The sequence below is a fragment of the Eptesicus fuscus genome, chromosome 2, assembly GCF_027574615.1.
Source record: "Eptesicus fuscus isolate TK198812 chromosome 2, DD_ASM_mEF_20220401, whole genome shotgun sequence".
NCBI lineage: Eukaryota > Metazoa > Chordata > Mammalia > Chiroptera > Vespertilionidae > Eptesicus > Eptesicus fuscus.
In genome coordinates this window covers 74172306-74316484 of record NC_072474.1, presented here as the reverse complement: position 1 = coordinate 74316484, position 144179 = coordinate 74172306, and the positions used below count along the sequence as shown (strand labels likewise).

The 144179-nt window shown below is 38.8% G+C and overlaps 3 protein-coding genes across 3 annotated transcripts; all 3 read right to left on the bottom strand.

Annotated features, from left to right (window-relative positions):
- Window positions 1-25558: 25558 nt before the first annotated feature.
- On the bottom strand, window positions 25559-40582 carry LOC103303634 (sulfotransferase 1B1). Its single transcript, XM_008160643.3, has 7 exons — window positions 40370-40582; window positions 39964-40092; window positions 36593-36690; window positions 34264-34390; window positions 33349-33443; window positions 28661-28841; window positions 25559-25772 (listed from the first exon to the last, which is right to left on the bottom strand). Exons 1-7 carry the CDS (start codon window positions 40515-40517, stop codon window positions 25660-25662), a joined length of 891 nt encoding a protein of 296 aa, XP_008158865.2. The 5' UTR covers window positions 40518-40582; the 3' UTR covers window positions 25559-25659.
- A 28388-nt stretch (window positions 40583-68970) lies between these two features.
- LOC103303635 (sulfotransferase 1 family member D1) lies at window positions 68971-106416 on the bottom strand. Its single transcript, XM_008160644.3, has 8 exons — window positions 106367-106416; window positions 91691-91848; window positions 86564-86689; window positions 85342-85439; window positions 79545-79671; window positions 76439-76533; window positions 73076-73256; window positions 68971-69199 (listed from the first exon to the last, which is right to left on the bottom strand). The coding sequence occupies exons 2-8, from the start codon at window positions 91836-91838 to the stop codon at window positions 69087-69089; spliced, it is 888 nt and encodes a 295-aa protein (XP_008158866.1). The 5' UTR covers window positions 91839-91848; window positions 106367-106416; the 3' UTR covers window positions 68971-69086.
- Window positions 106417-112000: 5584 nt separating this feature from the next.
- LOC103303636 (sulfotransferase 1E1) lies at window positions 112001-131174 on the bottom strand. The gene is made up of 7 exons (XM_028137783.2): window positions 131027-131174; window positions 129549-129674; window positions 127723-127820; window positions 126125-126251; window positions 124379-124473; window positions 120107-120287; window positions 112001-112121 (listed from the first exon to the last, which is right to left on the bottom strand). The coding sequence occupies exons 1-7, from the start codon at window positions 131172-131174 to the stop codon at window positions 112009-112011; spliced, it is 888 nt and encodes a 295-aa protein (XP_027993584.2). The 3' UTR covers window positions 112001-112008.
- Between the last annotated feature and the right edge of the window lie 13005 nt (window positions 131175-144179).

Here is a 144179-nt window from a genome sequence, read left to right as displayed (position 1 = left end):
ACCTCCCCTCCCCCCCATGCACAAATTTCATGCACTGGGCCTCTAGTTTAAGATAAAATAAGAAACTTCTATACTAATAAAAGGGTAATATGCTAATTCGGGCAGAAGTCTTCCGGACAACCTTCCAGACGTCCTTCGGGACAAAGTCGCAGCAGCTGTGAAGGGCTGAGGTGCAGCTACAAAGGGACAAGGTGTGGCTGTGAAGGGCCCAGGCAGCCGGGTAATGGAGGCAGTGCCTTCCCCTGATCTGCCAGGTTGCTTCCTACAGAGGGAGGCCAGACTGAGGCTTAGGCCAGTGGCCGGGGCAGAGGCGGTTAGGGGCAATCAGGCCAGCAGGGGAGCAAGTTAGGGGTGATCAGGCTGGCAGGGGAGCAAGTTAGGGGTGATCGGGCTGGCATTGGGGCAAGGTAGGAATGATCAGGCAGGCAGGCAGAGGCAGTGAAGGGCGATCAAACAGGTAGGCAGAGGGGTTAGGGGTGATCAGGCAGACAGGCAAAGGGGTTAGGAGCCAGCGGTCCCAGATTGCAAGAGGGATGTCAGATTGGAGAGAGTGCAGGCTGGGCTGAGGTACCCGCCCCCATGCACCGAAACTCTAGTCTACTAATAATAATCTTATTACCTATGTAATAATGAAATAAATCTTATTTCACTTTTCCTATGCATATAATTATAGCTATCATACTTACCAAATCTTGAACCCATTTTCTTATATGATCCAGAAAAAAATTTCATCTGGGATAATTTTGGTGAAAAAAAATGACATTTTAAAGTTAGTACTTTGAGATTTGCATATCTGAAAAATACATTTGAGGAGAGTAATTGCTTAATTCCAAGGTGACAGTGATGTTGTTTTCACTTTTAATAATGCAATTCAGGTGTTGTACTTGATCAGAAACATTAATTTGTACCATTTCTTAATTCAGAATGGAATGTACTTACATTTTATTGTATTTTGGGGTTATAGGGTGATCAGCTTGTAAATGTTTTATGAATAAATGAAAGGACTATGCATTCATACTAAGGAAGTTTTTTATCACTCAATTGTGTCATGCATAATAATAATAATATTAAGATCCACAATCTCTTTGTTTTTATGTCTATTTTACACTATAATTTTAGACTCAAAATTTTGTTCATTATTTCTTCTATATGACATGTCATTTAGACATGCCATTCTGTCTTCTGTCATTTTATATATTTTTGCTAGTCTTTTCCTTCCTTTCTTCCTTCTTCCTTCTATTTTACTTCTTTCTTCCTTCCTTTCTTTCTTCTTTCTTTCTTTCTTCCTTCCTTTCTTTCTTTCTTTCTTTCTTTCTTTCTTTCTTTCTTTCTTTCTTTCTTTCTTCTTCCATTTTCTTCCTGCCTGGCCCACTTTTCTTATTTTTTTAGATTGCTTATGCTTTTTAACATTTTATTTCATTTTTAAAAAATACTATTGTTATTTTAATTTATTTTGTTCAGCCATGTCATTTGTAAATTCTAATATATTTTTTTATTTTTGCTTATATATTTCTATAAAGTAAACATTTATAAATTATTCAGAGATATATAATTCCACACATCAAATAAAATATTATTCTCCGCAAAAGGAAATCTTTAGTAGGACTTTATTCTTTTGTTCATAGCATTCTCTTTCACACAGCATGTACAATGAAAACTTTAATAAGGTTTTTTCTTCCCACTCTCCCCCTCTTTCAGTTCCTGAGTTTTAGTGGAAAGCTTGGGGATTCCTGGTCCTAGGTTATAATTAAATTGTTCCTTAGACTTTTCAATTGTTCTTTTTCTTTTCTCTTCAAATTTTATTAGCTTTCACATTCAGCTTTATAACTATTACATATACATGACCATTGCAACCAATAAAGGACTTCAAAGTTATTTAACAAAAATTTGATAATTTTGTTTTTCCCCTCGCAAGCTTTTCTTATTTATCCTGACCCCTGGCGAATGTTAATCAATTGTATATTTTTCTGTACTCCTACATATATATACCCACATATACTCTAATATGTATGTGTGTATGGACTTTGGGTGAACTTGACAAGAGCATCTGATGAGATGATAGATGTGAAAAATCCCACTGGGTTTTTCAAGGAGGAGAGAATCTGGAGATTTTGAATATACGGTAGTCAACACCTTCTAAGAGTTTGTTGTAAAGGAGCAGAGAAATGTGCATGCTGGAGACTTACGAAGAATAAAGAGATTTTTGTATTTTGCTTTTAACATGGAAGAAATAACATTCATGAAATGAGGGAATGATTGTGAAAAAAGATGGGAAAGAGAGCAAGTGGGCATGGGAGACAGTACATTCAGAGGAAAAGGTGCATGTGAAGCGCATGAGGGATCAGACACACATAGGCTGATTGACGAGAGTTTGTGGTAATTCTCTTCTGATTACTTTTGTCATGAAGTGGAAAGTGGTTTTGGAGGCTTGAGAACAGCAGAGAAAGTATGAAATTATCTTAGGAGAGTGGAAAGCGAATGAAAACAGAATGCCGGAGAGGCGATGACTATAAAATGATGATTATGAATATAAATATTACTATTCAGCATGATTACATGGATTTCCCAGCCACCTTTACTAGTAGCTGTTAACATTAGGATTTTGCCAGACCAATATGAGGATGGGGTAAAGGAGCTAAGATGTATGATTGGTACAACAATGATTGATGTATCGTAAAATCTCAGCTGGGTAAAGTGGAAAATCAGAATGTGAGAGGAAATGGGGGAATGTGACAAGCCGCAAAATCAATGGATTGTTCGTCCCAATGTATTGAAAGATTGCTGGAAGACAAATACCATAAGATTCCATTTGTATGTGGAATCTAATGAACAAAATAAAAAATATAGAAACAAACTCATAGATTCAGAGTACAGACTGAAAGCTGTCAGAGGGGAGAGGAATTGGGAGGCTGGGTGAAATTTGTGAAGGGATTAAGCAAAAACAACAAAAACTTATGTACACAGGCCACAGTATGGTGATTACCAGTGGGAAGGTAGGGGTGGTGGAAGGTGGAAGAGGGTAAATGAGATAAATGATGACAGAAGGAGACTAGACTTCAGATAGTGAATGCACAATGGTGCTGTTGATGTATTATAGAATTGTACACTTGAAACCTATATATATATTTTTGAAACCTATATAATTTTATTGACCAATGCAACTCCAATAAATTCAATTTTAAAAAGGTTGTTGGACCTGCAATAGTATAAAGAGTGAGTTTAATGAATATTTGGATATCTCCTTCTGAAAATTTTTCTACTCATCAACTTCACACATTTTTATAAAAACTTGTTTTGTCAATTTTTATATTTTGAGTAATAGTATCTTTATCTCTCATATGTGTTATAAATATTTTTATGAATAGGTTATACTTACCTTTCCTATTTACAAAATCATTTTCAAGCAGTTTTCAAGCACATTAACAGTGTGTTTATTTTTCTGCTCATTTTATTAGTTACTCCTCAACACTGTTCAGGTCCATTTCATCTTATTTTGAGATCTTTATACTAGTTGTGTTATTTTTGGTATAAATACTTCTAATAACTTTCTCAAAATGTAAGTGAATGGAATACTGTTTGAACCATTAAATGTTCTCAAAACATTTTACTTTGGTATTGCTACATGAGTAATATTTTGGCAGGAGTTTCTTAGGGCACAAACACTTTTCTCAAAAGCTGTAGACATTATAGTTTCCATTATTACAAAGGGGAACCCAATAGTGGTCCTATTTTCCTCCCTTTGAAATAAAATAAACCAATTTATTCTGACAGAGCATAAACTGTTTTCTCTTCAAATGTTGAAATCTTTCCAGTGCGAGTTTTCATTTCTTAAAGCCTGCCTTGGATTTATTGGACACATTTCATCTAAAATTTTAATTTATTATTCAGCATAGTAAAACACTTTTTTAAAAATTATTTTTTGATTATTGAATTTGTTTTCCCAATTTTTGTCTTTGTAAACCCTTTGTTGTTCTCTACAGAGTATTTATCTCTCTTCCATTTCTCTAACCCTTAATCTTGTCACTTATATTTTTCACTTTTCTGTATATTATTTATAGGATCATTCTTTCATCTAACTTTTAAGATAACTCAGTTTTCATGAATATCTATTTCTGTTCCACTATTGATTTTTTCAAATTTGGAAAGTACAATTTAAAAAAAAAATTGTTGTTCACAGTTCTAATATTTTTTATTACATTTAAAAATCTCCTGCTTTTTTCATTGAGTCTATTTAAATAGGATCTTCCTGTTCTGTGGATTCTTTTTAATATTACTCAAATAATATCTTCCTGTTGGTGTATTTTCATGTAGCCTTCCTGCTTAAAGAGACTAAATCTCCAAAAGTGTTCTTTCATGGCCATTTACTTATTCTGGCCAGGCTGTCCATTTTCTTCTAGTCTCTCAATAATCATTGGTTAACCGATTCCAAAAATATTTTGCTCTATTTTAGTTTTGTACTCTAAGTACTGTACTGCTGTATTTCCTATATTCTACAGAAAGATCTGTTTTTTCCAATCCCAAAATATTATACTAATTTATTTTAAAAATTTACACAGTCTTGAATCCATCCTAGTTGTATTTCCTATAGGCTTTTTTGACTGTGTCATACTTAATATCTAAGTAAGTGAACTATCTGACTCAAAGTATTTAATCATTCAGTCCCTCCGTTTATAAAATGAAGCTAATAATAGTGCTTATTTAAAAGAGAGTTTTTCAGATTAAATGAAATGATACAAGATCAGCCCTGAGCATAGAAAGTAATCCATGCTAGTTTTTAGGATTTCATTTGTGGTTTTTAATAACTGTGTCCTAGAGAAATTACTCAATAAATACTTGATGATAACTCATTCTAGTCACCCCCTGTACTAACTCCTCATCTTACTGGCTTTGCAAATTCCCAGCCCTTATTAAGTTAAACATTCCACCTACTTTGTGCCCAAACAAAGCTAGAGAAAAACACTACTGTGGTAATTGGTCTCACTTTAAATTCAAGTTCATGACCATGTCCCCAGGTTTCTTTCTCACTCTCCTACTCTCCTAGAAAACCCTCTGACATCTCCTTTCCTGTTTTCCTTTGCTCTATTTTCTGTTTTATTTTTTAGGCCACCATGCCTGAGCTTCCTTTGTGTTGAAATGTTTTAACCTAATGCTATTCAGAATATGGTGGGAGAAGTGTCCTAAACAATGTGCTTAATCAACTCAGACAAATGGCAAATATATTTACACTAGGGGCCCAGCGCATGAATTTGTGCACCTTAAAAGGAACTATGGGTCGTGACGCTGTGGTGGGCACAGGGGTGGGTCTAGGCCCATCCTCCACACTCCTGCCTGCCCCCTCTTGCCGTGGCCCCCCCAGGTCCCCTGCCTGCTGGCAGCCCTGCTCCCACTGCCACCACTCCCATGCACTGATGGTGCAGAGTGATTGGGGCTGGTGCCAGCAGTGGGTGCGAGCGGGGCTGGCTGCTCGCTCTGGTAGCAGGTGTGAGTGCCCGGCTGGACCACGGTGCATGGGAGCAAAGAATTTTCAGTAACCACCAGAGGCTAATCCCAATGACAGCGACTGACCACCTGCCTTGGTCTGGCGCCCCCCCCCCCCCACCTACTCCACCATCCTGCTGCCCACCATGTTCCACTCTCTGCTGCCTGCTGCTGATGCTCTCCATGTTCTGCGTGCACCCCCTGCTGATCAGCACATGTTATAGCAACCAGTTGTTCGGTTGTTTGGTTGTCCCACTGTTTGATTTATTTGCATATTAGCGTTTTATATAGATAGATGGTCAGCCTGTCCAGGTTTCACTTGTGAGGGCTTCATGATAACATAAAATGATTGTATGCACTGAAGCTGCATGTAAGCACTTTAAGTAAGACTTTTCCATCAGTGACAAAAAATACCTTTTAATACTAGATATATACATTATCTAGTACTCAGCTATTATGGTAGCAAATAAAAATGTCAAAATTTACTCAGCGTTCTCAGGGGACTGTTGAGGGTAACTTGTGGCAGATATTAAGACCCATTCCCTTGAATAAACTCTGGAGTACTAAAGAAAGATAGTTAAAATAAAATAATTATAAAAGTAAAAAGGTACACCATATGCCCTATAACAAAATTATTTTATCCAGGGGCATTGTAATATTTTAAATATATTTTTTATTGATTTTTTACAGAGAGGAAGGGAGAGGGATAGAGAGTTAGAAACATAGATGAGAGAGAAACATCGATCAGCTGCCTCCTGTACTTCTCCTACTGGGGATGTGCCTGCAACCAAGGTACATGCCCTTGACCGAAATCAAACCTGGGACCTTTCAGTCCTCAGGCTGATGCTCTATCCACTGAGCCAAACCAGCTAGGGCCAGGGGCATTGTATTTTATGAATAAACATTTTTTTTCTCAAACAGCTCTAGCATTTTGTACGAACTATATGATTTGAGGTGACACAAAGGAAAGAGTTTCAACAATTTCATAAAAACAAGAAGTAATCAGTGACAATAAAGGTTTTGAAAGCCTCAGGTGTTCAGCCTTTAGAATTTGGTCTCCCATAGAGGACCCCTCAAAGAGCTCAGAGGCATCCAGAACCAGACCTAAAATAGCTGGCTTACTCTAAACATCACTGTTCTTCATTTTTGTACTCTAGCCTTATGAAAAGTTTCTATGTGTAGATTCATTCCATGTGTAAGTACTATTTTAATGAGAAAAATTGTAAGTGGTAAACTTCTTTACCTCTCTATTACAGTGTAACTGACCATTTATAAGTCAATTGTAGTCAAGAAATTTATTTGTAAATCACATATTTTGGAACATGTTTTTCTGGTTTTACTTATTCTATAGTTCAAAACCAGCCTAAACCAAACACTTCCCTTAGAAATAATTAACTTGAAATACTGTAGACAATAAACTATTCTATATGCCTTAATCACGGTCCAACAATAACCTTGTGGAATGTGTACTCAGAGTGCAAACTTGGAGTGCTGAAAGAGGTGCCTCTGCTGGGGACTGTACACCCTGTACCTTTCATTCAAACAAATGATAATACATAGAGATTAAAATATCATAGCATTTTCATCTCTACTGACTCACATGCCAGGAAAATAATATGTCAGTGTGAAGAGATACTAGGGAGAAAGAGTCATTTTATAGATTAATATATATTTTTTATTTTTACCAAATAAAAAATATCCTGGAACTTGCCCACTCCTGGCATTTGTGAGGTCAAGAGTACAAATGAAAGCCCACAGCCTTTCCCAACTCCATTTACCACCCAAAAGGGTCTTATATAAATGTATTTGGATAAACTAAGCAGCCACATAGCTATTTTGGCAGAATTAGAAAACAGGTTCCTGCCTGAATGCCTTTGCTCAATTCACGCTGCTTATTATTGTCACTCAGACTCTTTAACTTGACTGTGTAACCAGGAATATATATATTTTTCCTTTTCACAGCACAGAAGTCCCTAGTGGTATTATTTTTAATTAAATTTTATTGGGGTGACATTGGTCAACATGAACATATAGGTTTCATGTATGGATTTCTAAGTTACCAAATCTGTATATAGCACTATGTACCCACAACTCAAAGTCAAATCTTCTGTTACTTCATATTAGGACCCCCTTCTCACTTATGAACACAAACAGCAGTTGTGGTGGTTGTCAAAGGGAGGGGCATAGTGGTATTTTATCTCAAGCTACTACATACCAGTTAAACTTCAAAAGTTAGCTCATTAAAATGCATTTTTTTAAAATAAAAATTTTTAAAAGATAGAAAACAATTGTCCAATTTATTGCCTATAAATTTTTTATGCATTTATTCTAAACTAGAGGCCCAGTGCACGAATTTGTGCATGGATGGGGTCTGCCTGGCCCACCCGATAGGGGTTGATTGGGGCTGAGCTGGTGTGGGAGAGGGGCTAAGGGAGGTTGGCCAGCAGGCCCCACCTCTGATCAGGCTGATTGGCTGGTTGCAATGGGCATCATATCGACTAGTCGTTCTGGTCGTCCTGGTATTCCAGTAGCTGGCTTTTTTTATATATACAGATTCATAATTATATAGAAATGTGGTAAAATCACTGAGGTTATTTTCAATATATGTGTAGTGAGATTGAAGAGACAACCATACTTTAATATTGTGGGAAAAAAGAAATTTGAGAGGGTAATAAAAAAGAGAAACTTTCTTTTCATTTTAGAGTTTTTACAAAAACTCCTTATTGAGCTGTATTAAGACCTTAAAATTTTTTTCTATGGTTTTTGAATATCAGGACAAAATACAAAAATATGCATGAAATTTGTGTGAAAATCATTCATACCACATTAATGACATTGTATTTAGCAAGATTATTTTCACTTCAGAAAAAGACTAGCCAATGTCTCTATTGACTTTCAGGATCCAAGAGTCCTTTTGTCTCTAATAAACAAGCCATGAGACATAAAATTAGACTTTTGCTTATTTCTTTGGATTTTACTTACACTTAAAGGATCCATGTAGGAGTGTTAAAGCTGGCTTGTATAACATTGTTTTTGGCAACCACATCACATACTATCTCATTATTACTCATGTCAGATTGTTCTCATTCTCTGGGAAATTGTATTGGATAAATGCTTTGAATTAAACACACCTGTGATTGCTGAATGGGGCAGATCTATAGCTACAAAACAAAGATTTGTCTAAGGCAGTTCATAACTGCCTCCAAGTTCTGGCATGCCTGTGTTTTTCTTTCTTTCTTTTTTTCTTTTTCTTCTTTCTTTCTTTTTTAGTGTGTTTTTAAGTGTATCTCTACACAAGGTTCATCATATTTAATTTCTCATTCCATGGTATACATATGACACATGGATTTAACAGAACAATTTTGAAGCAATATTCTCTGTATGTTTATTCCATCTATATTCATTTGTTCCTACCTTCTTTTTCAAAATGAATCATCTGGACACAATTTTCTGATTTTAATGATTTTTGGAATTCTAACATATATTAAATTTAAAAGTTGCAAATATAATTCTGCCCATTAACATTTAGTAAGAATTTATTGGTGTTTGATAATATATCATTTTCAAATGTGGTTCTTCCTTCACGGACAGAGTAGTAGCTTGGAGATTAATATTCCTAATTTTTCTCTCCATGAGGATCCTGTGGTTCTCTCTCTCTCTCTCTCTCTCTTTCTCTCTCTCTCTCTCTCTGTCTCTCTCTCTGTGTGTCTCTTTCTCTCTCTCTTTCTCTCTCTCTTTCTCTCTCTCTCTGTATATGTGTGTGTGTGTGTGTGTGTGTGTGTGTGTGTGTGTGTGTGTGAAAGAGAGAGAGAGAGAGAGAGAGAGAGAGAGAGAACAGGGAAGACTGGATAGGTTAATACAACAATAGATTTCAGCTTCAAATGAAACATTACATCTGGTAACAAATTGTGCAAACAGAAAATATTGCTTTGAGGGGGAACCATATATCTTAGGGAAGAACGAGATGAGGCATTCCTGGACAAGCAAAAAACTAAAATGTCTTTTGGGAATCAGACAAGTCACTTAAATGCGTAAATCAGCAAGAGGCAGTAGTGAAGCTTATGTTGAACTGGATGAAGACTGTATGTCCTAGCTAAAGATATTCAACATCTTTAAAGAGTAAAGTTAAAACAAACAAAATCCACAGCACTAAAAATACTACTGGCTGAACAGGAACTCCAGTTGCCCTTAGATTCCCTCACATTTTTCCTGGAAGTCATCAGGGGCTGTCTCAGGGCTAGTCCCAGGCTCCTGGGGTGGTCTCTAACTTCCTCTCTTCTGTCCCAGCTCATGAAGACAGATCTCCTCTGCCGCCAGTGCCCGCACAATAAGCAGAGGATGTATCCACCTAAAAGTCGTCACTCTGGAATTATTAATACTTGCTGGTCTTTTTCAGTATACTGATGGGTGAGAGCAAGAAGAGAAGGAGCTTTCTCAGTTTTATCCACCCTGATGTTGTGAAACTCCCAATGATAGGGATAGAGGGATAGTTCCCACGCAGCATGAAAAATTACTTCACCCCTCAAATGCTGTGTGTGAACCCAATTTTGTGCTTTGACTGTCTTCCACTCCTAGGTAAGCTGCATGCACCCACACATGGGAAGGGATATTTAAATCCTTTATTGCCAATGCAGACGTAGCTAGACGAACTACATATCAGTCTAAATTCACTGTCTACCTATATAACCATCTGATAGAGGTCTCTTTTAGTAGAAAGATGTGGGGGGATATTAGTCAGTATCATCATCTTACCTTAAAAAGCCTATTAATAAATTCAGGAGATAAAACTTCCAACCTGCAGTTATAAGCAGACCCATTTATCACCCTCATCGATATAAAGTTTGAAAATATTTGTATGTATCCCAAAAAGCAGCAATTGTCTTACATTCTAAAATTTAAAAAAAATATGTTAACAATACCCATAATCACTTCTACAATTTATATTTGTGTAGAGCATTATAGTTTACATGAATATGTTCAACAACACTTCAGAGAATACATAGTTTGTGACTTTACTGTGTTAGGAACTGGGAAAATGGATAAGATATATTGCCTTTTATAGACAATTAAATTACTTATGTATCAGTACATAATTTGGAGTGGTAAGAAATAACAAGAAGTTAATAAATGTGCTTTGTGTTTCAACAGAGAAAAATCACATAGTAAATATAATAAACACATTATGTATATATGTAAACTATTTCATGGCTTAAGACTTCAACTTCCTTTATATTTTCACTATCAATCCAGAAATGTGTGTGTATGTGTATATTTTCATAATAAAATACAGGGTTGTTAAGTCAATGGGGGGAAGATGATCCAATCAATAAAATGCTACTGAGAGAACTAGTTAGCTAGCTTCATTGCTCTGATATAAATTTTGTGCATTAGAAATGTGACTGTAAATTCTATTTAAGGAAAGAGGACAGTAGAGAATGTGGGAATTGTAGTTTAATAGTTGTGCTTGGCAAAATTTGGAAAACAGATATTAAGGTCTTTGAATAGATCTCAATAAAGAGAAACCCCATTTTTCCATCCATGTTCTGAGAAAGGGCATAAAAGGTAAAGATAAAAGCCAAATTAATTTTATTACTAATTGAAACCATTCAGTGAATTTAATTTTATGTTTGTTGAACAGATCAGTTTGTTAATACTGACCTCAAAATTAGGAAGACTTAGATCTAAGTAATTCTGAACTGGAGAAGGTCTACATGTCTATATGTGGGGTCTACACCTGGAGAAGTGAAGTAGAATATTTTAGTGGCCAGAATAGCTGTCAGTTGGTAGAAAAGCACAGATGAACAGAGCGTGCCCAGTTATTTTTTTCAAATTTACTAATTGGATACTGACTTAACCTCACTGGTGTTAGAGTCAGTAAAGTAGAGGAAGAGGTTTGGAGTAATAACAGAGTTTTTTTCATGAAAAGGAAACAAAATGGGTGGAAGAAGCATTCCTCACTAACACACTTTCAATATGTGTTTTTTTTTTTATTCACTGGCTTAACCATTAAACTGTGATTAACCAGGAATAAGATCATTACTCTTGAGGAATGAGATCAGCAGTTTAAATCAGAATTATCTTGGCACCAACTTTGCCATTTCACTCTTCCAATACCAGTCTATCCTTCTGGGATAGTTCCCACGCAGCATGAAAATCTGGTGGGTAGTCAGATTTTTCCCATAAAATGACTCAAAACAGCACATTAATTAAGTCAACTTAAAAGCCATTCTATAATTTACTCCCTATTCATTTCTCAATCAAATTATGTCTAGCCCTGCTGATCAAAATAGATTATCAGAGATTATGCAATGAAAATAAATAGTATTATTGGGATAAAATGCAAAAAAAAAAAAAAGTTCTAATCATTAAATGCTAACAGCATAAAGATATCCTAAAGTTGTCTATGTTCTCACTTTCTTTATCAAGTTCCTAAGGGAAGTTAAAAATTAAATTTTATTGCAACTCTAAGTTCAAAGAAACCCAAAACCCAAATAAAAATGTCTTGCCTTTGCGAAATAGAAGTGCATAATCCAGAGTATTTCAATTTCTAATTTTCACCAATCACAGCCAAATGGAGTTTTAGTAATTTAGTAGAGTCAAGGCATTTTTTTTAATCATTGTAGCCTAAATTTTTAGTCATTAGAATGGATCATATTTCAGAGTCTCAGGAAACCTAAGGAAAGTTTCTGATATGGATTATATTAAAAAGGTCAAAGAATCTGTAAGCCCGGTCGGCGTGGCTGTAAGAACAGAATAAGATTGGGTTAATGGTTCTACTGCTGTCTAGATCCTACTAATAGATCTTACTAAAACCTGGTATCTGTAATACACAGGAAACTCAACTGCTTTGCAGTTTAGAAGCAGCTAGTAATGTTTTGCCTACCAGTGATTAAAAGGCCCTAAGGACTCTTTTTCACTGTATGGAACTTTGCCTCAGCTACTCCAGTTGAGAATGAACAGGGCCTGCTAAAGGGCCTCAAGGTCATGCTTTGATGAGTTCTGTTTTTGGTGCTTTTGTGTATCTGTGCTTATAATAGAACTAGAGGCCCGGTGCACGAATTCGTGCATGGGTGGGGTCCCTCTGGGTGGCCTGCAGGGATGGGGCTGAAACCTGCAGTGCAATGCCACCTTCACCTCCTACCTGCCATGAGTGGCCTGCAGGATCAGGCTGAAACTGGCTCTCCAACATCCCCGAGGGGTCCTGGATTGCGAGAGGGCACAGGCCAGGCTGAGGGACCCCATCAGTGCACGATCGGGCCAGGGAGGGACCGCGGGAGGGCTCCAGGGTGTGTCTGGCCTGTTTCGTTCAGTTCCAATCAGTCCTGATCGGCCAGACGCCAGCAGCAAACTAACCTACCAGTCAGAGCATCTGTCCCCTGGTGGTCAGTGCACATCATAGTGAGCGGGTTGAGCAGCCTTAGCATATCATAAGCATATTATGCTTTGATTGGTTGTTTGGTTGTTCTATTGTTTGGTTTATTTGCATATTACCTTTTTTATTATATAGGATCCTTGACTTTACCAAGGCAAAGGAGAAAATTCTACTGGTATCTGCAAACTCTGTTTTGCAGACACCTTTGCATTCTCTAAGACTATTCTTTTAGTTACCTTTTGGCTGGGTCTTCTCCAGGCTCTTATCAAGGCCATTCTGATGGACTACACCACCTTTTCTATGACCCTACTTAAAAAACTCCACTCATGTACAGTTAAATTATACATAAGCTGCAGTTACAATCAAGGCCACTACCATATGATTTGATATAAAGACTCTTATCAAGGTTGCAGGGGTCAAGACTGGCCCAATATAATCCTTATTAAAGCACCAAGGTCAAAAAATCTCTCCCTACATACTAAAGTTTAAGGAACAGACTAAACACTTTCCCATGGCAAAAGTCTCTCCTTGTGTATGAGTTACCTAAAAATTTTTACTTATTTCATTTTTCAGTGCTCTCAGCCCAAGCACACATGGGTCCTTTGGGGACCCATTAGCCTTACTCCTTCTGGCCCAGCTTCTCTATAAAATTAAGAAATAAAACATATGGTTAAAAATGGAGCCAAATTATTACCATCATTATTGTCAGAGGCCAAGCTGGAAAATATGACTTCAGGTCTCAGCCAAAGAGAGCTATTCTAAAGCCCAGAGTTAGAAGGGAGTTATCCCTCAAGAAAGAGCTCAGGCCACTCCCAGGAGAAGAGTAGGGATGAGCAGAGCATACAGCCAGTCTCTCAAATTTACTGGTTAGCTAAGACACTTCAACTCTCCAGGGACAGAGTGAGCAAAGGAGAAAATAGGAATTCAGAATTAAAACAACCAAGCCACCTTCACTTTGAGGAAATCCCAGGAGAAGCATCTTCACTATCACTTGGCAATGCTCATCTGCTTACTCCCCGCCAAACCCACCCCAGAACTCAGTTTTATCATTTTGAGATTTGTGAATAAACCTAAAGATGGCAAAGCCCAGCCTGAGAAGATGTCTTCTGGAACTTAGTGAGAAAGCATCAGAAGCACTGTTGTACTGGGAATCAGGCAGTGTGTGTGTGGTGGTGGTGGTGCGGGGAGGAGGGGGTAGGTCTGCAGATACAGGCTTTATTATGGGTCTGTTTCAGTTTTCCTTTTAACTATATGGCATAGCTCTTAGTCTTGGTAACGTTTTTTTTTTTACTTCTAGAAAAGCATTCATTTTTGGCATTTTATTTATTGCTTTCCATTTGGGTTTTTTGGAGTCTTGCCATGATGAGATTTACTTCTTTCGAAGGTTGCATGGTTGGTTATAAAGAAAATGTCAGTAAACACCAAAGGAATAAAACCAGACAGAGTATGGTCTCTGATGAGAGTGGAATTAAGTTAGAAACCTAATAAAACATTCCAGTGAACATTAAGCTAGATATTTTAACTAAATGGTAATAAACTATGGCAGTTCAAAAGCTATAGAGTACAGATAAAGAAGTTTTCAAGTGAATTATATTTAAATACACATATTAGAAAACTAGTGGAAAATTAATGATCAAAGCTTCCATCTTAAGAATTACTTGATGGGTGGAAAGAAAGAGTGATTGAGTCCCAGACAACAATGACTCTGAAAATGGCTTTAATTTCCCTGAAAAGAACAAAAAATCAAAAGTAAATAAGCAAGAGTAAAAGGCAGAAAAGAACATGAGTGCTCAATTGATTACTTTTATTCAATATTGTATTAGAAGTCCTAGCCAGCACATTAGGAGATAAATAAAAATACATAAAGTTTATAAAGAAAGAATTAAATGCTGATATTACTCATAGATAACATGATAGTGTAAAAAATATTTGACAGAATCTACAGAGAAATTATTAAAATTAAGAAATTAATTCAGTAAGGCCTCTGCATATAAGGTTAAAAACAAAAATCAGTTGCATTTCTCTGTACCAGCAACAAAAATTATTAAATAAATTTTAAAGCCCTGGCTAGTTTTCTCAGTGGTTAGAGCACAGGCTCAAGGACTGAAAGGTCCAGGGTTCGATTTTGATCAAGCCTATGTACTTAGGTTGCAGGCTCCATCCCAACCCTGGTCGGTGCAGGAGGCAACCAATCAATGTGTCTCTCTCACATCAATGTTTCTCTCTCTCTCTCACATCTATGGTTCTCTCTTTTCTTTCCCTCTCCCTTTCACTCTCTCTATTTGTGGAGTATAATGAATGATGTTAACTGATGAAAAAAAATAGAAACACAGAGACAAACCTCAGAGGGAAGGCAGGGGTGAATGGGAGGGGGAGGGGAGTCAGAGATCAACCAAAGGACATGTATGCATGCATATAAGCATAACCAATGGACACAGACAGTAGGGGGTAAGGGCATGTGCTGGGGGGTGGGAGAGGTCAATGGGGGGAAAAAGGAAACATATGTAATACTTTTAATAATAAAGAATTTAAATTAAAAGTTAATCCTATATAATAAAGAGGTAATATGCAAATTGACCATTACTCCAACACACAAGAAGGCCACCCCCCATGTGGTCAAATATGGCCACCCCCTTGTGGACACAAGATGGCCACCACAAGGTGGCCAGCAGGGGAGGGCAGTTGTGGGTGGTCAGGCCTGCAAGGGAGGGCTGTTGGGAGCAATCAGGCCTGCAGGGGGGACAGTTAGGGGTGACCGGGCTGGCAGAGGAGGGTAGTTGGGGTCAACCAGCCCTGCAGGGGAGGACAGTTAGGGGAAACCAGGCTGGCAGGGGAAGGCAGTTAGGGGTGACCAGGCTGGCAGGGGAGCAGTTATGCATCAATCAGGCTGGCAGGGGAGTGGTTAAGGGGGTGATCAGGCTGGCAGGCAGAAGTGGTTAGGGGCAATTAGGCAGGCAGGCAGGCGAGTGGTTGGGAGCCAACAGTTCTGGATTGTGAAAGGTATGTCCCAGATTGGAGAGGGTGCCGACTGGGCTGAGGGACACACACACACACACAGCCCCATGCACGAATTTCATGCACCGGGCTTCTAGTAAATAAAAAAAAAAAATCAATGGAAAAAATATCTTTGGGTGAGTATTAAACAAACAAATAAACAAACTAATTAATTAATTAATTAATTAAAAAATAAAATTTAAAGAAGACAGTATTTAAAATGATACCAGATAGATACAATATAGAAGAATTCTGGCAAAAATTATGTAATATTTTCACACTGATAAAATTATTAAAGTAAAAAATTGGAGAAATCCCCAATAAAACAGTGTGTTGTACACATATCACTTCTTGATAAATATATTACATGTAATCCCAAAACAATTCATAGAATTTTTAAAAATGGAAATTGACAAGCTGAATTGTATATGGAAATGCAAAAGGTCAATAATTGACAAAGAAATCTTGAAGAAAAAGTGTAACTGGAGATGTTGTACGATCAGAATCTCCATTATATTTTATGTTATATTAATTAAAGCAGTACAGTGCTGAAGCATGAATAGAAAAACAGACCTACAGAATAAAACAGACGTCAGAAAGAAACCCACATATATGGGTTTCTTTCACATATATGAACACCTGATTTATACCAAAGCTGGCTGCAGCACAGCGAGGAAAGGACTTGTTTTTAGTAAATTGTACAGTTTCAACTGGGTATCTCCATGGAAGTACAAGGGATGGGAAGACTGGTATTGCCCTATTTCTTAAGATATGGATCTGGTTACCATGATATGTTTACTTGGGAAGATTTATCGGGATACTTAAGGTTTGTACACTAGTCTGTGTGTGTGCTATACTTAAAAAACATTGTAAAAGTGCATTAGTAAAAGAAAATTTAGGTATTGGGATAGAAGTTTTGTACCACTCAAATACTATGCCTTCACTAACAGGCTGTTTTGACAAGATTTTACTCTATTATGTAATTAATTTATATTCTATTCTTGCCTTTTCCTGGTTTATTCTTTTTGTGTTTTGGCTTTGTTGCACAGACCCGGTGTGCTTCAAACCTAAGAGCCCAAAATATGTCAATAAGAATTCGGGCAAAACAATGGCAGAATATAGTTTTCCCACATACTAATGTATTTAAAGATTTAGCTTTTATTCAATGGAAGGTATAATTACCAGGAATTAAGTAAAAAAGTTCTCAATGAAATTAAATCTACACCAGTTCTTTAAGCTAACAAATAGTTTGCAAACTACTGGAAAAGTCACCCACTTCTTTTATTTTTAAAACAGTGCATGTTTGGACAAAGGCCCAGAGTTGAGCTCTATAATTCCCTGGACTTGCTTCCTCTTTTTAAATTAAGTTTTATTTGATTAATGTGGTTGTTTTTTTTGCATTTCTAAAGATAAATTCAAATACAAAAGAAGTGTCTTGGTAGTCATTATATCTGTTTATTATCTATCTATCTGTTTATTTATTACCTATCTATTATCTATCTATCTATCTATCTATCTATCTATCTATCTATCTATCTATATATCTATCTATCATCTATATGTCCATCCATCTACCTGGCAGTTACTTGTAAAACAAGAGTAGTTAATGGTCATCACTTGGAAATAGCACCAGATAATACAGTCATTGAATTAGCTTTGATGTTTATGTAAAATGCATAATTTGGAGCATCCTGTCCCAGGCTATCTTGTCAGAAACTCCAAGTAGAACCACAAGAATCTTGTTTTCTTGATATAAGCTTTCAGTAAACTCAGGAACTTTGGTACTCCTGCTAATAAGACTGGAGGGCGGGGATAGAGACAACACAAGTTGTGAGAAAATATTTTGTTCTATCACCTTCTCCCCCCTGCCCCCATATTTAAAGTTGCATGGGAAGTTTCTCCACAATATTTATGGCAGCTTGTTCTCTCCCTCCCTGAATAGGATAGAACAGAACAGAGTACAGTCAGTCCTCATCTTATAAATAAGGTGCATTACACAAACTGTCTTATTAGTCATTTACTTGGACTTAATGCATTTCAACAGAGACTTTTTAAAAAAATATTTCTTTCAAATTAGTAGTTTTTAAGTCAACACTCAAAAATTACATTACCCCATATGAGCTTGAACTATGGAATTGTCATCTTTATTTAAACATGACAAGAAACAACATAACATAGCTTATAGCAGGAAAGCATTAATAAATTTAATCCTCACAGGTTTATAGGCAATGTCCCTTCAATAGTTGGGCTGTGAGAGTGGACAGAGCTTGAAACCTTTACATTGTCATCTTGGACACTGTTGCCTAATTATGTTTATGGTAGGGTTTTAAGAAGTGATCTAATATCTAATATTTAAAGGGTATTATTTACATACTAGAGGCCCGGTGCACGAAATTTGTGTGGTGGGGGGGTGTCTCTCAGCTCAGCCTGCACCTCTCCAATCTGGGACCCCTCAAGGGATGTCCAACTGCCCATTTAGGCCCGATCCCGATGGCCTAAATGGGCAGTCGGACATCCCTCTCACAATCCAGGACTGCTGGCTCCCAACTGCTCGCCTGCCTGCCGTCCTGATTGCCCCTAACTGCTTCTGCCTGCCAGCCTGATCACCCCTAATCACTCCTCTGCCAGCCTGATTGATGTCTAACTGCTCCCCTGTAAGCCTGTTTGCCCCCAACTTCCCTCCTCTGCAGGCCTGGGCACCCCTAACTGCCCTCCCCTGCAGGCTTGATCACCTCCAACTGCCCTCCCTTGCAGGCCTGGTCCCTCCCAACTGCCCTCCCTTGCAGGCCTAGTCCCTCCCAACTGCCCTCCCCTGCTGGCCATCTTGTGGTGGCCATCTTGTGTCCACATGGGGGCAGGATCTTTGACCACATGTGGGCAGCCATCTTGTGTGTTGGAGTTATGGTCAATCTGCATATTACTCTTTTATTAGATAGGATAGAGGCCTGGTGCATGGATGGGGACCAGCTCATTTGCCCTAAAGGGTGTCCCGGATCAGGGTGGGGGTGCCCTTGGGGCGTGGGGTGGCCTGGGCGAGAGGCCTGTGGTGGTTTGCTAGCCAGCCATGCCCCGCGGCAATCCAAGTGGAGGCCATAGTATCTGGGGTTTATTTATCTTCTACAATTGAAACTTTGTAGCCTGGAGCGGAGCCAAGCCTTCTGCTCATTCCGTGATGGCAGCCATTTCTGTTGGGATTTATTTATCTTCTATAATTGAAACTTTGTAGCCTTAAGAGGAGGCCAAAGCAGGCCAGGGTGTGCGGAAAGCTTGGCTTCCTCCATCTCTGGGGGCAACTCAAGCCTCTTTCTCTCTCCAGCTCCGTGGCTGCCGCCATTTTTGTTGGGATTTATTTATCTTCTATAATTGTAATTTTGTAGCCTTAAGGGGAGGCCTGGGTCGGCCAGGGTGTGCAGAAAGCTTGGCTTCCTCCATTGCCAGGGAAACCCAAGCCTCCTTCCTGCTCTCTGTGGCCACAGCCATCTTGGTTGGGTTAATTTGCATACTCGCTCCTGATTGGCTGGTGGGTGTGGCTTGTGGGCGTGGCTTGTGGGTGTAGCAGAGTGGTGGTTAATTTGCATATTACTCTTTTGTTAGATAGGATAATTAGATATAGGGTCATACAGCAGTTGAGAATGACATTTTGGAGTCAAATAGGCTTAGATTTAAAGCCTAGCGAAAAGTTTGGGTTTCCTCACTGTATAACAGGTATACTTGTACTTCTACAAGATTGCCTGGCATCTAATAAATGATCAATGCAAATGTTAACAAGATATAAAATATAATAATTATTCCACATACATTATTTAATTTTATACTATATAATTGATATATAATATATATGTTAATGAAATCAGAAACTTCTTTGACTCTCAGTAATTTGCAAGATATATTTACATTTTTAAGCCAGCTAACAACATGGAACAAGAAATTAAAGAGTTTTCAATGGACAAAACTGGAAAAATTTGAGCAAGAAAATACAGTATTACTTAATACTAACAAAAAGTATAAAATAAATATCCATAAATCCTTACTAATATATATAAATCAATTATAAATAAATAATAGCAGGAGAGTTTTAAAACATCTCCCAAGGATAAGAATTCTAAATAATTTCCACCTTTCAGAGGGTAAACCATTACTCCCTGCTTCTTAAGTTTAAGCTATAGACTGTGATTTTCTTCCAAAGTGTATAATATGGAAAGAAAAACAAAGAGTAACTTTAATAAACACTACTTTAAGTAGGTGATCAAGGTCAACACAACAGTGATAAGTCATATAGTTAGTATACGTATATCCTTGATGTCATGTGATGATAATGGTATTTTAACTCTATGGTCTTTTTCCCCAAAACACATTATCCTATTATAGCCATGATAAAAGTAATACATATCCTATCTAATAAAAGAGTAATATGCAAATTGACCATCACTCAAACACACAGGATGGCCACCCCCATGTGGTCAAAGATGTCTGCCCCCATGTGGACACAAGATGGCCGCCACAAGATGGAGGGCAGTTGTGGGTGATCAGGCCTGCAGGGCAGGGCAGTTGGAGGCAACCAGGTCTACAGGGGAGGGCAGTTGGGGGCACCAGGCCTGCAGGGAAGGGCAGCTGGGAGGGACCAGGACTGCAGGGAAGGGCAGTTGGGGGGGACCAGGCCTGCAGGGAAGGGCAGTTGGGGGTGACCAGGCTGGCAGGAGACGACAGTTGGGGGGGACCAGGCTGGCAGGGGAGTGACCAGGCCAGAAGGGGAGGGCAGTTGGGGGGAACCAGGCCTGCAGGGGAGGGCAGTTAGCGGCAACCAGGTCAGCAGAGGAGGGCAGTTAGGGGTGACCAGGCTGGCAGGGGAAGGCAGTTAGGGGCAATCGGGCTGTCAGGGGAGCAGTTAGGCTTTGATCAGGCTGGCAGGGGAGTGATTAGGGGGTGATCAAGCTGGCAGGCAGAAGCAGCTAGGGGCAATCAGGCAGGCAGGCAGGTGACTGGTTGGGAGCCAGCAGTCCTGGATTGTGAGAGGGACATCCCTCGAAGGGTCCCAGATTGGAGAGGGTGCAGGCTGGGCTGAAGGACCCCCCCCCCCCCTGTGCACGAATTTCATGCACCAGGCCTCTAGTATCCATATAAAGGACATTCTACAAAATAGCTAACTCAAAAAAAAAAATCAAGATTATAAAAAACACACAGAGAAAAGTTTGAGAAACTTTCACACCTAAAAGAAAACTAAGAAGACATGATGGTTAAATATAACATGGTGCCCTGAATGGGGTCCTGGGATAGAAAATGACATTATAAAATAACAAAGGAAATCTAAACAATGTTGGACTGTAGGTAATAGTAATGTATAAATATTTGTTTATTAAATGTGACAAATATACCATAATAATGTAAAATATTACTAGTAGGGGAGATTGAGTATGGGGTACCCAGGAATCCTCTGTACTATCTTGGGAATAATTCTATAAATCTAAAACTGTTCTAGATGAAAGCTTATTAAAGAAACAAAAAAGCACAACTGGTGTATCTAAAACCAGGGGTCGGGGGGCAAATGCCCATCACCTCTATTGCCTCCAGTCCCTTGGCAACCTCTGAAGCAACCTTTACAGAACCCAGGAGCTCCTTGCAGTATGACCCATAAACCTTTGCACTTAAATGCCACTAAGACTAGACAATAAAAATAAAGTATTACTGAGGTCTAGTAAATGGCAAATCTATTCATTTCTCTTTTTCTTCAAGGTCTGTTCATCTGTTAAGATAATAATTTTTTTTTGTATAATCTTTTCTTTAAAGGGTCAAGTTGAATGCTGACCAATACACTGTCCTTAGAATTTGAGAGCACTTGATATTTTCTCCAATGTATATAAAAAGTGTTAAGTCAATTAGCTTATAATTCTGCAAAGGAGAAGCTATGATATTGATGATGGGTTATTAATATTGTATAATCCTACATCTTATCTGAATTTACATGATGTTCTTGTCCATAAAATAATAAAATGCTAATAAAAATAAATCTGATGTAACTCATGTGATAATATGATTGGCATTACCAATAAGTGGAAGTGTCAGATGGAACATGCTATTATAAATCCAAAAGTTATAATGAAAAGTTATTTAAAGCACACAATAAAAAAACTTTATCAGAAATAATAAATTGGAAACAGTATATATTAATAGCATTTTCCAACTTTTGAAATGTTTATCAGGTTAAATAATTTTCTTTAAGTAAATATGTAGCATTGGTAATTAAAGATTAGATGATAAGTCTTGATAAAGTCATTTTGCCATTCTTTTAAAGGCACTACAGATAAACCTTTAAGATAACTAGACAATTAGAATGATGCCTTACCAGTAGAATTCTGACCTAGTCACCGTATTCTCACTACTCTTAAGTACAGTTTTCCATCTCACTCAGGACCATCTTTCATGACATGTATTTTAGAGTGCTTAATAGGGCAGAGAACAAGGAGATATGACTATATTTTGGCCTCCTTGCTAATAGATGTTGGCATATAAGTTTGAATGCTTTGTGTTTCACACTATCTGATAGAAAAGTTATGGGGAAGGACTCTTATAGCTTTAAATACTTCTAACTCATTGGAAGTTCACAATACTTACCAATAACTGTGAATGATCAAATGAGTTGGTCCAAAACTTTCATGAAAACATAGAGCAGCAATAAAGTTCAGAATATGCATTGTATTCATCAAAGAAACAGAACCAATGAGATATGTGTATACATTTACATATAAACATGTATTTACATATATACATGTACACATGTTAACACATGTGAAAACTGTTTAATTACTATTGTCAGGATGCAGAAAGCAAATGCAGTCAGGCAATTTTAGGATGTGGAAGAAATACAAACCAATTACTTAATTTTACAGATGAGAAAACTAAAACGTTATTTACTTGGTTTTCTAAAGTTTAAGTATCTCACTAAAGAATGATCCAAGATACTGTTCCCTTAAGCGTCTTTTTGCCTGTTTCCCTTTTACCAATAATGACAAAGATTCATAATAGGTACCTATTACAATAGGTACTCTAAACAAGTTCCAGTACTTGCTTTGAATGTCACGATGAAGAGATTTTTTAAGCCATATTTTGGCTTCTTAAAAAACAATTCCTTGAATTGATTAGTGAGGTGCCATGAAAGAGGGAGTAATCACATCATTGCCACATATTTGCTATTACTGTCCGCACATCAGGTGCCATGGGTTAGAGGGAAATAGAATGAGGTTAATCTAAGTGTGTGTGTGTTGTGTTTTTTTTATTATTTTTTTTATTATAGCAATGATTACTGGGGGTGGGGGGATAATGACAAATTCACTGTTTCAAGGAAATTAATTTGGTGGCAGTTCTCTGAATAGTTACAAAAGATATTCAGTACTTTTAAAGCTGGAATTCTAATGGGAGTAATACTGTGCAGTGTAATCTGAGGAGTGAGTGAACCGGAATGTTGCCATTTGAATCAGAGATGAAAACATGGATAAGAGAAAGAATATATGCACCCCTATGTTCATAGCGGCACAATTTACCATAGCTAAGATTTGGAAACAGCCTAAGTGCCCATCAGCAGATGACTGGATTAAAAAACTGTGGTACATCTACACAATGGAATACTTACCATTTGCAACAGCATGGATGGAACTGGAGAGCATTATGCTAAGCGAAATAAGCCAGTCAGAGAAAGATAAATATCATATGATCTCACTCATTTATGGAATATAATGAACAACATAAACTGATGAACAAAAACAGATCCAGAGACAGAGAAGCATCAATCAGACTGTCAAACCTCAGAGGCAAGGTAGGGGAAAGTGGGGGTAAGGGGAGGAGATCAACCAAAGGACTTGTAAGCATGCATATAAGCCTAACCAATGGACACAAGACACCAGGGGGGGGTGAGGGCATGAGTGAGGGGTTGGGGGGCAATGGGGCAATAAGGACACATATGTAATACCTTAATCAATAAAGAAAAGAAAAGAAAAAAAAAAAAACATGAATAAGAGGCAGTGACCTGTAAGAAATGTAAGGACAATTTATATTCTACTGTTTTCTCCACTCTATCCACCGTGCCTAGAAAACTACCTGGAGCAGAGCTAAAGATCACTCAGTTTTTTTGAGTAAAGTCCAGTTACAGAGACATATTTCCACAAAGGACAACTAGGAAAAGTGTAAATTATTGTATCCTGCTAGTGGAGGCAGTTAGTGCAGCCAATCTATTACACAGATTAAAGGCTAGTTAAGATATATATATATTAAATAAACCATAGCATCAGAAGTCCATACCACATTAGCATATTATTAATAAAGATAATAAAGCAAATAGATACATGATTGGCTTTACTCCTTGTTGGCAAGAATATTCTAGAAAGTTGGAACTGTTCCACAATACCCTTAGCTATTCAAGATTAATTAAACATGTTTTTAAGAAACATGCACACACATTTCACTCCCTGAAATAATTTATAATACATAAGATAGATAACAAATGTCAAAACAATTATTTCTAAGATCATAGCTATACCACTCCTAGAAGCTTTGCAGTTGGCATTAGATCAGTCCTCTACTGGTGTTGAGAAAGACAAGTTACAAGCTTGAGAGCTATTCCAGGTGCAGTGGCTGACAGCAGAGATTTGCCTATAAAGGCAAAATATTGTACCCAAGTTATTGTAGCCATCTCAGTTGTGACTCAGGGTGTTTGTCATGTGTCAGAACTCCTCCCCAAAACAAGTAAGGGCCCAGGGCATTTGAACCAAGCTTTAGTTTGGGAACTTGGGCTTGGCATTTAACTTGGCACATGAAACATGACTTGCAGGCAAAAGATCTTGCTGCATAGGAAGATAGAAATAATTACTTCCAAGGCAAAACTGTAATAAATAAATGTTCCTAGGAGACATATTGAAGAGCCCAAACTGAGAGGTATAGTGAGAGATAGTGGAAAGAAGGGACGTTGGGTATGGCTTAGTGGATATTCAGCCTAGAGAGCATCCCTTAGACACCAGATTGGGAAATTTTAGCCTCAGTTATGATCTTTTCTGGGGTAATAAGGGATCCAAACCTGTTCAGACACAAGAGGAAATAAACTAAAGTTCCCAAATGGAGACCAGCGCCCAACAATAGGCAATTCTCAGAAGTTAAGAAGAGGCTGATAAGATCTAGGAAGGATTCTCCCCAGAAAACAGGTTCCAGCCCCCAGTCCGGGTCTCAGAGTAGATGCCCAGTTATCAGGAAAGAGCCCAAGGGAGACTAATGACCTTTCACCTTTGTAAACTCAGAAATTAGAAATTTGGATGTGTACGTAGATTAGGGACACACACATTTCCAAAATCTAAACTACATGATGTGGGACATGAAGCATGTTATCAAAATAGAGACACTGCAAGGAACATCTTGAAACCCAGAAAACAGCCATGGAACAGTGTGCCCAGAATTAAGTTTTCAACAAAGGGAAATAGGGACAGAGCTAGGAAAGATGGTGTCAGTGTGCAAACAACATTTCTTGTGCCATGTTAATAGGGAGGGAAACATAATTTTTAGACCAAATATATGGAGATTGAGTAGGATAAATATTTTCTTGGCAGTACTAGGAAAAGGCAAGAATAGTCTACAAAAAGGTAATGATTGATCTTTACAAAATTCGGAAGCTCAGAGTCAGGAGCAAAACTGGGAACTGATTAATGACACTGGAAAATTAAAGTTTTAAAAGCACATTTGTTCCTTTTAAACCCCATTTGATTGCCCACATCAAATCACAACTACCCTTGTTTCAACAAATTACAGGTCAGTTCATTCAGATTTGCAGTGTACACTCTTCAAAGCTCTGTGCGGAACTGAAGAGTACTTCCAGACATTTCCTTCCTATAAATGGCATCGAATTTCTCATTTTGGGCCACTGTGAAGTAATTCTTCCAGTCACCTGCAATCCCTAAAAACAAGAAATACAAAAACATGTGAAGGAATAAAATATTTCCATTATGAAGGTAAAGCTAGCATATACCAAAAGAAAATGTAAGAAAAGTTGAAGAAAGACTTTCCTTGTATCTGAATACTTTAAAATGTCATTTCTCTTTTACTGGTAATTCCTCCCCCCTAGAAGATGGCTTATAACTATAGAGTCTGACATTTAAAGACACATTCTGAGAAGGGTTAATGTTCTTGTCCAAATTTATGGGTTGTACAATGTGGAGTTTCCTGAAAGAAATCCTTTTAGAGTTTATAAATTTCCCAAGTCATGGATTATAACTGGACACTGGCCAGGGCATATTTTATTCCATGAGTTACTTTTGGAAACTGTACAAAGGAGTGTTCATCAGCACAACCAAACCATAAAATAGAGAGCTAATAAGTATCAGTTCTTACTTATGCATAAATGAGGATGGTATGATACTTGTATGATACTTGTTATTTCTGAGTTGAGTAGACTTCTATTGTATTTGCACTTTAGATGAGAAGAATAGCATCAAGACATAACATTCCTGAATTATCTTTTCAAAAGTAAACTTTTGTGACATAAATTTATTTAGTTTCTTAAACTTGGATTCTTATATTTATTTGAAAAATAAAATTTAATGTACTGTCAATATGCTTGGGGGGAAACATTTACTTTGCTATATTATGAAATATTAAATATGTCCTATTGCATTGTGTCTATATTAACTTGTGATGGCTTGATGAAGATTTCAAGTCCTTTTAATGAAAAACATCCCCTTAAGTTGTTTCCCTGGTTATTATTCTTTGTTCTATGTGTGCCTGATGGCAAGAGCTCTTAGGAATGTATATGAGGGTAGTGTATATTCAAGATAGTACATATGTGAAGATGTCATTATAAAACAGAAAGCACAGATTTAAACAGTAAAGATTCACATATAAAGTACTCCAATGATCTTCTATTTTCAATATAAATTAACACATATAAATATATTTGTGTTATAAGAGTAAGGAATGTGTAACTTCTTTTTCTGATACAATAAATGCGGGCCAAAGCCCAGATTTTTCTGCTTTGTTGTAATTTGGGACACAGGTATAAATATTGGACATCATTTATCCTGTCCCTACTACCTTTACCACTGTGTGGCTAAATTATAACATTGATTTATTCAACATAGAATTCTTCAAGACTTGAATGGCCCTTTGGTCATATCATTTTGAGCCCTTTTCAGCATCCATTTATATGCATGTCTCTTGCATTGCATTATGAGCCTCCTGAAACAGATGCATGTGCCATTCAACCTTGTATGTTCTATAGAATATGTGCTAACTATAGGTATTTATAAAGAGTTTTTTCTACATATAACTTAATGAATGAGTGTGTATTCTTTAAAAGTATATTGAATTCATGAATGAATAAATGGATAGAGGAATCTTGAATTGTTTAAAGTAATAAGACTTGCTACTTTTTTGTGTATTATTTTATGATCAGAAAAATATTCCAAATGCTTACATATCATTTACCTTAATCTTCCCCCAAAACCTGTGCCATAGATGCTAGTACTTTCTCTATTTTTAGTGATGTAATCAGAGTTTTGGCAGATTAATTAATGTATTCCAAGTCATAAATTAGGGGAGTGACAGAGTCTGGATAAATTCCAGATCAATCTGACCATAAAGGACATGTTCTTTACCACTTCTAGAGGGCTTGTAAAAACTCTCTCTCTTATTAAGCCATTATGCACTCTTTTAGGTTGAAGTTGGAGAAATCATATGACTCAGATACTGAACTTATCTCCTCTACCTCTATACTCTAATGAGGATCATGCAATGGTATCAATTCTCATATTATTGGGGATAAAACTATTCTAGAAGTTTCAGTAAATCACCTGGAATAAGTTTTTCTTCTTAGTCTCCCATCAGAAAATGTGTGTGTATTATTAGTTGTTTTATGTTCAAATTTGTATTTCACTATTTACGATGAAACATTTGCTTTGCCTTCTTATACCAGAAGTTGCTTTTGAAAAGTTAAATATAGTATTTTGGAAAATCAAACACAATTTTAAAACGCTGAAACTATTTTCCATTGTAATAAGTTCTGGAGGAAAATGTTTTATAAGAAATGTAACCATATACTCTTTCAAAATTAAGGCGTTTCTTCTACACATTCCTATCCCAAATCCATTCCCAGGGTTATGTTTACTTCCCAGTGCACCAACTGAAATTCCACCCTTCCCCTCCAATTCAGTAAAGAATATTGAAAACAGAGGTGGCATTATTAGGTGCATAACTTCTTAAATTTGCTTAAGCTAATAATTTGTTAAATGCATTATTTTTATCATTAATAAAACATTTTAACACAAATCATATACAACAAGCCAAAATGGAAGTAAGTTTTAGGTAACATAACTTCCCATAGTGTAAAAAAAAAGTCTTTTCTCTTGGTGAATCCTTTTTAACAAAGTTTCCTAAATAATACGGGGACTTTAAAGAACATGTTACTATACGGAATGACATTAGTTTATCACTGAGAAGGAGGTCTATGCCAATTTAGACAAAGATTGAGGATTTAGATATAACAAATTTGGAATGACTCAGAATTAACAAGACCACTCCCATGTAGCAGAGTAGCAAATACAAGGAGAAATATGTACCAAATACTCAAGGTATTCTGACAATAGTTTTACAAGCATTATTTCCTTTAGTAATTTCTAATCTGATTCAGCAATGTTGTGTGGTTATTATTTTTAGTGTCCTTATTTTACAGATGAGGAAACTGATACCCAAACTGGTTAAGTAATTTGGTAGAGATCACAAAGTTAATCCTCATTTCAGAGTAATATATAACAAAGTAAAAATGAAACCTAAACTTAGAAAAATATTCACCTTTGCGCATAAATGGGGATTTACTCTGATCCATCACTGTACTTGGTATATGTGTATAATTCACCAGAGGGTTGTCCTTCATCATTCCAAATGAGGTGTGATAGATGATCTTATTCAAGATCTCATCATTTAGGTTTTTCTCTAGAAATGTAGCAATCTTCTTGATTTCCTTCATTGGATTCTATTAGTGGGTAAGAGACATATCCAAGAAAATGGTAAAATTAATGTAAAAACTATAATATGTGTTCATAAATGTTTATTTTGAATATTGAATCAATATTTTATGTTTAGCAAAAATAGAGTAGAAATGTTTTGTTTGTTACAAATCTTATATTTTTAGTTTACATTAAAAATACAATAAGAATAAACCTTGAGCTAAATATTAACAATACTTATAGAAAATAATCTTAAAACCCATTTTAATCAATTTGTAATCAGATTTTAATTGTGCATGTTTTAGAGACCCAATATCTTTTTATTCTTTCCACCTTTCTTTTTCTGCTTTTAATAAAAACTTATTTTGCCCAACCAGTGTGGCTCAGGAGTTTAGCGTCAACCAAGAGGTCACAGGTTCAATTCCTGGTCAGGGCACATGCCCGGGTTGTGGGCTCAATCCCCAGTAGTGGGCATGCAGGAGGCAGCCAATCTATGATGTTTCTCTCTCATTGATGTTTCTATCTCTGTATCCTTCTCCCTTCCTCTCTCTCCAAAAAAAATAATAAAAACATATTTTAAAATTTTTCTTTCTTGCTTTTAGTAACAGTATTTAAAAACAAAAATAATAAATTCATGGACAACTTCAAGTATATTTGCTTTAAGGTATACTGATTAGACCTTGCTTAGACATAAATAATTAGAAATAAACTAATAAATGAGCAAAGTCATTGAGACCTAAATTATTAATTAGCCATTGAGGATAATAAGAATAAAATATGAGAAATGGGTTATTTTAATGACATAAACTTAATTTTTGTAACTTTTTAGGATGCCAAACTAAAATCTGCATGGATATGTCTAGAAAGATTTTGAGTAAGTGATATCTATGCTGAGTTTAAAAAGGTGGATCTAATTTAGCAACATGTGTGGTCTTTTGAGGTGTTGGACAGTGAATTTTCCATAATGAAAAAGTTAAAACTCTTGGAGGTATTAGTGTCTCATAGTTCAAGGGAGAAAAAACACAAAATGGTTGGAGTTAGATCTGAGTTTTTTGTAGGAATGAGAGAGGCTATAAAACTGGAAAGATAAGTTGGGTTTAAATTAGGAACATCCTTAGATATCTTGTTGAAGGATTTGGACTGTATCTGTAATGCCAAAGGAAAGAAATAGCTTTTAATAACGTGTCTTATTAACTCTGTGCCTGTGTGTGTGCACATGCATGTTTACACATGCGTATTTTTTGGCAAGGAGGTCTCTAGAAGGGAAGTTATGATAATATTTTATGTGTGAGGCCTTGATGAGAGAAAAATAAAATGGCTAATTAAGGGGTGTCAATGCTTAGAATGAGTAAAAAGTCAGAAATGATGATAGTGAAGAAAAAGCCAAAAGAAAAGTTAGTAGTAGTACTAGGAAAACACATAGATGAACAGGCAAATAGAGAGCAATTTCTCTTAGGGATTCAATGTGTTTGGAGAATAATCTGGCCATAGTCCAAGTATCTATGGTGATTTTACTTTATAAACCAGCACAATTTCAAATACAGGGTGCTGACTCCTATTGAATCTCCCTCTCTTGCATTTCTCTTTCACCTCATTGAGAATTTATGCAGTCACTCATAAACTAGATGCAACTAATTAGGCTTCTCTCTGAATTTTATTCTTGATATCCTATCTAATAATAGACAAATATGCAAAATGACCATACCTCCGACACACCCACAAGCCATGCCCACAAGCCACGCCCACCATCCAATCAGAGCGAGTATGCAAATTAACCCAAACCAAGATGGCTACAGCCACAGAGAGCAAGGTTTCCTAGGTAACAGAGGAAGCCAAGCTTTCTGCCAGCCGTTGCAGGCCTAAGCCTCCACTCAAGCTACAAAGTTTCAATTATAGAAGGTAAACAAATTCAAACAAATGGCAGCAGAATGGAGCTTGAGAAAGCAGGCCAGGGTTGCCGGCGGCAACAGGGGAAGCAAAGCTTTCCACACACCCTGGCCGGGCCCACCCGCTTAAGGCAACAAAGTTTCAATTATAACCCCAACACAAATGAATGGCTGCAGGCCTCGGAGGGAGCCCCAGGCTTGGCTCTGCTCCAGGCTACAAAGTTTCAATTGTAGAAGGAAAATAAATTCCAGTTACCAGGGTCTCCACTTGCGTTGCCAGGGGGCATGGCCGGTCTGCAAACCACCACAGGCCCCTCGCTCAGGCTGCCCCACGCCCCAAGGGAACCCCACCCTGATCAAGGACACCCTTCAGGGCAAACCAGCTGGCCCCCACCCCTGTACCAGGCCTCTGTCCTATCTAATAAAAGAATACTATGCAGATTGATCATCACTGCAACACACAATATAGCTGCCCCCATGTGGTCAAAGATCCTGCCCCCATGTGGACACAAGATGGCCACCACAAGATGGCCAGCAGGAGAGGGCAGTTGGGAGGGACCAGGCCTGCAAGGGAGGGCAGTTGGAGGTGATCAACCCTGCAGGAGAGGGCAGTTAAGAGTAACCAGGCCGGCAGAGGAGGGAAGTTGGGGGCAAACAGGCTGGCAGCAGAGTGGTTAGGGGTGATCAGGCTGGCAGGCAGAAGTGGTTAGGGGCAATCAGGAAGGCAGGCAGGCAAGCAGTTGGGAGCCAACAGTCCTGGATTGTGAGAGGGATGTCCGACTGCCGTTTAGGCCTGATCCCTGGAAGTCGGACATCCCTTGAGGGGTCCCAGATTGGAGAGGGTACAGGCTGGGCTGAGGGACAACCCCCCTCTGTGCACGAATTTCGTGCACCGGGCCTCTAGTGTAATTATAATTTTGCTCTAATATTGTTACATTATACCTCTTTGTATAACATTGTCTAGGAATATCTGTATGGCAGTAGAAAAACATTATATTTTAATTATTATCTGGATAGAAGATCTGAAGGGGATTCAAGTATCTGGATATGCTTACAAAGCTGATTAGACTACACTGCAAATCAATCAATATAAATGAGTTGATTTGAATAAGGCATGTTAACTGAATAAAGAGGAAAGGTTGACACCAGAGCATCATGTGGGAAACAGCATGATGTGTGACTCAGAATTTGGATGCCAGCCCAGATCAGGAAATTTATTTCTCCATTCTGTGGAGAAAGAGAACTATATTAAGAAGCTAAAATTGCTCTTTTCATAAAGCTAACAAGTGCTACTCACGTGTACAGGAAGAGAGATACTTGGAACAGAAGAACAATTTTCTCTCTTATAAAGAATAGGTAACTGAATCTGATTAATCAAAACCACTTTAGTTTTACAGCTGTGTATGCCACCAAGTTGACATTAATTGCCTCAAACACTGGTAAGATTTAGACCACAGATTCTCTATGGGCTGCAAACAACTGTGACAAGTGGGATCCTGTGCAGAACAGAAACACCGAGGACAAATAACCTGGGGATTAATCAGATATACGTGTAGCAAGGGAGATTTTACTGAAGCATAATTTCTGGTATGCAAAGTAGGATTGTCACTAAAATGTTTCTTAATACTGCTTACTCATTTATTTATTAACTCATTCAAGCAATCTATTATTCACACAATATAGGTGCTATATTAGGTATTGTGGATGCAATCACAAGAATCGTAGATATGGTATCTTCCATCATGAACCCGAAAATCTAAAAAGTATTCTCATTTGTATGCCCAGGCTTTTAAGAACTACAGAAATGTGGTTTCCACATATTTCCCATCTATGTGCATGCACACACCTACACATTTGCCTAATTTGAGTAAAATAGCCCCAGAATAGGCCTGGAGCTTTGCAGTAGTATTTAAACTAATACTGGTTCATAAGGAGACTAGATGAATAATTATGAGACCCTGACTAAGAGGAAGGTAGAAAGAAAATAAAGGAGGAGAGCACATTTGAAGGATATAATAGGGCATGTGAACCCATGGATGTTTGGGATCTAGTTGAACTACATTAACTACATGGAAGTTAATGAGGACAATTTGCTTTCAAGTCTTGAAAACTGAATGGACATACAACATCATTAACCAATAGAGAATAAAAGAAGAAAAGGAGTACATGTTGGAGAGACAGAAGCAAGATAAGTTTAGTTTTAAACATGTTAAATTTGATGTTCATGTTAATAAAAGCATGGGTTTGAATGCAGTGTGGAAATTAAAATAAAGTTTGGGGGACATCAATAGCACATAAATAGTTTTGGCAATAGTGGGCATGGACATGAATACCAAAATATAAGCAAGTAGCTTAAAAAGAAAAATGACCAAGTGATAGAGATACACTAAAAAACCATGAGAGTGTGATAATGTGTTAGATGGAGGAGAGACTTTCAGAATGAAAAAGTACTCAAAATAAATAAGATCAGAGGAATAAAAATGTTAAAGGTTTCACAATTAGAAGGTCATTAATGATATTAACAAGATTTGGATAAGCAGGCATGAAGAATTGGAAAAGCAATCATATCATTTTGAAAATTTTATATTAATCCTTTTACCCCAGGATGTAGTGAGGAATTATTCAGAATGAATTTTTACCATTTTACCTCTTTCATATCTTCATAGTGCAAGAAAAGTATTGGGTGTTCTTCTTTTTTCTTCCACCAGCTCTTAACATGATTAAACCAGGAACCATAGGCCACTAAAACAAAACAAAACAAAAAAACCTATTTCCATAAGCATTCATGAAATTAAAGATTTGTTTCTGAAAAATAAATCAAATTGTACAAACATTTTGTGGATGTTAATAATCAAGGGAACTGAGAATGTAAGGCCAATTTACAAATAATCAGATTTTAAAATATAAGGTACAAGGAAGCATTTCAATTGAAAATACATTGACCTTCAATAGGTTATACTTAGACTCCCATGGAAGGAGACTATTCTTTTTATGAAGTACTCATATCAAATATTTATCTAAGTACTATAAATATGTGTATAACAGATTTTACTAATGGTTTGGACAAGGTAAACAATTTCAATCATGAACAGAAACTGAGAATGGATTTCTAGCAACTAAAAAGAGGTTAGAGAATATTTTCATTAAGCCAATGTTTTTGTCTTTTAAAATATATTTTTTATTGATTTCAAAGAGGAAGGGAGATAGAGAGAGAAACATCAAAAGATGAGAGAGAATCATTGATCCAGCTGCCTCCTGCAAGGCCCCTACTGGGATCGAGCTCCCAACCCAGGCATGTGCCCTAACCTGGAATTGAACCGTGACACTCAACTACTGAACCATGCTGGCCAGGCAAGCCTATGTTTAACACCAAGTTTATATATTGAATATCATAGTAAAATATTAGACATATTTGATTTAATTTTTTAAATGGTATTTGGATATACTTGTTACTGACTTGGGAAAAATAAGCCTTTTAAAAGAAAAAGTCATAGCAGTAATAGTTAATAGCATTATTAAAAATTAAAAATTACTTATTAATTTTAGACCAAGGCCTACCTACCATTTCCAGCCATGAATCTCTCTAGATATTCATCCCAGGTGCCAGGAAGAGGTTGCAAATTATTCATTAAGTCAAAATGGTAATATGAGACTGCAACATCCTTGGCATTTCGAGCCAGATAAATCATCTGCAGGAGGAGAAGAAAACAATGGATGGTATTTTTTAAGAGAAAAATTAACATACAGGCAAGGAAAGCAACATATTTGAAATCCATGAAATGTCTACAAATCAATTTTAAAAAATTAAAAAAATAAACATACTCATACCATACAATTTAACAATTGCAGTACCTGGTATTTACCCAAAAGAGTTAAAAAAAATAAGGTACACAGAAAAATGTTCACATGATTGTTTGTAGTAGCTTTATTCATAATTCAACCAATATGTCTTTCAGTAGGTGAATGTAAAAAAAACTGTGGTGCCTCCAGATAATAGAATATTATTCAACACTAAAAAGAAATGACCTATTAAACCATGAAAAGACATAGAAGAATGTTAAATGCATGATAGAAAGAATAAAATCTGTAAAGTCTACATACTGTGTAATTCCAATTCCATACTGTGTATTTCTCCAAATCCATAGGATATACAACACCAAGAAAGAACCCTAATTATGATAATGATGTGTCAATGTAGGTTCATCAATTGTAACAAATGTACTACTCTAGTGGGAGATGATGATAACAGAGAATCTAAATGTGTGTGAGGGCAAGGGATGTATGGGAAATTGCTTTGACTTCCATTCAATTTTGCTGTGAACCTAAAATTGGTCTAAAAATAAATAAAATTGCTATAAAATAACATCTGTTTAAAAAAATAAGAATGGAATATTATAAATAGCTTTTCATTACAAAATTCAACAACTTAGAATTCCTCACACATCACAAACTAGCAAAAGTCAGCTAAGATAAAATAGATAATCTGAATACCTCCACAATTATTGAAGAAATTGAATTTAAAATTTCTCCAAAACAAATATCCAGTCATAAATGTTTCACCAGAGAACTTTACCAATCACATAAGAACTGACATCCTATGTTGAATTTTCAGAGAAGACCAGACTACCCAGAGATACCTGGGAAATAACAGCAGCAATATTGTGTTGAGATGAGAATCCTGTTGCTATATAATGTTGGAAACCTTTAGTATGTAGGATTATACTAAAATAATTGAGCCCTGGGCCAGGGGGCTCAATTGGTTTGGATGTTGTTTCATAAATCAAAAAGTTTGCAGGTTCAATTCCCAGTCAGGGCGATTACTCAGTGATGGGCAACCTTTTGAGCTTGGTGTGTCAAACTTTGCCAAAAAACTGAGCATAACTCGGGTAGTGTGTCACTTTGAGGAAAAAACTAACTCCAAGACTCTAGTCGCAAATGTTTCATCCTCAGGAGCAGCAAATGTTTCATCCTCGGCATGCGGCCACGTGTCATCAGAAATGGCTACGCGTGTCAGTGCTGACACGCGTGTCATAGGTTCGCCATCACTGACCTAGGTGGAGGATTCAATCCCCAATGAGCACATAAGGTAGGCAATAAGCCAATGTTTCTCTCTCTCTCTCTCTCTCTCTCTCTCTCTCTCTCCCTTTCTCTCTGTCTAAAATCAATAAAAAACATAACCTTGGGTGAGGATAAAAAATATACTTGAAGCACACTCATTGAAACACTTTCTTATGCAGTTCAGTTCTCAAGGTAACAAATAAAAAAAAAATCTGAGCAATTATTTACTACTAGTGGACCAGTGCACAAAATTCATTCACGGGGGCGGGAGGGGGGCCTCAGCCCAGCCTGCAGCCTCTCCAATCTGGGACCCCTCAGAGGATGTCCAACTGCCGACAGTAGGACATCCCTCTCGAAATCTGGGACCGCTGGCTCCAAACCGCTCACCCGCCTGCCTGCCTGATCACCCCTAACCACTCTGCCTGCCGGCTTGGTCGCCTCCCCAACCAGTCTGCTCGCTCTCAATTGCACCCCCTGCTGGCCTGCTCACCTCCAACTGTGCGCCCCCCTGCCAGGCTGCTCACCCTCACCTGCCCTCCTCTGCCAGCCTGATTGCCCCCAACTGCCCTCCCCCCTGCCAGTCTGATCACCCCCAACTGCACTGCCCTTCTGGCCTGATCACCCCTAACTCCCCCTCCCCCACACCAGCTTGATTGCCTCCAACTGTCTTCCCCTCCTGGCCTGATTGCCCCTAACCACCTCTGTCTCAACCCCATCACCACATGGCTTTCTCTGGAAGGATGTCTGGAAGGTCTCCAGTCTAATTAGCATATTACCCTTTTATTAGTATAGATGTGAGTGAGTCAAGGGTCACATTAAAAATTGACTGGCACCTTGCAGTTGTTCTTCCAAAAAGACTCAGGAAGGAGATCAATCGGCAGATGTGTCTTCACAAGCCGGGGTGATGGATTCTTCTCTAATTGTTCTACTCCTGGAAAAATTTAGTTTGGTATATGGAGATATTAGAGTCTCCAAGGACCCTGCATTTCCTGATTTTCTCAACCAGCCTTTCAAAATATTTCTGAACAGTATATAATGTTACAAAATTTTAAACTAATCATAGAAATTATTTACCCAGATTCCAAGAGGCAATATTGTATGATGGTTAAGAGCATAGGATATGCGATTAGTCTCCTTGAATTCAAATTCTAACTCTATCACTGACTCACTGTGAGACATGTGAAAGTATCACATTCTCTATGCTTCACTTTCTGCATCTCCAAAATGAGGAGTAATAATACCAATCTTAGCACTTCGGTTTTATCATACCTGTGTATACTATAAATAATTATAAAAATGTTCTCTCTCTAATATCTAGTAAGTCTCAAATCAACTATAGTTTTACATCAGCTACTATAGTAACGGTGATGTCATTTTTGTGTAGCATCAGCTTTTTTTCTGCATTTTCATTATTTCCTTTATGGGTCATATGTATATGCAAAATAAAAATGTTGTGTAACTTTTAGGTGTTAGCTGAATTCCCCAAAGTCATACACCTAATATGTGGTAGATCTTGGTTTCACATGAAGTCTTTGGACAAGGGATATATAAATTCCTTTGAAGCAGAAAGTATCCATTTATTTTCCATGTTGAGAATCAGGAGGATCTCACTACATAAGTGACTTGGCCAGTCTGAAGTTACTTGTAGAATAAAGACATAGAGCATTTGTGACATAGGCTAGGAAGAGCTGTGCTAACCCTTTTCACTTACTATTCTCTTAATGGATGTGTGGCCTTTATCATATTCCAGATATAGCTGTTACAGATGTCATCTCCTATAGAGTCATCAAGATCTCATTAATTGTCATTTCCTCTTTCAGGTTTCACAGCCAATAAATCATAAAGTCCTCTTCACAATATTACTTATATCCAGTCTAACATCTAGATTACCTGTAAATCCTACATTATCTTCCCACCTTTTGTATATGAAGACACACCTGTCCCAAATTTTATCTGACTCACTCATTCAAAGCAATCCTATGTTTCAACTGTTTACAGAATTTTATTGCAGATGCTAAAAAGTCACTCAGTATCTCTCTACTAAAACATCCTTTTTAAATGTTCTTTATAGCACTTAGTTTGCTTTCATCATTCATTTATCATTGGTTTATTGTCAGTTCTCGTTTGTCTTCCTTGTCACCACCCCCAAACACACAGGGATAGTGTTTGTTTTGTTTACCAGCAAATGCTTTCTAGAGAGTAGTGCGTAGCACATGGTTGTATTAAGAAAACCCCTTTATATCACTGAAGATAGAGTTGGAAGACTTAGAAAATAAAGATGCAGAAATTCTGGTTAAATTTGAATTTCAGATTAACAACAGATGCCTTTTTGCATAAGTATCTCCCATGTAATATTTGGGATATACTTACCTATAATAATAAAACTGTAATATGCAAATTGACCAAATGGTCTAACAGTGGAACAACAGTCCTGACAGGACCTACTCTTGCATGAATTTCATGCATCGGGCCTCTAGTACTAACAAAATTGTTATCTGAACTTCAGATTCAATTGGGTATCCTGAATTTTATAAGAAAAAGTTAATTGTTTATCTATAAAATGCCTATTTTCATTATGCTTCTACCCATCTGGTAGTTACAGCCTCTTTACTCAGCATATAGAAATGAGAGATCATAACATTCCACAACTCACTATTCCTCAGTGCCATGACATGAACTCTTCTGTCTATTTCTTTTGTGAAGTTTTCCCACATTGTTGTTCCTTTTCCGGCCCTTAACTTTCTTTTGTCTTGTAATTGTTTTGTCATTGATATCCTTTAAATGAACCCTTTGCATGCATAAATATAAATGTTGGGAATATGTAATGACACCACAAGTATTCACATGCGGGCTCCAGACTAAATATGAGTGCCAGTTTATCCTCCTTTACCTGGTGTACCTCACCTACTCACTCTCTGGCAATGCTGCACAGCCTTACTAACCACCTCCACCCCCTGTCTCCCACAAATAATCTCCAACTCCCCTATTCCTGATTACTTTGATTCTACCACTTTTTTATTTCATACTTTTCTATGGGCAAGGAGTCTTAGGTCACTCTAACACTCATTTGGTTGCTTGTCCTTTAGTTCCAAGCTTTAGCATTTTCCCTCTGACTTCAGGCAACCACACAGGAAGAATGACACATGCCCAGTTGGTCCTTCTCTGCCTGTGTAAGCAACTAGCTCCAGTAGGCAAGAGCATTTGGATTCTGCTCTTTAAATTGACATACAATTTCTTCACTGAACTTATTCCAGGCTTCCAGCAGCACTAGAGAGCCAGGCCTCACTTCTTAACACCTCTCACTTGCCTTTAGGACATTATACTTTTCTGATTCTCTCTCAGCTCATTTCTTAAAAATTACAAGTCCTACATGATCTGTCCCCCAGCAAGCCTCCAATTGTTTTGCATTTCATTCTTCCCTTCTTTCATTATTGTTGTTGTTTTGTTTTTGCTTTTTAAATCCCAGGACTATGCCAATGCCTTTTTTACATCTAGGTCTTTATAGCTAATACTTCACCTTCCTGAAATATGCTTCCTCCAACCATATGATGGTTTTAGGTCTTAATTCAGGAGAGATATCCCTAATCATCCAGTCTAAAGTAAACTTTCCTGTTGTTTTCTTTCATAGAGTCCTATTCTATGGATACATAAGACCAATAATATTCACATATTGGTAGTTTACTTATTTAATGTCCCATCATTACCATAAGCTCCTTGGGGTTAGGACAGCTAATTTACTAATCATTTTGTATCTATCTCATATAACAGTACATAATTATTTAGAAACATTCAATAAATATTTGTGAAATAATAAATGACATTAATAATAAATTTTATTTTTAAAAGGTATTGATACTTCTTTCTTTATTTAACTACAGCAAAGTTCTAATTAGGAACTTATTGCTCTACTCCACCAAATTCTACACAGTAAAAGTCAATAAAATATAAGGAATTTTTTGATGTTATCAACTAAATTTTTAATTGTTTTCTACAACAAAATTCATTCATTTTTGGTTACCATACCCAAATATGTTATAGACTAAAACTGCAGTTTCTCTATATGCCTCAGTTATTGTATTGCTTTCAAACTTCCATTTTAAATTTCCAAATTTACTACATTTTTAGTGGAAATCATAAACACAATAATTAATATGTTAAATAAGTAATATTACAAAATTATAATTTCCAAATGGCTTAAAATTACCTGATATTCTTAGTCCAGGGACAGCCACTTCCAACATTGGAACTTTCACATTTATAAAGTCTCGCTTACATTTTTCAACATCTCCTTCATTTAAAATCATGTCCACAATTTCACTTACCCAAGTGGTACCTGTGGCAAAAAGAAACATTTTTTATAAACCATGACCTGAATCTGAGGGGAAAAGTACCCATTGGAAGCCTGCCATCCTAATATATTTTATTAGAAACTTAATTCTGCTATTTCATTTTCTATGCACCAAATGCCCATTTTAATATATTTGAAGTAGATTGCTAGACTGACTGATAGGCATATTAATTTTATTTAGGATGATGATTCTATAGAGAGGTTGATTATCAGAAAACAAAGGTTGATATGAGACCTGCATTTTTCAGGCCACAGAACTCACCTGATTTGGGGTAAGTGGCTATCACAATGTCATCTGGCCTGCTGTGGAACTGTTCAATCCTTTCCCAGTTGTCCACAAAAGCATAGATCATGGGATAGCCATGAACCATCTTTAAATTTTTTCTCAGGACATCTTTGGGAGTAGTCATTTTTGTACCAAATTGTACAGATTCTTAATAGAATATTTACTGACAGTCAAATCCTAGAGAAATAGAGAGAATAAAAAGCAGAAGCTGAGTAACTGATGTTATTCCTAAAACACTGCAACATGGCACAAAGTAAAATTGGCCTCTTACACTGAGCACACAGAGATCTAAATACAAAGGGCGTTTTTGTGGGTATACAGCTGTAGATTGCAAGAGCAGCAATTGGCTCAGTGACAAGCAGAACAAAGGTCTTTGGTGGAAGCTTCGGAAAGAAAGGGAACTGCATATCTTACTTTGAATTAAAAAAAATCAGACTTCAGAGACTTTTGTTAAAAAGTATCTGGACTTAATGCAAAATAAATGTATCACTCATAATTAAACTTTAGTTTACCTCATTTTTCCTTATAGAAATCTGTTTTCTTTCCTACCATTCTTTTCCTGTCCAGAATGCATCTGTTTTCTCTGTCTGCTTGTGAGATTATGTTCTTTGTCACTGATTTTGAGCAATTAAATGATGATGTGCCCTGGTGTGGTTGTTTTCATGGGTGTGTGTCTATGCTCATGCGTGCACACTTCAGGTTTATCAAGCTTCTTAGAAATGTGGGTTTTACAGTCATTATTCAAATCTTTTTTCTGTTTCTTCTTCCTTCTGAGACTCGAGACTCATACAGTTTTTCACAGCTCACTGATGTCCCATTCATTTTTAAAAGTCCTTTTCTCTTTTTGTGTTTTAGTTTGGATGACATCTATTGCTATGCCTTTATGTTCACTAACCCTTTCTTCTACAATGTGTAATCTGATATTAATCCCATCCAGTGCATTTTTTTTTCAGACATTGTGGTTTTCATCTCTAAAAAATTATTTTGTGAATGATTACATATTCCCTGTCTCAACTTTTCAAACATATTGAATACAGTTATACTGACTGTATACAGAGTCTGCTTAAAGACACAAAACAAGTTAATGGCAACCCAGAAATGGACTTAGTTTTCCCAGCTCTGCTCCCTTTGTCACAGTGCAAATCTACCATGGGTGGGATCTACCCAAAGTCAACAAATGTTCGTGATTTATCTTATTCAAATAAGAGGTTTACAGTTTATAAGGAAATATTTCTTTGACAAAGCAAACTTCCCCAGACAAAAAGCACAAACTCTCCACACTGTGAAAATGTCAGAGAATAAAGGTATGAGTAACAAGATGAAAATAAGGCAGCTGATCTGAATACACCCTGGTCACATCTGGGATGTGGGTGTAACCAATTCAGAAACCTAGGAGGATTAATCCTGAATTAACATTGTTCATTGTGACTAGTGGCTGAGGATGATTTCAGAATAATATTGGGAAATGGATCCAGGGGGTAGGACTGGAAAACATAAGAATACTAATCTTATTGAACCAGATACACTGGAAGATGGTTCATTATGATATTTACTTTCAAATATAAAGTTAGTTCATAAAAATTAAAATTAAGTCTTTTAATTACAAGCATGCTCAAAATGGAAATCATTCAAAGAGCACAATTAGCTGTGGATACAAAACAAAAACTTAAAGAAGAGAGATTTAAAAAGCAAACTTTGCCTCACAATTTAATCCCCTATTTTACTTTTCATTGTTGGTCAATGGTGCTGCTGTTGAAAAGAACCCTGGGAGCCTGAAGTAGTCCAGGAAGGGCAGGGCTAGGGAGTTCTGGGAGGGGAATAAAAGTAGTTTCAGGATATGATATGAATATAGTAGTCAGTGATTTTACAGGCAATTAAGATATGAAACAGAGGCAAGTCCTGCTGTTTCAACAGCTGGCAAAGCCAGGAAGCACTGAGAAGGAAATGGATCAGGGTGGTGGCCAGAATTGAGCAAAGTAAAAAATTGTATAGATTTGAAGGTTTCCACAAGGCTTCAAAGGATCTGAGAGGAATGCATAGGCCAAGAACCAGAAGGGTCAGTGGATGAAAGACTGTTGCTTCTCTACCACATATAAGAATGTCTTCTAATTTTGGTTGTGATGAAAAGTCGTGATGTTTGTGTGTATGTGTTTTCATCTGGAAGAAGCATGAATTCCAAATATCATGGGAAAGCAAACATGCTGAAGATGAAGTAACAATTTTGGCAGCAGAAACAGAGAGGCTAGAGCTAATGGTTTAAGAATGGGCAGATACATAGAGAAGGAGTGAACAAGAAGCTTGTGTGTGTATGGGGGGGGGAAGGGTAGAAATGTGCTCCTGTCCTCTACCCCCACTACCTCAACCACCCTATTAGATTCCCTTATGGTCTAGTTTCTGGTATCAATCCTTTTGTTAAGATCATTTGTTTCAAAATTAAATACAACTACAACCACCAGCCCCTTGCCCTGGTAATTATACCGATCGATGTAGGCTTGATATAGTCAAAAGGCCCAGAAAGAAAGTAGCACATTCTTTTATATCTCCCATTGTACTTACAGATTTTTTTAAAAAAATTCTAGACATAGTTGTGTTTCTAAAAGACCTTGCCATTAACAACAGATTTCTAATTTTTTTTCATCCAGTGTTTAATTTTTAATTTGTGTGGAGGGCAAAAGTGTGTGTGTAAGGGAAAGAATCTGGTTTATTGGTATTTTGATGCAATTATGGGGAACCATAATCCTTCTCAGTGCATGTGCAGTACAAATCTGAGAGCATTGAGACTCATCAAGTTAACATCAATGTGGCTCTCTTTGAGGATTTGGAACATATGATTTTTCTGTGATATTCTCTAAGCTAGATTGTTCATGTTTTGTATGATTTTATGACTCTGTAGTCTAAGGAATTTTCTTTTCTTTTGGTGACACATGAAGATATTGGCTTCCACAAACCATCACCTTCCTGCTCACCATGCAATCAAATGACATGTTCCAAAAAGACAGGGTCAATATAGTCCTACCAAAGTTTGGGAAATAATATTTTTAATTGGACATACAGATTTGCTATTAAGAATTAAATTTTTCAGTGTTTGTTTAAAAATCAGCTGATATAGGCAAGACAATAATGGACATCTAGACAACCTAAAATCAGACAGAGATTGGAGACCTCGTAAATAAACTCATCAGTATAATAGATGATTGGACTATCCCAGCCACAATTAGTGAAGCCATGCAAAATAACAGCAGGCACACTGAAGTCAGTGGGGAGGATCCTATGGGCATGAGGGTGGCCTCTATAACCAGAACCCCTGAGCTTTTAAATTCCAAACTCAAGTTTCGCCTTTCTTGTACCTCTACAAGAAAAAGAAAATTCTAACAAAAATATTTAAAACTTGTTTATCTTAGTTGAAGTTAAGTTTAAATTTATCTTGTAATATAAGTTCATGCATCATGGGATAATAAGGGGAAAAAATGATGAAACCCCATGCTGTAGATTTAGGCCAGGCTGTTGAGGTAGTAAAGAGAAAGGTGTGTCAATTAGGTCAACCTGTTATGTCAAATATATGAAGGGTAAGGAAGCCCTAATAATGACATTTTCCATACAATAATTAGGCTTTTGTTATTCTTTTTTTGTTTGTTTTGTTTTTTTACTGTTTAAAGTATTACATGTCTCCTTTTTTGCTTTTGTTATTGTTTGCTTACTTGTTCTCATAAAAATGTACACGCTGATAAATGTGTGTGTACATATGCACTGACCACCTTCTTATACACCACACAAGAATAAACTCAAAATGGATTAAAGACTTACATGTTAGACTCAAACCCATAAAAATTCTAGAAGAAAACGTAGGTAGTAAAATCTCAGACATTTCTCATAGCAATATTTTTTTCTGATATATCTTCTTGGGCAAGGGAAACAAAAAAAAAAAAAAAAAATGAATAGGATTACATCAAACTAAAGAGTTTTGGCATAGCAAAGGAAACAATGAAAAGACACCCCACTGAATGAAGAACGTATTTGCGAATGATATATAAAGAATTTATAGAACTCAATACCAAAAATACAAACAATCCAATTAAAAAAATGGGCAAAGAACCTGAATAGACACTTCTCAAAAGAGGACATAGAGATGGACAATAGACATATGAAAAGATACTCAACGTCACTAGTCATCAAAGAAATGCAAACTAAAACCACAATGAGATATAACCTCACACCTCACAGAATGGTATCACCCATAAATCAAAAAATACATGCTGGCAAAGATGTGGAGAAAGGGGAATCCTAATGCAGATTAGTGCAGCCACTGGGAAAAGCAGAATGAGTTACCTCAAAAATTTAAAAAATGGAACTGCCTCATGACCCTGTGATTCCTCTTCTGGGAATTTAGCTAAAGAAACCCAAAACACAAATTTGAAAGACTGTGTGTACCTCTATGTTCCCTGCAGTATTGTTTACAAATAGCCAAGATCTGGAAACAGCTCAAGGTCCATCAGTAGGTGAATGGATAAAAAACTGCTGTACATTTACACAATGGAATACTACTCTGCTGTAAAATGGAAGAAAGTTTTACCCTTTGTGACAGCATGGATGGACCTGGAGAACATTATGCTAAGTGAAATAAGCCAGTCAGAGAAAAAGACAAGTACCATATGATTTCACTCATATGTGGAATTTAATGAACAAACTGAACTACCAAGCAAAATAGAGACAGACTCATAGGTAGAGAGCAGGCAGTCAGGAGGGGTGTTGAGGGTGGTGGAGGGATTGAGAAAAAAAAAGATAGAGAACTCATGGACATCGACAACAGTGTGGTGATTATGGGGTGGAGGTGGATAGGTGGAGGTAGTAGAGGGCATAAAGGGGATAACATGTGGTGGAGCCCTGGCCTGTGTTTCTCAGTGGTTATAGCTTTGGCACATGTACCAATGGTTGCAGGTTGGATTCCCGGTCATGGGCACATACCTGGGTGGCAGAATCAACCCTAAGCCCTGGTGGAGGTGCATGAAGATGACAACCAATTGATGTGTCTTTCTTTACATCAATGTTTCTCTCTCTCACCTTTCCCCTCTCTCTCTCTCCCTCTTTCTGTCTCTCTTTCCTTCTCTTCCTTTCACTATCTCTATAAAAAAAAAAAATCAATGGAAAAAGTATCCTCTAGTGAGGATTAACAACAAAATGGTGATGGAAAAAATAAAACAAATAAAATAATAAATAATAAATAAATAAATAAATAAATAAATAAATTCCTGAGCACTGGGCCATCTTTTACCACCTGTGATAGAAATAGTAGTAAGCATCACCTTCTTGAAATTCTTGGTGTCTTCATACCTCACCTACCTGAAAAGGCAGGGATTAGCAGGGAGATGAATCTACTTCCTTCTCTGAAGGAGGGTTATACTGACAGTAGTCACCAGAATGCTTTTTCCTCACTTCCCTCTTTAGAATTGGGGAAGTCCCTCATCTGAATATTGACATCCCATATACATCATTCATGAGAAAGCAGGATAATGACAATGAAGGAACATTACTGGATAAAGAAATATCCACAAGAAATAAAAATTATTTACATTACGAAATAAAAAATATCCAAATAGAGCCATACAGAATCTGGATATTCTTTCCTTAAATGTCTTCAAAACCAAAGGAATCCACTGTTCAATACTAGTTTAAAGTTCCTTGATGGCAAAACTTGGGACTTAATACTCTATAAAGTAGCTGTCCTTCCAAGTCCAGGCTGTGACTCTGGGTTGTGTGGGGCAATATGAATGGTACCTTTTGGAATTGAAGAGTGTACAACATGCACAACTGTAGTTGTTGGTACCACAGATTAACAATATAATCCTGACCCTTAGAATACACTTGGTAAATATTTTGGTGAATGAAAGGCTTTAGATTTATGTTAATAATCATAGTTTTATTATGTATTAATGAGTTTTAGTCCTAGATATAGAAAACAGCTTAATCTTATTTAGTCAGTTGTGCTTGGCAAATATTAGCATACAATTATTCTCATTATTGTTTTATCTCTAATTATTAGTTTGACACAAAGTCCAAGTAATCTACCTTCAATGAGAACAGAGTACAGTGATGAGATCATGAATTTCAGTAACTGAAAGATAAGCTTGAGTTTAAACCCAGATTCTCTCACTTGTTCCTTTTGGGTAAACACTACTGAAATAAAAATGAGCACAAAAGTAAGTTCTTATATACAACTGCCACCAATCAGATATAGGCTCTTCTTCCTCAAGCAAGGGAGGTTTGTTTGGTTAGGCAAGATCAGGTCCTTGGGGCTATGGCTATGGCTACTTTTTTCTTTCCTTCTCAGTAGTAAACTGAATTTACTGAACAATAGACGGTGACCATCTTAGCACCAAAGTTGTCATTGTGGGTGCTATGGCAGTACTTATTTTCTTATCTGCCCAGAGAAAAGCCCTGTTTGACAGCTGTGGGTTTTGTATGCACAGTTATCTCCCATGTTTTCAAAGTTCACTGTAGCTATTTGTCTTTTACAAAAGACCTGCATTTGTACCCATTTTTACTAATTGAAAGATATCTGAAGAGGATTTTTGCTTCTGTGAAAAAAGGTGAAAATCAAAAATAGTATGAAGCATTTGTTTTGTGCCTTTAGAGAGGCAGCCAGCACCCTGAGCAACAAGAGGTCCCTGCCAAACTCCTTCCCTGGGTACTACACTCAGCTAGCGCTGCATCAAGCAGTCAGAGCTTTGAGCTGTGTCTGTGAGCATCTGGGCTTTATTTCGATTTATTTTGTGCATTCGTTAGCAAATTGCTTCTTTGCTTTACACCATTCCAGCTTATGAAAGCTTTAACTGGAAGACGCTACATTTGGATAGTGTGAGAAACCTCTACTCCTGACCTCACCTTGTCACTAGAGAAGAAAATAATAACAAAATTTGTCCAGTCTCCATTTACTGGTATATATACCTCACCTACTTCCAACACACACACACACACACACACACACACACACACACTCACACACACATCCTTTCTAGGAAGAAATAGAGGACAACAGTTGCTTTCCTGGGAACCAGACCAACACACACACTCTGACTCAAAAAACACAGGAAGAGTATAACTCCACTCTTGTTCTCCATAGGGTAAAAGGGCTTGAGCTGAAGCATTCCTTCTCTTTTCCAATGCAAGTTAGTGCTTTCTTTCCTTTAGTAGCCTTGGGAACAGTAAGCAACTGCCTGTACTACCCCATACTTCTGCCAGTGGTTTCCATTTCCTGAAAAAACAAACCCACAAACTTTAAGGAAGGTGTCTTTGACCTGAGACCTCATAAATTGCCTCAGCAAAACATTAAAATGATACATTCTATTAACATGTAATTTGCTCTTTAATAACCCAAATTTACCTCCTCATTCCTCTCTTCCTGACCTGTTCAACTTTGAAGATACACCCACCCCATATCTGAACCTCCTTCACTCTCAGCCTGACAAAGTTTATGGCTGGGCAAGAGTCCTTGTTGACTACATTGCTTGGCCTAAGTCTTAAAAATTGAATATTTAATAGTTTGTACTTTAGGTTGAATAGTAGCTCTTTGTGACTATATCAACAATTGAGCCAAAACAATATATGAGCAATTGAAATATATCTTGCCCTGGCTTGTTTTGCTCAGTGGTTGGAGTGTCAGGCCATGGACCAAAGGGTCATGGGTTTGATTCCCAGGCAAGGACACTCACCTGGATTGCAGGTTTGATATCCGGATCTGGTCACCAGAGGCAACCAATAGATGTGTCTCTCTCACATCAATGTTTCTCTCCCCTTCCTCTCCTCCTTCCGTTCCACTCGCTCAAAAAAATCAATGGAAAAAATATTTTGTTAATCCCCACCCGATGATTTCAGAGAGTAAGAGAGAGGGAGAGAGAGATAGAAACATCAATGATGAAAGAGAATTGTTAATTGGCTGCCCTGGTTCATAGGCCGACACTCAACCACTGAGCCATGCATGCTGGGCTATATCTATATCATAAAAGGCCCGTGGTCATGACACTGTAATGGCAGAACGGCCAAACAACCAGTCACCCAGCCCCTTCCCCGGCCCCACCCCAGATCTGCCTCTCCCACCCAGATTGAGGGTGGGGCAGCTGGGCACCCCCCCCACCTCCTCGAAGCCCTCACCCAGGCTGGCCCAGCGCCCCCCCCAGAGAACCACCATCGGCCCCTTGCCCAGGCCCAGGCGGCGCTGTGGGCCCGGTGTGTGTGGCGCAGTGTTTTAAATAAAGAAAGACCTGCAGGAGCTCCAAGGCGCCTCCCTGCACTGGACGCGCCACCCCCACCCCCACCCCCACCCCACGAGGAGCCCCAGGCAGAGCAGCTGGGGTGGGTGTGAGCTGCGCCTCCCCAGGCCCCAGGCCCTGTGGGGGTGGATAGGTTTGCACCGCAGCTGGTGTAGCGATGCTGGTTAACTTTGCTGGGGAGGCTGGCGGGGCTTCCGCGTGTTCAGGGGCAGCCTGTTTATGCCAGGACCCGGGTGCACAGCGGCACACCTGCGGTGGGCATGTGCTGGGAGCGCGGCGCAGGCATCATATGGACATTTGTGGGTAAAACGGTGTGCACACACCTTTGTGTGCATAAATACATCTGTTTCTCAGAAGCGTACTTAGAAAGGTGCTTTACCTGTAATAGGCAGTTTTCAAAATGTAATCCAGAGCAAGGGATCTGTAGCGAAAACACACACACAAGCAAAGGTTTTTGGTACTAAACACAAAGCTGTAATTGAAGTGTTGATGCCCAAATGTACTGTGAATCGAACATAGTGATATTTATTGTCTGGTGGGTCTGTTTGAAAGGTTTGGTTGATCAGTTTTCATTTCACAAAAATAAAATAATGTAACTAAGTGATTACTAAATATATACTTCTAAGGCAAAGAGTGTACCCACTTTGTGTACTTTTTGTACGTGTGTAGCACATCAAGGCTGTTCATAAAGTATAACTTGGATGATGTGACAATATAGTTGTGGAAGGGGGTGTGACCGGTTGTTTTTAAAAATTAGGCACCTCACAGTTTTTAAGACAAACTTGTTAACCTAAAATCTTCAGAAGGCAGGGTCAGGGGTCTTTTAAGACCTTTGTATAGGCCTAAGACATAAAAAAGGAGCTACCTTTTTAGGATGTGGCCTGAAAGAAACCTGTTATTTTGTTATTACTGTCTTCAAAGTAAAATAAAATTTTTGCAGCCTTTTTATGTGAGGGTTTTTTTCATACCTTCATTACAATATTTGAAATAGGTGTTGTCATTATTTTAAAGCAATAGTTTTTTTTTCCCTTTCAATATCAGAGACCTAAATTTTCACACACATCCCAAAAATGTTTATTTGAAGTAACTTATGCATCTGGACTCTGGGTGGCCTAATAAGCTCAGTGATTAGACAGGTGCTTTTATAGCCAAGGTCAAAGGTTCTTTCCCCTGATTAGCCCTTGAGGGAGGAGCAGCCAGAGGCTCTCCACATAGGGAAAGCAGGGAGGGGCAGGAAAACCATTAGAGGAAAAGGAGTAGGATTGGAAACTCCCTCCCAACCACCCTTAAGAGAGTTCAAATGCTGCAAGCAGCTGCGGGCTGGTGGGCAGGGCTGCAAGCACGATGAGGTACGTGCAGTGGCAGACTACCGCGCGATTTCATGCACTGGGCCTCTAATATCTACACTAATAAAAGAGAAACATGCAAATTAACCATCACTCCGCTACACCCAGAGCCAATCAGGAACGAGTATGCAAATTATCCCAACTAAGATGGCAGCGGCCACAGAGCTGGAGTGAGCAGGAGGCTTGGGTTGCCCCTGGCAATGGAGGAAGCCAAGCTTCCTGCCCACCCCAGCCGGCCCTGACCTCCGCTCAAGGCTACAAAGTTTCAATTGTAGAAGATAAATAAATCCCAGATACCTGCTTCCAGCTGGCCCTGGCCTCCGCTCAAGGAGATGCTAAAAAAAAAAGAAAAGAAAAGAAAAAAAGGAGGGGCTGGGAGCCTGGATCGCCGCGGGGCATGGCCAACCTGAAAACAGCCCTCAGCTCCTCACCCAGGCTGGCCACACTCCCATGGGGTGAGGGTCCCCACTGGGGGACTTGGCCAGCCTGCAAACAGGCATTAGCTCCTCACCCCATCAGTGGGGGTCAGTTGGAGGTGATCAGGACAGCAGAGGGGGGCAGTTTGGAGTGAGCAGGCCAGCAGGGGGGCAGTTGGGACGAGCAGGCCAGTGGGGAGGGGAGGTGGGGGCAAGCAGACCAGCAGAGGGGGCAGCTGGGGGTGAGCAGGCCGGCAGGGGAGGCAGTTGGGGGTGAGCACACTGGTACAGGGGGCAGTTGGGGGTGATCAGGCTGGTTGGGGGCTTTTGGGGGTGAGCAGGATAGCGGCGGGGGACAGTTGGGGGTGAGCAGGCCGGCAGGCAGAGTGTATAGGGGCAATCAGGCAGACAGGCAGGCAGGTGAGTGGTTAGGAGCCAGCAGTCCCGGATTGCGAGAAGGATGTCCGACTGCCGGTTTAGGCCTGATCCCTGTAAACCAGCAGTAGGACATCCTTCAAGGGGTCCCAGATTGGAGAGGGTGCAGGCTGGGCTGAGGGACACTCCCCCCACCGTGCACGAATTTCGTGCACCAGGCCTCTAGTGTGTGTGTGTGTGTGTGTGTGTGTGTGTGTGTGTGTGTGTGTGTATGTGTGTGTGTGTATGTCCTATCTAATAAAAGAGTAATATGTAAATTAACCATCACTCCACTACATCAACAAGCCAAGCCCACCAGCCAATCAGGAGTGAGTATGCAAATTAACCCAACCAAGATGGCTGCGACCACAGAATGAGCAGGAGGCTTGGGTTTCCCCGGTAATGGAGGAAGCCAAGCTTTCAGCACACCCTGGCTGGCCTAGGCCTCCACTCCAGGCTACAAAGTTTCAATTATAGAAGATAAATAAATCCCAACAGAAATGGCTGCGGCCTCGGAGCAAGCAGGACGCTTGGCTCCACTGAAGGCTACAAAGTTTCAATTATAGAAGATAATAAATCCCAGATACCAGGGCCTCCGCTAGGGTTGCCAGAGGGCGTGGCCAGCCTGCAAACCACCACAGGCCCCTTGCCCAGGCCTCCCCACACCCCAAGGGAACCCCCACCCTGATCCAGGACACCCTTCAGGGCAAACCAGCTGGCCCCCACCCGTGCACCAGGCCTCTATCCTATCTAATAATCTAATAAAAGAGTAATATGGAAATTGACCATCACTCCAACACACAAAGATGGCTGCCTCCATGTGGTCAAAGATGGATGCCCCTATGTGTACACAAGATGGCCTCCACAAGATGGCCAGCAGGGGAGGGCAGTTGAGAGGGACTAGGCCTACAAGGGAGGGCAGTTGTGGGCCATCAGGCCAGCAGGGGAGGGAAATTGGGTGGGACCAGGCATGCAAGGGAGGGCAGTTGGGGGCGATCAAGCCTGCAGGGGAGGGAAGTTGGGGGCGACTGAGCCTTCAGGGGAGAGCAGTTGGGGGGGACCAGGCCTTCAGGGGAGGGCAGTTAGGGGTGACCAGGCCTGCAGGGGAGGGCAGTTATGGGTGATCAGGCCTGCAGGGGAGGGCAGTTAGGGGCAAACAGGCTGGCAGGTGAGTGGTTAGGGGGTGATCAGGCTGGCAGGCAGAAGCGGTTAGGGGCAATCAGAAAGGCAGGCAGGTGAGCAGTTGGGAGCCAGCAGTCCTGGATTGTGAGAGGGATCCCAGATTGTAGAGGGTGCAGGCTGGGCTGAGGGAAACACACACCCGTGCACAAATTTTGTGCACCGGGCTTCTAGTATATATATATTTAATTATTGAGATTTCATAGCTATATTAGTCCTTAGAATTTTCTGCTGTCTTTTAACTGTCTACCTTCTAAATTTTTGTGCAAATTACTCTTTGCAGATAATTGTTACATTTACTGCTTTAGAAGAAGTGCTGCTTTTAATATTTCTGAGAATTTTGACTTTCAGAGTTGGATGATGTGAACATGTATTAAATGGTTGTTTTACCACTATTTGAAATGCTAATGATTGCTTTGATTTTATTTGTAGGAAATAGAATGGATCTTTTTCTTTTAACTAGAATAATAACATTTTCATTTTGGTTTTAGTAAAATTAAGGTGATATTATACATTACAGCTGTTAAACTTTCCAGAGTTTATGTTAACTTGAGAACTGTGAGACCCTTTAAGATTTTGTATATTTTTAAATAAATAAAGAGCTGAATTTAGGGTTTAATTTCATGTCACCTGGATATACAGTATTTTGACATGGTTGGATAAATATACATGTTACAACTATCTCAATGTACTCAAAAATAATAAAGGACTTTAACCAGGAAATAAATATAGAATGGTGATTCAGATTTCTATAAATATAGTGGCTCAAGCATTTGCTCTTCTGGGTATCATTTTTAACTTTCCAGAAGAACTATAACATTCTTTTTTTTAAAAAATATATTTTATTGATTTTTTACAGAGAGGAAGGGAGAGGGATAGAGAGTTAGAAACATCGATGAGAGAGAAACATTGATCAGCTGCCTCCTGCACACCCCTTACTGGGGATGTGCCTGAAACCAAGATACATGCCCTTGACCGAAATCGAACCTGGGACCCTTCAGTCCGCAGGCCAATGCTCTATTCACTGGCCAAACTGGTTAGGGCAGAAGTATAACTTTCTGAGACAGGATTATTACACAGAAAATCCCTAAGGGGTAAAGCTATAGGAAGCACAGGATGATATATTACAACACACCCTTACCTCATGCACTGTTATGCATCATTTGCCCAGGATGTAGTTAACAGTTTTGTGTTTCCCTTACTTTATTTTAAAATCCCCTTCACTTTCTGGTCTACACCATTTTCAGACAATTATGTTAGAAATTTAGGATTGAAGGTCAGAACTGAAGATATTTTCTAACCCAGTCTCTTCCACTCTGCTATCAGTAGTAGCCTGGGAAATATTCTTTCATTTCTTCAGTGTCAATTTTCTAATTTATAAAGCACTGATGGATCAGGATGAAGTCGGATTTTATAGCAAAGCAGAATTGCCTAGATTCAAATGCCAGTTCTGCTGGACACTGGGGAATTTATATACCATCTCTGCACTTCACTTTTATACTCTGGAAAATGGGGATAATACTGTGTCAAATTCATACAGACAGTAGGTACATTGAAAAAGGTGTTTGTGAAGGACTCATTACAATGAGCTGCTGGTAGTCAGCACTATGCAAGTGTGAACTTTTATCATTATTATTAGAGGCCTGGTGCATGAAATTCGTGCACTGGGGGTGTCCCTCAGCCCAGCCTACACCCTCTCCAATCTGGGACCCTTGGGGGATGTCCGATTGCCGGTTTAGGCCTGATTCCTGAGGACAGTCAGACATCCCTCTCACAATCCAGGACTTATGGCTCCCAAACACTCACCTGCCTGCCTGCCTGATTCCCCTAACTGCTTCTGCCTGCCAGCCTGATCACCCCCTAACCACTCCCCTGCCAGCCAGATCGACACCTAACTGCTCCCCTGCTGCCCGATTGCCCCCAACTGCCCTCCCCTTCAGGCCTGGTCCTCCCCCCAACTGCCCTCCCTCCCCTGCAGGTCCAGTCACCCCCAACTGCCCTCACCTGCCAGTCTGGTCGCCCCTAACTGCCCTCCCCTCCTGGCCTGGTCACCCCTAACTGCCCTCCCCTGCCGGCCTGGTCACCCCTAACTGCCCTCCCCTGACAGCCCGGTCACCCCTAACTGCCCTCCCTTGCTGGCCTGGTCACCTCTCACTGCCCTCCCCTGCTGGCCTGATCACCTACAACTGCCCTCCCCTGCCGGCCATCTTGTGGTGGCCATCTTGTGACCACATGGGGGTGGCCATCTTGTGTGAGGGCATGATGGTCATTTTGCATATTACCTCTTTATTATATAGGATTCCTGCATTCACTTTCTAATTCAATAGCAGAAAATATTAGTACAATGGATATGGCTTATTAGCAGTGATTAGGCAGAAATGAGCTATTTAGTTAAATTCTTAATGAGCCAGAGGCAGTAAAGCTTACAATTTTGTAAGTATAACAGTCATGACTTTACCCCCTAAGAATTGCTATTGAGAGCTGGCTATGCTTAGTCTACTTTTCTTTAGAGGACATTCCTAGAAATTATGTTTAAGTTTTCCTTTCCATTGTCTCAGAAAGCTCCATCAGGCCCAGCTGGTGTGGTTCAGTGGTTGAGCACTGACCTATGAACCAGGGGTCTCGGTTCAAATCCTTGACAGAGCATATGCCAGGGTTGACGCTTAATCCCAAGGGTGGGGTTGTGCAGGAGGCAGTAGATCAATGATTCTCTCTCATCATTGATGTTTCTATCTCCCTCGCCCTCTCTCTCTGAAATCAATAAAGAAAGATATAGGAGAAACCAAGATGGCGGCATAGGTGAAACACCTAACCTGCAGCCGGGCACAACAATTTCAAAGGCACAACTAGAGGTCAGAACGGACATCGTCCAGAACCACAGGAGAGCTGGCGGACTGAAATGCCCACAGCTGGGGGGAAGGAGAGGGCCACGGGGACAATCAGGGGAGCCGTAAAAGCCTGAGGTATGGAGAAACTGGCGGAGACACGAGCGCGCGCGCCTGCGGGGAGGATGGAGCCGGAGAGGAGGGGGCGGCTGACGGCCTGGCCAGCGTTCACTGGCAGGAAGGAGATAAAGGCTCCGGAGTGCGCTAAGCGCCGGCTCCGACTGCACTGAGCGCCAGTTCCGGGCGAAACCCTGGGAAGCCAGGCGCAGGCTGGGGGAATGAACCTGGGCTGTGGGGCGCAGGCACAGAGGAGCGGGGGAAGGCAGAGCTCCAGAGGCGCGCACGGGAAGGGGCGCAAAGGACGGACTGTTGCCTGCACCACTGAACTGCCCTAGCGGGAAGGAGACATAAGCTCAGGACCGTGCTGAACCCCAGTTCCGACTGCACTGAACCCCAGTTCCGGGCGAAACCCTGGGAAGCCAGGCGCACGCTGGGGGAATGAATTTGGGCTGTGGTGGCGGAGGCACAGAGAAGCGGCGGCTCCAGACGCGCGCACTGGAAGGTGCGCAGAGGACGGACTTTTGCCTGCGCCACTGGGTGGCCCTGCTGGGAAGGAGACAGGGACGCCAGACTGCGCTGAGACCCAGTTCCAACTGCACTGAAACCCAGTTCCAGGAGAGAATCTGGGAGTCCAGATTCATTAGGGGAGGGACTGGACTGTTTGGCAGTGGGCGAAATTCCAGGGCGCGTTTCTCTCAGAGGTGTTTGCAAGGAATACAGAGGGACACAGACACAGGAGCCTCATAGGGCGGGGCTGACAGGAAGCCAAGGTTGTAGGCTCCACCCTGTAGCTCCGCCCCAGCCAAGCTGAGCAGAAGCTTTTTCCTGCTGAGTGCCTCAGGTAGTGGCTGACCCACACTGCATTGGAGACCCAGAAACGAGGGCATCTAGTGGTTGGTGGGAGATGACATCAGATTTCAATCACCTGCATAAGGGAGGCATTCTAGAGGCAGACTCAGTGAGCGCCAAGGCATTGCTGCATCAAGACCCGGCCCACAAACATGTCTCCTGCACAGCAACTCTTCCTATATGGACAAAGAGGGTCCTCACGGCCAATTGGCCTGGAGGACAATTCCTCCCAGTGACACCAACAACAATCAAGACTTAACTGTACAAAGGAGGACCAAGATGGAGACATAGGGCGGCAGCCTGATCGTTGCCTACCACAACAATATTGAGACTACGACGGGAGAGCAGAGCAGACACCAGCCAGAAAGACCGGGGGGCTGGCTGAGCAGATGCTCTACAACTAGAATAAAAGAGAGGGGTACGCAGGATGATGCTGATGCCGGTGACCCAAAGTCCACACTTTAAGAACTATGGCTCAGGCGACACAATGGCGGCCTGGAACGTGCTCGGCGCAGTTCCCCCGGCGGTCTCCGGCTGAGGGGACGGCTCCACTCGCTGCCGAGCACGGACAGACGAGCCCCTGGGAGACATGGGGTGGGAGACTCCGTGCTTGCTGACCTCCGAGTCCTTCAAGAATCTAGGTGAGGCCTCACGCCCCTGGGTTTGGGTGAGGCCACGCGCCCCTGGGTCCAGGTGAAGCTGGACTCCGGGTTCGGGTGAGGCCATGTGCCCCTGGGTCCGGGCGAATCTGAACCCTGGGTCCGGGTGAGGTCGTGGGCCCCTGGATCCGGGTAAGGCTGGGTCCCGAGTACGGGTGAGGCCGTGAGCACCTGGATCTGGGTGAGACCACGCGACCAGGGGTCTGAGAGAGGTAACGCGCCCCTGGGTCCGGGTGGCTTCGTGCACCTAGGTCCAGGTGAGGCCACGTGCCCCTGGGTCTGAGAGAGGCCACGCACCCCTAGGTCCGGGCGAGACCATGTGTCCCTGGATTTGGGTGGGGCCTTGTGCACCTAGGCCCGGGTGGGGCCGCGTGCCCCTGGGTCTGGGGGAGGTCAGGCGTCCCTGGGTCCGGGCGAGACCGTGTGTCCCTGGATCCGGGTGAAGCCTCGTGCGCCTAGGCCCGGGTGAGGCCACGTGCCCCTGGGTCTGGGGGAGGCCAGGCGTCCCTGGGTCCGGGTGAGACCGTGTGTCCCTGGATCCGGGTGAGGCCTCGTGCGCCTAGGCCCGGGTGAGGCCACGTGCCCCTGGGTCTGGGGGAGGCCAGGCGTCCCTGGGTCCGGGTGAGACCGTATGTCCCTGGATCCAGGTGAGACCTTGTGCACCTAGGCATGGGTGAGGTCACGTGCCCCGGGGTCTGAGAGGCCAAGCGTCCCTGGGTCCGGGTGAGACCATGTGTCCCTGGATCCGGATGAGGCCTCATGCACCTAGGCCCGGGTGAGCCCAAGTGGCCCTGGGTCTGGGAGAGGCCAAGCATCCCTGGGTCCGGGTGAGACCATGTGTCCCTGGATCCTGGTGAGGCCGCGTGCACCTAGGCCCGGGTGAGCCCAAGTGGCCCTGGGTCTGGGAGAGGCCAAGCGTCCCTCGGTCCAGGTGAGACCATGTGTCCCTGGATCCGGGTGAGGCCTCGTGCACCTAGGCCCGGGTGAGCCCAAGTGGCCCTGGGTCTGGGAGAGGCCAAGCGTCCCTGGGTCCGGGTGAGACCATGCGTCCCTGGATCCGGGTGAGGCCTCGTGCACCTAGGCCCGGGTGAGGCCACGTGCCCCTGGGTCTGGGAGAGGCCAAGCGTCCCTGGGTACGGGTGAAGCCAGATCCTGGGTCCGGGTGAGGCCGTGCGCCCCTGGATCCATCCGGGTGAGGCTGGGTCCCAGGCCCGGGTGAGACCACGCGCCCCTTGGGTATGGGTGAGGCCACGTGCCCCTTAGTCTGGGTGACGCTGTGCCTCTGGGCTCAGCCGAGACCAAACCAGAGGGAGTCGGACCTCCATTACCACCATTTGTCCACCATCCAGAGCTGAGGGGTCAGTGCTGACATGTACACATAAGGAACTACTGGACATTGAAATTGGGTCTCAAAAGAACTGTTGGTCCAGGGGGAAGCTCGCTACAGATTGATTCATTTGCCTGTCAGCATAACTATTATTGCTCGTCTCACATTCAGTTCTTATTAGTATATATCTAGTGACATATGATCTCGCTCATCTAGGGGAAATGATGAACAACATAGACTGAGGAACAAGAACAGAACCAGAAGCAAGGAGGCATCGATCGGACTATCGGGCCTCAGAGGGAGGATAGGGGAGGGTAGGGGGAGGGTGGGGGGGGAGGGGGAGAGTTCAACCAAAGGACCTGTATGCATGCATATAAGCCTATCCAACGGTTAAGTTCAACAGGGGATTGGGGCATGCGTGGGGAGAGGGGTGGGATGGGAATGGGGGGATGAGGACAAATATGTGACACCTTAATCAATAAAGAAATTAAAAAATAAAAAAAAAAGAATATTAAAAAAAAGAAAGTTCCATCAGGATGCCCACTATTGCCACTATACACCTACTTATAGGTACATGTAAATCTTCAGTGCATGTCTGCATTTGTCCTCTTCTCTAGCTGTCTTACTATCCTATATAATAAAAGTCTAATATGCAAATTGTCCCCTCTATCAGGAGTTTGACCTCTCGCTATGACATCCTCTGACCACCAGGGGGTGGTGAGGAACATGGCAGGCATCAGCGACGCAGTGCTGGCAGAGGGTGGCAGTGGAGGCGCTGGGCCCCAATGGGCCTTGATGAGAGCAAGACTGTGGCGCAATGGTGGAGCAGGTGAGCAGGGGTCACCAGGCCAAGGCACGTGCGAGTGGGGCCCGATCACTCCACTAATCGCCCAGCAGACAGCGACCAGTGGTGGTGGGGGGGGGAGGGGGGCCGCTGCCTGGCTCCCAGGCACTGAGGGAGCCAGGTGGGGGCCCGATGACTCAGGCAGAGGGGTTGTGTGGGGGTTTGGGGGCCAGGTGCTGCCCAGGGCCCAGAGCTCAGCTGGGACCTGCCCTTCCATGCCACACACTAGCACTTCGATCTCCGTCCAGGACTAGGGACTGCACCCATGCACAAATTTCATGCACCAGGCCTCTATTTCTCTTATAACACTTCAACACCCAGAGCTCCCACAGACTCTATTGCTTATTACACTGTTTACATTTGCTTTTACCAAATTTGCTCTCAGGAATTTTGAAGCTGTTCTAGTGCCTTAGACATAGAAGCTTTTACCACAAACGCAGCTGAAGAAATTGTAACTTCTGTTCTATTGAGAATTTATTTGCTTTCCCCAAAAAAAGCATACCATGGATTGCTGAGTTAAAAGCTGGCTTTGATTTATTAGGCCTCATGTGATAATCTTTAGCAGATATCTAACAAGGGGATGTAAGTAGGACACACATATCATTGCAAATTGTTTGAATGTCAGAACCATATAGGCACAGATGTTGTTCTTTTCTGAAACTGTTGTAAATGAGGAGTGTTGGTGGTCTGAGAGTGAAGCCAAACATCTGGCTTTAGAATTAGAATTATTTTATTCAAGTTTGCTTAATGTAAAACTGTTTCTTTCTACTTTTCCCAGTTTTGTTCCAGCTGAACACTAACTGAGTCTGTTTCCATGGGCACATTTTAGGGAGTGTTGCTTGCTATAAAAACCAGCACAATTCATCAGAAAACTCCACAATATTGAAGACAATGCCATTTCCTATTTCATTTATAAACTTTTGTGTAGTTTCTGCTTTATATATTTTAGTAAAATATGCATTAAATCTTTTTTTTTGTGCCATTATGTAGTAATTTCACCATCAGTTCCTAGAAGTCAGAAAGAAAAAGTGAAAACAAGATTTTTAAGTGTGACAAACAAAATTTAAGAAATTCATTCCATGATGAAATAGAATTTATTATAGCACATATTACAGAGCTAATGTAATCAAGGTGACCCTAGAATGAAAGCTGCCTGTCCTTGATAATATTAATAATAACACTGCATTTGAATTTGTACCCACAAGCCTGTGGCATGTGGGTCTGTGGTTAAATGTACTCTGTACATAGGTTTGAGAATTGGAACCCAGATATTAAAGCTATAGTAAAATTATTCCAGGTTGGTATAAATATTGATATCTGAGAGATACAAATACAAATATTTACTAAAGAAAAGTATTTTAAATATGGGTCTTTAAAAATTCCAACATTTACATATTTACACAATTATTAACTTACAATAAAATTGCATGACACACAAGGAAAATGTCCACTATAAAAAAAGAGATTTTTAGAAGCAAAGATAATAGATGTAAATCTTCCAATGTGTCAGTTGTTAGATGTATCAAACAATTGCAATTATCCTATATAATAAAAGCCTAATATGCTGTGTCTGACCATTCATTCCACCACTCGACCAGTCTCTATAATGTGCACTGACCACCAGGGGGCAGATGTTTCGACTGGTAGGTAAGCTTGCTGCTGGGGTCCAGCCGATCAGGACTGGGTGAGATGGGCCGGACATGCCCTTGAGCCCTCCCGTGGTCCCTCCCTGGCCGGCTGACCCCAATCATCCCTAATCGGGACCAGGTGAGACAGCCCTGATTGGCCCCAATTGGCCCCAATCAGGACTGGGTGAGAGGGGCCGGGCATGCCCTGGACAAATTCGTGCACTGGGCCTCTAGTGTATAAAATATTTTCAGAAATAAAATATAAGAAGTCAAACTATCAAATTGATTATCTATGTAGCTATAAGAAAACACTAAAATAAAATTATTGAAATAAAAAATTCAGTAAACTGGCCAATAGCAAAATAGTAAAACTGAGGAGCAATAAAAAACTGAACAGTTTTAAAAAAGCACTACAGACAGAGAGAATATGAAAGGAAAGAGTAAGAGATGTAGACAGTAAGATAAAATGAGAAATTCTAATAGAATTTTTATCCCTCCTGTCTGTGTCTTACTAAATCTTTAATTTTTTAAAGAATATTTCTTTTAATTTTGCTATTTAATATATAAATTCTGATCTTTGTCTAGTTATGGCTTTGATTCTAATAATTTTCCTTACATATTCTCAGTCCCTATATGGAGCAAAATTTAATTGTTTAGAAAATTAATTTATACAATCCTAAAGAAAAAAGTCCACCTCTTTTCTTTAAGAGACAAAAGACAATGTCAATAGGCAATATGTACTGTCTCTTCCAGCTGAAATAAATAACATATCAGAATTCCAGGGCTATTTCATATCTGAAGAAGACAATTTAACACATAATATGCAGTCCTGCATTTCTCTTTGTTTTATTCGTTTGTGAGCTCCCCAAAGACAGACAGAAGCCACCTGCTCTCCTTTTCTTTTGTTTGTTTGTTTTCTCTTGTTTCTAACTTTGACTAATATAGTGATAGAAATATAGATCCACATGCTCATTAATTAATTGAGGGTAACAAGAGGACCAACTATAGAAAAGCGTGGTTTAGAAAAACAGTCTCTTTTAATGATTCTTAAGAATTATATTTATTTATATGTTTTAATATTTTAAGTGTTGCCGTTCTAAATAGAATATGTATAAATTTAAATCATATATGTTTTAATTTATATTCTTCTTCCCTATAAGCAACTCTAATTTTTGCTCTTCTTTCTTTGGGTTCTTTATAAGCAATAAATATCCTAAGATATATCACCTACACTTGGTTTACTGGTATATATATATATATATATATATATATATATATATGTATATGTACATAATTTAAAATATTATATGATTACTGAATTTATCAAACATTTTACATACTTTATAAAATTGTTTACTTAATTATAAATGGGTCGTTTAAAATAATGCATTAGTGGGCCATTGGTTTGCTAAATTAATTACTATTACAAGAAAAGTGACTATACATTATTTGTTATATCATAAGACTGTTGCTTTGAGAAACCACCTACAGTCTTTACCTATTCCTTATTTTTCGATTTTAGTTTTAAAAGTGTCATATAGCTGTATTTATCTGAGCAACTGTCTTATAGTTTGTTTTAGGTGAGTGTGAGATACTCAAAACTACCACATTTTCTCATAAATATTGAGAATATGCTAAACTCAATTATTCAACTGCTAATTTCAATAAATTGAGATTTCCTAGTTTCAAGTCAGAGCTTTTGATGGTTATTATAAAAGTAGAATAGTTGAAAGTTGAATAGGACCTGGTTGTCAAAATCACATGAGATTACAGTATTTATCAATAACTTTCACATCATTTGTACATCAAATGTTTAACATCAAATCTACATTTTAGATAAGTCTATGTGAACTTTTCCATGTCAACTGTGTGCTATAGGCAATATTTAATATTTTTAAAGCCCAAAGTATTATTTTTATGCTGATTAAGTCAAGAATTTCAAGTGCAGTGCCAATGCTTTCTGAATCAAAACACTGGTAACATGATTTGAAAATTATATATATATAAGAGAAAAATAATAAAACATATTAATTCACTCATTAATTGGTTGTGAAATTAAATATTAATTCACTCATTAATCCATTCATTAAATATTAATTCACTCATTAATTGGTTGTGAAATTTCTTTATTGTAGAAAAACATAAGATAGCTTTCTCATTTCAAAATATTGTGTGCTTTTCCATTTTGGAAGAATAAATTTCCTATTTGCATAATTCATTTGAGTAGATAAACACAGTTGAACAAATCAAAGACAATAAAAAATTACAATGAAAGCAATTATACTAAGGTAGATAGAGAACGAATCTATTTTTTAAATTTCTTTATTGATTAAGGTATTACATGTGTGTCCTTATCCCCCCATTACTCCCCTCAACCTCCCCACTCATGCCCTCACCCCCCTGTTGTCTGTGTCCATCGGTTAGATTTATATGCATGCATACAAGTCCTTCGGTTGATCTCTCCCCCTTCCCCTCACCCTCCCCTACCTTCCCTCTGAGGTTTGAAGGTCTGATCGATGTTTCTCTGTCTCTGGATCTGTTTTTGTTCATCAGTTTATGTTGTTCATTATATTCCATAAATGAGTGAGAACTAATCTAAATTAATTTTAAAATTTTATACTTAAAATATGGCATTCTAAAATTTTAGAATTTGATGCACAAACAGCACTTTTGAAATATGTAGAATATTTTATTTCACCGGGTGAGGCCATGTGTCCCTGGATCCGGGTGAGACCTCGCGCACCTAGGTCCGGGTGAGGCCACGCGCCCCTGGGTCTGGGAGAGGCCACGCGCCCCCGGGTCCAGGTGAGGCCATGTGTCCCTGGATCCGGGTGAGGCCTCGTGCACCTAGGTCCGGGTGAGGCCACGCGCCCCTGGGTCTGGGAGAGGCCACGCACCCCCGGGTCCAGGTGAGGCCATGTGTCCCTGGATCCGGGTGAGGCCTCGAGCACCTAGGTCCGGGTGAGGCCACGTGTCCCTGGGTCTGGGAGAGGCCATGCACCCCCGGGTCCAGGTGAGGCCATGTGTCCCTGGATCCGGGTGAGGCTGGGTCCCAGGTCCGGGTGAGGCCTCGCGCACCTAGCTCCGGGTGAGGCCACGTGCCCCTGAGTCCGGGTGAAGCCGTGCCCCTGGGTCCGGCCGAGACCAAACCAGAGGGAGTCGGACCTACGTTACCACCATTTGTCCACCATCCAGAGCTGAGGGGTCAGTGCTGACATGTACACATAAGGAACTGGTGGACATTGAAATTGGGTCTCTAAAGAACTGTTGGTCCAGAAAGAAACTCACTACAGACTGATCCATCTGCCTGTCAGCATAACTATTATTGCTCGTCTCACATTCAGTTCTTATAAGTATATCTCTAGGGACACATGATCTCGCTCATCTAGGGGAAATGATGAACAACATAGACTGATGAACAAGAACAGAACCAGAAACAAGGAGGCATCGATCGGACTAGCGGGCCTCAGAGGGAGGATAGAGGAGGTTGGGGGGTGGGGGGAGAGATCAACCAAAGGACTTGTGTGCATGCATATGAGCCTAACCAATGGTTAAGTTCAACAGGGGGTTGGGGCATCCGTGGGGAGGGGTGTGGGATAGGAATGGGGGGATGAGGACAAATATGTGACACCTTAATCAATAAAGAAATTAAAAAATATATATATTTTATTTCACTTTGGAGAATGCCTTGAGAACCTGAAGAAGCATTTATCTAATGTATGGTAAAGGTGTGTGTAATTGAAAAAAAATAATAAACAATGAACTTTGGCCCAGGAAAAAAGGAAAATGTTTACTCCAACTGGCTTAAAAGACTCGGTTTCAATTCTACAGCATGGATATATTCTTTTCCTTTTGGAACAGTTGAAGTGTAGATTTTCTTCCTGGAAACTCAATCTCTTTAATCAGCTTACATTAAACTGCTTTTCTGTTAAGAGATTAATGAATAAATAATTCAGTCACTGGATAACATACAATTGAATGATGTGAGGCCATTATTAAAAGACCACCAGAGTGCTAACAGGTATTATTTCTTGTACTAGTATTTTCCATTCTATAAACAATAATTGAAAACTCAAACTATTGAGAAAAAAATTTGATCCAACCTTCCTTCAGTCAAGGTAATCAGAGCAGTTTGAACAAATTTCTATGTTTGTTTTTTTAATATTTGTCTGTTGATATCACAAGACTATTAATATTAAATACAAGGTCATATTCATCTCTGTGTCTCCAGGGCTCAGAGCTAAGTGAGCCCTATGAATAAGTAGCCACGTGCTCCATAACTGAAGGTGCCTTCCTCATGGGAGCTTCCCTTTATCACGCCCTCTTAATCAAGCCTTAGAATCCTCTTAAACTGCAAGTTAATTTTCTCTAACTAGGTTTTTGATCAGATATTGTTATATGACTTTCTCAAAACTGTTCTTTTCTTATTTAAATGTTAAAATACTTATAGACTTGTATAAAATTATAAGAAATAATACAAGATCCTAAATGCCTTTTACCTAGTTTTCTCCAATGGTAACATCTTGCAAAACTGTGGTATAATATTAACACCAGAATATTAATATCTAGGATACAGAATATTTCTATCACCACAAGATCCCTCCAGTTGTCCTTTTATAGCTTCACTACAGTCCCTTCCTTAAATCTAAATTCTAAAGAATGTTCATAATCATTAATCCTCGTGGTCAGGATGTCTGCTTTTTCCTGTTAGCTTTACAGTTCTTTATAAGATAATGCTGGTTTAGCCCAGTACAAAGACTATTCTTCCCCAGTTAAACATTCCAAAGGGTTCAAGGAGTAAGACGTGCAACGTATTTCCTCTGGACTGATGTCTCGGACTGCATTTTGAAATGGTTGTTTATCTAATTTTTTACATTATACTAGTGAATGAAATAATATAGCCTTTGACTTTGGGGATTTACTGTTTTTACTCCACATAAATCTCTGGACATTTTTCAAAATGGTTTGATGTATCAATAGCCTGTTTCTTTTTATTGCTCTGCAGTGAATCTTGGATAAAAGGGTTTTTGTTTTTTTTTCCCATAACTAAGAATGGTTAATGCCAGAGGGAGATGTGCTGGAGGGAGTGCTCTGATGTAGACCAGATGCCAGGTAAAGAGAAGAGGTCTGTCTGAAAGGTGATTCAGTGTACAAAAAAATTCTGCCCGAAGCCACCCAAATCTAACTAAATACTGCAACAAAGGATTGGTCATTGCTGGGAATATTTTGAGCAAATATCACCAGCCACAGCAGCAGAATTTTACAACAGCTTCAATATGTGATATAGAAAGTAAAAGTAATTGGGTCATCCTAACCTTCTTTGCTTCAGATTATACAGAATTAGTAGTGTTGACTCATTTTTAAAAAATGTAATGTATCTAAAATGAGGTGTTCTGACATCATGATTGATAAAATTGTCTGTGTCAAAGTCACGATGTCTAAGATATGAAATAACTTCACAGTAAGTCAATGAGTTGATTGTAATCTCTGTCTAGAACAGGGGTGGGGAACATCTGGCCCAAGGGCTGAATAAGGCCTGCAAAATCATTTGGTCTGGCTCTGTCGAGGCATTAGGGGTGAGTTCATTAAATGTTTGACCAAATATTTAATTTTTTAAGTTGATAATTTTGTATGACCCATGAATGATGTTATAAATATCTAAATGACCCTTGGCAGAAGAAAGGTTCCCTATCCCTGATCTAGATGGTGACCTAAATGCTGGATTCAAATTACATTTTTCAGAAATTTGGGTTCTAAGAGCATGAGGAACTAAGTATAGAGTTATGGGAAATCATTAGTCAGTGAAAGGTAGTGGAGCCTTTGAAATTAATACATTGGTGGTAAAAAAAACAAACAAAAAAAGTGTGGAAACTAGTTAAATCTTCTTTTATGGCAGAGAACAAGTCAAGGATTATTATCAGTGATTTATGAGATTGGTCTCCAGTAGCATGCATGCACTCCACAGAGCAGCAAAGTCAATAAAATGTGACTCAAGAAAAACAATTATTATTTGTATTTCTCTCTGTTGTCTCTGTCTCTCTCTTCATTTATATACATATATACTAGAGGCCTGGTGCAGGAAATTCATGCACAAGGGGTGGGGTCCATCAGCCCGGCCTGTACCCTCTAGCAATCCAGGACTGCTTGGGGGATGTCTGACTGCCAGACATTCCTCTCACAATCCAGGACTGCTGGCTCCTAACCACTCGACTGCCTGCCTGATTGCCCCTAACCACTCTGCCTGCCTGTCTGATCGCCCCTAACCACCTCTGCTTCTGCCCCCGCTGCCACTGTGGCTTGGTCCAGAAGGACATCCAGAAGTTTGTTTGGCTGTCCAGTTTAATTAGCATATTATGCTTTTATTATAGACTGGAGACATGGTGCATGGATTCATGTACTGGTGGGGGCCCTCGACCTGGCCTGTGCCCTCTCACAATCTGGGACCCCTCGGGGATGTTGGAGAGCTAGTTTTGACCCAATCCCTGCAGGCCAGGCGAGGGACCCACCGGTGCCCGAATCAGTGCACCAGGCCTGTAGTCCTATCTAATTAGAGTAATATGCAAATTGACTGTCACTCAAAGACACAAGATGGCCACCCCCATGTGGTCAAAGATGGCTGCCCCATGTGGACACAAGATGGATGCCACAAGATGGCCTGCAGGGCAGGGCACTTGTGGGCAGTTAGGGGTGACCAGGCCAGCAGAAGAGGGCAGTTGGGGGTGACCAGGCTGGCAGAGGAGGGCAGTTGCGGGGGACCAGGCCTGCAAGGGAGGGCAATTGTGGGCAATCAGGCAAGCAGGGAGGGCAGTTAGGGGTGACCAGGCCAGCAGGGGAGGGCAGTTGGGGGGGACCAGGCCTACAGAGGAGAGTAGCTGGGGGGACCAGGCCTGCAGAGGAGGGCAGCTGGGGTGGAACCAGGCCTGCAGTGGGGTGAAGTTGGGGGAGGACCAGGCCTGCAGTGGAAGACAGTTGGAGGAGACCAGGCCTGTAGGGGAGGGCAGTTGTGGGCAATCAGGCCAGCAGGAAGGGCAGTTAGGGGTAACCGGGCCAGCAGAGGAGGGCAGTTGGGGGGGACCAAGCCTGCAGGGGAGGGCAGTTCAGGGGACCAAGCCTGCAGGGGAAGACAGTTGGAGGGGACCCAGGCCTGCAGGGAAGGGCAGTTGTGGGGGACCAGGCCTGCAGGGGAGGGCAGTTGCGGGGGACCAGACCTGCAGGGGAGGGAAGTTGTGGGGAATCAGACCAGCAGGGAGGGCAGTTAGGGGTGACTGGGCTGGCAGGGGAGGGCAGTTGGGGGTGACCAGGCCTGCAGGGGGGGCAGTTGTGGGGACCCAGGCCTGCAGGGGAGGGCATTTAGGGGTGACCAGACTGGCAGGGCAGGGCAGTTAGGGGTGTCCAGGCCAGCAGGGGAGGGAGTTAGGGGCAATCAGGCTGGCAGGGAAGCAGTTAGGCGTCGATCTGGCTGGCAGGGGAGTGGTTAGGGGGTTATCAGGCTGGCAGGCAGAAGCAGTTAGGGGCAATCAGGCAGAGGCAGGTGAGCAGTTGGGAGCCAGCAGTCCTGGTTTGTGAGAGGGATGTCTGACCGCCTGTTTAGGACTGATTCGGGATCGGGCTTAAACAGGCAGTTGGTCCCAGATTGGAGAGGGTGCAGGCTGGGCTGAGGGACACCCCTGCCCCAGGCACGAATTTCGTGCACAGGGCCTCTAGTATATATATATATATATATATATATATATATATATATATATATATGATCTTTAGTTAATCTCTTTCTGCCCTCTCCCCCTTCTCCTTCCCTCTGAGATTCATCAGTCTGTTCCATGTTTCCATGCCTGTGGTTTCCACTCCTGCATTGAGTGTCTGTCCAGTGGTGATCAGTGTGCATCATAGTTACCAGCCAGTTGGGCGGTCGGCTGGTTGCTTAGGTTTTTTTATATATAGATAGAAATTATTTATAATTATATATATCATATATAAGGACAACAATTTAAAAAGATTAAGCCTTTTTTCAATACAATTACAGATTCACACTGACATCTTTTTTTAAATTTGTCTTTATTGTTGACAGTATTACAGATGTCCCCTTTGGTTTTCTCCCCCCCACATTGACCCCCTCCACCTTGCGCCCGCCTCTCCCAAGCCTTCAACACACCAACACTGGCATCTTACTTTGTCCTTATGTCAGATGACCATGAGTCACAAATGATAACACCAAAAATATTCTGAGGAAACAGAGGAATTTAAAGGAAGACAGAGGAGTTGACAGTGGAACTCTTAATTGTTCTTGTTGTTTTAATTGAGATATAATTGACATATAACATTATATTAGTTTCAGGTGTACAGCAAAATAATTCAGTGATGTTTATATTGTAAAATGATCACAATAAGTTCCTAGCTAATAGTCATTACCATACATAGTTATCATTCTAAGCATATAACAAAGATAAATTAAAACCTCTTAAGGGGATATTTTTGTTCTAATCACTCTATTTTAAAGACTCCCCTAAAAATCTTCTTTGCAAGTTCAAAGACCCTGAAGTTGAATTTTAAAAAATAAACCAGGTAAATTTATAGATTTCAAACTTTATTTTATTGTTTAATCTTTAAGAATAGTAAAGATTATTGTGGGAAGTAGTTAAAAAAACAGAGACAGTACTGATTCTCAATATGGAGACTTTTAAATTCTTTGAATATTCTATTATAAACCACCATTATTAGTAAATAAAGAAATATCACATATAAAGTTTCTTTTACTAAATGTTTAAAGAGATTATTTTTTCTAATTTAAGTGCCAACAAAGGAGTTGGACAAAGAGCAGGTATTTCTTAGATCTCTGAACGAAACTGCAATGTAGACCCTTTCATTTTCTTTTTATAATCTTCTTCAAATTGCTCATATTGAGCTACAGTGAACTTATTCTTCCAGTCTCCTGAAATACCTGAAAAGAAATATAAATGGTAAATTTGAGATTACTGTCAAATTTCCATCTAAGATGAGTTCTAACTTGAATCATCATGCTTATATTTTAAACCTTCAGCATGTCTTATCTACTCCATAACTCCATTAAATACCTCCTGCTACCACTCCCACACTCCTACACCTTCTTAGTTTTCCAAAAATTCCATGCATTTTTCCTGTATCTTATATGAAGGAAAAACCTTTTAAGTAGCTTCAAGAAATGCCACTGGGAAAATATCAAACATATTCTCTTTGACTTCAAGAGATTTGTTAACAAAAGATACAGAAAATGTTTCAATCCTTTTAAGACCCATTTTCCAATGTCAAATAGTAATTTATTTTAAAAAGTTCCATGATCAAGTAAGATTGGGAAATCACAGCATTAAATGTAATTAAGCATATGTCTTTATTATAGGTTGTTCAATCTTCAAAACACTAACTGTATTTAAAACCTCAAAAGAAGAATACAGGACACAGCATTCGCAATAAGTATGTGATAAAAACAATGTCATTTTTGTAGAATATCTCACAGGAGACACATCTGGAAGTTGAGTTTTAGATTAAAAAATGGAAGAAAAGATGTCAAAGTAAATTTTTCAATCCTGCCTGGGATTTCTGAACTGTGGAATTTTATTTATATCTCCACTCTTAACATATGAAGCCAAAGGATTCTTTGCTGGGCAGGATGTGGGGTTGCCCTATGCACTGTAGGATGTTTATCAGCATCCCTGGCCTCTATTAGATGCCAGTTACATACCCTTCTCATGACCATCAAAAATACCTCCAGATGTTTCAAAATGTCTCCTGGGAGGCAAAATCATACATGCTTGAAAGTCAGATATCTCCAACAAGACTTATCCATGTTATTCTTCCTAACTTTTTTAAAATAAAAATCTCTAGAATGCATAAAGATACATTATAATTAAAGTTACCATTAACATTTCCTTTATAGGCTCTCTCCAAAACTGTTTCAGTGTGTATTATTCTCTCTCTCCTTCATGGTAAGAAGATTTTACATCTCTGAAAATTGTCAAGTGTTCTGTGATTCATTCTTGCCTCACTAACCTTGGGCTTGAATTTTTGTTATGCTTTGGCCAATGAAATTTGAATATGTGCAATATATACCATATCTGAATTGAAGTTTTTAAAAGGCACCGCAAGTTTCCACTACCTCTCTTGCTTTTCTTCTATACCATGATAGTGGTTGTATCCCACAAACAGGCAGTTCTTTCAGCCTGAGTTTCAGAAAGAGAAAACACAAGAGGCTAAGCCCATGATAGCCAGTCAACACTGATCAGACTCAAAAAGTTCTGAGCAGAACTGCAGCAGCCACAAATGACCAACATCAACCAACATTAAGTGAAAATTAAATCTTGTGGTTTTAAGCCATTGAGATTCTTTGAGTAGTTTGTTTTATAACAAAGCTGACTAACATGTACACAACTAACGAAATCTCTCTCTCTCTCTCTCTCTCTCTCTCTCTCTCTCTCTCTCTCACACACACACACACACACACATACATACGCAATTCAATTCAACTCATATTTATTATTTATTAAAGAACTATTTTTCTGCAAGATGCTAGCTATACATTGAGTTCAATTCTGAGGATGCAATAATTTACCATAATCATAGCAATAACCTCAAGGAGTTGACACTTTTCCTCATTAATTTACTATGTGTAATCCTATGTAATAAAAGCCTAGCTACCATAATGGTATAACAACCAGAATGACTGCTCGCCCAGTCGCTATGAGGTGCATTGACCAACTCTTCTCAGTCCCTCTCCCCCACCCCCTGGCCTGCAGGCTCCAACTGCCAGATGGCAAATGGAGAACCAGTGTGGGTGGTGGCAGGGTGGGACTGGGGACTGGTGAATGGGCAGGAAATGGTCCTGATCACAGGCTAGGCCTAGGGACCCTACCTGCACACAATTTCGTGCACTGGGCCTCTAGTATCATATAAGCTTTATACCTACCACAGCAACATTTCTAGGGAATGATGGGTAGATATCTAGATAATTCAGAAAAACAAAGGGCATTCTTCTGATATAGCAATGGATGCCAAGACTCATGCTTATTGATACACTAGAGGCCCGGTGCACGAAATTCGTGCACTGGGGGAGGGGGGTGTCCTTTAGCCCAACCTGCACCCTCTCCAATCTGGGATCCCTCAGGGAATGTCTGACTGCCTGTTTAGGCCCGATCCTACAGGGATCGGGCCTAAACAGGCAGTCAGACATCCCTTTCACAATCCGGAACTGCTGGCTACTAACTGCTTGCCTGCCTGCCTAATTGCCCCTAACCGCTTCTGCCTGCAAACCTGATCACCCCCTAACCACTCCCCTGCAAGCCTGATCGATGCCTAACTATTCCCCTGCCAGCCCAATCATCCCCAACTGCCCTCCCCTGACAACCCGGTCACCCCCAAATGCCCTCCCCTGCATATTCTCTCTTTATTAGATAGGGTTTTTTCTTTAACATATTGGACAGCCCTAATTGGTTTGGCTCAGTGAATGGAGCATCAGCCTGCAGACTCAAGGGTCCCAGGTTCGATTCTGGTCAAGGACATGTACCTTGGTTAGGGGCACATACCCAGTGGGGAGTGTGCAGGAGGCAGCTGATCAATGTCTCTCATAGATGTTTTTAGCTCTCTAGCCCTTTCCCTTCCTCTCTGTAAAAAATCAATAAAATATATGTAACAAAAAAAGAAACATTTAAGACTTCTCCATATCTGCCTGGCTGGTGTGACTCAGTGGTTGAGACCACAGGCTGCCGCCACTGGGAGGGAGATTGTGCCATGGGGATGTGCGCCCCTCGCAGGCTTAGACTCAGCCCAGGCTATGGCCACTAGGAGGGGGATCAGGTGGTATGGGTGCACGCCCCTCACATGCTGAGACCCCAGCCCATTCTAAGGCTGTTGGGGTGCATGCCCATCACAGGCTTAGACTCAGCCCAGGCTACGGCCACTGAAAGGGGGATCGCGCCTTGGGGGTGCACGTCCCTTGCACTCTGAGACCCCAGATAAGTCTATAGCTGCGGGGAGGGGGATTGCGCTGTGGGGGTGTGCGCCCCTCGCACGCTGAGACCCCAGCCCAGGCTATGGCTGCTGGGAGGGGGATTGCACCCTTCGCAGGCTGAGACCCCAGCCCAGGCTAAGGCCGCTGGGAGGGGGATCATGCTGTTGGGATTTACGCCCCTCGCAGGCTTAGACTCAGACCAGGCTATGGCCGCTGGGAGGGGGATCTCGCTCTTGGGAATTATGCCCCTCGCAGGCTGAGACCCCAGCCCAGGCTAAGGCTGCTGGGAGGGGGATCACGCCATGGGGGTGCACGCCTCTTGCAGGCTTAAACTCAGCCCAGGCTATGACCGCTGGGAGGGGAATCGTGCCGTTGGGGTGCGTGCCCCTCGCAGGCTGAGACCCCAGCCCAGGCTGACGCAGCTGGGCGGGAATCGTGGTGTGGGGGCACAGGCGCCTCCGAGCTGGACAACCTGCGCTGCCAAGGCTGGGCGGACTGGGGGACTCCAGCAGGGATGAGAGGACTGGGCGGCGCCATCTTATGGCCATGGTCGCCGCCATTTTGTCGCGGAGTGATGGTTAATTTGCATATTACTGTTTTATTAGATAGGATAGGCTCTTGAGTAAACATTTCTTATTAAAGACTTGTCTTACCTGCTAATATTACAGCAATCAGAGAGTTTCTTTGCCATAAATTATTTTCTCAAATGTTTTCAGTTTTCCTACTTTTTTCTCTCAACCTGTTTCCATTTCTTATAATATAGATCTTATTAATCCATCTTCATTCTATTTAATGTGACTAACAAGCACTACAGAAACTAGTATGTTATGTCCTCACCTTTTCTCATGAAGGGCGACACAGAATGATCCATATCAAATGTTGGTACAGTAGTATAATTTGCACAGGGATTCTGCTTCATCACATCAAAAGAACTATGATAGATGATTTTATTCACAGTTTCTTCTGGAAGGTTTTTATCTAGAAATTTCAACAACTTCTGAATTTCACGCTTTGGGTTCTAAAAAAATTATAAAGACAACAAATTATTTCATATAGAATTAGTCATGAAGTAGTTAAACACATTAAATTATGTTCTATATGTCAATGTGGTAGAGAAAATGATTTTATATTTTATCCATACTTTTCATTTTGCTTTCCCAAGTATATATCCTACTCTTGGTTGTATCTGCTAGAAGAATTTTTTTTCCAAAAAGTACAAAGAAAACTACTGAATCAATATTTCAACCTTTTATATTCAAAAATAAAATTAACCTATAGAATAAAAGATGTTGATAAAGGAAGTTACTATTATCATAAGATATAATTTTCAAAATCCCCATTTTTATAGCTAATATCAAGAATAGGCTACCTACTAAAATTTTTAGTAAGAATGAAATCCTTCTCAAACTCTTCAAAAAAATAGAAGAGGAGAGAATATTTCTAAAGTTATTTTATAAGGCTATCATTACCCTGATACCAAAGACCAGGGCAGTACAAGAAAAGAAAATTAGAGGCTAACATCCCTGATGAGCACAGATGCAAAATACTCAAACAAAATTCAATGGCATTTTTAAAGGAACATACACCATGTGATTAAGTGGGACTTTTTCCTGGGGTTCTAGGATGGTTCAACATCTGTAAATCAATCAAAGTGATACACCACATTAACAAAATGAAAGATAAAAAGCATATTATCATCTCAATAGATGTAATTAAAAACTATCAACAAAATGGGTATAGAAGGAACATATACAGGGCATATATTACAGGTCTATATCTAACATACTCAGTGGTGAAAAGCTGAAAGTATTTTCTTTAAGACCAGGAATCATGGTTAACTACAGTTTCAAATATACAATATTGTATTGTATATTTGAAAGTTGCTAAGAGAGTATATTTTAAAAGTTCTCATCATCAAAAAAATTGTCATTATGTGTGGTGATTAATGTCAACTACACTTAATGTGGTGATAATTTCACAATATATACATATATTGAATCATTATGTTGTATACTTGAATTTAATATTATGTTATATGTCAATTATATCTCAATAAAATAATAGATTACTTATCTCAGAGAGTTCTCATATAGTGGGAAAAAAGGATACTCTTTTTATCTTTTATACCTACATAGATTTTTTATAGTATTAGTACATTAAGAGAAAGTAAAATAAAATCCTGTTCATTTTCCAGCATAAGGAATGATGGGGCGGAGAAAGAGGCAACAATGAAAAAGAGAGATCTGTTTGATGTATTTATTATGATTTCCCTTTTCTGTGAATCAGACTATACATAGGATAGCATGTTAGATACAAATGAAAGAATGTCACTCAGGCCAAAGAGTTTGTACCCTGCTATTCATTGGTGAGGTGTCCTTGGTGGTAAAAACCAAACTGAGGCAGATAGTCATAATCTTAGTGACCTGGTAAGATCAGGCATAAGGGTAATCTGAAATTTAGCTTTCTGGAGCTACCCATCTTAATTCATGGAAACAGAACTAGAGTTTCTGTAGTGGCTCTTAAATAATCTATTTCTTGTAGCTAAAGAACTAAATTTGCTGGAAATTAGACATACAACTTAATTATTCTAATGAAGGAATTACAATGTGCCAAGTCCATGATGTGAAGGTTAAATGGAAGAGTGATAAGGAAAGTGTGGACTGTTCAAGCTTATAATGAGAATTTGGGGATGATCTGATGATGCAAGGACTCCAGGACCCTTGAGTATCTTTGAAGTTTTTTTTTGCTAGTAGAAATAGATTTTCCTCCCATATTTGAAGAGACTAAACTTCTTTTGCTGGAACACTGTATTATGACCTCATTTGGGAATTTTCCTCCCAAGATAATGCCTATCCTCTTCAAGATCCACCCCAACCACTACTTATTGCTTCTAGACCCACAACTAGGGTAATGAATCACCATGAATCAGAGACATAGGTACAGATTGTTTAAACAGGATTCAGAAAAGTCAAAGAATTAGACTAAGGAGTCTACCGGAGGGGGTCACCTTAGCTGGGTAAGGTGGTTTCCCAAGAGACTGTAAAATAGATTTTCCAAATAAGAGATTAATGGTAGTCTTAATCATCTAAAGGAATTCAGAAAAATCTAAGGGACTGAGATGAGGCTGAGTCAAGGTACTGGATTCTGAGCAATTGAGGCAGTTAAACCAGATAGTCTGTGGGGAGGGAGAGGTCAGTAGACATTGTTTCCAGGGATCTCAGCCCATCCTCATTTTTGTGATGTCTTATATAATTTACCCTTTGTCCCACACACATAGGCTCCATATTAAAGAGAAAAGAGAGCTGTAGACAAACTATTTGAGAAACAGTCCATTTAAAGAAATGTGCAACATTTCTTAAATAGATTGTGTAAATAATATCAAAATAAGTATTTTTTATCAAATTAGGAAATGAACTATTTTCCATGCTAATAATCAGACAGAAGATAAGAAAAAAATGAAAATAAATAAGGAAATTATATTGTTTTCCTATTATGTTTGCCACTTGGGAAAACAATCATAGACAAATTAAATTTGGTCTCTACATTCAAGGAGCTTACATTAAAGAACAACAAAACATAAGTAAAGAAACACATACATAAAATAATTAGAAATGGTGGGTGGATACTATTTAAAGAATAATATCAGCAAAACAGAGTTTAATAGAAAATCATGAGGTAGATTATTTGACATTGTTGTCTTAAAAGAACTTTGTGGAGAAGTTACATTTAATTGAAGACATGAAGGATGAGAAGAAGTTAATCTGAAAATAGTGAGAAGAAATATTTCAGGTAGGCTCATGTACAGAGAAAAGAAACAATGGCACCAGAAGAGGTTAGAGAGATAGACAGAAACTAAATATGCTGAAATTCATAAATTACAGTAATGACTTTATTTCTCATGTAGGGCTATAATCCATTGAGAGACATATTTTTTTTTAGGTTTCAAGATCATTCTTTCTAAATGGATAATAGATACAAAATGAGATAGAATGAATAAATCAAAATAGTTGCCTGAACTAGAGTAGGAAGCAGTAGATTTAGAAAGAAGCTGATTGCCTGAAAGATGAATTTTCAAGTCAGAGTTAGTAGGATAATAAATTAGTCATATTTATAGATCGAAAGGGAAGGAAAGTGTAATACAAAAAAGGTGAAGCATAGGTTTCTTTAAAAAATAAAGAAGAAATTGTGGTTGTTTCTTACCTCTTTCATGTCTTCATAGAATAGGTAGAGGATACGATAATCTTTCCTTTTCTCCCACCAGCCCTTCACATGGTCATACCAAGAACCAAAAGCCACTACATTGAAAGATAAAATGTTTGCAAATTAAAACCATTTACATGAAGTCAAGAATTATTAAATTGTTAAATGTTATTCCAAGTGTAATTGAAAACAAAAGTGGTAAGGAAAATATACTGCTTATTTATTAGTTCAAGAAAAAGATATGCTAGTATAAGGGAGCTATATCAAATCACCCCTGCTCTCACTGAATTTACAATCTACTTAGAATAAAATACTTCTGTTATGTGATAAATTGTGTCCCCCAAAATTCTTCAGTTGAAGTCCTAAATACCAGTCAGTACTTCATAATATGACTGAATTTAGACATGGGACCTTTAAATAAGTAATTAAGTTAAAATGATGTCATTGAGGGTGGGCCCTAATCCAGATGACTATTCTCAAGCATTGAAATCTAATAGAATTTGCCTTGCTAAATTTCAGCTTTTTCTTTTCTGTCTTATTTGTTCTTTCCACATGGGAATGTCTATCTTAATGGTTGTCCCACCATTATATTTTGGAGGAAAACTATCTGATTTTACAAGTTCACAGTTAAAGAGGAATTAGGAATCCAGGGAGGAGCCTGCAACCAAGGTACGTGCCCCTGATCAGAATTGAACCTGGGACCCTTCAGTCCGAAGGCCAATGCTCTACCCACTGAGTGAAACCCGGTAGGGCTGATTTACATGATATTTAGAATAGATTTTAGACTCAGAATTGATGCTGGAATAGTTTAAGACTTTTGGGGTTTGAGGTATGTAGTGAATGCATTTTGAATGTGAGGACATAAATTGGGGAGGGGGGGGCAGAAAGCAGAGTATTATGGCTGAATTGTGTCTAACCTGAAATTCATGTGTTGAAGTCTGAAGCCCAGTAGTTCAGAATCTATATATATAAAAGGCTAATATGCTAAGTGCCCATCTGCCCTTCCAACTGGTCACTATGATGCACACTGGCCACCAGGGGGCAGATGCTCAATGCAGGAGGTGCTGAGCTGCAGTGACTTAGCAGTGGCGGTTCTCAGGTGACACACCCTGAACCAGAGAGGAGGGAGCCCAGTTCCTCAAGTGGCTGCGTGATTCCACCTTTGGCTGTGGATTATGTTTTTGCTGGGTCACTGTCACCCTGAATCTGGTTTACTGCACACTTATGTTTGTGTTCCATACCCTGTACAACAGCAACTTTGCAGAGTGCCCTCTTGTACTCTGGGACCCCTCAGGGGATGTCAGAGAGCCAATTTCAGCCCGATTCCCATAGGCCAGGCCGAGGGACCTTATCTGCCAGAGGGACCAAGCTCACTTGGTAGATGCAGGGGAGAGACCAAGGGAGGTTGGCTCCAGGGCGGGTTCGACCCATCTGGCCCAGTCCCACCCTGCCAGCCACCTTCTAATTAATTTCCTTTCAATGTGCACAAATCTGTGTACTGGGTCACTAGTGTGACTATATTTGAAGATGGTGTCTTTACAGAGGTAATTAAGTTAAAATGAGCTCCTTAAGATGCGTCTGTTGGGGATCACAATCAGTCTCACCAAGGTCTGCCACTCTGGCATACAGATTGCATATTTCAAGCTAAAATTAATCAAGGTTCAGAGGCTCAGGAAGAAACTTTGGCCTTTTCCTTTGTTGACTAAAATAATTTAAGAGAGTGGACATGCTCCAGGAAGGGAGATATCATCATGGGATACTCCAGTTTAATTTGAACGAGGTATGGTGCAGGGAGGAACCTGAAAAAAGCCCATTTCATCAAAGCCCTTCAGGTGTCCCATTGTTTCAAGATGGCCCATAAACATTTGTTTACTGAAAATCCCCTTGTACATTTGCCTTACTTCCCTGGTTCCTCCTCCTTGATCCAGAATGACATATAGACCTTATTTTGCCTTCCTGTCCTTGAAATTTTCATGCTTATGTGAATTCCCCACAATGCAAGTATTAAAACTTTTGTTAACCTGCCTTATGTTTGTTCATTCTGCCAGCCAGAAGAACTAAGAGGGAAATGGGAAAGTTTCCATATCCCTGACAGGTCTTAATCCAATATAACTGATCTCTTTATAAGGAGAGATAATTACAATCCACACATACATAGAGAGAAGACCATGTGAAGACACACAGAAGATAGTTATCAGCAAGATAACAAAAAGGGCCTCAGAAGAAACCATCATGAGGATACTTTGATCTTGAATTTTAGCTTCCAAAACTGTGAGAAAATAAAGTTTTGTTGCTAAAGCCACTCAGTCTGTGGTACTTTGTGGCAGCCTTAACAAATGAATACAGCCTTTAGTAAATAAAATTAAAGCTACAAGAGCAATATGGCAGGTAATAATACAGACAATAGTGATACAGATGTTCATAGGAGAGGGAAAAAGGGAGAGAAAAACATAAGGATGGAGAGATGAAGAAAGAGCTGTGGCAGCAGTAGAGTGTGTCTAGTTCTAAGAAGAGTTGGGCATTGATAATATAAATGAGTAGAAATGGACACAGAGTAGTCCAAACAATGGCAGGAGTAAAAAAAAAAATTGCAAGATACCATTGAGATGTATTTGCTTTGAAAAGAGACTTGGAAAATGTTTATATGAAAATTAGAGTTACTACCATGGGTATGAGTATGTTTTCTTGAAAGAGAAGATACACAAATAGAAAAACAGAACCTTGAAGTTAAAATCTTCATTCAATAATTTTTAGTTTATAGAATTAAACTGAAGAAATGGTTCAGAAAAGAGAGTCGAAGAAATATGTATAAAATCAAAACAATACAGTGACATACAGCAAGAAAAAAAGTACCTGGCAGTAGTCACCAAGTACTAATGAAACAGTGAGATCAAGGACTTAAAAACCTGTGTGTCATATATTCTCCAAAAGTCCTTAAAGGGAAGCCATCTCTTTTTCTTCTATTGTCTTCCTCGTGCATTAGTAGACTGCTGAGGGCATATTAGGTTTATAATAACTACAAAATTTATATCTGAACTTTATATATCCTTGCAAAAAAAGACTTTTCATTATGAAACTCCATGATTAAAGTAAGATTTGGACTCACCCTTCCCTGTCATGAATTTACCCAGAAACTCCTCCCAGGTTCCAGGCTCTGGGTGCAATTTTGCCATTTGGTAGAAATAATAGTAGGATACAGCCACATCTTTAGCATTCCGTGCCACATAGACCATCTGTGAAGAGAGATGATAAATCATAATTTTGTTTATTTTCTTTAAAAATGTGTAAACTTTTTCTTACCTTGACAGAATGCGTATTTTTCTCTTTCTCATTTCCTGATCTGGGTGTGTGTTGATATATCCTGACATAGGATATTGACAAAAACCTAATTATTTTAATAGTCTTCTCATCCCTTACACATCTGGGTTCTATTTAGCCTTTGAAAAGACATCTCTTGAGCCCTAACTGGTTTGGCTCAGTGGATAGAGCATTGGCCTGCGAACTCAAGGGTTCCAGGTTTGATTCCAGTCAAGGGCATGTACCTTGGTTGCAGGTACATCCCCAGTAGGGGGTGTGCAGGAGGCAGCTGATTGATGTTTCTCTCTCATCGATGTTTCTAACTCTCTCTCCCTCTCTCTCCCTCAATAAAATATATTTTAAAAAAGACATCTCTTGAAATATGGAAAACCAAGTGTAATAAGAATTAAATATTAAATTGACAAAAATTAATATTGTTCTAACATTTAGAATATTTTTTATGTATCATTACTTAGCAAAACTAATTAAAAAACAGCAATTTTTAGAGTTGAAAAAATGTCATATTTTTTATTAAAAATAAATTACTTTTGGATAAATTCAGTCAATAAAGATGAAACATTATTCACTCCATCCATGTTTATAATGATTATAATTAAGAAGAAGGAGAATGAGTAGTAGTAGGAGGAGAATAAGAAAGACAAAAGAAAAACAGAGGAACATGATTATAAAGAATAAAATGGCAGTAAATACGTACCTATAATAATCACTTTAAATGCAAATGGTTTAAATGCTCCATTGAAAAGACATAGAGTAGCTGAAGGAATAAGAAAACAGGATCCATATATATGTTGCCTACAAAGGACCCACCTCATAATAAAGAAACATACAGAGTAAAACTAAAGGGTTAGAAAAAGATATTTCATGCAAAAGGTAATGTAAAAATGACTGGAGTAGTAATACCTTTATCTGACAAAATGGACTTTAAAACAAAGGCTATAAAGATACAAGGAAGGACACTACATAATGATAAAGGGATCAATCTAACAAGAGGATATAACCATTGTACACATTTATAAACCCAACATAGGAGCACCTAAATATATAAAGCATATTTTGATGGACATAAAGGGAGAAATTGACAGTAATGCAGTCATAGTAGGGAATTTTAACACCCCACTGATATCAATGCATAAATCTTCCAGACAGAAAATCAAGGAACAGCAGCCTTAGATGGCACACTAGACCAGATGGATTTAATTGATATCTGCAAAGCATATCATCCCAAGGCATCAGAATACACAGGATATTCATAGAACATTTTACCAGATAGACCACATGTTAGGACACAAAATAAGTATCAGTAAATTTAAGAAGACTAAAATCATATCAAGCATCTTTTCTGACCATAAAAGTATGAAACTAGAAATCAATCACAAGAAATAAAACTGAAAACACACAAAGCCATGGAGGCTAAATAACCTGTTACCAAACAATTAATGGGTTAAAAATGTGATCAAAGAAAAATCAAAACATACCTTGAAACATATATAAATGAAAACCCTACATAAACATATGGAACACAGCTAAAGCAGTCCTGTGAGGGAAATTCATAGTGTTACAGGCATATCTCAAGAAGCAAGAAAAATCTCAAATAAACAATCTCATTTTACATTTAAATAAACTAGAAAAAGAACAAAAAAACAAACCCTAAAATAAGTAGAAGAAAGGAACTAATAAAGATCAGAGAAGAATTAAACAAAATAGAGTCTAAAAAAAGTACAAATGATCCATGGAAACAAGAGCTGGTTCTTTGAAAAGATAAACAAGGTTGACAAACCTCTCATCAGACACATCCAAAAAAAAAGATAGAGAGAGAGAGAGAGAGGACTCAAATAAATAAAATCAGAAATAAAAGAAGAGAAGTAACAAATGACACAGAAATACAAAGGATTGTAAGAAAATATTACACACAACTGTATACCAATGAAGTGGACAATCTGAACAAAATGCATAAACTCCTAGAAACATACAGTCTTCCAAAACTGAAACAGGAAAAATCAGAAAATATGAATAGACTGATTACAAATAAGGAAGTTGAAGCAGTAATAATAATAATTAAAATAAAAAAAACTCCCAAAAACTAAAGGTCCTAGACTGGATGGCTTCACAGGTGAACTTTACCCAAAGAAAATTTGACACCTATCCTCAAACTATTCCAAAAATCCAAGAGAAGGGAAGACTCCCAAGTTTTTTTTCTGAGGCCAGTCTTATTGGAATTCCAAAACCAGATTAAGACATTACATAGAAAGGATATTATAGGCCAATATCCCTGATGAACCTAGATGCTAAAATCCTTGACAAAATATTAGCAAATTGGATCCAGCAATACATTCAAAAGGTCATACACCATGATAAAGTGGGATTTATTCTGGGTATGCAAGGTTAGTACAATATCTCAAAATCCATAAACATGGTACAACACATAAACAAAATGAAGGATAAAATCACATGATCATATCAATACATGCAAAAAAAGCATTTGATAAAATACAATACTCATTTATGATTAAAAACTCTCAGAAAAGTGGGAATAGAGAAAACCTAATTGAACGTAATAAAGGCTATATATGACAAACCTATAATCAGCATTATACTCAATGGACAAAAACTATAAGTTTTTCCCTTAAGATAAGAAACACCAGGATCAACACAAGGATGTCTGTTTTTTTCCACTCTTATTCAACACAGTACTGGAAATCTTAGCCAGAACAATCAGGCAAGAAGAAGAAAGAAAGTTGGGGACAGATAGAAAAGGGTAAAAGGGGGATAAATGATGAAGGAAGGAGATTTGATGGTGAACAAACAACAGACTATACAGATGGTGTATTATAAATTTGTACATTTGAAACCTATATAATTTTATTAACCAATGCCACCCTATTAAATTCATTAATAATATTTAATAAAACATAACATTTAATTATCTAATCAAAGGACTTGTATTTAGAGCATATGGGAAATTTTTACCTTAATAATAAAAAGAAAGAAGCCTCTACAAGAAATAAAGGAGAAAAAAACCTTGATAGATACTTCAGAAAAAAATAAACAAAAAACACAATGGCATACTTTGGTCATAAAAACAGAAAAGAAAGAAAAATTTTCTGTTTTTGGTCATAAAAACAGAAAAGAAAGAAAAATTTCACCCTTTGCAGTAGCAGGGATGGGGCTGGAGAACATTACGCTAAGTGAATGAGCAAGTCTGAGTAAAACGAGTACCATATGATTTCCCTCATATGTGGATCTAATGAACAAACGGAACTAACTATCAAAATAGAAACAGTCTCATGGGTAGAGAGCAGCTCACAGTTGTTGGGTGTGGGTGGGGTGGCACTGGGAGAGGAACATAAAGAGATTTAGCAAAAAAAAAAAAAAAAAAGAAAGAAAGAACTCAGTGTGGTGATTGCTGGTGGAACGAGGAGTTGGGGGAGGTGGAGGAGTATATAGAGGGATAAATGGTGATGGAAGGAGACTTGAATTGGGGTGGTGAACACACAACACAATACAATGTACAGATGATGTGTTGTAGAATTGTTGTACCTGAAACCTGTATAATTTTAACCCCAATAAAGAAAAAAAAATCTAAACTATTTAAACATTCTTCATTTAATTATCATTATAGAACTACAAAGTAAAACCACAATGAGATGCCACCAGACATATGCTAGTATGGCCAAAGTTAAGTAATTTTAGCTATATCTTGTGTTGATGAGGATGCAGAATAACTTCTTTTGCACAATTTTGTTCAGTGTTTAAATTGGTGCATCTGATTGAAAAGATGTTTGAAAAACTCTACTAAAGGTGAACGAATGCATTCCAATTTTTACTGATATGATAGAAATAATGATTGGCTTTTGGGTGTGAGGGTTTCAGGAAGGGACACAACAGCCCAGGAGGATGTGAGACCAGGTGCCGAGGGGCAGAGCCAGTCAGGTCTAGCCATTCCATCCCAATACATTTAATCAAGAAAAATATGTATATATCAATTAAAGACTTGCATAAGAATATGCAATATTTTCATTGCTGACAGCTAACAACTACCCAACTGTCCACTAAAAGTGCCATGGACAAGTAAGATGTGAAACAGTCACATACACATAATGAAATGCCTTACATCAGTGTTTCTCAAAGTTTAGCTTGAATCAAATTCACCTGGAGGTCTTATTAAAACTCAGATGGCTGTACCCACCCCCATTGTTTCTGAATCAGTAGGACTGAATTGGGCCTAAGAATTTGCATCTCTGATGAGTTACTTTTGCTCAGGGTACCATAGTTTGTGATCCAGAGGCTACATTAAACAAAACAAGCACAAGCATGATAAGAATTGATCTCACCAACACTATGTTGAACGAAATAAGCTAAATATTCAAGATTATATATTATATGATTACAGACAAAAAATCAAACTAGTTCATGGTGAAAATTTTCTGAATAGTGGTTATTTTGGAGATAAGGATTCTTGCCTGGAAATGTACAGGAATAGAGTTTTTAGGGTGCTAGTTATTTAATTTATTGGTTTCATGGGTACACTCACTTTGTGAAAATTCATCAAGCTATAGAATATGATATATGCACTTTTCTTCCTAAATGTTATGCTTGAATTAAGATGATTATTAAAAGAAGAAGCCTAAAACAATTCCATAAATATATAACTTATAGATTATAAATTATATATAACTAGAGGCCTGGTGCATGAAATTCATACACAAGCAGGGGAGGTGGTGTGGGGAGTCCCTCAGCCTGGCCTGCACCCTCTCCAATCTGGGACTCCTCTGACATCCCTCTCGCAATCTGGGACTGCTGGCTCCTACCTGCTCGCCTGCCTGCCTGATCGCCCCTAACCCCTCTGCCTGCCTGCCTGATCGCCCCTAACTGCCTCTGCCTGCCAGCCTGATCACCCCTACCTTGCCCCCATGCCGGCCTGATCGACTATAACTTGCCCCCCTGCTGGCCTGATCGCCCCTAACTTGCTCCCCTGCTGGCCTGATCGCCCCTAACTGCCTCTGCCTCGGCTCCTGGCCTAAGCTGCAATATGGCCTCCCTCTGCAGGAGGCGACCTGGTGGATCAGGAGAAGGCACCGTCCCCATTACCCTGTTGCTGCTGCCACTGCTGGCCTGAGATTGGGCCCTTTGCAGCTGCACCTTGGCCCTCACAGCCGCTGTGGATTTGTCCAGAAGGATGTCTGGAAGGTCGTCTGGTAGACGTCTGCCCTAATTAGCATATTACCCTTTTATTAGTATAGTTTATATATTTATAAATTGCAATGACACTGAATTCATAAATAAGCAGTTCTGGGGTATTTAAATGTCTGTTGTTTACAAGTAGACAGTGAAGGGATTTAGACACAAAGGTATTTTAGAGAAGGGAAAACCTGAGAGAATCTTATGGCTTGGGCACTGAGTATTAGTACGATAGCCCTTTAGCTATAGGAGTGAAATCCATTGGTATATTTTGATCTTTAATATATGGACCACATTATTATTTTTTACAATGATTTACCCAGGGGTTGAAATCTCATCTTAATTCCTGCATAATTAGTAAAAGAAATTACAACACAAATAATAATTTTTTCTTTAAAGTTTGCTACCTTGCAGTTATTCTTCCAAAATGAAGAAGGAAGAAGTTGAACAGGCAAGTGTGTTTTCACTAATCGAGGAGACTGCATTTTTTTCAAATCCTCAATGCCTATAAGCATAAAAGTTAAATTACATTATAAATGTGGAATCATAAAGGTCAATTACAATATAATCTAAGACTTTGTAAACTTTAACCCCACTATATGGTTTGAAATAATTATATGGCTAAATGGCCTCATATAAATCTAAAATCTACATGAGATTAAAAAATGATTAACTCTGGTTAGTTAGGCTGTTTTATTGCCTATGAATTGTAGAGTTTATTATCTTTGTAATAGTCTATAAAATCATATATAATATCTGATGAGGCAGAAACAGCAGTAGGTCAAGATGTCCAAATTTTTCCTTCATTTATCTTCTTCTTTGTCTAATTTACAATGTGGGGAAATTGAACTAGAGGATTTCAAAATCCCTTTCCTGCTTTCTTTTTTGGCATTTTAATTTTTAAATTTATTTTTTAATTGCAATTGACATACAATATTATATTCATTCAGATGTACAACATAGTGATTAGACATTATAATAGCTTTTGAAGTGATCACCCTGGTTTAAGTCTAGTGCCCTTTACATCCCCATGACTATTTTTTATAACTGGAAATTTGTACTTCTTTATCCCTTTCCAGCTTTCTTGAGATCAAATTAAGCTATGAGGTTCATGACTAATTTTAAAAATTTTAATAATGTAAGACTTTATAACAATGTAATAATGTAAGACTTTTTTCAAGTGCTAAGAAAAAGGTGGGTCAACTCAATACTATACTTGCGGCCTAATCTGCACAGGTTTAAGCAATGATTCACAGATCAAAAGAGACCTAAATTCAACATTTTTTTTTTCTTGAGTCTGTAAAGATCAGCTAACTAGCAATAGATATGATTCTATATTGAATCAAACACTTATTTTTTTGTGTATAATGATCACTGAATATTCAAATGTTAAAGACTTCCATCGGTCCTATTAACAAAAAATATATATTCATCAAAATTTCTTCTTATTCAGATATTATCTTTGGGTGTAAGTGGAGTATAATATAGTTATTAGAATAAGTAAATACTCTTTTATTATAGACACTTATGATTCATATCTGTATCATTTTTCATCATCACTCCTCTAGACACCACAAAAAGATAAGGGAATTTGCTCCTATGGTGAAAAGGAACATTAAGAGAAAATACCATTTTCGATTCCAGGAATTATAAGTTCCATGAATGGCACTCGGTTGTATATTGCATCCCGTTTACATTTCTCTGCATCCCCATTGTTATAGATCAAATCTATTATTTCACTGACCCAGGTTGTTCCTGAAAAAAGAAAAGAAAGAAAGAGAGAGAAGGAACTCTAAACTTTTCTGTCAAAAAGAGTATGAGATGGTCACATGACATTATGTAACATCAAAAACAAAAATGTGCCTTTTTTTCTCTTCTCTCTTTTCCTAGTAGACATCCTTATATATTTTGAACATATACTATATGTATATATTCTGCATATGTGTCAAATCTCATTAAAATACTCATAAAAGTAAAGCCTGAAAAGGAAGTAAAATATGGGGTATAAAAGAGACATTGTGGGCCTTGGCTGGGTAGCTCAGTTGGTTAGAGCGTCCGCCCATACATCAAGGTTGCCGGTTCCAATCTCTGGTCAGGCCACATACAAGAATCAGCCAATGAATGCATAAATAAGTGGAATAACAAATTAATGTTGCTCTCTCTCATTTCTCTCAAATCAATCAATAAAAAAATTAATAAACAAAATTTTAGAAAAGAGATGTTGTGGAAGTAATGATAGCTCACTTTCCTGTGTGGGATAGATGCGGGAAGCAGCCAATTTTAATGACTCTGAACTCCAATTTCCACATTTTCTATTAATATCAAAAAGACTATTATTCTTTGGGAATGAAGGGCACTTTGGGTAAAAATGTTAACATTTTGGTGAAGAGAAAAACAGGGGTGAAGGAAAACAAAGAGAACTTTTTCATTTTATCTGCGGTGACCAGTGTGACACTACCAAGTCAAAGACAATATATTCTGTTTGAACACAGTGGATTAAGTCACTCTGTTCTTTATGAAATTGTGTCTCACCAGACTTTGAGAAATTGCTATAATGTACATGAGCATATGCTCTATTTAATTGTCTATGTCACTCGATGCTCTGGTTATCAAGATACTGTTTAAAAAGTGATTATAATTGATAGGAGAAAAATATCTTCTTAACTGTTCCCATCTCTTTCCCCTTCACGAAACATATAATGATAGTCTCTAAATGTAATAATTATTGAGGGTGGAAACTAAAAAAAAAATAATTAATCCATGCAAACAGCATAGTATTTGAAGAATGATCTGCACATGGAGGCACCTTTGAATTGGTTCCAGATATTAGAGTACTTTAGGCCTCATTTTTATTTAGTCCTTTTTGTGGACAACTCTTACTCCTTCATGTCCCTAAATAATGAGTACAGGACTCATTCCTATTCTTCTAACTCAGACAATTACAGTACTAAGAAAAAGGTGGGTCAATTCAATATTATACTTGAATAATTTTTTGCCTAATCTATAGAGATTTAAGCAATAATTCACAGAACAAAAGAGACCTAAATTAAACATATTTCATTTCCTATCAGTGGGTGGTTAAAATAGTGGCCAATGAAATTTGATAGAAAGAAATTCTATTTTAGATGTGCTTTCAGTTGAAAATGTTTATTTTCCATGAGTTTTTTTTTTTTTTTTAAATACATGGTTTAATTAACTTTCCCTGGCTGGTATGGTTCCGTGGAAACATTCTTCTGTATACCAAAGGGAGGCAGGTTCAATTCCCCATCAGGTCACATATCTAGGTTTCATGTTCAATCAGGAGGCAACAAATTGATGTTTTTCTCCTACATGGATGTTTCTCTTTCTCTCTCTCTCCCTTCCTCTCTCTAAAATCAATAAAATAAAAATTTTAATTTATTTAACTTGAATATTTTAAAAAATTATATTAATTGTTGCAAGTATTACAGATGTCTCACTTTTTCCTCCCCATTAACCCCCTCCACCCCACTTCTGTCCCTTCCCCAGGCACTTCTTATCTGTCTATGCATATATGCATATAAGTTCATTGGTTAATCTCTTCCTGCCCCCTCCCTCTGAAATACATCAGTCTGTTGCATGCGTCAATGTCTCTGGATCTTTTTTGTTCATCAGTTTATTTTGTTCATTAGATTCTACATATAAGTGAGATCATGTGATATTTGTCTTTCTCTGACTGGTTTATTTTGATTAGCATAATACTCTCCAGGTCCCTCCATACTGTCTCAAAGGGTAAGAGATCTTTAACTTGGAACAAAAGAAAAGAAAATGACCAAAAAGTATATGATTAATTTATGTGTAGCCACCTAGCCATCTAACATTTGGTACATTAGAAAAAATTCAGCATCAAAGAGCACCTTTGTAGATGAACTATTTGTGTAATGGTACCTTCCAAAGACTTTCTTAATAGTTTCATATTTATAAATATATAACAATAGAAAAACAACAGCCCTGACCGGTTTGGCTCAGTGGATGGAGCGTTGGCCTGCAGACTGAAGGGTCCCAGGTTCGATTCTGGTCAAGGGCATGTACCCTGGTTGTGGGCACATTCCCAGTGGGGGGGGGGTGTGCAGGAGGCAGCTGATCTGTGTTTCTCTCTCATTGATGTTTCTGGCTCTCTATCCCTCTCCCTTTCCTCTCTGTAAAAAAATCAATAAAATATATTTTAAAAAATAGCAAAACAACACTTACACATTCTCAGTTTTCTAAGCTTGTATCTCAACAAGTAAATGCAAAGTAGTTTTGATCCTAAATAATTTTGGTTTGGGGAACTACTCAGAAAGCAATGTAAGTAAAGTGGTAAGAAAACAAAGAAAGACACAAGCTTGTTTTTTATATCTACAAAAATCTGTATGGTACATCTATTTACTTTCTGTAGGAACTCATGGCTCTAATGCAATGTTTGTAATGTTCGCACATTAGAATTCACGAATCCAAGGCTTTCCTTCCAGGAAAAGTAATTTTAATATTTATAACCTAAAAAGAAGACCAGTGGTCAATATACTAATTAAAAATGTATTTTCCTCATTTGCATTAAGAAATGAGGCAAGAATATAAAAGAAAGTGAACATTAGAGAGTTTAGCAATTAGAACAGTTGATTGATCATGGGCTCAAGTTACTTAATTGTACAAAAGTTAAAGAGAGCTTCATCTCTCTGATATTTCTCTGTGTAAATATCACTGGTTAAACTGGAAGGCTGTCATAAAAAGATCTGAAGAAATAAAAGTTATTGATTCTTATTAAGTCATCTTAAATTCTTGTTTTTTTTTAATTAAATTAAAAATTAAAAATATATATTTTTACTAGAGGACCAGTGCATGGATTTGTGCACATTGAAAGAAAATTAATTAGAAGAAATATTTTAGAGGTCGGGAGGGACTGCAGGAGATTGGCCGGCTGGGGAGGGACCGCAGGAGAGCTCTTGGGCGTGTCCAGCCCATCTTGCCCAGTCCCGATCGGCCAGACTCCAGCAGCAAGCTAACCTACCAGTTGGAGCATCTTTCCCCTGGTGGTTAGTGCATGTCATAGAGACTGGTTGGATGGTTGAACGAATGGTCAGACACTTAGCATATTAGGCTTTTATTATATAGGATTGATTTCAGAGAGGAAGGGAGAGGGAGAGAGAGATAGAAACATCAATAATGAGAATTATTGATTGGCTGCTTCCTGTATGCCCCCCACTGGGGATTGAGCCTGCAACCTGGGCATATGCCCTTAACTAGAATCAACCCCAGGACCCTTCAGTCCCCAGGCCAATGCTCTATCCACTGAGCCAAACCAGCTAGGGCTTAAATTCTCTTTTTTGAAACTGTTTACTAAAGAAAGCAGTTGTTTAAATTTATAACGAAGTATTTCTAAACATATTTATAAAACATGTTGGAAGTAATAAAATATTAATATTTTACAAAATATTTTTAAAATATTAAAATGAACAAAATATTTAAACATTAAATTGTATAGAAGTATATATATCCATATATTCATATTCTAATTTACCAAGTCATTTATATATGCAGTTTTAATATTTTTGTTTGAATTAAAAAAGGGAAACAAAAGAACAGCCTTAATTTTTCTTTAGCTAAAGCTTCCATTTAATTGGGGCCTTTCAGAATAGGAAGTGAGTTTGTCTAATTTGAAACAAAACTATACCAGCAACAAACAGCTACAATGATCCTTTAACAAGTGATCTGCTAATCAGTGGGCTTACACATATGGATCAATAACTAATCAAGTACAGTGGCCTTTGAACAATGCAGGCGTTAGGGGTTCTGACTCTAACTTTTGACTCCCCAAAAACGTAACTACAGACATCTGTCCTCTGTATTCACAGAAAGTTGTTTCAGGATCCTTGCAGATCCCCAAATCCCTGGAAGCTCATGTCTCTTATACAAAATGTTGTAGTAGAACAATGCAGTCAGCTCTCAACATCCTTGAGTTCCCATCTGAAGATGGAAAATACTGTTGCTGTAAAAAGGAAGGAATTCTTGCTGAAACTGGTTTGGCTCAGTGGATAGAGCATTGGCCTGCAGACTGAAAGATCCCAGGTTCAATTCCGGTCAAGGGCATATATCTTGGTTGCGGGCACATCCCCAGTAGGGGGTGTGCAGGAGGCAGCTGATCGATGTTTCTAACTCTCTATCTCTCTCCCTTCCTCTCTGTAAAAAATCAATAAAATATATTTTTTAAAAAAGAAGGAATTCTTACTATTTGCAACAGCATGAATGGAACTGGAGACCATTGTGCTAAGTGAAAGAAGCCAGTCAGAGCAAGATACATATCACTTGATCTCTCTCATTTGTGGAATATAATGAACAACATAAACTGATGAACAAAAACAGATCCAGAGACAGAGAAGCATCGATCAGACTGTCAAACCTCAGAGGGAAGGTAGGAGAGGGTGGGGGTCAGGGGGAGAGATCAACCAAAGGACTTATATGCATGCATACAAGCCTAACCAATGGACACAGACATCAGGGGGGTAAGGGCATGAGTGTGTGTGTGTGTGGGGGGGGGGGGGCAATGGGGGAATAAGAACACATATATGTAATATCTTAATCAATAAAGAAAAAAAAATACTGTTTTCCATCTGCAGTTGGTTGAATCTGCTGATGCACAACCCGGGATATGGACAGTCAACTGTGTATGTATATATATAAAATCCTTAAATAGGTAGACCCATGCAGTTCAAACCCATGTTATTCAAGGTTTAACTGTACAAATAAATGAAAAGGTCTTACCAGATTTGGGATAGGTAGCGATTAAAAGGTCATCTGGTCGGCTTTCAAATGACTCCACCTGGGACCACTCCTCAGCAATGCTCCAGAAGAGAGGGACACCCTGAACATCCACTAACTCCCTTCTGTAAACATCTGGCTTGTTGTCCATGTTTGAGAGACTATATTTTATACAAAGAAACTTTGTTTTACATAACATCAGTATGATTAAAATTAATTACATTTTATTCACTAAAGTAATATTTCATTTCTCTAGATCTAGGCATCATCAGATCATAGTACTGTGCATTATAAATCAGCAGAAAGAAAAAAGTATTTTAAAAACCAATGAGATCTTGCACAGTTTATTTTATATGTACTGGTTATATGATAATATCATCAATATTTTTAAATATATTTTATTGATTATTTACAGAGAGGAAGGAAGAGGGATAGAGAGTTAGAAATGTCAATGAGAGAGAAACATTGATCAGCAGCCTCCTGCACACTCCCTACTGGGGGTGTGCCTGCAACCAAGGTACATGCCTTTGACTGGAATCGAACCTGGGACCTTTCAGTCCACAGGCCAATGCTCTGTCAACTGAACCAAACAGATTATGGCTATAATCAATATTTTTAATGGGTATACAAAGACTTCTGGGATATGTAATAAAATTACTGGACTTTAGAATTAGAAGAAAGTGTCCTTAATCACAGTGCTGACAATTCATTGCAGTGGGGATGTAAATAAGCCCCATGACGACTCTGAATGTTCTTAACTATAAAATCAGGAGTGGCCTAACTTAGTACTTCCTTAAATTACTGGCGGAACCACTAAATGTAAATTAGCTAAAGGTAAATTATTCTAAGTTATCTACAACAGACCACAAGAATAAAAGACTGGGGGTGGGAGGGGAGGGACTTGAGGTAAGTGTAACATTGGAAATACATTGCTCTGATTAAGGTTTTAGCATTAGTGACATCTTACGTCATTTTATATTCTGGGCAGGGGTCTAATGAAGGTACTTATTCCTCCTTAGCTGCCATATGAAAAAGTGGGAAAGCTTGAAATATATTCTATGTCCTACTCCAAAACATGTTGTTTCCCAATTGAGCATGGGCTGAATGGTTATTTTTCTTTCTCTAAAGTTCTAGAAAAATGAGACAATCTAACAATTTCAGATTTAAAAGGCTTGCTGAGGTCCTCTAGCAGCTGCTGAATCTTACTTCAATAATTAAAATCAGAACCCTCTGGAGCAATAGACCTAACCTAACTTGTATCTTTTCCAAAGTGCAGTTTCTTACCTTCTTTATTTCTCTTTTTTCAAATCCTTACAATCCCACCCTTTTCCAACCTCATCCAAATACCTTTTACTTTAAAAGGTTATGAAGTCACAGGATACTAAATCAATATACAAATACCTGTTGCATGCATATAAGTTAATAAAAAAACTATCACAAAGAGAAATTGATAAAATAATCCCATTTGCAATTACATAAAAAATATCTAAAAATAAATTTAACCAAAGAAATAAAAGACCTATACACTGAAAACCATAAGACATTAAGGAAAGAAACTGGAGAAGACACAAATAAATGAAAAACATTCTGTACTCATGGATTGGAAGAATTAATATTGTTAAAATGTCCATACCATCCAAGGTAACCTATAGATTTAATGTAGTCCCTATCAAAATTTAAAAGACATCTTTCACAGAAATAGTACAAACAGTCCTAAAATATGTATGGAACCACAAAAGACCCAAAATAGCCAAAGTAATCTTAAGAAAGAAAATCAAAGCTGGAGAGGCATGACACTCCATGATTTCAAACTATATTACAAAGTTATAGTAATAAAAACAGTATGGTAGTGTAATAAAAACAGGTACATAGATCATTAGAACAGAATAAAGAGCAAGAGTTAATTTGGAAAGGAGAACTTTCCAGCCAGGAACTAACATGAGTTAGTATAAAGACCCTATCTATGCTGGGAGAAAGAAACAAGGTCTGTGAGCCTACAGTGCAAAAAGTGAGGATGAATTGGATACTTTGCTAAATTATGTGGTAAGAAACTAAAGATTTCAGGATTATTTCTGGGTAATTGTGTCTGGGTTATACTGGGTTTCTGACTAGTCTCACCAGAACAGGAGGATCCACTGCCTGCCATGATGCATACTTCCAGCAGTAGTTTTGTCATATTATGAGATAATAGTGATATACAACTGAATCTGGGATGTTCCTGAGTGTCACTGAGGGAGGAGTGTATAATTAGATATTAGTTGCAGTTTTTATTTTTTATTTTACTAAAAATCTTGGGATTTATAAATACCATAAAGTTTCAAACTTAATAATCACAAGTATAACTTATGAGCCTTGTTCTTCAGTGAACAGTTCTTGTCCTAGAGTCCCTATGTAACTTATAATTTGGTGATACCATATTCACCTCACCACTCAAGTCAGCCATCTAGAGATTCCATCTTCTCTTTAACTTTTCCAAATTCAATCATTTCACAAATCTGATTATTTCTTTTTTCTTTCAAGTGTTCCTGGGAAAAGCAGCTTCTCTTCATGAACTAGCTTAGTAGTTAAGACTGTTAGGTCCCTAGATTCATAAATAATATGCTAGATCTGTCATTCACTACCAATGTGACTCTGGACAATCAAATTCTAATTCAATTTTTTTAATCTTAAAATGAAGGTAATGATTTACTAACTTTACACAGCTATTGATGATGGATGTAACATGTATATTGGTAAAACATAGTATATATTTGATAAAGGATAGCCATTATTGATATTATCATTACTAGTATCCCAGAGCACGGATTCATGCAAATTGAAAGGAAATTAATTAGAAGAAATATTTTAATATCGCTATTTGCCCTTTCTCTATAATAGAAGTGTCAACCAAATTCACGATAGACAATGACAGATTGAAACACACGTGTGCGATTGGCACCTGTGAGAGCTTTATATATATAGATAAACTTGCTTAATTAGACCTGCTTTCTGATTTAGCTAAACTTTTTCCAGCCCAGTGGAACACCCAACTTCTCTTTCAGGTAATTGTCAGTAACACAGCAGTAAATATCAACTCAAAGCACGTTATTATTGTAGATCACACAGGGAGAACAAAGGGTAAAATATTTAACTGTAGCAGTGTTTGACTATATTCTGTGCAGTGAGAAAACCTGAAGTCATTTTCAAGGTCCACCATTTCTTACTTCTTTTCAGTTAGGTCAAGTTTCTAAACTTTCTAAATCTCCATTGTCTGGCTAATGAAAAGAAAATAGGATTCCATTGAGTCTCCTATCTACCTACTCCAGGACTTCTGTGAGGATCAAATGAGATGATGCACAGGAAAACGCTTCACAAACATTTGGTTAAATTGTAAAATATTTGCACCTGGCTATAAAGCAAGCCATGTTCCTGGGCTGAAGAAACTCCAAGGAGGCTAGTCACTAGGGAGAGGAAACTGGGTGTTGCTACATGACATCATTACCCAGCGCCCACAGCTACTGTTTCTGGGCTGGGCTGGGCTGTGGACTGCATTTTGTGCCATGGGGTCTTAGCAGCATTGGCTGCGATTTGGTGGGGTGTTGCTCAGGGTGGTGGCAGGGCCTGTGCCCCACTTGGGGGAAGCCGAGTGTTGTTTTGTCAGTGCCAGGTCTGTGGTGCTGTTTATTTTTAAACTAGAGGCCCAGTGCATGAAATTCATGTACGGGGGTGTGTATCCCTCAGCCCAGCCTGCACCCTCTCCAATCTGGGACCCCTCAAGGGATGTCTGACTGCCTGTTTAGGCCCGATCCCTGGGATCCTACTGGGATCAGGCCTAAATGGGCAGTCGGACATCCCTCTCACAATCCAGGACTGCTGGCTCCCAACTGCCCGCCTGCCTGCCTTCCTGATTGCCCCTAACCACTCCCCTGCCAGCCTGATTGATGCCTAACTGCTCCCCTGCCAGCCTGTTTTCCCCTAACTGCCCTCCCCTGCAGGCCTGGTCACCCCTAACTGCCCTCCCCTGCAGGCCTGGTCACCCCTAACTGCCTTCCCCTACAGGCCTGGTCCCCTCCCAACTGCTCTCCCCTGCAGGCCTGGGTCCCTCCCAAGTGCCCTTCCCTGCAGGCCTGGTTGCCCCAACTTCCATAATCTGCTGGCTTGGTCACCCCTAACTGCCCTCCCCTGCAGGCTTGATTGCCCCCAACTGCCCTCCTTTGCAGTCCTGGTTCCTCCCAACTGCCCTCCCCTGCTGGCCATCTTGTGGTAGCCATCTTGTGTCCACATGGGGGCAGGATCTTTGACCACATGGGGGCAGCCATCTTGTGTGTTGGAGTGATGGTCAATTTGCATATTATTCTTTTATTAGATAGGATTGAGGCCTAGTGCATGGGTGGGGGCCGGCTGGTTTGCCCTGAAGGGTGTCCCAGATCAGGGTGGGGGTTCCCTTGGGGCGTGGGGTGGCCTGGGCGAGGGGCCTGTGGTGGTTTGCAGGTCGGCCATGCCCCCCGGCAACCCAAGCGGAGGCCCTGGTATCTGGGATTTTTTTATCTTCTATAATTGAAACTTTGTAACCTCGAGCAGAGCCAAGCCTCCTGCTTGCTCTGTGGCCACAACCATTTTTGTTGGGATTTATGTATCTTCTATAATTGAAACTTTGTAGCCTTGAGTGGAGGCCTAGGCCAGCTAGGGTGTGCGGAAAGCTTGGCTTCCTCCATTACTGGGGAATCCCAAGCCTCCTGCTCGCTCCATGATGGCAGCCATCTTGGTTGGGTTAATTTGCATACTTGCTCCTGATTGGCTGGTGGGCATGGCTGCTACATCTTGTGGGTGTAGCAGAGGTATGGTCAATTTTCATATTACTCTTTTATTAGAGTGGATGTCTAGTGTGCATCATGGCAGTTCCTATATTGAGCATCTGACCCTGGTGGTCAGTGCGCATCATAGCTATTGGTTGGACAGATGGACACTTAGTCTTTTATATATATACTAGTGACCCAGTGCACAACATTTGTGCACATTAAAGGGGAATTAATTAGAGGAAATATTTTAATATTGCAATTAGCCCTTTCTCTATAATAGAAATGTCAGAGATTAAAGAAAATTAGTAAAATATATATGAAAATCTTCTTCTTGTCAGAGTCTGGGGCACATCACGGAAACAGAATCAAGTCCCCGCCCACCCATGTGTGCCTCGAAATCACACGAGACCCAGACCCAGCCGACCCCAACCCCATTGGGCTAGATCCAGACCCAGCTGGCCCCATCCCTATCAAGCCCCGCTGGGAGGGGAGCACAGCCTCAGGTCACCTGGCCTGGTGCCAGGGAAGGGGGCACGTCTTGAGGTCCCCTGGCCTGGGCCAGGGGATGCATCCAGGGGTCCCCCATCAAGCCCCGCTGGGCAGGGAGTGCAGCCTTATGTCCCCCAACTTGGATCCAAGGTGGGGTGTGTGGCCTGAGGTCCCCTGGCCCTGGCAAGGGCAAAGGGCATGCCTTGAGGTCCCTGTCAAGCCCCACCAGGTGGGGGTCATAGCCTCAGGTCCCTGCCGATTTCATGTTAAGGCTCGTTATGGGTACTCGGCCTCTGCTGTGGACGCAGCCATCTTGTGTTATGGAATCCCTGCCTCTGCTGTGGGTGCAGCCATCCTGTTACGGTGTGATGGTCAATTTGCATATTCCCTCTTTATTAGATAGGATAGATTATTCTTACCCAGAAAAATAATTATTAGTATTATTACCCAGAAAAATTCCTTAATTTTTGTCCTCATCATAAATCCTGGCGATGGCCTTTGAATTAGTCACCTCATCTCTAAGCTCAGTTCCTCCCTTTTTCCTGCCAACTCTCTGTAAGAGACCTCTAAATCTGAGTACAACCACATAATTGAAAGGGTAAAGTGTAAAGAGCTTCACCATGGTTTTTTACACTTAAACTCCTCCCTCTGTTTACTTCCCACTGCACTTAGACTTTAGCCTCTAGCAACAGGCAATTAAAAAAAAAAATGCATCCACCCCCTCACACCTAGATGTTGCAATTGCATGTTCCTGTCTTTGAGCTGACACTCTTACTTTTCTTGTCTACCTGGAAAACTCCTGTTCATTCTCAAATTCTTGTATGAATTGCACAACCTCTGCAAAGCCTTCCTGGAAACCTAAAAAAGTATTCTCTTTTCTCCCTTTCCGTATCTTGAATATACTGATTTTATTTTATACATTTTTAGTGTCTTATCAGTTTAAAATGTCTGTTTCTTTGATTAGAACTTAGATTCTTTTTTCCAGGAGGACTTGACTTTATTAAGGTTAATGAATGTGTATTGAAATGAAATGAAATACTCTAGCTGGAATAATCAGGGATTGAGTTATTTTATGTTATCATTATAATTTTGATTAGCAACCTAACACTTTGAGATATACTGGGAAGTATCAGTAGACCCAATCAACAAGAAGTTTACATTCCAAATCATTTTTCAAAATACATACACACTCTCATACACATGCAACTCCCCCCAACACACACACCACACACACACAAAATCCTGTTTTTAGTGCAATTTAAATCTATTATCCCCATTTTACCAAGAGGGAAATTAACATAGAGAAAGCTTAAGTAACTTACCCAGGTCACACTGTCAGTAAGTGGCAGGACTGGGTTTGAACCCAGATAGTCTGACAACAGAATCACCAATAATAATTACTTTCTTATACTCCCTTCTAAATATAAACACTGAAATGATAAATTTTAACACAAGGCAATGTAAGAGAAGTGCCAAATTATGGTAAGGTGGTCATCAGATTGGTAGCATAGGTTGATGTGATTTGATTTTAACCATGAAGTTTGGTTAATTAGAGATACAAAAGAATATTCTAGGTAGAAAAGATAAGCAGTATTCCTTTTTGCTCAATATTGCACACATAAATCATGTGGCTTTATAAAGATATGGAGATTTAATCTACTATAGTGCATATAAAAGGACTTTTATAAAACCTGATTCACACTAATGATTTGTTTTATTAATATTTTTCATTCAATATCCATATATTTTAGATGATGATACAAAATTTTATCTGGAACAACTTCTAAAGGGAAAAATTGTACATTTTTAACATTGTTTTATGTTTGAAAATTGTATAATAAAATATTTTAATTTATGTGCAGTATTTGGTAATTTTTGGAATATCTGTGTTTTTGCCAATATCTGTTTTTTTATGTCATCCCTTGAAGAGGAACAAGTCAGATAAGTGTATTCAAATTTTTCATGAGTTCAATATCTTAAATTAGCATTATAATTCCTAAAACACCCAAATGTATTCATGGAAGAAATGTAGTCAAATTGAACTTACCTTTAAACTCCTGAGAGCTTTAAATGAATATCCTCAAGAATCAGAGCCCAGTAATGTTGGATCCCTCACTTTATTTATAATCCCACTAGAACCGTTAACGTTAATTTCATAGGCCCTATCATGCATTAATCACTGGGTGGCAGGAGTTAATGAAAATTTTTCCTGTTATGACATCCATTGACAGCAATGAACGTCCCAAAACCGTCAAGGAAGTCATTGTTATTGCACAATACATGAGGACCTGGAACTTTTCCAAAAGCTTAAAAAAATAAAAATTAAAAATGGAATTATATTTGACATTTCCTGACACCTGCATTAATACTGTATGACTAATAAAAGCATGTCAGTTGCCTGCACTGAACCAGCGATCAACATGCGCCCAGAATGCACACAGTCAATTGCGTATTTATTGAATTGTTTATATCTACTGTCAAGTTGTTTTGACATGGAAGGTTTTCAAGTAACATTGGCAGAGAGGTATTATATGTTATCCCTATGGTGAAAATAAATTAATTTGTTGTATATAGTTCCTTAATCTTTGAAGTAAAGGTATGAGTAATAATAGGGTATGTATGGTTTAATCAAGGCTTTATTTTATAAGATAAATGGCAGTGATGATTAAATTACTGCAGTCCATAATTTGGGCTTGTTTGTACATTAATGATTTTTCCAAGTAGATTACACTCTGTTACTTCCTGCTAGCCATCAGCATGAGCCCTACTGCCTAAACATTATTTCATTTATTTGTTTGGAAAACCACCAAACATTTTTTGTTTGCCATTTTGTTTCTTTTGTTATGTTTCAAGTCAAGTTTGAATGTTACAATATTTTAATTGAAAAACTCTTGTCAATTTTTTTCTTGTAAATTTTCTTTACTTGTAACTATCATCTTGTCGTTCAATCCTGTACCCTAAAATAAGAAATACATTTTTGAAAAAAAAAAAAAAGAATCAGAGCCAAAAAATCATTAAAAGGATGAGAGTCTTAAGTGGCATATAACACTATGTGAGAGAAATTGAGTTGGTAAACGTTCAGGAAATGTTGCAGAAGCTGATCATGTCCCTTAGGCATCTTTTGTTTACTTCTCTGAAGATGTCCCTTGAAACATAACTTCCTCTAGAGGATAACTGTGAGACTTTGGACACAATTTAATATCCTTTATGCTGTTAAAATAAATGCTAGTCCATGTTTACCTGAATGAAATTATGGATTCTTATGCCCATTGGTGAGTTAAAATAATGAAATATTATTATACCTAAAGGTATGATGTGCCTTAATCATTAAGAAAAATTGAATATTAAACTGAAACAACATTATTCTCCTAGAAAGTGGTATTTTGATATTTAACAGATTCTTTACCTAAAGAGAATGGATTTTATTAGCATATTTTATGTAAAAGTGAATATATTTTAACAATAGGAATGCTATATTTGTGGGGTTCTTCTAAGTATAGCATTGAGAACCTGAAGAGAGACTTTTGAGTCCAGCTCTTCCACAAACTAGCAGTATGACCCTGAGCAACTTATCTCATATCTCTGAGCCATATTTTACCTATCTAAAAAATATGGGATGCTCAGACGGTGTGGCTCAGTGGTTGAGCATTGACCAGGTTCAATTGCTGGTTAGGGCACTTGCCCAGGTTGCAGGCTGGATCCCCAGTGTGGAGCATGCAGGAGGTAGCCAATCAATGATTCTCTCTCATTCATCATCAATGATTCTCTCTCATCATTTATATTTCTACCTCTCTCTCCCTCCCTCTCTGAAATCAATAAAAATATTTTAAAAATAAACAAATAAATAATATGGAAAATGTACAAAGTGGTCACGCTAGTTTGTTTCATCTGTAACATCATGCAATTTTAAGTGAAATTGATATTCTTTGATTACTAAACTATATATTTTTAAGTCACAACAGAAGAAACAAGAAAAGAATGAGCAATTGAACAGAACACTCCTTTATTGCTGAAAGATCCTTTAGGATACTGCTTCACTTTTATAAAAACTTAAAGTAGACATTTACAAAAGCTTCTCATTCATAAAAATTCAAAAGTAATAAAATGTTATTATGTACTTTTCACAGACCTGTGGTAGTTTATCTCTAAAATAATTGATTCAATTACTTGGCTTTTGACTGTTGCATTTTGTTTTTTCCCTGAATACCTAGAAATGAGGTCATGTTCTTTTCCCACACACTGCATCTTACAAATAATCTTAATTTATATCATAATCAAATTCAGTTGGCTAAAGCAACATGGAGTAATATTAAGGCAAAGGCTATGAAGAAGGTTAATATTTATTGAGCACTTATAGGCATTATAATTTCCACTTCTATATATAATAATAGTTTTGATTCATCTTATCATTAGGAATCATCAGAGCTTATGCAACTTGCCCAACTATAAAAATATGGTAAAATCAGGTTTCAAATTCTGTGATGTAATACACCTAACGGTGAAAGCATTTAGCTTTGTTGCTGGAAAAGACCACTGCTAGAAAAATCTAGAACTTAGCAGCAAAAATCTAGATCTTACCAACATTTTATCAGTTAGTATCCAATTCATAGAATCATTGTCAATGTTATTGTCATTGTTATAATCTCATAAAGAAATGATTTAATATGTATAAAGATGCAGCATACTGCCTGGCATGTAAAAATTGCTCAATATAGCTTAAGTATTGCTAAAAATATAATATTATCTCCATTTATACCACCCTAACCTAAGAGTTTGTGCTCTTTTTTAATTTCAACACTGCCTCAAAGCAGAAGAAAAATGCATTCTCTTCACCTAGAGAACCATTCACTATTCTTCACTTAGTCTCACAAAAAAGGAGATAATGAGTCTAGGTCTTTATATCTAATCTCTGCCTTGTAATCACTCTTGAGCAAGTCATTAATCCTGTAAGTGCTTGGGAACTTTAGCCTTTAAGAGGAGATAATTGCACCTATCTCCTCCATCTCACAGAAATTCTAATGTTAAATATACCCTGTTCTTTGATGTCCTCAGACACTTAATTTTACATAGTCAGGAAGTACTGGATGCCATGTGCTATTAGGCAGTATTTTATTGTTAGGGTCTTTTAACATAGGTGTTTTTGGTGAAGAGTTAATTTGGGGTCCCAAGGGCCTAATAAAATCCAGAAAACAGCCAGTGTGGCTCAATGGTTGAGCATCAACCTATGAAACAAGAGGTCACGGTTCAATTCCCAGTCAGGTTGTGGGCTCAATTTCCATTAGGAGGCATGCAGGTGGCAGCCAATCAATGATTCTCTGTCATCATTGATGTTTCTTTCTTTTTTTTTTTTAATATATTTTTTATTGATCTCTTACAGAGAGGAAGGGAGAGAGATAGAGAGTTAGAAACATCGATGAGAGAGAAACATCGATCAGCTGCCTCCTGCACACTCCCTACTGGGGATGTGCCCGCAACCAAGGTACATGCCCTTGACTGGAATTGAACCTGGGACCTTTCAGTCCTCAGGCTGACGCTCTATCCACTAAGCCAAACCGGTTTCGGCTGATGTTTCTTTCTTTCCCTCACCCTTCCTCTCTCTGAAATGGATAAAAACATATTTTTTTAAAAATCCAGAAAACAGCTTCCCAGTACCGTAGCAAAACAGCTTCCCAGTACCGTACTGAAGCCATACCAGTTCCTAAAAGTATAAGCAACTCTGCTTTATAATAGGTCTGGCTTATTTGTCTGCCTACATGACATATATGTTAGAAATAAGACAATAAACATGTATCAACATTAAAAACATAATTGTGTATGTGTGTGTTTGTATATGTGGGTATTTTGAACTTTATTTGTTTTTAAAATGTTTCAGGTGTACAATTCTACAATACATCATCTGTATATTGTATTGTGTATTTACCACCCAAAGTCAAGTGTCCTTCTGTAACCATTTTTCTCCCTTTAGCTTCTTCTAGCTCCCCCAACCCCCTTTCCCTCTGGTAATCACTGTACTGTTGTCTGTATTTAAGAGTTTTTTTTCTTTTTTTTGCTTAATCCCTTCCATTTTTTCACCCAGTCTCCCATACCTCCTCCTCTCTAATAACTATCAGTCTGTTTTCTATATCTATACGTCTGTTTCTATTTTGTTCATTAGTTTATTTTGTTCATTAGATTCTTCATATAAGTGAAATCATATGGTATTTCTATTTTTCTGGCTGGTTTATTTCACTTAGCATAATAATCTCCAAGACAATCCATGCAGTCACAAAAAGTAAGATTTCCTTCCTTTTTATGGCTGAATAGTATTCCATTGCATAAATGTACCACAGCTTTTTTATCCACTCATCTACTGATGGGCACTCTGGCTGCTTCCAAATTTTTATTCTTGTAAATAATGTTGCTATGAACATAGGTGTGCATATATTCTTTCAAATTAGTGTTTTGGGTTACTTTAAATGTATTTCCAGAAATGGAACCCCTGGTTCATAAGGAAGTTTTATTTTTAATTTTTATAGTGAACTCCATACTGCTTTCCACATTGGATGGTTTTTATTTATTCTTCTTATCTGATTGCTGTGGCTAGGACTTCCAGTACAATGTGGAATCAGAGCAAATAAAGCAGACATCCCTGTCTTATTCCTGATCTTAAAGTAAACTTAGTTTTTGCCCATTGAGTATGATATTGGCTATGGGCTTGTCAATATCAATATACTTTAAAATCTTTAAAATCTTTTTAAATTTAATCTATTGAATGAATAAATTATTATTGTGTAAGATCTTCCTCTGTATGTTTCTACTAATTTCTCCCAAATTTTTTAACATACTGTATATGAGATTTTATTTTTACTTCGAAAATATACTACTTGAAGCATAAAATTTTTAACTGTTTTGTATTTATTATGCATTATAATATTTATTACCATAGATTCACTTTTCTACCACTTAACTCTTTTTGTTTTGATTCTGTCTTATGAGACAATAACATTGTTACCTTTTTTTAACCTATGTATGTATCTGTTTCTCAACTCAAATACATATATATGTACACATTTATAAGTGTATTTATTTATCCAGAGGTATTTAATTAGTATATATTGATTTCAGAGAGGAAAGAAGAGGGAGAGAGCAAGCGAGGTAGAAACATCAATGATGAGAGAAACATCAATCATTGAACAGCTGTTTCTTGCACTCCCCACACTGGGAATCGAGCCTGCAAACTGGGCATGTGCCCTGACCGGGAATTGAACCATGACTTCCTGGTTCATAGGTTGATGCTCAACCACTGAGCCAGACCATCAAGGCTCATTATTCTCTTTTAAAATAGGTTTCTTTCTTCTTTTCCCATCTTTACCTTCTATGAGGACAGTAACTTTTATAGCAATTTCTTTTGAGGACAGTAGACAAAATGCGGTGTCTTTGAAAAATAATGGCATTTATATAAGCTAAAAGCATTGCTAATTTCTGCCTAATTGAGAAGACTAGAGTTAGGGTTAATTTTAATCCCATGTTTCCAACAGCAAAGTGATCCATGGTGAGCTGAATCAGATCTAATGAAAATCAACTGGACAATGTTAGATCTTTTATCACCAAACCTTTTCCCTAACAATGAATTTCTCTTCTCTATGAAGTGTTAATGTTATCTCCACTTTTCTTACTATTTAAAATCTATTTTCAGAATGTGGTGAGATGAGATGGAGTGAGAGGTCTACACTGTGAAGCTTAATAAAGCTGCCCTGCAATTCTTCATAGAAATAGATAACTACTTGCTTCAACTCACTAGTGTATCTTAGACAGGAACATTTTCGAATCTGCCTTGTCATAAGTCCTTTGCCACCTGGCCACAGGTCCAGGCAAATACTCTGCACATTTATAAAGATTTTTGAAAGCCATCTCCTATTGACTTTTGAAATCAATACAAAAGACTTTCATGTTTATTTGCACCAAGTTTCAGAACATAAGAAGACATTGCTCTTAGATGCAATCAACAAAGATAAAACTTTGCTAATATTCCATGGAGAACAAAGAATGGAATTGATGTTGAGAACATCCTCTAACTTCTTTGGGCCATCATGAAATACTAAATGAGACTGATGAGCCAAAAATGAACTATTTTTAATCGCATAAACACTTCTTTCAGTTTACTTAGAAATTTAGATATCATATGACAGTAAAAGGCTTCAACTATATATTGTCTGGATTTGAGGATGTAATAATTTTAAAGTTCCATAGAGCTTTATACAAATCTATATACCGTCTATAATAATAAAAGTGTAATATGCTAATTAGACCAGACGTCCTCCCAGATGACCTTCTGGATGAAGCTGGGGCTGCAAGGGAAGTCAAAGGCCCCGGGTGCCAGAGGCAAGCCAGTGTCGGCAGCCGGGGAAAGGAAGGCCTACTCTTGCACGAATTTCATGCATTGAGCCTCTAGTTAAAAATAAAAACATAATTTTGGAACATTTCAGCAGATTGGTTTATGAATTTTTATGTATCTGAGGAAAATATTTAGATTTTTTTTTAAGAATAGTAATAGTGAAGCATTTATTCATTGAAAAAAATGTATATTGACTGGTCACAGCATTAGCCCAAATATTGACTTACTAGAACTTTAATTTAAAATATTTGGATATAAAAATATATTGAGCCCTGACCAGTTTGGCTCCGTGGATAGAGCGTCGGCCTGCGGACTGAAGGGTCCCAGGTTCAATTCCGGTCAAGGGCATGTACCTTGGTTGCAGGCACATCCCCAATAGGGGGTGTGTAGGAGGCAGCTGATCAATGTTTCTCTCTCATTGATGTTTCTAACTCTCTATCCTTTTCCCTTCCTCTCTCTAAAAAATCAATAAAATATATTTAGTCAGTTTTCAGATTGTCAAGAACACATTATCACTGTAGTAGTTTTATGATTTAATGATAAAAAAGATGAAGTACATATTGTGGTGAAAAATATTCCATATATTTTTGAAATAGGAAATAAAGCAGTCATTGGTGAAAAATGCATTTATCTAGCAGCTGAAGGATACATTGTCTTTGGGAATCTGAAAACTATTTTTGGCAAGATTTGATTTTCATGTCCCCATATACAGAATTTTTAAAAATGCATCCTAGCAGAGGATCATACAGTAATATTTCTTTAAGTTAAATAGAAATACTGAGAAGGTAGAAGACTAATAGCTTTGACAATTATATTTAGGTTTTTAAACTTAAAATTAGTAGAGCAAACTACCTCAGCACAATTTTAAATATGAAAAGCAATCCTATCCATTTATGATAGGAAATCTGGGCCTAATGATTCCGAAACAAAACATCCATAGTAGAATTTTCCAGTTCTCATTCTCTAATTTTTCAAATGTTGAGTTTAGTTTTATACAAAATATGGGCACTTTAAAGACAGCGTTGATAAATCACTTACCCAGGTACTTGTCTTTAGGAGCTGGAAGTCCAGGTTTTCTTTCTACAGTAACTGGTTAATGGAACTTTCACTTCGTAGGCTGTTTCCGTCAACCAAGATAATCCATGTTACACATTAAGAAATCAAAAGATAAAGTCTGTAGAGCAGTATCAAGTTAATGATTAAGCTGTTCAGTCTGTTGTTTTAAACATTAAAGGCTTAAAAGAAGGTCTTTTGCTGTCATGTGTGAGAGGAAATAGAATGAAACAAAGAGCCGATAGAAAGCATCTAGAATTAACTGCTATGAGGTTGATTCTGTATAGTAAATGAAGGCTCTTTGTTTCTGATTTCAGCTATAAAAGCCAAGTGTTATCTCATGGCTCCAGTGCTCCTATTAGACACCCTTCCTAAAGGCGGTTTATCTGTACCCCTAGAACTGTGTGGGCAAGTGAGACAGGCAAGGGCACGCTCCCCATATAGGAGCACCAGGAAAAAAATGCAGCCAAAAAGGTGGAGCACATTCTACATCTTAAATTATGCATCTACCGCCGTCCAGAGGTAGATCTGTATATCACCTTTCTTAGCTACCTGGTGGCTGTGGTAAAAATGCCTGATTCAAAATAGAAAAACTGGCTTGAGAATATTGTTATTTTCCATGTAACCAAAATACTTTCTTTTTATTTATTTATTTGTTTATTTAGTTTATTTATTTATTTATTCAATATACAAAATAAATCAGTCTCTATGCAGTCTTCACTTTTGGTTCTTGGGTATGAGGGTTCTCTCCTGCAAGTTTTCCATTGATTATTCAGGAACTTTTTCTGTATTTGGTTGTAATCCCAGTTTGTTCCTGGGAGCATGTTCGTGCAGCATCCACTTACTCTGCCATTTTTAATATCCCGAAATGCTTTCTATGATGTAGTTTCTTTTGGTCTCTAGACCCTGAAATCATGATGTTGAGAAAGAACAAAGTTTTTAAATCTTTGAGTTTATCAATCTGTATAATATCTACCTGTATAATAATGGAATTTGAAACCTCTCATTCAACAAAATATGAAGATGTGAATATTTTATATTAGCATAACTCTGGGAACATCTCATATAGATATTTTCTTTGAATCCCATGAAAAATTCTAGATTATGATTTTTTTTTTCATGCAGTCTCCTTTAGATAAGAAACCAAGAAACAATCTGAATGTTGGGCTGCAGAATTACAGGAAGGCAAAACAACTGGAGGCAATTAAATACCTTTACCTATTAGTCTGAAACACAACATAAAAAGCATTACTAGTTTGCCTGTCTACATACCTTGACAACCAGGTAATCATCATCAGGCTCTCAGCATGACCCTATATCTGCCCCGTGCAGGAGATTGGAGATTTATGTTCTAGAAAAATTATAATAAAGGAATATAGCTTTAGAGTCACTAGATATAGCTGAAGAAAGTGTGTTATAATGAAAACAAAGAAATTAAGTGTTAAGATTCTTTCAGTTAATTTGACTGGAGTATTCAGTCCACTTAACTTGATCTCATGGGAAAGAGCCAGGGAAATAATCAACTTGACTTCATTTTCCCCTCCCCTCAGGTCTCCTGCCAGAGACTACGGCATGACTTAGAATCCCACTAATATGATCCATACACATTAGCCCCCTGGGCACAGAACAGGATGGAAAAAGTTGGAGGAGGAGTCTGGAGGGGTAACTAGTGATATCCAACACTTGTCCCATGTTTTGGAGGGATCACCCTAAGAAACACTAATTATTATTTATTAAAATAATTGTTAATATAATTAATGAAACATTTTAAATATTTTTATGTAGAGATATATTTATAAATGAACTAGAGGCCCAATGACAGATTTGTGCACCGGTTGGGGTCCCTCAGCCTGGACTGTGCCCTATCTCAATCTGGGACCCCTCAGGGGATGTAGCAGTGCGTGAAGTGGCAAGTGGCCATGGAGGAGCCCAAGCTGGGCTCGGCACTCAGTGCTCAGTGTTCCTAACTGCTCGCCACTCGCTCCTTACTGCTGCAGTGGAGGCAGGAGAGGCTCCCACCACCACCGTTGCACTCACCAGCCATGAGCCCGGCTTCTGGCTGAGCGGCACTTCCGCTGTGAGCACACTGACCACCAGCAGGCAGCTCCTGCATTGAGCATCTGCCCCCTGGTGGTCAGTGCACATCATAGCAACCAGTCGTTCTGGTCATTCCATCATAACAGTTGATTAGGCTTTTATATATATAGATATTTTCTTAGAATAGATTTTACAAATTTTGCAGAACTTGTATATGTAGGCATATACATATATATTATGTAAGTTTGACTATCTGTATAGAATATAGAGACAAATCACAATTGAAATAAATAGAAAGACATGCTTTAGTCTAAAAATGAATTATACATAGCACATGACTATGAGTTTCTGAGGAAGGGTATCACATCATTATATTTCATCATCACTATCATGGCTCTGACAAGACTGAACCTAAGGATAAGATAATTCAAAGTATAGATTTCTAATTTCTCATAGCTATACTAGCTTTGGCAGTTTGCACTGTGAATGATCTTAAAGATATGGATAAACATAATGTTTTCTCCATGACGCAGGAGTCTCAAATGTTCTGATACTTTGGACAAACAACGGGAATCCCACAGGACTTAATCACATCAATACTATGTGATGAATTCATAATATTTATAAGAAAAAAATAAATAATTTACTGAGTTTCAGGTGTGACAGGGGATTAAGAATAGGTAAAACTGGGAAGTGCTTGAACTCTTGATAATGCATTTTTTTCCTGAAAATTTTCATCAGTCCTGATTATGAAATACTGTAAAAGGTAAAAGAAGACCATGGAAGTTGATTATATGAATGTTGCAAATATTCACCATCTGCCACTTTGCCTATTAAAAATGTACATTTTTCTGCCCAATGACTTGGGCCTTGACATCTTTGTCCCATTAATTGTAGCAGAAGTAAGAACATACCAATGATGCTTTAAAAAACATTGCATTTTACAATAGATCTTTTTATGTATTTTATATTATTTTATTTTATTTGTCTATGTTGAGAACAAACAGGTCCCACAAAGAGACTGCTCCGTAAGCCTGCATCCCAGAATTAAAAACATGAATCATAATATCAGCCTCTCTAAAGCTTGGAATTGTAGTTTAAAAGTAACATGAATAAGGAATTCCTTTACATAGACCTCCCTAAATAATCACTAGTTTAATATTTTTCTTGAGTGGTTCTAAAATGTGTACAATACATCTTCCCTTTTATATACAACTTTTGCCTTGATTTTTGGAGATTTAGACAAAACTACTGAATAATTTAGTTAAAATTAATTCTAAATGATTTCAAGAATTGATATAAATGAAAAAAATAACATTTTCATTGATAAGTAAAAAATTTATTTTTTAAGCTTTTGATAATAGCAGAAATGTGCATATGTATGTGAGTAGACATTCATTCCTTCATTTATCAAATATTTATGAGTAACAGAATACTTACTGAGAAACAGAGGATGGGTAGCTGTCCATTAGGAAGGCTTAGAAGCAATGACAATGAGCACACAAAGTACCCAGGTATTATTTTCTAATGTTATCCTCCACTAAAAGAAACTAATTTCTTGGAAAAAATAGTTGGTACCAGGGCTGAGGCTAGGAAAATACATGAGGAGCCCTAAAATAAAAAAGTTCCCCAAAGATGATAAGGGGATATAAAAAAGACAAAGGGCCTGTTTGAAGGGACTCCTACTGGCCAAATTTGAGATAATTTGAGTATTAAAATAAATTATGATATGATATATTGTGGCTTTTAAATTAAGTAGAAATCTATAAGTTCATATTGATAAGAATGAATAAATGCGTGGGATACAAAAGTTCTATAAATGTAATGCCACTTAATAAGTTAAGGATGATAGAAATGGAAAGCATTCATAGAATCTGCAACCATTTTAGTGGTGAACAATTCAGGCTAAATGGTCAATGGATGCTAAATACAGAGATATAGATAATATTTGCAGATTATCTCACCACAAAATACTAATTAATTACAAAGATAGAAATTGTGACATTGTAGTAGAGAACAAGGGCAGACACCAATTTAGCCAAATGATTAAATTTGACAACACCAAACCAGTGGAACAGGCCAATATTGCATGCCCTCTGATATGATGCACCTGGGTATGCAAATTAATTTCATCACATATCAAGGATCTCTTCTGTATCCCTAACCAGTTTGGCTCAGTGGATAGAGCTTTGGCCAGCAGACTGAAGGATCCCAGGTTCGATTCCGGTCAAGGGCATGTACCTTGGTTGCGGGCACATCCCCAGTGGGGGGTGTGCAGGAGGCAGCTGATCGATGTTTTTCTCCCATCGATGTTTCTAACTCTATATCTCTCCCCCTTCCTCTCTGTAAAAAATCAATAAAATATATTTTAAAAAAGGATCTCTACTGTAAACATGTCTTATCACTAATGATGTTAACCAGCTGAGGTAGTGTTGGCCAGGTATCTCTACTGTAAATATATTCTTCCCTCCCCATCCTACCACTAACCTCTTTCATACTCTTTAGAAGGAAGTCACTATGTGAATCCAACACTTAGGGGATGAGATGGGAGTCATACATAATTAGTTGGGAACTTTCTCTGTATAATATTTATCTAGTCTCATGAACTTAATTATTTATTCAATCATTTATTTATAGCAGCATGTATTTATGGATATTCATTTTATACCATGCTCAGAAATCCCTATACTCTTCTTTAAATAGTAAGAAAGCAAGCCATACTTAACTCTCCTTAGATCTGACCTTGCAGGTTAGGAATTAAGGATGCAATAGTATACTAGAGGCCCATAGTGAATTTTTTATAATCTTGTGTGTCTTCTGATTTGGAGAAATGGAACAATGTAGTATAGGAAAAATAATCATCAATAGAATGCAGAAAAATAGGAGACAAGCCAAAACAGCAGTTTATATAAAAAACAATAACCTTTCTTCGATTCCTTTTGTTTTGTTTTATTGGCAAATATCACATTTTGTAAAACTTTAGTTTACAGAATGCAAATTCATTACATTTTATATATGACTTTCAAGTATAAATAACACACATTGGGAGTATTGATAGACATCTGAATAATTCTGTTATAGCCAAAATTTATATTATATTAAAGTAAATTTCAAATTAAGTATTTTGTAGAAAGTGAAAAAAATCAGGAACTACATAATAGGTACTAGTATAATTGCGCCCCCAATTTTATTTGTTGATTTTAGTTATATCTTCCATGGTTTTCAAAGTTCATGTAAATACGAAATATACTACTAAGTGGGGAGTGGGGGGGAGAAAGGGGGGCGCATGAAAATAATTTGGAATGCTTGTTTATTTTTAATGTATTCCTAAGTTAAACTATCTGTGTGTTTCTATATCACTGCCATAGATTATAGCTTTGTGTAATATTTGTAAAAAGAAGAAAAAGGAGGAGGAGAAAAGAATAAAAAACAAAATAAAAAGGTAATATCAGGCAAAAAATCATTCTTGTCTCTGTATATTGAGATCTCAATAACCATGTGAACCTGATCATATAACCTTTCACATGGCTCCTTCTCTGCCAATCTAAAATAAGAAAAGCTGTAACCTCGATACATTAGAAAAGCCTTTCTTAGATCTCAGTTCGTAATTTCAGTGTAGTCCCCTTCATTTGCTGCTCATAGTGCATATCAAATTTCTTACTTAGGGCCTCTGTAAAGTGATTCTTCCAGTCTCCTATAATCCCTGTAACAAAAGAAAAAAAAACAGTATTATGTCTTCAAGCCGGAATCATGAAGTTTTCTAATATTCATCACTTTCATTAACACCTTGATTAAAATAATAATATATGCCATAAATAATATACATTTTTGAGCTTGCAAAGGATTTGTTGTGATTGTTAAAACAACAGCAACAACAAACAGCAAATTTATTTCTCTGACTCTTCCCGCTAATGCTACCTCATTGAACTTTTTTTCTCTAATTTCCTCTCCAATGTTGGGGCTTCCTCTTAATATGACATCCATGTTTTACACATGCCCAATATATTTAAGGTGACCAGATTTTAACATTGGTAAAGTGGGACACCATTGACTGGGGGGGAGAGGCGGGAGGGGTTCTTTTTTTTTTAATATATTGTATTGATTTTTTACAGAGAGGAAGAGAGAGGGATAGAGAGTTAGAAACATTGATGAGAGAGAAACATCGATCAGCTGCCTCTTGTATACCCCCTACTGGGGATGTGCCTGAAACCAAGGTACATGCCCTTGACCAGAATCGAACCTGGGACCTGGGACCCTTGAGTCTGCAGGCCGATGCTCTATCCACTGAGCCAAACTGGTTTCGGCCGGGGGGGGGGGAGGGGGCGGTTCTTGTTTAAAAATTTGGTCTATATTGTAATCGCTTTTGGTTTTTTTAATAAAAGGAAATTCACTTCTTAGATCATCGTTGAATTTGCATCCTCTTTTCTTACTCATTATGTTAAAAATCTAAAAAAAATAATTTAAAATTATATTATAAATTATTATATACATATTGCTCAAAAACACAGTAAGTAGGAACATAATTACATGAACATATTTTATTATTAGTTTATAAATTAAATTAATTTGATTGTTATAAAGTAACAATATTTTAAAAATTATTTTAATCCTATATTTCTTTCTAAATAATAACAATACTAACTTGTATTATTTTTCTCTGAATTTGCCATAATGTAAGTCATAAGTGTCACTTTCAAGGCCGGCGCTAGACTTTTTGCCACCACTATAAAATATAAATAATACGAGTACTGTCTGCTAAATTCAAGAAAATTTATGTAGTTATGAAATAAATAAATAAATTACTTACCTAAATTATCTGAATAGCTGATTTGTAATGACATCACTTGTTTAACTAGCTTACTAGCACGCAGTACGATGTGTATCGTCTGAGAGACAGTTACAAAATGTTTTCGTCGTTGCCAATCCCAAAAAATGCCATTGTTCATTAAGTCCAAACAATGGTGGTCGAATTCTAACAACTGATCAACAATGCGAACTTTGATAAGCAGTTCTCGATAATCAGTTCTCAACAATTATTTGTTATTATTAAAATTTAACATTATAAAATTAACAAAAATAACATAAAACTCATATCCTGGCTAAATAGCCACATGGCCTCCAAAAACCATACATTCCCTTTCAGTTCTCCCGCCGTTCCCTAGCTTGTCGTGCATTCTTTCCAAAAATCGGGACTTCTTTAAAATGCCATGGGATGCGGGACAAATTGTTAAAAATCGGGACTGTCCCACCAAAAGCGGGATGTCTGGTCACCTTAAATATATTAAATATCATGTTCATGCTGATAACACTTAAATTCAGCTTTATATTTTCATATCCAATTGCCACCTGAATTCTATACAAGTATACCAAATTTAACTAGTTCACAAATTAATTCATTTTGTTCCCCACCAAATTGAGTTAGTTGTTTTTTTTTTTAATATATTTAATGGATTTTTTACAGAGAGGAAGGGAGAAGGATAGAGAATTAGAAATATTGATGAGAGAGAAACATCAATCAGCTGCCTCCTGCACACTCCCTACTGGGTATGTGCCCGCAACCAAGGTACATACCGTTGACCAGAATCAAACCTGGGACCCTTGAGTCCGCAGGCCGACGCTCTATCCACTGAGCCAAACCGGTTAGGGCGAGTTTTCTTTTTTATAACCTGATTAATGGCAGCACCAGTTATCCAAAACATAAACTTGGAACTTGTCCCCTCAATCTTACATCTCATTCTTTATTCATATTCAGACTTTTCTTCAGACTCATTTCCTTTTCTCCATTTCTGCTGCCACTGACATTGGAGCTCCTCAGCGTTTCCCACCTGAGTTATCACAATAGTCTAGAAGGCCCTTCTCTTTTGCTTTCCATCACATCCAGCCCTCTTCTGGAAGAGGAAGTCACCCTGTATTTTAAATGTCAACAGTTCACTTTCCACCTTAGCTCAAGAAGCTCTCAACTTTCCCAATGAAATAACCCAAAAAGCAAAAGTTAGGATATATGTATTCTGGTTAGGGCATTGACCTATGAACCAGGATTCGATTCCAGGTCAGGGCATGTTTCCGGGTTGTGGTCTCAATTCCCAGTGGGGGACATGCTGGAGGTAGCCAACTGATGAGTCGCTCTCATCATTGATGTTTCTATCTCTCTCCCCCTTCCCTTTCTCTCTGAAATCAATAAAAATATATTTCTTGAAAAATATATGGATATTGTGGGAAAAAAGAGTGAGATAATCTGAGAAGTGGATTGTTAAAGTATCTTTTTTCAGGGGCTCCCTGTTTTCACCCAGTGGCAGGTTTATTATTCCTATTATTTAAAAAATGTCCTCACCTTTTCACTGGCAATTTAGTTCAAAAAGCAAGATTTTTTTTCTATTCTGCTTCTAAAACAAAACAAAACGCCAAAACCTGCATGTTTTTTTTCACATACCAGTAAGTCCAGATGTGCCAATACTCTGCATATCCCACATGTGTTTTTGCTTTATAAACGGTATGTATCTCATCAGACCATGCCTCCTCTCAATAGAATGTCACTTCTTTGTTATTTTGATGTTTTTTCCAAACAGCCATATTTGCTACTAAGGATTTTGAAACTTAGTCTTTTTTAAACAGTGTTATTGAGCTACTAGTAGCCCGGTGCACGAAATTCGTGCACATTGAAAGGGAATTAATTAGATGAAATATTTTAATATTGCTATTTGCCCTTTCTCTATAATAAAAGTGTGAGAGATAAAAGGAAATGAGTACAATGTATATGAAAATAATACATAAATTTATTAATAAGTAAACAATAACAAACTGATATAACAATAACAAACTCGTAATATAAAAACAACATTGATGCAAATAATGATTGATAAAGTGATTAAACTTATTCTAATATCTTCCTGTATACCACATTAAGAGTAAAAACACTTTCAGAGTGCTTGACTAATTTCCCTTGAGATAAAGTATTTACAGCTTTAACTTTAACGTAACATGCTCTTTGAACTCAAGAGAAAGCAACAGCCGTAACTGGTTTGGCTCAGTGGATAGAGCATCGCCCTGTGGACTGAAAGATTCCAGATTCGATTTTGGTCAAGGGCATGTACCTTGGTTGCGGGCACATCCCCCGTAGGAGCTGTGCAGGAGGCAGCTGATCGATATTTCTCTCTCATCGATGTTCCTAACTATCTATCCCTCTCCCTTCTTCTCTGTTAAAAAAAATCAATAAAATATTTTTTAAAAATGCTTTAAAAAAAAGTGAGAGAGAAAGCAACATATAACTGACCATGTCCAAAAATGGGTTCAGGTAGGAATATCCCTACTCTGTCTAGAGTTTGTCCTTGTGATTTATTAATAGTCATCACAAATGCTGGCATAACAGGAAAATATCTTCGAATTAATTTAAATGGGTGGCCAGTGTCAGATGGGGACAAATCAATTCTTGGAATCAGAACAATCTCTCCCTCTGCAGATCCTGTTAATATTTCAGCTTTGATAATGTTAGGTTGCAATCTTTTGATAATAAATCTGGTACCATTACAAAGACCCCATTTACTGTTAAGATTTCTCAATAGCATGATGATTGCACCCACTTTCAATTTTAATTTATGACATGGCATTCCAGAAGGAGTAATACTATTAAGAAATTCAATAGGAAAATTTTCCTTTTCAGCATCATCTGTTGAGTCAATGGAATCACCACTCAAATAGGCGTGAAAATCTCTATCAAGTATATCCAAAATTTCTTCATTTAATTTTTGAACGTGCTCATTTTTTGAACAAAGAATTGCATGTTTAGATATATTTTTAATATTATCTATAGATATACTATTTCCAAAGATGGCTTAAATAATAGATCCATTAAAAATCATTTCATGGGGAATTTCAATAATATCCATTCCTAAATGAAAATTGCTATCAAGTTTGCCATCTCCAAGTTTTACTAACCATTCACTATAAGCAGAATCCTCTGATCTCATATTTGTTTTAAGAGACAACTGTCTGAAACATCCCCAAACACTACAGTACTTTAAAACTTATTTGTACTATGGCTAATCATATAGCATGGCAACACAAAAATCCCCTCTGAAAAGAACTTTCCCACCAAATGCAACATTCAAATTAGCGCCAGCGAGAGCTTTATATGTATGGCACCTGTGCGAGTCAAAGTTTATTTTTATATTTCCAGTGCGTCATATGTACCAGTTGGTCGGACGGATGGACAAATGTCGGTCACTTAGCCTTTTATCTATACAGATTATAAGTCATGATTTTAACTTTTTAAAAAATTATCCTTTAATATCTCCAAAGCACAATGAGTAAGAATCTGAAGGTTTATGTGGCTTCTATTTGGTTTCTAGGACAAAGTTCTTTCCTTTACCCACCACTCACTTCTCTCCTTTTACTCTTGTATGTTAATTCCAACATAATTTTTGTAACACCTCTTGAAAAGGATCCCACCAAGTTTTTGATAGTCCACATGATAAAACTTACAGAAAAATACAGCATGAGACTTTCAATCTCTCACTAAGTTCTTCATATAACTGTAATTCCTCAGCCTCTAAAGAATGAAAAAGGAGAATAAAAGTGCCTTCTCTCATTCCAAGGCCTTTCTCAGTCAGGCAACCACAAAAAGAAAGAATGAGCCTACAATTCATGCCATGTAATCTCTATCAGGCATAATTCAAATCCCATCATGCAAAGTCTGGGATAATTAAAATGTATAAGAGAACAGTGGTGACCTGGGGGAGAACTTATGAAACCTTGTCTCCTGCTTTTGCTGAACATTCTTTTCATTATGCTAGACTCCAAGTCCCTATCGGGGACCTGGTCAGATGGCTGTGGGTGCTAACCCATGCCACCTGGATCCGCGATCGGGGACCTAGGCAGGCGGCTGGGGGTGCTAACCCATGCCGCCTGCCCTGGTCCGTGATCCGTGATCGTGGACCTGGTCAGATGGCTGTGGGTGCTAACCCACGCCACCTGGATCCGTGATCGTGGACCTGGGCAGCCTGCTGCAGGCATTAACCCACGCTGCCTGCCCTGGTCCATGATCCCTGATAGGGGCTTTGAGTCAGCTGCCACTGGCGATGGCTGACTTGAAGCCCTTATCACAGACCTGGTCAGGCAGCTGCGGGCGCTAACCCACACCGCCTGCCCTGGTCCGAGATCGGTGATGGACCTGGGCAGGCAGCTGCCCTGGTCCGTGATCCTTGATCGTGGACCTGGTCAGGCGGCTGCGGGCGCTAACCCACACCGCCTGCCCTGGTCGGAGATCGGTGATGGCGGACCTGGCCAGCCGGCTGCGGGCATTAACCCATGCTGCCTGCCCTGGTCCGTGATCGGTGATGGACCTGGGCAGGCAGCTGCCCTGGTCCGTGATCCCTGATCGTGGATCTGGGCAGGCAGCTGCAGGCCTTAACCCACACCACCTGCCCTGGTCCGCGATTGGTGATGGCGGACCGGGGCAGCCGGCTGCGGGCTTCAACCCACGCCGCCCGCCCGGGTCTGCGATCGGTCATGGCGGACCTGGGCAGGCGGCTGCGGGCTTCAACCCACGCCGCCTGCCCCGGTCCGCGATCGGACATGGCGGACCGGGGCAGGCGGCTGCGGGCTTCAACCCACGCCGCCTGCCCCGGTCCGCGATCGGTCATGGCGGACCGGGGCAGGCGGCTGCGGGCTTCAACCCGATCGGTCATGGCGGACCTGGGCAGCCGGCTGCGGGCTTCAACCCACGCCGCCTGCCCCGGTCTGCGATCGGTCATGGCGGACCTGTGCAGGCGGCTGCCCGGTCATGGCGGACCTGGGCAGCCGGCTGCGGGCTTCAACCCAAGTCGCCTGCCCTGGTCTGCGATCGGTCATGGCGGACCTGGGCAGGCGGCTGCGGGCTTCAACCCACGCCGCCTGCCCCGGTCTGCGATCGGTCATGGCGGACCTGTGCAGGCGGCTGCCCCGGTCTGCGATCGGTCATGGCGGACCTGGGCAGGCGGCTGCGGGCTTCAACCCACGCCGCCTGCCCCGGTCCGCGATCGGTCATGGCGGACCTGTGCAGCCGGCTGCGGGCTTCAACCCACGCCGCCTGCCCCGGTTTGCGATCGGTCATGGCGGACCTGTGCAGGCGGCTGCGGGCTTCAACCCACGCCGCCTGCCTCGGTCTGCGATCGGTCATGGCGGACCTGTGCAGGCGGCTGCCCCGGTCTGCGATCGGTCATGGCAGACCTGGGCAGGCGGCTGCGGGCTTCAACCCACGCCGCCTGCCCCTGTCCGCGATCGGTCATGGCGGACCAGGGCAGGCGGCTGCGGGCTTCAACCCACGCCGCCTGCCCCTGTCCGCGATCGGTCATGGCGGACCTGGGCAGCCGGCTGCGGGCTTCAACCCACGCCGCCTGCCCCGGTCTGCGATCGGTGATGGCGGACCTGTGCAGGCGGCTGGCCCGGTCTGTGATCGGTCATGGCGGACCTGTGCAGGCGGCTGCCCCGGTCTGCGATTGGTGATGGCAGACCTGGTCAGCCGGCTGCCAGCGCTAACCGCCTGCCCCAGTCCACCATCATGGCTTGGATCTCACTGGCATGGGTGCTCCCCTCTCCCCCCGCCATCTTTGCTGGTTTAACGTATATTTGCTTCTGATTGGCTGGTGGGCGTGGCTGGTGGGCGTGGCTGGTGGGCGTGGCTGGTGGGCGTGGCTTATGGGTGTAGCGGAGGTGCGGTCAATTTGCATATTACTGTTTTATTAGATAAGATAATCTATATATATAAAAGCCTAAGCATGAATGACCAGTCAACCAGTCACTATAACGACACACTGACCACCAGGGAGCAGATGCTTCCGCAGCCAACCGCCCTTGGTCGGCCAACCACCCTTGGTTGGCCAATCTCCTGTGGTTCCTCTCCCTGGCCAGAAGGCCCTGATTGGCTGGATTGCTGGCGAGGCCAAGGGACCCCACCCATGCATGAATTTGTGCACTGGGCTTCTAGTTAATATATATATAAAGAACTGTACATATATACTGTACATACAATTTGGTGAATTTGGATATTTGCCACTTAGTTTTGAAAATGTCTGCCTCTTGGTCAAGGAAAAGCTGACTAATTATTGTAAGCTTGCTTCATCATCTTAAAATGAGATAATAACAGAAGCTCTCTCCAGAGTCTCTAGTAAAAATTTAAAGATAATTAGAATTTTAAATGTATATGTGTTTACATAAATTACATGGTATAGCACCAAGACTCCCAGGCCTTGTAAACAGTAGGTAGTAGAGGGTATTAGTGCTGGGGCTGAGGCTGTACTGAGTGCTGGGAATTCTTATTATATTATGCTGCATATCCTATATAATAAAAGGCTAATATGCAAATCAACCGAATAGTGGAACGACCAGTCGCTATGATGCGCACTGACCACCTGGACTGTGAGAGGGGGCAGGCTGGGCTGAGGGACACACACCACCCCCCTGCCAAGTGCACAAATTTCGTGCACTGGGCATCTAGTACTAAATAACCAATAAGTAATAGCAATTTATTTGTAGTAGAACTAGTGTTTCATGTCTCTGAACACTGGTAACACAATAAAGAGAGTTTTCATATGTGAAACAGCTCTGCAGAAAACAAGCTGAGTCCACAGATATGAATAGGCCTTCATAGGTTTTTGCCTATAACTATTTCAACTTGTGATCTCCTAAAGTAATAGAGGTAATAGACCATCTCACCCTTTCTCATGAAGGGAGATATTTTTTGGTTCATGATTTCATCTGGTAGTAAAGTGTAATTGGTAGATGGATTGTTTTTCATCTCTTGGAATGAAGTGTGTTGAACAATCTTGTCCACAAGCTCCTTTGATGACTCCCTTCCCAGAAATTGTATCACTTTTATCACCTCTCTTCTGATATCCTAGGAAGAAAAAAATATTTTGAAGTCTCAATTACTAAAATTGAATGCATTACTATTTGGAATAAAGAGAGAGAGAGAGAGAGAGAGAGGGAAATCCCCTCTCCCCACTGATATTGGAATTGGACTTCTAATGAGGAAAAATGCTTCCTATAGCAGTATTTTAAACTTCTCTAAACACAATTTTCCTCAGCCATAAAATGTACATAAAAGGTACTTTATACCATGTACATTCTTACATACCACATTCAAAATACCACTTTATTACACCATCTACAAAAATAAACTCAAATTTATGATTTACTTAACTGTATGATCTGAAACCATAAAACTTCTAGGAGGAAATACAGTTAGTAAGCTTTTTTGACATTCATCTTAGCAATATAATATTGGATATTATCTCAGGCAAGGGCAACAAAAGCAAAAATAAACAAATGGTACTACATCAAAAATAAACAAATGGTACTACACCAAACTTAAAAGCTTCTGCACAGTAAAGGAAACCATGAACAAAATTAAAAGACAACCTACTGAATGGGAGGACATATTTGTGAATAATATATCCAATAGGGGTTAATATCTAAAATATATAAGAAACTCAGACAACTTAATATAAAAAAACACACGATTAAACCTGGGCAAAGGATGAATAGAAATTTCCTCAAAGAAAACATATTGATGGCAAACAGACATGAAAAGATGCTAAACATCATTAATCATCAGAAAAAATGCAAATAAAAACCACAATGACACAGTGAGATATCACCTTCTACCTGTCAGAATGGCCATTATGAAAAAGTCAACAAATAAGTTTGGCAAGGATGTGGAGAAAAGGGAACCCTTGTGCATTGCTGGTGGGAATATAAATTGATGCAATCACTATGAGGGTCCTCAAAAATTTTAGAAAAAAACTACCATATGACCACTTCTATATATTTATCTGAATAATATAAAAGCACTAACTCAAAAAAATGTATGCACTCCTATGTTCATTGCAGCATTATTTACAATAGCCAAGATATGGAAGCAACCTAAGAGTTCACGGACAGACAAATGGGTTAAAAAGATGTGATTTATACATTACTCAGCAATAAAAAAATAAATAAATAAATTTCACCATTGGCAACAACATGAATGGACCTAGAGGGTATTATGCTAAGTGAAATAAGTCAGAGAAAGACAAATACTGTATGATTTCACTTATATGTGGTATCTAAAAAAAACAACACAGGACAAATGAGCAAACAAAACAAAACAGAAATAGACTCATAGATACAGAGAACAAACTAATGGATGCCAGAGGTGAGGAGAGTGGGGGGACAGGTAAAAAAGGTGAGGAGGAATAAGAGGTACAAACTTCCAGTTATAAAATAAATAAGCCATGGGCGTGTAATGTACAGCACAGAGAAAATAGCCAATAATCCTATATAATAAAAGGCTAATATTTTATTATTATTAAAATAAATAGACCAAATCAATAGACCAAACAGTGGAACAACTGAACAACCGAACAACTGGTCCCTATGACATGCACTGACCACCAGGGGGCATGTGCAGAACATGGTGGGCATCGGCAGCAGGTGGCAAAGAGCAGGACATAGTGGGTGTCAGGCGTGGCAGGATGGTGGAGCAGGTGAGTGGGGACGCCAGACCAAGGTGAGGCACCGGTCGCTGTCATCAGGGTGAGCCTCTGGTGGTTACTGAAAATTCTTTGCTCCCGCACTGCGGTCCCATGGGTGCTCACACCTGCTGCCAGTGCTGGCCCCGCTCACACTCACTGCCGGTGCTGGAGCTGCTGCTCACACCCACTTCCAGTGCCGGAGCCACCACTCACACCTGCTGCCAGAACCTGGTGCTGGTCCCAATCGCTTGGCACCATCAGCGGGTGCAAGCAGCAGCTGCCAGCCCCGATTGCCCCTGAGGGCTTCTCCACCTCCCCCTGCTCCTGAGGGGTGATCGGGGCAGCAGCTGCCACTCACACCCACTGATGGTGCTGGCCACGCTTGCACCTGCTGCTGGCACTGGCCTCAATTGCTCCGTGCCATCAGCGAGTGCGAGCAGGGCTGGCGCCATCAGCACATGGGAGCAGCGGCAGCAGGAGGGGAGCTGCCAGCAGAGAGGGGACTGGAGGCCATGGCAGGAGGGGCTGGGTGGTGGTGCAGAGGATGGGCCAAGACCCACCCCTGTGCCCACTGCAGCCTCAAGGCCCACAGTTCCTTTCAAGGTGCATGAATTCGTACACTGGGCCCCTAGTACCATTATAATGTTGCATGGTAACAGATGGTTATTAGACTTATTGTGGTGATCACATCATAAATTATATAAATGTCAAATCACTGTGTTGTATACCTGAAACTAATATCATCTAGTATGCCAACTATATTTTAATAACGTATTTTTTAAAAAATAGATACTTTGTCCAACTCGGGTGGCTCAGTAGTTGAACTTTGACCTATGAACCAGGAGATCAAGGTTCGATTCCAGGTCAGGGCATATGCCTGGGTTGCAGGCTTGATCTCCAGTGGGAAGCATGTGGGAGGCAGTTGATGAATGGTTGTCTCTTATTACTGATGTTTCTATCTCTCTCTCCCTCTCCCTTCGTCTCAGAAATCAATAAATATAAATTAAAAATAGATAATTTAAAGATTGTTAAAACACTAAGTGAGATGATGTTGTACAATACTTTTTGTAGTCCTCAATGCACTCAATAAATATCTATTAATATTAACATACACTATAAAATAGTACAGTCTACTGTGACAGATAAAGCTTTGGGTTGAAAATGTGCAAAAAGAAAACTTTCATTTTTCTCTTAATTTATTGGTGTAACTAGTGAAAAGCAAAGGAACCAGACAGGTTAAGAAAATGTGTAAAAAGTCAAATATTCAACATGGAACATTAGATGTTATATCTGAACCATAACTACAAACATCCCCATCTCTATGTATGTCACTACTATTGCGTACCATATTATCCAGCTACATCACTCAATGCAACTATTTTCAACATAAGCCATAATGTTTATTTTGGCATGTGATTTTCTGTACATAGAATGCTGTTCTCAGATTCTCTGTTCTACAAATTATAGCCTGCCTATTAAACCAGCTTATGTATCACCTTCTTTAGGATGAGGTCCTTGACCCTTCCAATTTGAATTAAATGACATGTATTGGTTATTACTTATATGTGTATTTGGGTTGTTTCCAATGTTTATGGTATGGAGACTGCTGCTATGAGGATTGTTGTACATATACAGTTCCTCAAGAATATATATCTACTAGTGGAATTCCTGGGTCTTCAGTTCCGTTCATGTTTTTCCCTTTGTAGATAGTGACAAGTTGTTTCCGTTGTGTATCTTTTACACTACCATCAGCAGTATGTTACTTCTCACTGATCCATATCCTGACTAAATTTATTATTATTAGACTTTTTCATTGTTGTCAGTCTGGTGGGTATGGGATAATATCTCACAGTGATTTTTTATTTGGAATTATCCTGATTACTAATGAAGCTAGAGAAAAACTAGGTTATAAGGAAATTTTGAGGTCATCAGATTTTTGTAAATTGCTGTTCTCAGCATTCTCTTAACTCTCTCATATGCATTCATTTACAGGAAATTTGTACAGGAAGTCCTCGGGTTACATTGGACTCAATGTACATCATTTCATGATTAGGTCGCCATCTCCAATTTACAGTATTTATTTTAAAAAAGTTCTGTCATTTTGATGTATGTACAGATGTGCTTTATGTTTTTTATTATTTATTTGCCACAAGTAAAGGTCAGGAATTGTTATCTTTCTTTTAAATTTTTGTACTGTCTCACTTCATTACTGCTGTGTATGTGCTCCATGTGAGTGATGTAGATGCTTGTGCAGGTGGGTTCCGACTTATGGCGAAAATCGCGCGGATCTCCGGCGTAACCTGAGGACCTACTGTATTTACTAACTTTAAATCTGTGTTAATGTACCTGGATAATTGTCACTTTTGGAGGTTACAGCATCATTTATTTAGAGGTATACCTTTGTATCTAGAGTATTGCCAAATGCTAACATTTTAGAAATTACTAAGTTGTCCATTTGTTTTAAGTTTCTCACCTCCTTCATGTCTTCATAGAAAAGAAATAGCAAATGTGGATTCTTTCTCAGTTCCCACCAAGATTTTACATGTTCATACCAGGAACCATAAGGAACTAAAATTAGAGATAAAGACAACATATGAGCACAGTATCATCTCTATACAGCTTAAAAAATGAGTGTTTAAACAACAGTAGCAATAAATAAATATAAATAAATGATCATGAAATGAAAACTAGAGACCAGCCTCACATCTTAAGCACATTTCCCTGCAACAAGGAGGCAAAATATGTTGAATAATTTATATATGCAAACATATTCTCAACTTCCATCATTGTGACATGGTTTATGGCACAGAGAACAAGTGAAGGAAGTCCCCCTCTCATCAATTTGATTCATACTTTATGAGATCATTTTTGAAACGTGTGTGTGTGTGTGTGTGTGTGTGTGTAAAATCAGATTGTTAGTAAAGGGAGTTGAGTTAGTGGAACTATCAAAGTTCTTATAATAAGAAGTCAGCCCAGTTCTCAAATTTGCCATTTACAATCTGGCTTTGGCAACTGAAGCTAGTAACTATGTAATAGTTTATTACAGTACTTGCAGTTTCTATGATAAGAGCTATTCTCTTGGGAAACTTTAGTGTCATTCTCACTCTAAAAGAATTAGATTTGGGAGAGGATGTGATAGGACCAAATGTTATCTCTGCCTTTCTCTTTCCTTATCTTTTTCTCACATATATACAAGTGTTTCAGCAGATAAAAGCTCACAAAATGATTTAATAATGTGTGAGTCCAAGTATTCTGCTTTGCACTAAATCATTGCATATGTCTTCTATTCTTTGACTCTATTGGCAATTTTTCTTTACAGGTAAAGTTATATGATGTTATTTATAATTATCTTATTCATCTCTTTTGTGGAGATACAACTTTATGTTTCTCTACCTTACAATGTTAGTTTTAATGATCTTGAGGCAAATATTTTATTCATTATGCATTAGCATAAAATTTCTCAAATACAATAATAAAAATAAAGCACAAATATCCTACTTTTAGTGAGTCAATATTAGCTTTTATGGGTATAAAAGTGGCATTGTTATCATTTCCTTACAACTTATTACTACAGAATCAGAATGGCCTTCTTCAGTTAACACTAGAATCTCTTGACCACTTTCTTCCTCAAATCTAAATACTTAGTCACTTTAGTCTCTAGTTAAGTAAAAAGGCAACATTTTTCAGAATTACTGCTCAAGTAATTCTTGTACTGTTCCGAGAAATCTAGTTGAATCATTCAGACTGTACACTGAGTGAATGCGTAAAAACTCTGTAGATATTCAGACTTCTTTATAAATTGTGGCTCATGTAACACCTGAAATTTTCCTTGGAAACAAATGGGCACTCTCTCTCCTCTATTCTCTTCCTCCTCTTGTTCAATAGAGTGCTACTAACATTCTGTGAAATACTTTTCTAATAAAAAAGAACAAGAGAAAATATTGGACACTGAGTCTCAATCTTAGAGAAAAAAAATTGTTACCTCCACCCCCTATATACTTATTTTTAGGCATGAAACTGAACTTTCTATATTCTACAATTTGCCATCCACATCTAAAAATTTGCTCTAAAGTTCAAGGGCATCTAGAATGTCTGTGTTTTAATTAAGGATCAGGGAAAATAACAGACCAGGAAAAACAACAAACATTTTAGCTCAGAGACGCCATTTGTCTTGTATCATTTACTTTGAAAGAATTCAAAGAAAGGAAGCTGTTTTTACCGTCTCCATCCATGAATTTTTCCACAAACTCTGGAAAAGTTCCAGGATTTGGATGACCAGCTACCATTTGAAAGAAATAATAAAAAGAAACAGCCACGTCCTTGGCATTCCGGCAAAGATAGATCATCTAAGAGGGCAAAATCAAATATTAAAATACCTAAAAATTTTAAATATAGTTTCATCAAGATTTAAAAAGAAGGCATTTGTGTTTTCAACTATAACAAATTATATACTCAACTTAGAAAGTATATACAGTTATTTAAAAGTCCTTTAATAGCCTGAAGTGACAGCATCTTTTACAGTGTTGTTCAATGTTAAGTCTCACTTTTTCACTTTTATGCTATTTTTACATATAACACCTCATTTAAGTGTCACAATTCCATTGTTATAAATTGGACCAGATAGATTATTTTCCTTAATTCCTTAAGGAATTATTATTCCTTAATTTATAAGTGAAGAAACTAAACTGAAGCTCAGTCACAATACAACACTGAGAATAAATCAATGAGAGTAAATGATTTGATAAATCACTCAGTCATCAATAAAGTCCTCTGATCTTTGGTCGGCAAACTCATTAGTCAACAGAGCGGCAAACTGCGGCTGGCGAGCCGCATGTGGCTCACGAGCCGCAGTTTGCTGACCACTGTACACCATTCTGTATAGTAAAGAAAAAAAAAGTCCTATTTTTATTCACTCACGCTCATTAAAAAAAAAATCACATTCATGTGGGTCAATATGCACATTCACCTCAGCGAAAATGTAATCTTCACCAACATCTTGTTGAGTTTCTGTTTTACATAAAGAGGAAACACTAGCAAATTAACCAGCAGGACCCTCGGTTTTAATTGCTAGTTCTGGCACTAAGAATTTCTATCATCTTGTACAAAGTACCAACATTTTGGACCTAAATTTCTATCCACTAAATAAGTCAATTGGGTCAGATCTGTGTGGTCTCTTTCTGGTAGGTCTGATACACACTGCTACTGAAAAGGTTCTGCAAAAGTAAACTGCATATCCCTGTGGTGTCCCACTTCCGCCCTCAGGCTCCTGAGCAATGCCATCAGGGAAGAAAGGCTCTTCTTGATGTATCTACCTGCAGGGATGGGGAACCTTCTTTCTGCCAAGGACTATTTGGATATTTAATACATCATATAAAATTGTCAACTTAAAAATTAGCCTGGTCAAACATTTAATGAACTTACCCTTAATGCCTTTGTAGAGCCAGACCAAATAATTTTGTGGGCTTTATATGGCCCTTGGGCCAGATGTTCCCAACCCCTGGTTTATGAGATATGATTAGGCTCACTAACTTATCTTAGTCAAGTCTTCACATTTTCAAACAATTGTAAGGAAATCTTCTATTTTATTCTAAGAAAAATGGATCTCAATGTTAAGATCCTACTATAAAACCTCTAATTATTACAGAAAGTGAATTGTCTTTTCTCATCAAAGCTATTATTAACCCTGTTGAACATTTATTAAATGTTTATAGATTCAATGAAAGAATAAACAAGTGTGTATACAACACAGTTCTGACTGTAATATTCTAAAATTTCCTGGAATTGGATAAAGTTTTAAGAATACTTGACTCTGGTTACCTTACAGTTCTTTTCCCAAAACGAGGCCGGAAGAAGCTGCGCTGGCAAATGAGTCTTCACAATTCTAGGAGATGCCATCTCTTTTAATTGTTTTACCCCTGGATCATAAAAAAAAAATTAAAGGTTAGATAACTTCAAAAACTATAAATATTTATATGGTCTTATAGATATTTAAAAAATAGAAATAACTTTAAGATTTTATCTTTTATTAATGATAATATTATATACAAGGTATATACTAACTATGACAGAATTTTAGATAGAGAAAATAATAGAGAAAAAAATAAGATCAAATAAAATCTCATCACTTTGGAAAAATCATTCTTAACATTTGGGTCAGTAGCTTTCTATACAAATACTAGAGGCCCAGTGCATGAAAATTCATGCACTGGATGGGGGGGTCCCTCATCCTGGCCTACCCCCTCTCACAGTCCGGGAGCCTTCAGAGGCAGGAGGCGACCTGGCGATCAGGGGAAGGCGACACCCCATCACACCTCTGCTGCTGCCATTGCTGGCAGCACAAGCCTTGGCTGACCCTGGTTACCTGAGCCTCAGGCAGCCCTGGGCAGCTGGGCAGCCACCATCCGAGGCTTGCCTGCGCCTCAGGCTGGCCCTGGGCAGCTGGGCAGCCGCCATCCAAGGCTTGCCTGTGCCTCGGGCCGACCCTGGGTGGCTGGGGGACTGAGGAGGCTGGGATACTCCAGAGGCAGGCTGAGGAGACTGGACGCCGCCATCTTGTGGCTGTAGGCGCCACTATCTTTGAGGGCATGGCAGTCAATTAGCATATTCCCTCCTTATTGGCTGTGGGCACCGCCATCTTTGCGATGGCGTGAGGGTCAATTAGTATATTCCCTCTTTATTAGATAGGATATCTACCTATATGTCCAGACTCACAGCCATCCAAATATCACATACACATAATTTTTTTTAATATTTTCTAATTCTCCTTTTTCCTCAATATATTTCACTGATACTGCAATGTCAAGAAACATATGATAGCCTAACATTTTTAATGATTTTATAGTGTTACTAGCAGCCCATCGCGCGATATCACGCTCAGCAGGCTGCCCGGCTGCTTCCACAGGATCCAGCGGGAATGGCAGTATGCTGCTGGCAGCCACACTGCTTCCACGGGAGGCAGGCCCACTTTCTCCTCTCTAGGCCTGCGCTTGGCCATGGAGGCTGCGGGCTGGCCCTCCTGTCCCCCAGAGGCCCTCCACCGCCAGGGCGGGATGCTTGCCTCACCGCTGCGGCGACGAAGCAAGCATTCCGCCAGGCCTCTCACGCTGCCCGCTCTCAGAAGCTGCCCCCCAGGATTGGGGGACACCGACAGGGTTGAGGGGACTGGGTGCTGCCATCTTGTGGCTATGGGCGCCGCCATCTTTGTGACAGAGTGATGGTTAATTTGCATATTACCCTTTTATTAGATAGGATTATATCACTTCTAAGTATTCTTTTCTTAACTAACATGGTTAAGAATTATTTTACAATGTTAAAACAATCTTCGATAAATATCTTTTTGCATAGATCCTTTAAAATGTATATTTTTCTAGTGTTTAAAGTATTACCACATTTAGCCCTTAGAGACATAAATACATATTACTAGGCTCTACTGAGACATATAAGAGTTATCCTATTCACTCTTTTCTAGATACATGCTACAGCATAAACTCTGTCAAGAGTTTCATTTAAATTTACATGTTTTGCTATGTAGAAGACATACTATTAATTGCCATTGTTGCTTACAGTCTCTTTTCATATATCATCTACATCCGCACTTTAAAAGATATGTATAGTATAGCTTTTAAAATCAACTTAAACATTACCATTCATCATCTCTTCTTTTCTGCATTCCAAGAAAGGTATTCGATTAAAAATGGCATCTCTCTTGCACTTTTCCACATCACCATCTTTAAAGATCATGTCTACAATTTCACTCAGCCAGGTTGTACCTGTAAAAATTAAACAAACCTGAGTCTTCCACTGACCATGCTGGTCTAGTGATGGAAGTGATGAATTTATAGCTGGATAAAGTAGGATGGTACCAATGCAATATTATTTTAAAGGTGCCATAATAGCCACAGGACTCAATAAATAAAGATGAATATTATAGTAAAACATACCTGTTGTAGGAGTCCCAATTTGTCCATGATGAATCAGGACTTTGTGCACACTGATAACAGTTAGGATCTAAATTTTTACATTTAAAAACTAAGGAGGCTTGAATGACAGATGATACACCCAAGTATGCTTTCAAACACAAACTTACTGATAGTTTTTTATGCTTCAAATTGTCTTAGTTCAGAGGATATTGAAAAAAAATAAATCTGGCCCTTTATTCAATGGTGATCAAAGGCCCTTTGAAGACTTAGAAACAATGTTCAATAACTACAATAGTTTTTTTTTTTTTCTTAAGATGTTATAATACCAGTGAGCACAGGGATTTAAAGGACTGCAAAAGGGGAACATTTAATTCAGTATGACTCTGCTGCTGTGATATTTAGTCAAGAAATGCCTTCAATAATTGAGCTTAGATTTAACAAATTCACCAGTTTTTTGAGGTAGGGAAGGATTTTACCAGTCAGGAGAACTGTCCTTTTTTTATTTTATTTTTTAATTCAAGGTCAGATACTTAAGAATATTATAGTGGTAAGGGAAAGAATTGGAAATAGATTGTGAAGCCTAGATCAAAGAGTCCACCTGAAGAGATGAGTGGGCATGAAGCCATAGTGGCAATCAGACAGCAAGCATAAAATACCTAATAATTCATACTGAAGTATAGAAAGGCATTGACATACATTAAATAAGAGCAAGTTTATGAGGGTTGAGTTTTAGAAGTCCTCTAGTGGCAGAGTAAATAGAACAATGGAGTGAGATTAGCCCGTTCTGGGTCACCACCACTCCTATCAGTCTCGATGTGGCTTTTTCTTTATATCCTTAGTTATATAACTTCTGCTCAGCTAGATTTCAGGTGGTTCTGAATGATGGCCATTTTGTAGTTTAGTTGTAATTTTGATATGATTGTGGGAAGTTTCAAGTACTACTTTTATCTACACTGTCATCTTGACCAGAAGCCCATAATACCCATTTTTCAACAGTACTGCTCAAGTTCTAGGTATAAATTATGGTTTTAGAATATATATATATTATATGGCCCTTTTTCTATGTCTATAGAAACTACTATATCTGACCTTATTTAATATGGAGAATGAGTGTGAAGGAAGTAAACAGCTTAATACTTACCATTCAAGCTGAGTCTGTCATTATTAGGAGACAAGAACAAGTTAGACATAGGGAGACTCACCAGATTTGGGAAAGGTGATAATGACAGTGTCATCTGATCTTGCCTGAAATGTCTCCACATCATCCCAATATTTGACAAAATCTTTATACATTAGAATTCCATGGACTCTGCTAAAGAATTCGGAATCATCACCTTTGGAAGAAGCCATCACAGAATGGTACACTGAAAGAAAAAAAAAGAGGTATCTTTTTTACTTTGTAAGTGTTTTATAATGTTTTAACATTAATAGTAGCTCTGTATATTGAAATTTCCTTGTCTATCTAGCATTTCTTAGCTGTTGAGCATATGGGGCAAATGTGCATTTAAGAAATATATAACAACATCTTGGTGCTTTAAGAGTTTCTAATCCTCTTAAGAAGATAGGTCTAACATATAAAAGAATAGTAAAATACAAAGCATTATAAAGTAAAATGTTTAAAACTATGTAGAAATATGTGATACATTGATATTATCATACTTATACATTATATTTGTATATAATAAATTCCACAATGAATGAAAATAATAGAGCCTTCAATTTTTCTGTCAAAATTTCTGGGCATATAAAAAGACTAAGAGGTTCAGAAATACAACAATATTTTGGCAAAGAATTGATTAACTTTGTCTACATTAAATAACAATAAAGTGGATGGTCACATTTGATATCTATTGCCAGATCTCAAAGTCAGTTTCCTTAGTTCCTGAATATTTTTTATTTAATAGAAAAATTCAAATGCTTGGTGAGTGTATTTAAAAGAGATGAAATTAATGACACTGTAATTGATATTTAAGGCATGATTCTTCAGGGTATAGAAGGTTCCTACAGATATTACCTTTACTTTTCTCAGTTAATCATTAGTATAGTAGTGAACACTCCTATTGAGTGCCTTGTCTAAAAATTATCAGGTTAAACCAAATGGTTATCAGTTGATAATTCATCTCCCGGCCCCATTACAACCCATTTCATGTTCAGAGTTAATCACAGAGTTGTTAATTAAGCACATTTTCTTTCACTGACTTTCAATTTCTTTCATTACCATTTCGCCCCCAAATTATTCCATTTTGAGTTTTTGATATAGTACCTCAACTACCTCAACTAATTTTGTCCTTCTAGACCTCTCTTTTATTCATCCTTGCCCAAAAGCTGCCTGATAGTTATACACTCATAGATTCATGACAGCTGTAACTTTTATTGTGTTTTTCAGAGAGTTTGTATTATAGCAGGAGTCTCTTGAAGGCAGTTGTTCTTTTAGCCTCCTAATGTGTTTCCGGTCATAGAGAATTCTAATCCATGAGAGAGGAAATGAAATTAGTAGATACTATAACAATGGATTAGCCCTAAGGAAGAAATAGCTGATGGTAAAATTTTAGAAAGATAAGTGTCCTACAAATGAAAGCAAATAATTAGACCATTGACTTATTACTGAAGTCTTCTTCTTGTACTGTCTTCCTCACTAAATTTCTAGCTACACATTACAGATGTAAACTTTCAAATGTTGCCTCCTAACTCTTCCTTACCAGCACCTGATATTAAATCCCATTGATTCTATCTCTCTCATTTTCCTCTATTTTCTATAGTTAAGGTCACTGCCCTAGTTAAGAACCTCTCCAAATGTTGACTGAATATACAAAAATAGCCTTCCCATTGGCCTTCCTGTAAAAAGTTCATATATCCTCTTTCTATATTCACCAGAGGAAGGAAAATGAATGCTATTTATTTATGTTGTGCCAGACTTAAAAGGTTTTATTTTAAAATCTTATTTGTAAGTCATACGTTTCTATGAAATAGCAGACATCATTATCAATTAGGTTAGGTTTGTCCTGCATGATACTTATTGAAGGTGCAACCATATTTGTCTTACACAAGAAAGAATAAATATACACACATTTATGCACACATGTAAACAAGTGCATATAAATGTGTAATTTTGGGCACAATTTTTGAAAAAAATTAAACAACATAGAGAAAAGTACCCTCTTTATTATACTATTAAGAGATAACCATTCCTAATAGCATTGTATTTATGCTTCCAAATATTTAAATATATATTAAAATCTAGATTTTATAACACATTTTACATTTATTTGTAATCTATTTTCTCACTGAACTACATAATGTGAACATATTTTTGTGTTAATATGTAAATTCTGTTTTTAGTCTTATAAACGAAACATAGTAGTCCATAGTATGGATATAATATAGATGATATAATTATTTACTGATGGAAATTCCTGTGTTTACCAATTATTTTGAAATAAGTAGTACTTTAATGACTGTCTTTGAGCATATGTATTTTCACACTTATCTTTGCAGTAATAATGGAATTGTCAAAATAAAAGTTATGCATGTGTAAGATATTGATATTTTTTAACAAATCACTGAAATATTGTACACATTTGCACAACATATGGAATTGCTGATTTTCTCATATCCTCACCAGTACTGGAAGTTACTTACAATTTTTTATAAGAATATATATATTTTTTTCTAAATTGGCATTTCATAGATATTTTATAATTTCCATATTCACATTTTATATATTTACTAGAGGCCTGGTGCACGAAATTTGTGCACAGAAGGGGGATTCCCTCAGCCCAGCCTGCACCCTCTCCAATCGGACATCCCTCTCACAATCTGGGACTACTGGCTCCTAACCACTCACCTGCCTGCCTGCCTGCCTGATTGCCCCTAACCTCTCTGCCTGCCTGCCTGGTCACCCCTAACTGCTCCCCTGACAGCCTGATTGCTCCCAACTGCTCTCCCTTGCTGACCTGATCATTCCTGACTACTCTCCCCTGCCTGCCTAATCGCCCCTAACTGCCCTCCTCTGCCAGTCTGATCGCCCCTAACTACCTCTGCCTCTGCCCCCACCACCATGGCTTTGTCTGGAAGGAAGTCGGATATCCAGAAGATGTACGGTCGCCTCAGTCTAATTAGCATATTACCCTTTTATTAGTATAGATAGATTATATAGGATAGGATTGCTTAAATGGTGGGGGGAACATTTTTCAGCAGGAGGAGATGCTCTTGGCAGACAAAAATACATAATCTTTATATCTGGACTGATAGCCAGCCATATGCACTATGCTACCAAACCGGTTATTAAAAATTGAACCGCTTTCTTACACCTTACACCAAACAGCTGTTGCCCTTAAAACCCCTCTTCAGCCCCCACCTTATGTTCTGCCTTTGCAGTTCACCCAGATTAGGTTCTGATTGGCCAGTTTCTATGCCAGTCAGTGTCACAAGCTCCGCCTCTTAGGCAACCATTGGCTCCTCAAAGTTCACCCAGATTTGGTTCTGATTGGTTGGTTTCTATGTCAGTAAGCATCAAAAGCTCTGCCTCCTAGGCAGCCATTGGCTCTTCTGGGAAATCCAGAATGGCCCCACTGACAGCTGCCTTTCTCTCTGGGCCTATCTCCAGGCCTAATCCGCAACCTCCACAGCAGCTGCAGATCAGGCCCTGCCCTTCTCTCTCTCTCTCCGGGCCTCTCTTTGGGCCTCCACGGCAGCAGCAAGGTCATTAGACCTCCGGCCCGGAGGCTAATGACCTTGCTGCACCCCCCTGCCACCATGCCCACCTGCCTGCTGCCAACCTTGCTGTGATAGGGGCCTGTGGGCCGCGAGGGAGGGACCCAGAGGTGCTCCATGTACTTCCTGGTGACTGGTTGTCCTTCTGGTCGTTTAGGTCGTGATGGCACTAGGCTCTTATTAGTATAGATTGGTTATCTTAATTATTTTGATCCATTTTGCCAATGAGAACTATTGCTTTTTCCTGATTTACAGCTAGTAATTTATTGTTGATAAAGAAATCTATTGTATTTCCCCCTTTTTAAATATTGCTGTATAGGATATTATTGCTTATTCCGTTGCACGAAGTTTTGTGCAATAGACTTTTCCTTCACCTGGCTGCCGGCACCAGTTATCCACCAGCAGCAGTTTTCATCTGGCCACCCGCCGATCAGAGCACCTCCCGCCAGCATGATTGGCCACCCCGAGAGGAACTCCGATTGGGAGGCGCTCCGATCGGCGGGTGGCCAGAGGAAAACTACTGCTGGTGGAAATTGGTGCCGGCAGCCACGCAATCGGCCACCCCGAGTTCCGCCACCAGCATCTTCCGCCGGCCCCATGGGTCCTTCCGCGCCGGCCGTTTAGGCTGGCAGTAAAAGCGGGGGTCAGGGACTCGTGAGTCCCCGCCCCCCGCTCCTACCGCCAGCCAATCGGCCACCCTGAGTCCTGCCCCCCGTGCCTCCAGCTGGCCCAATCGTGGGCGTAGCGGAGTGATGCAATTTGCATATTACCTTTTTATTTATATAATTAAGTGTGTTACATTTTTGCCTTATGATTGGTATGGTTACTTAAATACTTAAATATGCTCATATAATGAAAAACATATGTGTTAAAGGTTATACATGTACATTAATTTAGATGATTAATGTGTAGATAGCAGAGAAAATAGCTATTAAGAATATGGGTTCTAAAGTAGACCACCTTGGGTTAAATCCTAGCTCTGCTAATTGAAATTGTATGACCCTGGCCAATTAACTTGACTATGCTCCATTTTTTCATCTACCAATTGAGGATGATAATAATTGTACTTACCTGAAACAGTTATTGGGAATTAAGTGAGGGAATAAGCCTGGCCAATTATAAATGCTTAATAAGCATGAGTTTTTATTGCTATTATGCCACATCTATTGATAATGTAGGTGAAACAGACCCTGGACTCTCTCAGTAACATTACATAGTAATGATATATCTGTTCCAAGCAGGAAAAATATTTGTTGTTTAAAAATTCCCAAGGATATTAATATAAAATTGTCTGAAGAAACTCATAGTCAGTGATCTGTTTTCTCCTGGAGAGGATACAATCTATGCATGTCTAAAGTGAATGTTGTCCCTGTTTACTTGTCTAAAGTTCTCTGGGACAACCCAGTATGACATTCATTTCATTTAGGCCCCAGATTGCACAACAGAAGAGAGACACAATATAAGAGTTTTTCTATTGTTGGTTTTTAACCAAAGAATGGCTTATCATGTGTTTTGAAAACCACAGAACAGCACTAATCATGGTTGTTCTTACCAAAAGGGGAAAATAATCCCAGTCCTTAAGGGAAAACTCAACTATTTTAAAACTGCCCTCTCAGGTTTATCAGAGGTAATCTCACCAAAATTATATTTTTAGTAGATTCAGATTTGTTAATAAATCTGTTTGTTCCCCAAACCTTCCCTTACTCTCAGAAATGAGATATTTCACTAGAAGAAATGTTTATAAAAGGCATCACTTGCCCTGCCTACTAATTTGTTTATTCATCTAAACAACTTTCTTGGTGTTCTGCCAAGTTTGAAAGAATTGGCTTATAATCATTTGGTCATTTGGGAGTAGCTGATTTATCATTAAAGAGTTGTTTGACTTTTGGCTGCCCCTTCATGATCAGTTTTGGACTTGGAATTAAACTAGTTGGCATGTAATAACATCTCTTTCTTTGTTTAACTTTTTTTTGGTAAATTATCTTATGTTACAATGTATGGACACACTGTCTATCTGCTCTGTTCTTTCTCAAAGGACATATTTCAGTTGGAAAGGCTCAATTTTATTTTCTGAGTATATAGGTTACTGTTGTCTAGAGACACCAACAAAACCTTGTTAAAACTCTGATTAATAAATTCAATTCAGAAAGATTTTTTCTCCTTTTTTTCTATATTTCTTTTTTTCTGTCTCTTTTTTTTCTTTCTTCCTTTTTTATTTGTCCTCCCTTTCTCCATCTCCCAATCTGCCTTTCATTCAGAAAACATTCTCTATGTGAGCATCTACTTCATCCCCAAGCACAGTGTCAAGGGCTGGGATACCATGGTGAGTATATGCATAAGGCTCACTTAGTCCTCATCATCTTGGACTTACCTAGGTTTAGGTAAAGTGGCTAAAAGCTGAGAATATCCTTTTGCACATAATTTTATCCTGGGCCTCAGCACTGTGTCATTAAGCAAATGCTCAAAACCATTCATTAAAGTTGTTAGTTCAAGTCACTTTGGGCTTTCTAGGTTTTACTAAAGACTCCTAGATAAAATAGGTATTATACTGCTAATGATCTACCTGTCAGTATTTTACCAAGGACCTGTATTTCTTCTGTATTTATCTGTTGTCTCTCACTTAATAGTAACAAGGTTTGCAAGTCCCATGGTCATAATAGACTGCTTCTGACAGATTTCATGCAAGTGAACTCCAGGCTAAAAGTCAGTCTTCACTCTGTTTCTACCTGGCTTGCTGTATTTCTTTATCAATAAAATGGAGAACATGTCTAGTGAGCAGGATTTACAAAGTAACTATGATACTGCAGTTTTATGTTAAAGCTCTTTACACAGAAAAGCATTACAATAAATGCTAGATGTTATTTGTAATGACACACACATGATTTAAAAAGGTTGTAAATGCTTTACATTATTAAGTGAATAAAGTATTGATAAAGATTTTATATTTCCCTTTTAACAGCTTTGTGATAAACAGTTTGCATTTATATTTCCTATATGTTAATCTAAATAAAAATGTTAATAATAATAAAATACAACCTGTCCAGATGATCCTGTGAAGGAAACTGAGTGATTCAGTGTAGTATTCCTCAAATCCCCATTCAGGTCTTAAGCTGCAAAAAAAAAAAAAAAAAAAGATGAGTTGTGCATCTAGGATGTTTCTGAGGAGCTTTTATTCCTAATGCCAGAGAAGGAGGTGGAGATTAATTTGTGGGCTTGGCTTTCTAGAGTCTGTGATGCAATGGAGTAACACAAATATAGAATACATACCTGCAAATGCATTCAGTCCCACACAGTCATGCTCATTCATACAGAGATGTGGAAAGCCTCTGCTGTTATTTTTCAATCTTGGCTCAGGATCAAATTCCTAGATCTGCCCATAGCAATCAGTGGGCTGGGGAGAGGGAGGGAGAGGAAGTGAAGGGGAAGATGAGGGAGAAGATTAGAGCAAAATGTACGACAGCTTGGGAAGAAAAAGCCTCTTACTCACTGATGAATAATAAGATGGTTAAGGTTGACCTTCAAAGAATAAACTTGCTGGAGGAGTGAGAGGAGAGAAGAAAATGACAGGGAAGAAAAAGGAGGGCGGTAAGGACCCTGAATCAGAGACCTAGCTCAACTTACTAAGAATTGTCAAAGAAGGCTTTGTAGTGCTTGGTTGTATCTTAACAAGTCAATTAGAAAACATCTTCTATCTAAAATCTTTGCTTTCAGCTCTTAAGCAGTCCTGAAAATCAAAAACAGATGACAGCTAAGGAAAGAATGTAAATATCATTCACCTTTAGATTATTATTTTTAAAATCTCACCTCTCTCTGCTCTAAATCACATGCTTAATGCCAAGCTTAGTATGGAATTACCAGTTAAAGTTACCCATTAATGCCATTGGAATTTAGATAAAAGGATGAGAAAAATAGAAGGCCAAGGGTTTGTGAAATCTATGGATCCTACACTTTTCTTTTTACATCTCTATACCTACTCTGTCTTTAGTTGAGAAAATTCTTCCTTGCTACCATACCTCCATCTCCATCAATACCTCCAACTCAATTCCGAACCTAATTAGTTTTCATTTGTCTCTCAGTTTTCATTCGATTGCACTTCCTTTGAAAGGCCTTTAGTGACACTTGTAGGACTGAATATCCCTTTGAGTGAGCTTCAAGCTCTCTACTAGCTATTAATTGGCCCTATTTCACTGTGCTGAAGTTAAAATTTACTTATCTAGCTTCCTTATTAGGGAATATATTAGACTATATATGGCTTAATAAAAAAATCCTACTATATAATTAGCACACTGCATGGCACCTAAAGTCTAAGGATTAAATATATACTAACTAAATAAAAGTGGCTGATGTTCAAGAAAGATAAGAAATTAAGCCCTAGTTGGTTTGGTTCAGTGGATAGAGCACCGGCCTAAGGACTGAAGGGTCCTGAGTTTGATTCCAGTCAAGGGCACATGCCCAGGTTGTGGGCTCAATTCCCAAAAGGGGGCGTGTAGGTGGTAGCCAATGGATGATTTTTCTCTCATCATTGATGTTTCTATCTCTTCCTCTCTCCCTCTGCCTTCCTCTCTGATATCAATAAAAATATATTTAAAAAATAAAAAAAAAGAAATTAAGAGAACTATAGTAGTTGCTTATTGAAGCCATTAATATCCAGCCCTATCTAAAGTAAAAAAGAACAGTTAAGTTGTTTCTGAGAAATAGCACATTTCTTGATGAAAAATCAAGGTGGAGCATGAGAACTCAGGGGCTCAAGTTTACATTTTATATTATTTGGTTTGTGTAGTTGGTCATTTTAATTTTTATATTTACTTGTGTGAAATAAAATGTATTACAACATTTAATCTTCAAATATGAAAATATAACATGGACTATAGTTTTAACCCTATTGCATAGCTTAATTATATTTTTTAATTATTAGTTTTTAATTATGAGGATTTGTGAAGCTTTCTTTTTTGTTTACCAAAAATAATCTTTCATCCAAAAAGTTAGCATGTGGGCATAAGCTAATCTGAACAGGTATTACCTTCTGACCATCTCTCTTATCTTTCAGTTATAAGCAACTGGCTGTAGGGATGTTACAAATGCTTTAAATAATGTGATGCTGGCAACCACCAAAGGCCAAAACACCTTTAGCCTTAGAAAATCTTCTAACTGAAGAGAATTCACTTCTAAAAAAAAAAAAAAAATAGGCAAAATATCCAGCTTAACCTCCACTCTTCTCCATTAGCAGTGAGTACAAAAGAAATTACAAAATGTTTGAGTCCTGGTCTGACCTTTCCTCCTTTGTACTAGTACACTCAACCCAGAACAAAAAATTCCAGATAAGCACCTACATCTTTAAATGTTTATCTTGACGCTTAGAGCAGATCTGCTATCATACCTACCATACTGCTGCTGTCATATTCTAAAACATTGAAAACAATGTGGAATGTATATGTCTGTGTGATAAAATGTTTCTAAGACAACAGTTGTTCCTTAATAGTGATCATTGAGCTTTTTCTTTCCCTTCTGTACCACACACTTCTTTTGGGTCAAGTTTGAGGATCCTAGCTTTTGTTTTATCAATGACATGATTTCAAAATTAATAATAAAAAAATAAGTGGCAGTGTGACCGAGCACTTTAAAATATTATCATTAAAATAATTTATTTATTTTAAGAACAGTTTTGAGTTTACAAAAATTTGAGCCAATAGTACAAAAGGGTTTTCTCTCCTGTATTGTTTGCCCCATTTATTAACATCTTGCATTAGTGTGGTACATTTGCTAGAATTGAAGAACCAATATTGACACATTAGTATTAAAGTCCATAGTTTACATCAGGGTTTGTTTTTGTATTGTAAAGTTCTATGATTATTGACAAATGCGTAATGTCATGCATCTACCATTATGGTATCATACAGAATAGTTTTACTCATCTAAAAAATCTCTTGTGTTCCACCTATCCATCTACCTGTTGCTGATGAAAGAAACATCCAAACCTATAGAGAATTTTTATAACAGTTTATTTGAGCCAAACTGACAGTATATGTTGGAAGCAAGATCGCAAATGCTCTGGAGAATAACCATTTTGCAGCTTTTCTTATGCATTTAAAATGAAGGAGGGACCTAAGGAAGATTACATAGAGGTGGGAGAAAACAAGTCGGAGATTGAATTACAGTGTAGTTAATAACACTACGTGCTCTCTTTTTTATTTTATCTTACTTTTTCCATCACTCTTTATCCCCTCTATGCTTTTTCAAAGGTATGCTAACCTGGATGCACAGAAAGAATGGACAGGGCTTGCTTAAGGCAAAGGTAAGCCTTTCAGTCAAGAAGTTATGTGTCTGAGGTGTGACAAACCGCCATGATCTGCCCAGTTAGAAATTTATTGTTGGGGAGCATAGGAGACTTGGTTGGAAAGTTTGTAAGGAGGACATTACGAGAAAAGGGAATTGTGTGGTAAAAGCTGCCTGCCCTGTTTATAGGAATTCCGACTTAGGGGAGTGCCGAAGGCAGTGCCCCTAATTATTCCTTGACCTTTCCAAATGAGTCTGTGCACGTGCAGACCCCCGGGTGTTTACTGGAACCCTTATGCTTAATATTCGGGTGTCCTTGCTTAAAGGACATTACAAACACATGTGTCCTCCCAAAATTACTTACCCTACTGATTGTATCTAAAAGATGAACTTTACCTTAAACTGCTGTTACGATAAAAGTCTAAGGAAGCAGGCAATTGAGCTGTCTGGTTGCTTTAGCCAGGCAGTTCCTTAGCCCCCTCTTTCACAGCAAACAGTGTGTCAGAGTAATGCATTCATCCGTCACTCAGGGTCTGCTGTTCACCCCCGGCAATTTATGACCAGATCACATGGTGAGATTACTTTCCATAGAACTGTTGTTTTTTTCATCCACTCTCCTTCCACCCTCTTTCCCTGAACTCCTGACAGCCAGGGATCTTTTTATTTCTCTATAGTTTTGCCTTCTCCAGACTGTCATGTGGTTGCAGCCAAACAATAAGTAAGCTTTTCAGACTGGCTTCTTTGACTTAGTAATGCACATTTAAGGTTCTTCTGTTATCATCAGGAGTGGAGTTTTTGGGGTGTGAGAAGAAATGAATTTTCTGAGGCCCCAATGGAGGGGGATGAGTTTCTTGGAAAGCTTTATTGATGAGGTAAAATTAAGGGGGGGGTTCCTCTCCAAGGTCCCATCTCTGACCATCCTGACATGGAAGAAGTCCAATCTTGTCTTCAGCAGGGCCAGAATAAAGGCCACTGTCCATAGTTTCTGCTCCACATTAAAGTCCGGTCCAGTCCAGCATCCACCTTGTGAAGTCCACATGAACATGGGCCATGAGGTTGCTAAGGCCACATGGCTATGGAGAAAGAACACACAAAAGCATGGGCAAGTGTGTGTCAAGAAGCAAGAGGAGAACAAGAGAGAGAGAACCCTTTGTCTGGGGATTTTAACCAGGAGCTTCTTCAAACTAATCAATTAACTTTCTAAGATTTTGCATGCTTCTGATGGGTCCACTCCCTAGCCCAGTGATGGCGAACCTATGACACGCGTGTCAGCACTGACACGCGTAGCCATTTCTGATGACAAGCGGGTGCATGCCGAGGATGAAACATTTGCTGCTCCTGAGTATGAAACATTTGCGACTACAGTCTTGGAGTTAGTTTTTTCCTCAAAGTGACACACTACCCGAGTTATGCTCAGTTTTTTGACGAAGTTTGACACACCAAGCTCAAAAGGTTGCCCACTGCCCTAGCCACTCAATTGTATTCCAGGCTAGACTGACAAGTAAGCACCTCCCCTGTGTCACCCCAACTTCTACTTCCAATGTGCCTATCTTCCCCTTCTCCCCTCAACAATCCAGTGCTGGGTGGGGGAAGGGAGGGGTGTTAATCCCCTTGGAAGAGCAATGCTGTGTGACCATGCTTACAATATCAGACTCCCCTTTGCTTTCTTTCCTTTATTGAATTAATTAGCTAATTATGATGATAACACTTCCATTTTTAAAGTTATTTCATTTCTTTTTATTGTTGAATAATATCCTATTTTCTGAATGGACCACGGTTTATCCATTCATTTATTGAAGGACATCTTGGGTACTTCCAACTTCTGAAATTTCAAATAAAGCTATTATTAACATTGATGCACAGTTTAGATAAATACTTAGAAGTGTAATTGCTGGGTAGTATGGTAAGATTATTGTTAAAGAACAAAACTCCAATCAAGCAAATTTGGAAATCTACTTTGCTTTATTAATTGACTCATGAAAAGGGCAGCATTTCTTGTAGCAAGTACAAAGTTGCTCCTAGAAGCCCTGTAATATTGAAAGCTTTTTTTTGTTAATCTTCACCTGAGGATATTTTTTTTTCATTCATTTTTAGAGAAAGTGGAAGACAAGGGGGAGAGCCAGAGAGAGGGGAACATTGATGTGAGATACAACCAATACATGGATTGGTTGCCTCCCACTCACACTCCAACCAGGGGCTCAAGCCTGTGACTTTATATGTGCCCTTGACCAGAATCAAACTCAGGACCCTTCAGTCTGCAGGTCAGTGCTCTATCCACTGAGCCAAACTGGCTAGGGATATTGAAGGCTTTTATAGGCAGAAAGTGGGTACGAGAAAAAGTTATTGGCAAAAGAAAAGAAAGGATTGTTTCTGGCAAGGTTACCTTCCTTTAGGGGAAAGTGGAGGGGGGGTCTCACCAGGCAGATTGCCTCTGGCTTCCTTTGGGGAATGAAGAGGGATCACAGACAGATTACCTCATTAATACTAACCAGAAAGTTCCAGACTGATTTAATAAAATACAGATGTGGAGAAGTTGAAATTGCAATTCAGTCAGGTATTATTAACTCTAGGTTCAGTGTCATGTTCTTAAGCACAAAGTTACTCCATTTTGAGCCTGTGGTTTTCTCTTTAACAAGCCTTAAAAAATAAAACTCAATAAAGTCTTGTCTTACTCATGAAATGTCCCTGAGAGTCTTATCAGAAAATAAAGACATAACCACAACGTTTTAGTAGCAATTACTTTAGCATGTGGGTACTTTGAAATGTCAGAAATTTTAAGTGGTTTACAAAACTCAACATCTTTATTTAATAGTAGTAAAAGAAAATTTCTTGAATTCAGATTTTGGTAATATCAAATTAGTAGATATGTTCCTGCTATCCAAATTGTCGAATTAGCTTTAAAGCTAAAAACAAAACAGAAGTTGTTGGCCTATAAATTATCATGTTAATAACAAATTAGACTTATCAAATATTTGAACAATCCTGCACATTTGAAAGTAGTAAACTACATGTAAAAGAGATTATAATTCATATTTTCTTAACCACAGGAGTCAACAAAAATTAGTGTAGTATTACTATACTTCTAAAAAAAATGGCGCTGAAAATTTTATAAATTCTTTTGAAAATTCTCACATTATGGCTCTATTCTTTCTGGGTTTATTTACTTTGTGGGTAATTTCCCCCTTGAATTCAAGCAAGTATGAGCTGGCAGGAAGACTGCTCAATCACATTTTCCTCTTATTGTTTTGATTCCTTTCCTCCTCAGTGGGTATACTTCTCCAAGATGAAATCAATATGTAGGTTCAAGTTTTGTCACTTAACCCTTCCTGAATTCTCTACTTTAAAACCTTGGCCAATTAAAGAATATTT

What these genes read in the sequence shown, in the direction of transcription:
- LOC103303634 (XM_008160643.3), bottom strand. Translation starts at nt 40,517, where the DNA reads ATGACTACTCCCAAAGATGTCCTGAGAAAAAATTTAAAGATGGTTCAT. An exon ending in AGCCACTTACCCCAAATCAG is followed by an intron (nt 40,093 to 40,369) that starts GTGAGTTCTGTG and finishes TTTTTGCCACAG; the next exon opens with GTACCACTTGGGTAAGTGAA. An exon ending in ATCCCCATTTATGCGCAAAG is followed by an intron (nt 25,773 to 28,660) that starts GTGAATATTTTT and finishes TCTTGTTTTTAG; the next exon opens with GGATTGCAGGTGACTGGAAG.
- LOC103303635 (XM_008160644.3), bottom strand. Translation starts at nt 91,838, where the DNA reads ATGGACAACAAGCCAGATGTTTACAGAAGGGAGTTAGTGGATGTTCAG. An exon ending in CGCTACCTATCCCAAATCTG is followed by an intron (nt 86,690 to 91,690) that starts GTAAGACCTTTT and finishes TTCTTTTTTCAG; the next exon opens with GAACAACCTGGGTCAGTGAA. An exon ending in TAAATTCATGACAGGGAAGG is followed by an intron (nt 76,534 to 79,544) that starts GTGAGTCCAAAT and finishes CTTTCAATGTAG; the next exon opens with TGGCTTTTGGTTCTTGGTAT.
- LOC103303636 (XM_028137783.2), bottom strand. Translation starts at nt 131,174, where the DNA reads ATGGCTTCTTCCAAAGGTGATGATTCCGAATTCTTTAGCAGAGTCCAT. An exon ending in TATCACCTTTCCCAAATCTG is followed by an intron (nt 129,675 to 131,026) that starts GTGAGTCTCCCT and finishes TAATTTTTACAG; the next exon opens with GTACAACCTGGCTGAGTGAA. An exon ending in TCTATGAAGACATGAAGGAG is followed by an intron (nt 120,288 to 124,378) that starts GTGAGAAACTTA and finishes TTTTCTTCCTAG; the next exon opens with GATATCAGAAGAGAGGTGAT.